General features: G+C 42.8%; 3 protein-coding genes and 1 non-coding gene across 11 annotated transcripts; 1 reads left to right on the top strand and 3 right to left on the bottom strand.

The window, feature by feature from the left end:
• Positions 1–54,860: 54,860 nt before the first annotated feature.
• On the top strand, positions 54,861–89,449 carry LOC112249297 (leucine-rich repeat-containing G-protein coupled receptor 4). 2 transcript variants are annotated; one of them, XM_024419111.2, is made up of 18 exons: positions 54,861–55,683; positions 66,955–67,026; positions 73,733–73,804; positions 76,695–76,766; positions 78,405–78,620; positions 79,717–79,788; positions 80,785–80,853; positions 81,893–81,964; positions 83,011–83,082; positions 83,340–83,408; positions 83,589–83,660; positions 83,769–83,834; positions 83,952–84,023; positions 84,286–84,357; positions 84,506–84,631; positions 84,799–84,893; positions 85,011–85,064; positions 85,162–89,449. In XM_024419111.2, the coding sequence occupies exons 1-18, from the start codon at positions 55,496–55,498 to the stop codon at positions 86,508–86,510; spliced, it is 2,880 nt and encodes a 959-aa protein (XP_024274879.1). In that variant the 5' UTR covers positions 54,861–55,495; the 3' UTR covers positions 86,511–89,449. The 2 variants fall into 2 exon arrangements, with proteins under 2 accessions (XP_024274879.1, XP_024274880.1); XM_024419112.2 differs by lacking the exon at positions 79,717–79,788.
• A 122-nt stretch (positions 89,450–89,571) lies between these two features.
• On the bottom strand, positions 89,572–129,970 carry LOC112249597 (myosin-binding protein C, cardiac-type-like). Of its 6 annotated transcripts, none has more exons than XM_042321119.1 (33): positions 129,822–129,970; positions 124,847–125,179; positions 122,878–123,051; positions 122,498–122,575; positions 122,170–122,318; positions 121,839–121,956; positions 121,606–121,654; positions 118,051–118,110; positions 117,880–117,882; positions 116,754–116,783; positions 116,304–116,473; positions 115,739–115,871; positions 115,514–115,516; positions 115,038–115,162; positions 114,780–114,885; positions 113,312–113,478; positions 109,706–109,871; positions 109,506–109,612; positions 109,383–109,412; positions 109,118–109,257; positions 107,496–107,655; positions 106,982–107,086; positions 106,464–106,652; positions 100,246–100,380; positions 99,537–99,704; positions 97,198–97,286; positions 96,181–96,376; positions 95,714–95,853; positions 94,558–94,717; positions 94,212–94,348; positions 93,740–93,926; positions 92,397–92,417; positions 89,572–90,223 (listed from the first exon to the last, which is right to left on the bottom strand). In XM_042321119.1, the coding sequence occupies exons 1-33, from the start codon at positions 129,844–129,846 to the stop codon at positions 90,174–90,176; spliced, it is 3,903 nt and encodes a 1,300-aa protein (XP_042177053.1). In that variant the 5' UTR covers positions 129,847–129,970; the 3' UTR covers positions 89,572–90,173. The 6 variants fall into 6 exon arrangements, with proteins under 6 accessions (XP_042177053.1, XP_042177056.1, XP_042177055.1 ...); XM_042321122.1 differs by having other exon boundaries at positions 122,917–123,051; XM_042321121.1 differs by lacking the exon at positions 116,754–116,783.
• Positions 96,939–96,993, bottom strand: LOC112249766. Its single transcript, XR_002953426.1, has one exon. It is a non-coding gene; the product is annotated as a U7 small nuclear RNA (small nuclear RNA).
• A 4,134-nt stretch (positions 129,971–134,104) lies between the features above and the next one.
• On the bottom strand, positions 134,105–143,208 carry LOC112249298 (transcription factor PU.1). Of its 2 annotated transcripts, none has more exons than XM_024419113.2 (5): positions 141,637–143,208; positions 140,952–141,042; positions 139,890–140,077; positions 135,708–135,882; positions 134,105–135,556 (listed from the first exon to the last, which is right to left on the bottom strand). In XM_024419113.2, the coding sequence occupies exons 1-5, from the start codon at positions 141,682–141,684 to the stop codon at positions 135,234–135,236; spliced, it is 825 nt and encodes a 274-aa protein (XP_024274881.1). In that variant the 5' UTR covers positions 141,685–143,208; the 3' UTR covers positions 134,105–135,233. The 2 variants fall into 2 exon arrangements, with proteins under 2 accessions (XP_024274881.1, XP_024274882.1); XM_024419114.2 differs by having other exon boundaries at positions 135,708–135,867; positions 141,637–142,298.
• Between the last annotated feature and the right edge of the window lie 971 nt (positions 143,209–144,179).

Raw genomic sequence — 144,179 nt, 5'->3', positions numbered from 1 at the left:
CCTGCCGTACATACCAACAGTCCCTAGAATTTCTAAGCAACCAGCCGGAGGCAGGGCTTTCTCCTATAGAGCTCCATTTTTATGGAATGGTCTGCCTACCCATGTGAGAGACGCAGACTCGGTCTCAACATTTAAGTCTTTAGTAAAGACTTATCTCTTCAGTAGGTCCTATGATTGAGTGTAGTCTGGACCAGGAGTGTGAAGGTGAACGGAAAGGCACTGGGGTAACGAACCACCCTTGCTGTCTCTGCCTTGCCGGTTCCCCTCTTTCCACTAGGATTCTCTGCATCTAACCCTATTACAGGGGCTGAGTCACTGGCTTACTGGTGCTCTTCCATGCCGTCCCTAGGAGGGGTGCGTCGCATGAGTGGGTTGAGTCACTGAAGTGATCTTCCTGTCTGGGTTGGCGCCCCCCCTTGGTTTGTGCCGTGGCGGAGATCTTTGTGGGCTATACGTTGGTGGTTGAAGATATCCCTCTAGTGGTGTGGGGGCTGTGCTTTTGCAAAGTGGGTGGGGTTATATCCTGCCTGTTTGGCCCTGTCCGGGGGTATCGTCGGATGGGGCCACAGTGTCTCCCGAGCCCTCCTGTCTCAGCCTCCATTATTTATGATGCAGTAGTTTATGTGTCGGGGGGCTAGGGTCAGTCTGTTATATCTGGAGTATTTCTCCTGTCTTATCTGGTATCCTGTTTGAATTTAAGTATGCTCTATCTATTTCTCTCTCTCTTTTTCTCTCTTTCTTTCTCTCTTTCTCGGCGGACCTGAGCCCTAAGACCATGCCTCAGGACTACCTGGTCTGATGACTCATTGCTGTCCCCAGTCCACCTGGCCATGCTGCTGCTCCAGTTTCAACTGTTCTGCCTGCGGCTATGGAACCCTGACCTGTTCACCGGATGTGCTACCTGTCCCAGACCTGCTGTTTTCAGCTCTCTAGAGACAGCAGGAATGGTAGAGATACTCTGAATGATCGGCTATGAAAATCCAACTGACATTTTACTCCTGAGGTGCTGATCTGTTGCACCCTCGACAACCACTATGATTATTATTATTTGACCCTCCTGGTCATCTATGAACATTTGAACATCTTGGCCATGTTCTGTTATAATCTCCACCCGGCACAGCCAGAAGAGGACTGGCCACCCCTCATGGCCTGGTTCCTCTCTAGGTTTCTTCCTAGTTTCTGGCCTTTCTAGGGAGTTTTTCCTAGCCACCGTGCTTCTACACCTGCATTGCTTGCTGTTTGGGGTTTTAGGCTGGGTTTCTGTACAGCACTTTGTGACATCAGCTAATGTAAGAAGGGCATTATAAATACATTTGATTTGATTTGTTACTGTACAAAAGCTTTGACCAGGTAAATAATATTAGCAGCACAACATTGCTGATAATCAACGGCAATGGTGACATAATTTAGGACCTTTAAGGTTGCAGGGACATGTCCATAACCTGAGCGGAACCAGATTGTATACCAGAGAGAATATTATATTATATTAATATTATATTTCCAACACTTTTGATAAACAGGGCAAAATAGAAATTGGCCTATAACAGTTAGGATCAGCTTTTTAAAAATATATATATTTCACCTTTATTTAACCAGGTAGGCTAGTTGAGAACAAGTTCTCATCTGCAACTGCGACCTGGCCAAGATAAAGCAAAGCAGTTCGACACATACAACAACACAGAGTTACACATGGAATAAACAAACATACAATCAATAATACAGTAGGAAAATCTATATACAGCATGTGCAAATGAGGTAGGATAAGTGTCACGTCCTGACCTTAGTTCCTTTTTTATGTCTCTATTTTAGTTTGGTCAGGGCGTGAGTTGGGGTGGGCATTCTATGTTTTGTTCTGTGTGTTAGATTTCTATGTGTTTGGCCTGGTATGGTTCCCAATCAGAGGCAGCTGTCAATCGTTGTCTCTGATTGAGAACCATACTTAGGCAGCCTGTTTTCCCACTATGGGTTGTGGGTAGTTGTTTTCTGTTTTGTGTGTATTGCACCTTGCAGAACTGTTCGTTTGTCGTGTTTTGTTCAAGTATTCGTATTTATTAAAAGTATTATGAATACTTACCACGCTGCACCTTGGTCCTCTTCTCCTTCTCCCGACGACAATCGTTACAATAAGAGAGGCAAGGCATTAAATAGGCCATGGTGGCAAAGTAATTACAATATAACAATTAAACACTAGAATGGAATGATGTGCAGAGGATGAATGTGCAAGTTGAGATACTGGGGTGCAAAGGAGCAAGATAAATAAATAAATACATACCGTATGGGGATGAGGTAGATTGGATGGGCTATTTACAGATGAGCTATGTACAGGTGTAGTGATCTGTGAGCTGCTCTGACAACTGGTACTTAAAGCTAATGAGGGAGGTAAGAGTCTCCAGCTTCAGAGATTTTTGCAGTTTGTTCCAGTCGTTGGCAGCAGAGAACTGGAAGGAGAGGTGGCCAAAGGAAGAATTTGCTTTGGGGGTGACCAGTGAGATATACCTGCTGTAGCGCATGCTACGGGTGGGTGCTGCTATGGTGACCAGTGAGCTGAGATAAGGTGGGGCTTTACCTAGCAGAGACTTGTAGATGACCTGGAGCCAGTGGGATTGGCGACGAGTATGAAGCTAGGGCCAGCCAACGAGAGCATACAGGTCGCAGTGGTGGGTAGTGTATATGGGGCTTTGGTGACAAAACGGATGGCACTGTGATAGACTGCATCCAATTTCTTGAGTAGAGTGTTGGAGGCTATTTTGTAAATGACATCGCTGAAGTCGAGGATCAGTAGGATGGTCGGTTTTACGAGGGTATGTTTGGTAGCATGAGTGAAGGATGCTTTGTTGCAAAATAGGAAGCAAATTCTAGATTTAATTTTGGATTGGAGATGTTTAATGTGAGTCTGGAAGGAGAGTTTAGTCTAACCGGACACCTAGGTATTTGTAGTTGTCCACATATTCTAAGTCAGAACCGTCCAGAGAAGTGAGGCTGGGTGGGCGGGCAGGTGCGGGCAGCGATCGGTTGAAGAGCATGCATTTAGTTTTACTTGCATTTAAGAGCAGTTGGAGGCCATGGAAGGAGAGTTGTATGGCATCGAAGCTCATCTGGAGGTTAGTTAACACAGAGTCCAAAGAAAGGCCAGAGGTATACAGAATGGTGTCGTCTGCTTAGAGGTGGATCAAAGAATCACCTGCAGCGAGAGCTACGTCATTGATGTATACAGAGAAGATAGTTGGCCCAAGAATTGAACCCTGTGGCACCCCCATAGAGACTGCCAGAGGTCCGGACAACAGGCCCTCCGATTTGACATACTGAACTCTATCGGAGAAGTAGTTGGTGAACCAAGCGAGAAAATCATTTGAGAAACTCAGGCTATTGAGTCTGCCAATAAGGATGTTGTGATTGACAGAGTCGAAAGCCTTGGCCAGGTCGATGAATATGGCTGCACAGTAATGTCTCTTATTGATGGCAGTTATGATATCATTTAGGATCTTGAGCGTGGCTGAGGTGCACCCATGACCAGCTTTGAAACCAGATTGCATAGTGGAGAAGGTACGGTGAGATTCGAAATGGTCGGTAATCTGTTTGTTCACTTGGCTTTCAACGACCTTAGAAAGGCAGGGTAGAATAGATATTGGTCTGTAGCAGTTTGGGTCTAGAGTGTCTCCCCCTTTGAAGAGGGGGATGACCGCGGCAGCTTTCCAATCTATGGGAATCTCAGACAATATGAAAGAGAGGTTGAACAGGCCAGTAATAGGGGTTGCAACAATTTTGGCTGATAATTTTAGAAAGAGAGGGTCCAGATTGTCTAGCCCGGCTGATTTGTAGGGGTCCAGATTTTGCAGCTCTTTCAGAACATCAGATATCTGGATTTGGGTGAAGGAAATGTGGGGGAGGTTTGGGCGAGTTGCTGTGGGGAGCGCAGGGCTGTTGACTGGGGTAGGGGTAGCCAGGTGGAAAGCATGGCCAGCTGTAGAAAAATGCTTATTGAAATTCTCAATTATTGTGGATTTATCGATAGTGACAGTGTTTCCTAGCCTCAGTGCAGTGGGCAGCTGGGAGGAGGTGCTCTTATTCTCCATGGACTTTACAGTGTCCCAGAACTTTTTTGAGTTTGTACTACAGGATGCAAATTTCTGTTTGAAAAAGCTAACCTTAGCTTTCCTAACTGCCAGTGTATGTTGATTCCTAACTTCCCTGAAAAGTTGCAATTAAATGCATGCTCTTCAACTGATCGCTGCCCGCTTGATCTCCCCCTTTAAAGAAAGGACCCACCGAGGCTGCATTCCAAGCAGTGGGACCTCCCCAGAGAGGAGAGAGGTTAAAAAGTTCAGAGATAGGCTTTGCGATGATATGGGGCAGCAACCTTAACCACTGAAAATATCAAAGAACAAGGTCCAAGCGTCTTCGACAGAGGGGATCAAGCTAATTCTATACCATTTTTACAGAGGCCAGTTCATGAAGGAAGGCTTGCTCATTAAAGTTTTTAGCAAGCGTCTATGACAAATCAGGACAGGTCATTTCACTGAGCAGCCATTACAAACTCAGGCTGTAAAACAGTGATCAGTAAACAAAAGACTGATACCTAATCAGGATTATTGTGAAGATATCATCAAGGAGAGTAGCCTTTTCTGGGTGTTTGGAGTCATACCTTGTGGGATTGGTAATAATCTGAGAAAGATTTAGGGAGTCCCACTGCTTTAGGACTTGGTCAGGTGGTTTAAACGTCCCAGTTTAGGTCACCTAGCAGGACAAATTCAGACTTAGTGTAAGGGGCCAGGAGAGAGCTTATGGCATTTAGGGTACAGGCTGATGGTGCACGATAACACACAGCAACGGTCAACAAAGAGCTATTTGAAAGTTTAATGCCTAAAACCAGGAAATCTAATTGTTTGGGGACAGACTTGAGCACTGACGCTGTTCCTTGGTAAAGATTGCCAATCCACCACCTTTGGAAGATTTGTCTTGCTGATCATTTTTTTTATACCTTCATTTCACTAGGCAGAGGCGTCTGTAGTGACGCCTCCTGCGGTGAGATGCAGGGCCTTAGACTGCTGCGCCACTCGGGTTAACATCTGTGTTCAAAACACTTTCTTAACCCACGTCTCAGTAATGACCAACATATCTGGATTGGAGCTGTGAACCCAGACTTTCAATTAATACATTTTAGGTAATAAGCTTGTAGTTTTAACATTCAGAAAACCCAGGCTTTTACAAGAGCAGATATCAGAGCAGAATTGGAGCTACCAACAGTAGATGGGCCAGGGTGCACATGCACATTTCCAGATGTCATCAGCAGTAATACAGTCAGGGCATGACAGAAGAGCTCTGCAGTGTTGCTTTATGGCAACAAGATCATATTGTACAGCAATTTCATCAGGTAACATGAATACAAAGCCGGCGAGAGGTGGTTAGAATAGGATCGTAGGCCAAGAGTCCGTGTAACAAATAGAGAGTTAGAGTCCAGAGTGTGAGAACAAACAGTATGTCCAACGGTTGGGTAAAAAAGCAAGATCATAGTCAACAAAGCATGCAGGAGTCATGAGGCAAATAGCATAAAGCACAATAAAAAAATATAACAAATTTGGGCTAGCCATTGTAAATTCAGAGTCACTCGCCCCAACAGTGCGTGTGCTGGAGGCGAGGTAATGCTTGGGAGAGAGGGGGGAGTATGGTGGGGTTACATGTACCAGACAGGGGGAGACAGGTCAGGACAGACTGTGAACAGATCGCAAGGCGGAATCCAAGCAGCAGTGCAGCAGGCAACGGAATTAGGTGTCACACCCACTTGGGAGAAGCATTTTTCGGGAGGCAGATTCCTTGTAGAAAATCCCAGTTAGCTACCTAATGTAGCTAGCAAGTCTCTGAGCACCGTTTTTTTACACATGGAAAGGGAGGTCATTATCTAGTTATATTTCTTCAGTTTCGGCAAATGGTCTTTTACGTTATCCAAACAAAGTTGTCCTGTGGCTGTTGTATTTTGGAGATTGCGAGGAGGATATCTTCTGATATGATCAAAGCAACAATGTTTTTTCTTATTAAGGTAATTTACATTTGTTGTGTCCTGGCTGCATATCATTTCAAAATAGAGATGAATCCAGGGGGTACTGTATTGTAATGACCTCTGCACAGATGGAGGGGGCTTCAATGGCCTCTGCAATTGGGTGGGAGAGGTTGTGAAACTCTCCTGCCATTGTTGGGCTCAAGGGCTTTGACACCTCTCACTTCACACCTCAGTGCTAATTGATCTGATCTGTTGTGTCCTAGCAAGCTAGATAGCCTTAATTTAGCATTCAGTCTTTATGAAGTAAAATATATCATTGTAATTTATCACAACCAATATAAATCAATGAAGAGTGTGTATCGACACATCGTTACAGCGATCACTTTGGCTGTCTTTTTTCTGCAGGATCGTGTCTAATGCTCAGAAGTCTCATGTTTTCATCTCAGCGAGAGGCCACATCGTCTCCAGATTCCTTATTTTCATGCCTCGCTCTGGTAGATGACTCATCCCCCTACACCCCCTGCCTTATTTCACACATAGAGGAGGACTTTGTCTCCATTGCCGGACTACAGGATACTGATTTATTTTATTGCACATTTCTTATAATGAAATAGGAAAAACAAAGAGAGAAAGAGGGGGAACAAAATCAATGACAAATTGCTTTTGAAATGCTTCAAACATAGTTATGAGTTTCAGATATGAAGAGCTAAATTAAACTCTTTATATTGCGCTACACAGAAAAACGTGCTTGGTGTGTCTCTGAGATAGGTAGGCGATGAGGTGGTTGACTCAATGTGCTATAAATTCCTCTGAAACTACATAGAGAGAAGTTATTTTAGTGCATTTGATTTCCTCCAGTGGAGTGCAGTGTTCTTCATTCAAATCAAGCAGCAGATAAAAGCAATATAAAAAAAATCGGAAGAGTTGCTCTGTGGAGTCTGTTGCAGTCCTTAGGTTTTACCTACACACTACATAAAGGAGGATGTTTTGAGAATATTGTATTGATATGTGCCCCCAAAGTGTCAATATGGGCCACCTGAAGCCACAAGTCATGCAGGGAGATAGACCACTGATATGAATTAAATCAGTGAGCTGAGAGACACAGCCATCAATGCACTCCAGCATGCAGTACAAGGCATCACATGCAACAAACCAACAATCCATAAGCACACAATTATATTTCATAACCAAACATGTCTGTTACGGAGTCTAGTTGATAGGTATTCGACTAGCCGGACTGTTCCCCGGACTCCATGTGTAGGGATTTGTACAATGCACAAACAAGGCTATTGAACTTGACATTGGTGTCTGTCTTTATTCCTTTATCCAACATATCATACTGAAACATGGTATCAGAAGTGGCTCGGAAAACAAACGTTTGTTATTTTTGTATCTAAGTACAGTATAGGCGCAGTTACGTTCCATATGCGAACACGCCGTTTCCTACTCCTAGTCACAACACTGATCAACTCGTTGTTAGCTGGCTAGCTAGCATCACCACCTACCTCGATGACTGAAGGCAAAGAAATCTCCTATTCCATTGTTATGGCAGTGAACATTCCGCCACCAAATCCCATGGTTCTCACAGGGGACTGGAATACTAATTGTGACAACTTCAGGGATGAATTCGAGGACTATGCGCTGGCGACCGGTCTACATGAGAAACCCAACGAGGTACAAGCTGCAACTCTGAGGAGTTTAATGGGCAGCGAATGCAGGCATATCTACCGGCACAATCTCACCCTCACAGCACGACAACAGTGTGATGCCAAGGCTATATTGGATGCATTGGAGAATTACTTAAAACCTGCCAGAAACGTAATTTACGAGCGGTTCGTTTTCGGAAGCTGCAAACAGGAAGAGGGTGAGTCCGTACACAACTTTGTAACCCATTTGAGAGAGAAATCCTCCACTTGTTAATACGGGGGATTGAAAGATGAATTGATTCGTGACAAAATAGTACTGGGAATTGCAAATGAGGTTACGCGCCGGCATTTACTGAGAGAGGCTTAACATTAGTAACTGCCATCGAAATGTGCCGCACTGCTGAAGTCACTGACATGAGAGTGAGAGCAATGGAAATCGAAACCCCACGCTCTGACGTTGATACTGTTCACGCTGTTGCTAGGCAGACATTCAGACAAAACCAATCGAGGCAGAGTAATTCACCACGAACGGTGAACACAGAGAGCCCCGTAGCATATAAATACTGTGGGAATACACACACACGTGGCAAACTGCCCTGCCTACGGAAAACCATGCAGATCTTGTGGAACTTATCACTTTGCAAAAGTGTGTCTCAAAAGCAAAAGAAGGGTGAGTGAGGGCAAGATTCACTGTGTTGATGATGTCACTCAATGTTCAGAGCTGAACAGTGAAAGTGACATTTACATGCATGAATCCATTGGGCTGTACACTCAAGAGGGAAGAAATGGTTTGTGACACTACGATTACACAACAAGCAACAACAATGTCAACTGGATTCCGGTGCTACATGCAACGTAATGAGCTACAAAATCAATCTGGCACCTGACACACATCTATTGCCCAGCGATACTAGACTAAAGCTGTACTCAGGAGAGCTAATGAGCTCTATGGGCACATTTGAGACCGAATGTGTTATTCGGGGACGCAAACACAAGCTGGAGTTTGAGATTGTGAACCAGTCAACATCCTCTCCTCTCAGGCTCTACATGCGAACGCCTGGGACTGATGCAGTTCACTGTACCAAATGACCTGCACATTGTGGATCATGTCCAGCATGGACCCCTGTCCAAAGAACAACTACTCAGCAGATATGACGATGTATTCAACATGCCCATTGAATCTGTGCCTGGGGAGGTACACTTTGAAGTGGATGAGAGCATCACTCCAGTCCAGTGTGCTCCTCGCAATGTGCCAATTGTAATGAAAGTGGCTGTGAAGGCCCAGCTGGACAAGTATGAGGACGATGGCCACATGACATCTGTGACTGAACCAACTGATTGGATAAGCAATATGGTCATAGTGAAAAAAAACAGAGAAGCTGAGGGTCTGCATCGACCCAAAGCATCTGAACCAAGCACTGAAACGATCCCACTACATCATGCCGACACTAGAGGATGTCCTCTATAAGCTTCCCAAGGCCAGGATTTTCACCTTGGTGGATGCCCGAGATGCATTCCTTCAATGCAAGCTGGACAAAGAAAGTAGCTTCGTGACTACCTTCTGGACCCCCTGGGCTTGGAAACGCTGGCTCAAGCTCACATTTGGTGTCTCAGTGGCGCCTGAGATATACCAACGCAAGCAGCACGACTTACTGGCTGGGCTCAAGGGCATTGAACCCATCACTGATGATGTCCTGATCGTAGGCTGTGGTGACACAGACGAAGAAGCAGAACGCGACCACGATGTGAAGCTCCTGGCACTAATGGAGCGCTGCCGATCAGTTAAGCTTTGTCTTGGCCTGAAGAAGCTGCAGTTCAAGGTGAAAGACGTCCACTTCCATGGCCACATTCTCTCGGCAAAAGGCCTGAAGCCGGACCCAGACAAGGTCAGAGCGATCCTCGACATGTCAAACCCGTCTGATGCAAAAGGAGTACAGCATCTCATCGGCTTTGTAAACTATCTTGCAAAGTTCATGCCACACCTACCAGCAGTCTGTGAGCCTCTGCGCCGGTTGCTAGACAAAGACACACCATGGCACTGGCTACCCAAGCACGAGGCCGCAGTGCAGGAGTTGAAATCTCTGGCGCTACTACGATGTCATGAAGCCTGTCACAATCCAGAGCGACTCCAGCCAAAGGGGACTTGGATGCTGCCTTATGCAGGAAGGCCAGCCTGTTCCGTTTGCCTCGAGCGCTCACCCCCACCGAACAAAACTATGCACAAATTGAGAAAGAGTGCCTCAGCTTCGTCTTCTCCTGCCAGTGATTCCATCACTACTTATATGGGCGAGAGCTGGTCACCGCTGAAACTGACCACAAACCACTCATTGCCATATTCAGTAAACCTCTCCTCAACGAGCCCAAGAGGCATCAAAGCATGCTCCTGACTCTACAAAACTACAGCCTGAAGGTCATTTACAAGCCAGGACCAGAGATGTACATCAGCGACACACTGAGCAGGGCAACAGCACAATGTACAGGCAGAGGCACTGTCTATCAGCGGCAGGCCATCTGTTCGCTACAGCAGGAACAACAAGATGTTCAACAGATCAGTCAGGCAGACTACGTAAAAGTCACAGATCACCGCCTAGCCCAGATCAGGCAACACACTGACAAGGATGAACACGTACAGTCACTGAAGTCCATGGCTCTTGCAGGTTGGCCATACCTGAAAGAGGAGACCTTTCACAGTGAGAGAATACTGGACCTTTCGAGATGAGATCAGCGTGCAAAATGGTGTCTTGTTCAGAGGTCAGAAGGTCATTATTCCCAAATCACTATGTCCAGAGATGCTTACCTGCATACACTCCAGTCACATAGGAGGTGACGCATGCTACCGCCAGGCTCGTGAAACACTATACTGGCCAAACATGCAAGCAGAAATTAAAGGATTTTTCAGCAACTGTACCACATGCAACGAGTACGCTCATGAACAGCAAGAGGAAACCATGATGTCACACGAACTGCCCACAAGGACCTGGACTTATTCAGCCACAGACAAGAGGACTATCTTCTCATCGTTGATCACTACTCTGACTTTTGGGAAATTGAACTGCTCCCTGACTTGTCTGCAGAGACGGTCATAAAGCGCTGCAAGGCGCAGTTTGCAAGGCAAGGTCATCACGGACAATGGCCCACAATTCACTGCACAGTACAAGCGCTTTGCCTCAGAATGGGAGTTTGACCATGTGACCTCCTCTCCAAGACACCCAAAAGCAAATGGCAAGGCAGAATCAGCTGTCAAGATTGCAAAAAACCTGTTAAGCAGGGCCTTGCGCGACAGCAATGACCCATGGAAAGCGATCTTACAGTGGAGGAACACACCCACCGAAAACATGGACAGCAGCCCAGCACAACGCCTTCTGTCCAGACGTCTGAAGACTACCATCCCCGTAGCTAACAAGCTACTTGAGCCCTGCGTCATGGTTGGCGTCACGGACAAACTGCGTCACAGAAAGCAGCTCGCTAAGTGCTTCTACGACCGGACTGCTCGAGACCTACCAGAGCTGGAGGTGGGTGAAACGATAAGGATGAAACCGCTGCCGGGAGACCACACAGGACTTTGGAGGCTGGGCACATGCCTGCAGAGAGTTGCACCACGTTCCTACCTGGTGGATGTTGGTGGCTCCCTCTATCGTCGCAATCGGGTGGATCTGCGTGTAGCAGAGCAGACAAACCAGAACACGCCATACACTCACCTAGATGAGCTGGATCATAGTCCAGGCCTGAGGGTAAGGGGTGAAGAATTGAGACATGAGCCAACTGAAGGTGAGGCTTCTACCCCACCAAGCTCTCCAGCTCGTGCCCCTAATCCTACCCCTGTCAGAGCCAATACTTACTCACGGTTGGGTCGGCTGTGCAAGCCACTGGACAGGCTTACTCTGTAAGCAAGAGACTGTTAACTTGCCCTCGGTTAATTAAAATGTATATATTTTTCTTAAATAATTAAATAAAATTTAAAAAGGAAGATGACAACTGAGGTAAAAAGAAAATGTCATGCTTTTTCTATTGTTATGACCTGACTGTTAAGAACTTAATGTTGTGCCTTTATGTTTGCACTTTCTATTGAAAAGGATGATGTTACGGAGTCTAGTTGATAGGTATTCGACTAGCCGGACTGTTCCCCGGACTCCATGTGTAGGGATTTGTACAATGCACATACAAGGCTATTGAACTTGACATTGGTGTCTGTCTTTATTCCTTTATCCAACATATCATACTGAAACAATGTCTGTCATCTTTTCTGAATTGGAATACATTCAGGAGATGTAAGTGTTTCATATAAGGTGCAGTGATTCGTTAGCTACATGTAAATAACAAGCCAGTGATGAGCATTTGCATGTGATACCTTAATATCGATGGATAGAAGATAATTCACTGTGGAAGTCATCATCTCCATGGTTACTGATTCTGATGCAGGTGTTAGCTTCACAGCCTGGCTAACTCCCCCTCTAAAAGTTTTACTCCTTATGACATGGAGGAAACGTCATGTATTTGTAGGTGGCGAAAAGGAGGGGGCTGTGGCATGAGAACTAATGCAACTTAGCTTTGATGTAAGCTGTTGTGCCGTAACACACTCACTGACGACCACACCAACTCCCTAGCTACCCATGCACCAATCTACCTCTTACCTCCTAGCTTTAAATAGACCCAGCCTTGAAAAATGTGAGCAAAGCTCACACCTTTATGTTTTATGGCTGTGTGGCCTCCAGCGGCTAATTTTTGCCTCCTGTTTGTCCCAAAACATGCGGGAGGCCAGGGGTGCTCGACAGAGCTCATTATTCTCATCCTTTACCATTTAATCAGGAAGATTTGGCAAGAGCTTAATGATGGGGCTGATGAGGTGAGAATTACACTAAGAGGAGGGGGAAACGGGGAGAAACCAATGGAGAGAAAAACAAATAGACAGAGTGGGTTGGAAGCAATGCAAAGAACCAAAATATCTGCATTGAGTTAACAGATACTTTTCTGTTGCTGGCACAACTCCAATTTGTTGGTATTAATATATGACATAGCCCCTATCTCATGAATCCGTTCATTGACATTGTTTCCTTGCTATGTAAATGTTATCATTGGAAAGCCAACAGCCTTTGGAATGGGTGACTGTACTCATTACTAAGAACCCTAGAATGTCACAACTAAAACTACTATGAGGTAAAGCCTTATTAGGAATGTTGGTGAATAAGCCAACACTTTACGGCCATGCAACTGGGAAAAAAGGTAATTCAATGAAGATCATCAACATACTGATGTTGTAGGGATTACTGTAAATGATGATTAATGTAAACAATGTTCATTATCTGACCATATAAGACATGCATGCATCCCATAACTCGTCCACCTGATTGATGAGGGAGTAGACTTAGGCATTCCAACTATGCCATCACAATTATAGCCAATGACACAACTTTCCATGCCTGTGTGGTTAATAGCTTCAATTGTTTTTACAAACACTAAAAGTGATGTGATTTATGTGTCTTTTGGGATTTTACTTGCTGTTTTAACACTAGTGGTGCTACAGCAACACTGTATGCATGTTGGTTCCAAAATGAAGGCCATGATCTGTACTCGACAAATAAATTACTGTGCATAACTTTTTTTTTGACCTTACCCATTCAATTACCATGTTTTGTAATCCTAAACTTGACTGGTGCATTGTAGTGATGAACCACAGAAGGTAAGAATGTAGTGAGAGAAAGATGGTTGCAGGGTGCTGCTTAATGCAGTAACCCACTGAGCTGTTGGATTGAGCCAGGCCTCAGCAGGACAGAGAAGAGCGACACTGAGCATGAACCTCTCAGTCATGGAGGGAGGAACTGCGTTTCACTTCCAGACAATACCGTAAGAAAGGCATGGATGAGGCAGACAATGTCAGAGGGTCCTACAGTATGACACTAGAGACAGACAGAGATGTGAGTCCGTGGTAAGACATACACTTACCAGTACAGTGTATGATTCCCTCCATATAGTGTTACACACCCGTGAAAATCTAAAACCTTGATAGAGCCCATTCAATAGGACAATATAAAAACAAAATGAAGGGATGTCATATCATGTAAACAAACCTCACATTGATAAAAGAATCACACATCATAGGAGGACAGCGGAGACACAGTGTTGGAGAGTGGTAAGGTAATTATGTGCGTGGAGCAGGCTGATGTCTTAAGGGTCGCGGAGGAGCACTCAGAACAAGCAGCAGCTGCTAGCTGATTTTATTGTCATCTGGAAAACCTCCCTCCCTTACTCTATTGCCTCTCCCCTCACTCTCCTCTCTCTCCGCCGGCTGTCAAATCAAAGATGCTGAGCCTTTGAAGGAATGACGTCAAAACAGTGCATCAATCATGATCCCTCAGATTTCTGAGGTATAAAAATGATGCATTGGCAGGTCTCTGGCTCCCTCTGAATGGTAACCCTCTGTGGGGATAGGGAAACAATCCTTTGAATACAGAGGAGCCGAGGATAAGGTTACGAATGAAATTTAGTTTTAGTTGAAAATACCGTACATCTATTATTTGTATCTTGACAAAACGAAGTCAATTTGTATGAAAATGATAGGAGAAGCTGAGGATGATTGTAGACCTCCATCTTATCTCTGTGAGGAAGAACTACATTCATAAAGCACAGGATGATTGCAATAACCAAGACCTTTCCAAATGTAATTAAATAAACACCTCTCTGTAAACATGACTGTGTTGTCATTACAAGTAACATATGCCACTTCAGGATAGGTATCTGAGGAATCACACTGTGACTCACTATTATGATAATATCTCCTAGACTTCATGGTCTGTGTTCAGTGGCTGCTATGCCATAGGCGGACATGCTCTCCTGACTTCACAGTGACCCTCTGTGAATAGGACAGTGGCACCTGCTCCGCGCTCCACTAGTGGGCTTCCTGTTTGGTGTGAGGCGTGGAACAGAGATGTTTAATTGTACCTTATTTCTATTGACAACCTGAGCCAGTGGCTTAATGAGTTTCAGGTTCAGGGCCCTGGGCAAAGCTATTCAATGGAGTGATTAATCATGCAACTGGAATTGATCCAAGACGTACCCCCTACCATGGCAGGGAAAGGCTGATGTAAGCCCTGGGAGAATGAATAACGGTTCAGGCAGGCCAACTTTTAAACAAAACAGAGCTGGACATTTGAAAGGGAACAGAGCTGGTTAAATGGTGCGTGAACACAAACACCACTCCTAAAATGTGTGTTGAAAGCGTTTGTGACTGTAGTTGCTTCAAGCCATTAATGAGATAGTGACAAACATTTTCCTAATGAGATGATAGTGATCATTTAGCAATCCAAAGCGCTGGATATTACTGGATCAATATTGGAAGCTATTGTTCAGTCAAAATTCATTGATCCAGTGTCAGGTGCAATTAGGCATTGCCCCTTTCTTGGATTCATGGCATAAGCTCATCTTTTGCTCTGAGGTCAGCCAGTCCAGGTGGAATTCAGTTTGGTTCAATTATAAGAAGCCAATTTTGTTAAAATTCCCTCAAGTTACATTACTTCGTCGCACCTGGGAAGCTCAAAAGTTTTTTTAGTTAGATGTTGATTTGACTAAATGAGCTGCAGGTAGATTTTGAACAGTTTTTGCAGTGCAACAGTTGGGTCCAAATGACCAAATGATTTTTCATTCAGAACTGGAGCTGTCAGGAGAATAAAATGACTTCTGTAGATACACGTTCTTTACTTCCAGGTGCTGCTCCGGCAGTGAACTGTCTGAATTTTATTATTATTATTTTTTTCTTCAGAAATGCCTTCTTGAACATGTGAAGTTTCATGTGCCTTAATTACAAACTCCTATTGGATCTGTATATATTCATTAAAAAAAATATTATGAGCCTAGTTTAGCCAAGGAGAAAGTACTAAGCAATATAGGGAGAAAGATAGGATCCTTCCTGGCTATCCATGATTGGCTGAGATAATGGAGGGGTTGGTGATGCCAAGAGATGATGATTGGTCTGTCATGTCACAATCTTCTGTATGTAAGAGAATGGGGGGCTTAGATTTTTATTTATTTAACCTTTATTTAACTAGGCAAGTCAGTTTAAGAACAAATTCTTAATTACAATGACGGCCTACCAAAAGGCAAAAGACCTCCTGTGGCGATGGGGGCCTGGGATTAAAAAAACAAAAAAACACATCACAACAGGAGAGACACAACACTGCATAAAGAGAGACCTAAGACAACAACATAAGGCAGCAATGCATGACAACACAGCATTGTAGCAACACAACATGACAACAACATGGTAGCAACACAAAAACATGGTACAAACATTATTGGGCAAAGTCAACAGCACAAAGGTCAAGAAGGTAGAGACAACAATACATCATACAAAGCAGCCACACCTGTCAGTTAGAGCGTCCATGATTGAGTCTTTGAATGAAGAGATTGAGATAAAATTGTCCAGTTTAAGTATTTGCTGCAGCTCGTTCCAGTCGTTAGCTGCAGCGATCTGAAAAGAGGAGCGATCCAGGGATGTGTGTGCTTTGGGGACCTTTAACAGAATGTGACTGGCAGAACAGGTGTTGTATGTGGAGAATGAGGGCTGCAGTAGATATCTCAGATAGGGGAGAGTGAGGCCTAAGAGTAAAAAAAATAAATAAGCATCAACCAGTGGGTCTTGCGATGGGTATACAGAGATGACCAGTTTACAGAGGAGTATAGAGTGCAGTGATGTGTCCTATAAGGAGCATTGGTGGCAAATCTGATGGCCGAATGGTAAAGAACATATAGCCACTCGAGAGCACCCTTACCTGCAAATCTATCAATTATGTCTCTATAATCTAGCATGGATAGGTTGGTAATCTGAATCAGGGTTAGTTTGGCAGCTGGGGTGAAAGAGGAGCAATTACAATAGAGGAAACCAAGTCTAGATTTAACTTTAGCCTGCAGCTTTGATATGTGCTGAGAGAAGGACAGTGCACCTTCTAGCCAAACTCCCAAGTACTTGTATGAGGTGACTACCTCTAGCACTAAACCCTCAGAGGTAGTAGTACCTGTGGGAAGAGGGGCATTCTTCTTACCAAACCACATGACCTTTGTTTTGGAGGTGTTCAGAACAGGGTTAAGGGTAGAGAAAGCGTGTTGGACACTAAGAAAGCTTTGTTGTAGAACATTTAACACAAAATCTGGGGAGGGCCCAGCTGAGTATAAGACTGTATCTGCATATAAATGGATGAACAAGCTTCCTACTGCCTGAGCTATGTTGTTGATGTAAATTAAGAAGAGCATGGGCCTAGGATTGAGCCTTTGGGTACTCCCTTGGTGACAGGCAGTGGCTAAGACATGAGATTTTCTGACTTTATACACTGTACTCTTTGAGAGAGGTAGTGAGCAAACCAGGCCAAAGACCCCTCAGAGACACCAATACTCCTTAGCCAGCCCACGAGAATGGAATGGTCTACCGTATCAAAAGCTTTGGCCGTCAATAAAAATGGCAGCACAATATCGCTTAGAATCAAGGGCAACATCCATAACCTGAGCGGCAACCAGATTGCATACCTGAGAGAATACTATAGACATCAAGAAATCCAGTCAGTTGATTATTGACAAGGTTTTCCAACACTTTTGATAAACAGGGCAAAATAGAAAGAGGACTATAACAGTTAGGATCAGCTTGATCTCCCCCTTTAAATAAAGGACAAAATGTGGCTGCCTTCCAAGCAATGGGAACCTCCCCAGAAAGGAGAGACAGGCTTTGCAATGATAGGGGCAGCAACCTTGAAGAAGAAAGGGTCTAAACCAAACCACACAGATGTTTTTTGGGGGTCAAGTTTAAGGAGCTCCTTTAGCAACTCGGACTCAGTGACTGCCTGCAGGGAGAAACTTTGTAGCGGGGCAGGGGAAAAAGAGGGAGAAGCATCGGGATAGTCGCATTAGAAGGGGTGGGAGATGAGGAAATGTTGGACGGGCAAGGAGGCATGGCCTTCCGGATAGCCTGAGTGCACTTATTTCTCATTTGCCTGAACAATAGCCAGTCAGCCTGAGTATGCGTGTGCCAAGCCTTTGCCAAATGCAGTTCTTGAGGTGGAGTAACTCTGCAAGATCACAGTCGAACCAGGGGCTGAACCTGTTTTTAATTCTCATTTTCTTTATGGGGGCGTGTTTGTTAACAATACCACTGAAAATATCAAAAAAGAAGGTCCAAGCGTCTATGACAGAGGGGATCAAGCTGATTCTATAGCATTTTACAGAGGCCAGTTCATGAAGGAAGGCTTGCTCATTAAAGTCTTTTAGCAAGCATCTATGACTTATCAAAATCAAATCAAATGTATTTATGTAGCCCTTCGTACATCAGCTGATATCTCAAAGTGCTGTACAGAAACCCAGCCTAAAACCCCAAACAGCAAGCAATGCAGGTGTAGAAGCACGGTGGCAAGGAAAATCTCCCTAGAAAGGCCAAAACCTAGGAAGAAACCTAGAAAGGAACCAGGCTATGAGGGGTGGCTAGTCCTCTTCTGGCTGTGCCGGGTGGAGATTATAACAGAACATGGCCAAGATGTTCAAATGTTCATAAATGACCAGTATGGTCAAATAATAATTATCACAGTAGTTGTCAAGGGTGCAGCAAGTCAGCACCTCAGGAGTATATGTCAGTTGGCTTTTCATAGCCGACCATTAAGAGTATCTCTACCATTCCTCCTGTCTCTAGAGAGTTGAAAACAGCAGGTCTGGGACAGGTAGCACGTCCGGTGAACAGGTCAGGATTCCATAGCCGCAGGCAGAACAGTTGAAACTGGAGCAGCAGCATGGCCAGGTGGACTGGGGACAGCAAGAAGTCATCATGCCAAACTGACCCTAGACACCCGACACATAAACTACTGCAGCATAAATAATGGAGGCTGAGACAGGAGAGGTCAGGAGACACTGTGGCCCCATCCGATGATACCCCTGGACAGGGCCAAACAGGAAGGCTATAACCCCACCAACTTTGCCAAAGCACAGCCCCCACACCAATAGAGGGATATCTTCAACCACCAACTTACCATCCTGAGACAAGGCCGAGTACAGCCCACAAAGATCTCCGCCATGGCACAACCCAAGGGGGGGCGCCAACCCAGACAGGAAGATCACATCATTGACTCAACCCACTTAAGTGACGCACCCCTCCTAGGGACGGCATGAAAGAGCACCAGTAAGCCAGGGACTCAGCCCCTGTAATAGGGTTAGAGGCAGAGAATCCCATCAGCACTTATCAGGACAGGTTGTTTCACTGAGCAGCCATTATGTACACAGGCTATAAAACAGTGATCACTAAGGTCATTACAGAAAACACCAGACTGATAACTATCAGGATAACATCGAGGAGAGTAGCCTTTTCTGGGTGTTTGTAGTCATACCTTGTGGGATTGGTGATCATCTGAGAAATATTTAGGGAGTCGGATTGCTTTAGCACTTGGTCACCTAGCAGGACAAATTCAGACTTAGTGTAAGGGGCCAGGAGAGAGCTTAGGGCATTTAGGGTGCTGATGGAGGATGATAGCATCCAGCAACAGCCAACAAAGAGCTATTTGAAAATTGAATGCTTAAAACCAGCAAATCAAATTGTTTGGGGACAGACTTGGTAGAGACAACCGAGTACTGAAGGTGATCCATGGTAAAGATTGCCAGTACCCCACCTTTGGAAGATGCTGAAAAAGGTTATAACCAGAAAGGTTAACATCAGTATTCAAAACACTCTTCCTTAACCACGTCTCAATAATGACCAACACATCTGGATTGGAGTTGTGAACCCACACTTTCAATTGATCAGTTTTAGGTAATAAGCTTCTTGTGTTAACATGCAGAAAACCCAGGCTTTTACGAGAGCAGAAATCAGTGAAGCAGATATCAGAGCACAAGTCAGAATTGGGGCTAACAACAGTAAGTGGGCCAGGGTGTACGTGCACATTTCTAGATATCATCAGCAGTAATACAATCAAGACACGGCATAGTACAGGGAGAGCTCTGCAGTGTTGATTTATGGCATCTAAATGTGCATCCGATGGCAACAAGATCATATTGTACAGCAATTTCATCAGGTAACATGAATACAAAGTCCGCAAAAGGTGGTTAGAATAGGATTGGAGGCCAAAAGTCTGTGTAACCAATAGAGTCAGAGTCCCGAGTGTGGGAACAAACAGTTTGTCCAACGGTTGGGTAAAGAAAGTTTGTAGTCAACAAAGTATGCAGGAGTCATGAGGCAAATAGCAAAATGCACAATAAAAAAATATAGTGTACAATGACTTGGGGATAGCCATAGATAATATTTGCTACTGCAGATGTTGGGAAAGATACAGCTATCGATAACTGCAAAAGTGTTGCTACAGCTCTGAAAAAATGTTGCTGCACTGAATTTAGCTGGGGCTATGACAAAGCTTAGTAGGAGAAAGTTTAAGTAGAAAGACTTCTTTCTGGAGGACAATGCCATGCTGGCTCACATGAGTTTACATGTGAATTCTTAAAGAGATGGGTGGGGCTAAGGCTTAAGAGAGTGTGAACGATGTTGAATGGACGTAAACAAAGAAGAGCTCTCTAGCAAGTGTGAAAATCTCAGCAAGGGCATTTCCTCTACTTGTCTCCTAAGTGCACTGGTGGAAAAAGTACTCAAATGTCATACTTGAGTAAAACTAAAGATACCTTAATAGAAAACGACTCAAGTAAAAGTGATAGTCACGCAGTAAAATACTACTTGAGTAAAAGTCTAAAAGTATTTGGTTTTAAATATACTTATACTTATCAAAAGTAAATGGAATTGCTCAAATATACTTAAGTATCAAAAGTAAAATTTCAAATGACTTATATGATGCAAACCAGGGGCACACTCCGACAGTCAGATATTAATTTACAAACAAAGCATTTGTGTTTAGTGTGTCCTCTAGATCAGAGGCAGTAGGGACGACCAGGGATGTTCTCTTGATAAGTGTGTGAATTGGACCATTTTTCTGTCAAAATGTAAGGAGTACTTTTGGGTGTCAGGGAAAATGTATGAAGTAAAAGTTGTCAAAAATGTAAATAGTAGAGTACAGATACCCCCAAAAATGACTTAAGTAGTACTTTAAAGTATTTTTTACTTAAGTACTTTACACCATTGCATGGGATAAGAGGTCTATCATAACTTTTCTTTGTTTCCTTCAACTACAGTGTATGATATACCATTTTGAAGCTCAGAGTCTATACTTTTATTAAATGCAAAAAGATGTATATACTGTATAAAATAAAAACATTTGATTTAAGCTCACATAGAGAAATCGGATTTAAAAAATTCTGAACAGCCCAGTATTTACTTAAGCTAAGGATGTGAGATGTCATCACAACATAGATTCACTGAACCAATGAAAGCTTAAGCGAGCTGCCCTTGAGAGGAGGAGGATGACGCAGATAGTAAGTCTTGGTGAATGAGAGACGGAGATAGGCACACAGAGAGATATGGTAAGGGGTGAGAAGAGAGATTCAAACATAAGAAAAAAACAGTGACGATCAGAGAACAATAGTGAAGAGGGAGATCATCTGATGTATGATCATTCTAAGTATCATTCTATGAATATACCCTTTACATATGATATTGGGATATTGTGTAAGCTTTGAAGACACTAGGCCAAAAACAATTTTTCTGTTATTCACAACAACAAAAAAGTATTCCTGGTGTGTCATACCATGAGAAAGACACGTCTCGTTCCTTCTTGGCTCTGCACTAAATATCGCCACCTGCTAGTTTATAACCAGAGCTGGTTTTTTAATTAGATACAAAGAGAAATGATCATCAAATTGTCTGTGTTGATCTTTGCAATAACGCACCTGCATCTCTGGGAGTCCAATGCAATCATTATTTTACTGATGATAGGATAAGGCAGGATTGCAGGATTTCTTACACCTAATTGTCTTGTCATGGCATCCCAGTGTGATACTGTAAAGGTCTAAGAGTCATCTAAATAGTCTAAAAGACACCATCAAGGGCTTAGATGTCATATAATTAAAATATGGACAGGGCTAATATTCTGACGCATTTCGTTTTGGAGGGTTAAGCAGTAATAGGATGCATATACTGTACATTGCAGCAGATTATTGTATCCCCAATACATATCTGTATGTTTTTCAACTATAGTATGTAGGAGCTACAGTATATTGAATATTTCAAATTAGAAGCAGTGTGCAGTGCACTTCTGTGATCCCCTTTCTTCATGAAGTTCATGTCAGTCATTTCTAGTGCTGAGAATTCAAAATCCTCAATGTGAAAACCTGATTAGTGATATTGTGTGTGTGTGTGTGTGTGTGTGTAATAATCAGCTTTAAAGTCATGGATCTTACATCTCCCTGAGAGAATGGTACGGTACAGCATGTTTTCAAATCATTGTGTAGAGATGGCTGTGCAGACAATTCATTAAAGGTGCTATTCACCTGGAACCCAGTCTCTATAGAAATAGCATTGTTTCTGGGTCCTTCCACAAAAAGTTCCTTTTGCATCCCTTTGATATTTTAAGTAGAAATTGTGCATCAATATTGAATTTTAAAAGCCTGTTATATTAAATAAATTGCTCTTTAATATAGAGCACATGGAAATCTCAATAAATCAAATTTCTTATTTTAATAAAAGACTTGCTAAAGTGCCACAAATGTGCATTTTGACTTCTATGAACATTTTAACCCACTTAACCCAAATATTTCCCCAAGTTTTCTCTATCATTATAAAGGCCTAGTTATTCTTTGTTGCTTTGAAGAAGTCATTTCTGAAGATTATTAATTATTTCATGTGATTAGTGATTAATTTATGTTTATCTCTCATTTTAAGGTCAACCCTGTTACTCGAACTGAACTCTCATTTTAATATGGTGAAACTATTCCTTTTTTAATAAAATATTTTTCAAAAGAAACATTGAACATCCAATCGTAAAATCATAGTGTAAAATTAGGTGAGCTGGTTCTGCTCATCTTGGCTATTTTCTGTTTTGTGGCTGAAAACTGAGCCGGTCGAGCATAACACCTCAACCCATAGATAGACAGGCTAGAAATGTTTGAACCATTTCAATATTTTTGTGTGACGCTTGCATTGAATTGCCCCTCGCTGTTGCACACAACAAGCTTCCATTTCCCCTCTCACAAGGAGATTTATGACTGATGAAAACTTCAACCATGTTACGTCAACCCTGTTACCTTAATTGGCACTTACTATAGTCATTTTTCTTAATATAAACTCATAAGGTTGAACATGTGCTCTTTATGACAGAATGTTAAAATTATGTGAAATATATATATTTTTTAAATCAAATTACACTATCCAAAAGGCACTCTATTGGTGGAATGACCCTCCTGCCATCTGAGTGACTCATAACATTATGGGCCAATGACTAAATTGTGTGTGTGTTTGTGTGTGTGTGCATTCAAACGCGCTAAAAAAGAAGGTTTAAATCTCATTTCATTCACATATAAAACAATTATTTTGTTTGTGGGTGATGCTTGTGTGTGAAGGTTTATCAGTAAGTTCAGATATATTCTGACATCATCAGGCATATATTGTATGCTTATATTGTATGCATATATTGTATACTGATAAAGTGGCTCCCAAGTGGTGCAGTGGTCTAAGGCACTGCATCTCAGTGCAAAAGGTGTGACTACAGTCCCTGGTTCAAATCCACGCTATATCACAACCGGCTGTGATTGGGAGTCCCAACGGGCGGCGCACAAATGGCCGAGTGTCGTCTGGGTTTGGCTGGGGTAGGCCATCATTGTAAATAAGAATTTGTTCTTAACTGGCTAAATAAAAATCACATGACTGGCAAGGAGACAAAAAGTGGAGAGACCACTCATTGCACTACTGTTTGTTGTTGGCAGTCTGATGCTTTGGCTTGATATTGACCTATACATATTTAAAATTAAGTATGATGCTAGGTAAACAATTTGTATGCTTGGTTCTAGTTAGATAACTGTATGATACATTGAAACTTTCTGTGAGTATGTCCAACACTCGAGTTTAACACACAGACATCCAGTTTACTGCAGGTTGGTGCCTACTAAATTAATTTGAATCAAAATGAAAATTCTCATGTATATTTCACTTCTACAATATTCTGCAAGATTTTAACTCACTCAAATGAAAGTAATGCTAAGGATACTGCACAAAACATGAGTGCACCAATTGCAAAGTGAAAGTGATATCTACAATGTATGATGTCAATCATGTTAAAGGCTGTGTGTGTGGGATTGTCTGTGTGTGAGAAAGAGAAAAGGGCAGAGTGTGGGAGATGGCAGGACAGAGGTAGAGATTGCACTAAAAGGAAAATTACAAATATTAAAATGACATGGAATAATACAGAATTTCTGCACACATTGGCACACAGCCTCCCCAGTTCCCAGGTGAAGGTGGGTGATGGAAAGGGATTGTGTGTGTGTTTGTGTGTACGTGTGCATGTGCTTGCGTACTTGTGTGTGTGCACACGTGCAGTGTGTGCGTGTAGTGTGTGTGTGCGCGTGTTGTGTGTGTATGAGTGATTTAGGAAGGCACAGTTCCTCAGCTGGGAGAGATTCTTAATTACTCCATGCGGGGGTTCACAGCCACAGAAAGGACAGAGCAGAGAAGCTCCTCCTACGCCAACAGCTGCTGATGCTGCCTTCCTTATAACAGGGTACATTTAGTGAGTTGGGAGGGAGATAGCTCTGTGTTTGGTAAAGATCTCTATCTTTGTGTGTGTAAGAATATGTGTGTAAGGCTTTGAATAATAGAGGTCTCCGATAGATTCAGATTTGATTTAATCAAAAGCCACAATATGTTTTCTTACTGCAGATCATTTCCCAGAACAGATATATTTATCTCTTTTAGTCCCTCGGAATTTCTGCGCTTCACGGCGAACTAATAACACCAGCCATTACACCGAAACAAAAACAACAACTCCCAGAGGTCTATGGGAAAAGCCTTGCTTAGATGCATTGGCAGGGATGTGCGTAAGAGAGGTCCAGTGGCGTGATCTGGCCCTCTGATGTGTTCTGGCGGAGCACATTGACTGAGAAATGATTCATTAGTTGGAGACAAGAAGGGTAGGTTGGATATATAGGCTGTGCTTGAGGCTACGATGAGCAAGGACTTCTCCTCTTACTGACAAAACTGGCAGAGAGGGGAAGATATGTTAATTACAAAACATCTGATGCTTATACAGTATGTGAATCTGTGTGTATGCCTAGCCTATGTGTGTGTACATGTGCGTGTATTCATATCTTCAATCATATTAATGCAAAACAATATTAATACAAAAGTAATTGGACAAGTATGAACATATGTGAAGATGATAGGAATGTACTGGTCTGCCTGATGAACAGTCATTAAGCAGCAGTCATCCGGTTGGTCTCACAATGGCCAGCCTTGTTGCTTACACCCAGCGGCTGATCAGGGAGGCTGCTCTGTTTACGCAGAGAGCTGTGGGGCAGCTAAAGGCTTCCGCTGCCTTGGGAGACACTTCTGCAGGTTGCAAACCATGGTAGCTGGACATAAACAAAGAATTATGGATAACACCCTGTAGCTTCAAACCAAAACTGTCAGCACTCCTAAGAGAAATCTTATCTCTTCTCTTTTCTTTGCATTGGTAATGTTCTGGTCATGATGGTGAATGCAAACTGGGGACCAAATCCCTCTACCATTATATTTTCTTCTCGGCTGTCGACTTATGAGGTTAACCTATTCTCTCACGCTCTTCCCCCTGAGCTGTCTGCCATTACATGACTCACTAACATGACTGTGCTGCACACAACAACAAACGCTAAGGCAGTGGGATGAAACACCCCTTTGGACAAAAGTAGCCTATGAATATAGCATTGTTTTGGTTCATACCCAAAATCCCTTTCGGTGTCAAAGTAAATCAACACGAGGATCTATCTTTTTCCAAGAAGTGCAGAAATTGTTGAAGAAATATGGATGAGCTGAGGTGTTGCCTATGAAAATAGGCTTCTAGGTGTGTTGAAACTTAGGGGAGAAGCCCGCCCAAAATGACTCTATAAAACAGCCAGCATACTCCTTCACATTAACATACACTATCAAGTGTACATCCTGATAATATTCTTGGTAACAACAATACTGATTTAAAATAATTATGACAAGTGTTCTACAGTATGCATAGGGAGGTGTTGTGCATATTGGGTTTGCAAGATAATGAGCCAGGAAATAAACCGATTTCACTTGGGTGCTGTATAGTGACACATTTCAGGGAGTGTCAATGAAATAGGTGTTTTTTTTTTGCGTGGTGACTCACATCTTGTTGACATGGAGACCAAAATAGCAGCTGAATGGAAGAGGACATTCAGTCTACCCTTGAGACTCGGCACCATTGAGGAAGAGAGAGAGCGAGGCAGAACGAAAGAGAGCTGAGAAAGCTTGAAGAACCATGAGCCTTGTGTTGCATAAGGCAATGAGTCACACTCATCGTTTGGATCTTGGGAACCGATAGGAAATCGTTCCGTTGTCTCTCAGTGGGGAGTGGGGTTTTTTCTCTGAAAGAAAAAGGAATACTGGTGGTGATTTGAGAGGGATGCAAGAGATGTCGTATTGGGTAAATGTGTGTGTGTGTGCGCGTGTGCGTGTGCGCATATGTGTGTGTGTGTGTGTGTGTGTGTGTGTGTGTGTGTGTGTGTGTGTGTGTGTGTGTGTGTGTGTGTGTGTGTGTGTGTGAAAGAGACAGAGACAGATGTGTTGAGAGATACAAAATAAAGGTACACCATATACAGGTAGTTCTCAGGAACATACAGTACTGGAATCTACATTTGGAGAGAGTTGGGCAAACAATGCATGAATGTTCTGTAAGCTGTCAGGAGAGCAGTGAGGGTCTAATGATGTACTTGATCCAACAGCATTCATAAGCTGTGATCATCATTAATAACAGAGGGAAAGCTATTGAGTAGTGAGTATAACTGGCACTCACAGTATGTCTCTGTATGAGTATGTAAGTGTTGGACAGCCCACCGGTTTCCATCAAGCCTAGCAATGGTAATAATCTTATAGCCAACTCAATTAGATTACAATGGTACTCTGATTCCACTCCCCACTCAAGGGTCTGGCTTCTTTTCTCTAGAGGCATTTGGTCAGGAGAAGTATTTCTATACATCAGTCCTCAGATATATCTTTCTGAAATCTCACATAATGTACATATGTTAGAGAGAACATGTTTGTTTGATTGTATTAGAACCACCACTTTCTCCAAATGGCGTCACAATACAGTCTGATAGGCCATTGTGAGTCATTCTAAAACTCAATAGTCCCATAGAATGCTTCATGCAGCTCCAGGAGATGACGTCAATCTGCAGGCACTGTTATTTCATCTCTGCAGGGTCTGTGACCATGAAAATAACATTACAAAGCATCTGACTCACCTGATCTGTGGCCCTAAGAAGATTCACACCTCTTAGTGATGAATTGCAGTGTGAAGATGAAACCATTTCTTTCTCTTCGTTGGGCCTAAAAATAGCCGCTTATTCCACCTCCAAAGCTTCTCATAGAAATACACCTTTTTACCGCTGACAAAATGTACGTTTGGACATGTACGTTTGACAACACAGAAAAATGGAAAAAGATTCTGTCCACACATTTTTGCACCAGGGCTTTTCTTTATAGGCCAAGCATTTTCCATCTTCCATCAAGAGGGTAGGCATTTAAGTGAATTAGCATCCACTGCACTGATTCCACCCCCCTGCTCATTGCCATGTTAAAATTACACCAATGTTTCAGTTCATTGTCTATGACCAGTGCACTTTGTGGGTACACAAAGGGGGAGTAGCATGGTTTTCTGGTGCTTCATCATTTCCAATGCTGTTTCACAATGAGCCGACAGGATTAGCCAAACCTACCCATCAGCATTTCTACCAGATTGAGAGGTTGGAAATTAATCTGACAGCGTGCTTTCAAAAAAGACCCTGGAGCTAAAGGACACATGGTCTTTGATATGCGTTTTTGCATCTCCTTGGTTTGCCTGTTTCAATTATTATTCAATGAATTGTGGTTCAGACTATTGGGGGTAAGTTTGAACACATGAACTCAGACACATTCTCTGTGGTTGCTGGGACTCACATTTGCATTTAGCATGAATCTGGTATGTTTTTCACACACCCTATGACATTTCAACTGAGTATATCTGTGACAAAATTTGTGAATCTCTTTTTGTGAATCTCTGCAGTTAAACAAGTTTATGGTCAATTGCATCTCAGTTGTCAATTCAGGAAGTGTTTGGAATTTACATTTTCAAACATATCATAACATAAAATGTTCATTATTTTCAGAGGATAAATGATTTGCAATGTAGACCAATGTCTTACCAAAAAGGCTCAGACTTGCTCAGTGGACCTGCTCTGACTTGGGGCCAAGTCCAGGCCACTGGCACTTTTCAGCTTTCATTTACATAACAATGGCTAACTGGGAACATGGATTAACACCTTCCACGGTTAGCACCTTCTCACAAAGCAACTGTCTTGATGCAGAAGTTGTTGATTCTGCTCTTCACAAGTCCTCCGTGTCAGGCCTAACTATGGAAACACATTTCCCCCAAAATAACACTCGAACTAACATTAACATAATCACTGGTGACACACTGGTAATGGAAACCCCCTACAATTTTGATGGAATATGAATATAGACTATGTCGTGACATTGTATTAGTTAATGTGACGACTGTTGCTCATCGAATGATTACAAGTTTCTAATTGCGTGATTAACTGAATCAAGCAATGATTAACTCATTAACCTGGGGCACCATGGGAAAACTAGTTTTTATTGAGTTTCTATTTCTCAAATTAACTCAAAGAATATCAGAATATCGATTTTACAACAGCCGCTAATTAACCAGTTACCTCTACCAATCTCGTAATGAACGTCGTATAACCTGAATCTGAACGGAACCCGGGTCTCACCAATGAGTTCGTACCACACCAACGGGCCAACACACTATGGCGCGTGTTACCCAAAATGGGGATTTCAAAGAGAGAAAAAGAGAAAGTACACGAGATAAATATACATTTGGGTGAATTTGTCAGCTATGCTTATTCTAACCCTAGCCTTTCCCCAAACTGGCGCTGGGTAGACCTCCGAGGATTCTCTGCGTGGACCGTTCAGCTGCTCGATGATGCACTTCTCCTGCGCACCTCTCTGGTCGTCCTTCCGATGTCAGTGTCCTTCTGGCTTAGGAGTCTGTTCCCTCACCCTTGCTATGGAAGGGGTCTTCTGAGGACAGACAGCTCTGTAGCTTAGAGCTCACAGCATAGGAATGAAATCCTTTAGATGCCACGATTCGCTGGGATTGGATGCTAAGGGGGTCCAGCTTGAATTCACCCGCTTAGACACAGCTACTCATCCGTAGCTTGGGTAGAAAAGGATTTCTTTGTCTTCAAACTTGTGTTGCGTTCTGGGTTCGTTGACTTATTAGACCTTGGCTGCAGCTTGGGTCACGTAGTCTTCTCAAAAGTGGGCGTAACCGCCTGTAGGGCAATTCTCTAGGCATACCAAGTTAACTTCTTGACGTTACCCATCCCTTAACCGGGATAATTGTCATCAGCAACCGCTAAATAGCATAGCGCCCCAGTCAAATAATATTACTAAAAATATTCATATTCATGAAATCACAAGTGCAATATTGCAAAACACAGCTTAGCGTTTTGTTAATCCACCTGTCGTCTCAGATTTTGAAATTATGCTTTACAGCGAAAGCAATCCAAGCGTTTGTGTAAATTTAGCGATCGCATGACAAAACATTAAGTACACTTAGCATCAGGTAGCTTGGTCACGAAAATCAGAAAAGCAATCAAATTAATCGTTTACCTTTGATGATCTTCGGATATTTTCACTCACGAGACTCCCAGTTACACAAAAAATGTTCCTTTTGTTCCATAAAGATTATTTTTATATCCAAAATACCTCAGTTTGTTTGTCGCGTTATGTTCAGAAATCCACAGGAAAGAGCGGTCACGACAACGCAGACAAATTCCAAATAATATCCGTAATATCCACAGAAACATGTCAAACGTTTTTTATAATCAATCCTCAGGTTGTTTTTAAAATATATAATCAATAATATATCAACCGTAATGGTCTTGTTCAGTAGGAGAGGGAAAGGAAATGGCTGTCCGAACTCTGTTGCGCGAGCAAAACTCATGTGACCACCTGACGCGATGTTATCTTTCTGGGTCATTTTTTCAAAATAAAAGCATGAAGCTATGTCTGAAGACTGTTGACACCTTGAGGAAGCAATAGGAAAAGGAATCTGGTTGATATCCCTTTAAATGGAGCAATGGGAGGCTATGAAACATGGAGTTTTCAAAATAGAAGCCACTTCCTGGTTAGATTTTTCTCAGGGTTTCGCCTGCAATATCAGTTCTGTTACACTCACAGACAATATTTTGACAGTTTTGGAAACTTTAGAGTTTTCTATCCTAATCTGTCAATTATATGCATATTCTAGCATCTGGTCCTGAGAAATAGGCCGTTTACATTGGGAACGTTATTTTTCCAAACATAAAAATAGTGCCCCCTAGCTTCAGGATTAATGAGGCAAGGTCTAGATTTTATTCAAATCCAATTTTAGACAACTAACTTAACATTTAATCTTTACCAAAACATTCCCTTTGATTTGGACATTTTCCACACAACGTACAATGTATAAACATCAAACATATACTATACTCTTCACGTTACAATGTTTTCGTAATAACGTCATCTATTAACCTTTAATAACAAAACAAAAATGACATACATTTTCATATTCCATCTACCATCATGACCACCATTGTGGCTGACGGAAACCATTGTTCCAAATTCCCTTTATTTCATGTTTAATTTTCTGAGGCTGGTTCTCCATAGTAACAGGACAAAGGGATTTGTCTGTGGCCTGAGATTCACCAGGGGCGTGAGGGGTCATAAAACCCCCACATCTTCAGACCCCTAGATCTCTCCTCCTCTGTTGGGGTTGAGAGATAATCTGTAGGGTTGTGGTCTCCTGTAACCTGACCTGATCAGGACAGTCATGACAACTAGTATGAGTCAGTATGAGTCAGACATATTTTCAATACTGCCCTCTGCTATCACAAGCTGAAAATGTTCTGTCAAATAAACTTTGCATAATCAAACAAAATATATAATTATCTGTTGTTCCATTGTATTGTTTACTGAACTGCCTGTTTCCCTCAAAGGTTAGACAAATAGACAACTAATTTGACATTTCTATCTTGGTGCAAGCCCTCTATCCAGGAGTCCACATTAATAGAGTACTGTATGTCATGAATTTATGATTTGGGCCAGATTTCTGTGTATTTTGCAATTCCAGAAATGTTTTATAGAGAATAATTCTCACAACATTATGTTATAACTGCAAACCAGTTAGTAACTCCACCTCACATTCTTATTGCGGATGACAATCTGCACCATACATCCCAATACAACACAGACAGTTGAAGAGACAGACCAGGCTTATAGCTGAGGTCATCAACTCATGTTAAACAACAGCGTTTATTGTGTTGATGGTGTAAATGTCTGATGATATAAATCACTTGAGGCGAGCAACACACCAGCCAGTCATACCCAGTCACAACCAGTCATACCAGGCTCAGAGAATGAATGACAAGACCACACTAGTTGACCATCATATGCATGTGAAATGGACCGTCAAGTCTCTTTGAGCTCAATGGTGACAATGACAGATACTTGCTTTGTAAAATTTGCGGTTTCACAACCATCGCTATCCTAACCACAAGCCCCATTCCATTTCTATCTCGGGCCAATCAAATTCATTCTCTGTTTTGTTCCCTGACAACAGGTTCTCAGTCAATACAGCTCTCTGAGGGGCCAGTGGATGATGTAATTGGTCCAGCAGACACACATCGTGATGTAATTGGTCCAGCAGACACACATCATGTGAGCAACAACGCATTGGCAACGACCATACCCTCAATGCCTCCATTGACTGGTTACAAAAACAGACAATGCCCCAAAGTTATTTACGTAACGTTGCCTGAGCAATATGACAAATATCTGTGCTCTCTGAAAGAAATTCATTTCCTCATAAGTGAATAATTGTGAATTTATTAGCAAATTTCTGTCTGTTTTGTTCTCTCATCCTGTGTGTCTGTGATGTCCTTCTTCTGCCAGCTGTATTCTACAGACAACCACAGCTTTATGATGGCCTGACAGTGATCATTGACCATCCACAGGCCTTTCATCAGGTGATAATCATGGACATTTCTTTGAGGACAGACTGACAGCGTCATCTGGTGCTAATGCCTTCCTTTGCTCCCTGCTGCCAATATCTTAGGTCTTACACTCCATAGGCCCCTAAGGGGACTGTCTTCCTATTGAAAACTATGGCTGAAAGGAGAAAAGAGAAAATGGTTGTCGGTGACACATTTTCTGCCACACAAAGAATCCTTTTGGAGTTGACTGTGAGGACTGGATGTCTGTAGAGCAGAGTGGAGATAACATGACTGGGGCACGGCTCATTAGTGTAAACTGGATCATCACAGTGAGGATAAATGGGCATTTTGGCCTGTCCACCTCCAATATGGAGAGCAAGTGGAGCATTTGGAATGAGACCAATTTAGCAGCTTAAGATGTTAACCAGATTACACAGATGCAATAATCTACCTTCCTCAAAATAACATATTTATTTCACTCAGTTAAATTAATCATTTGACATGAAATACATTTGAGTGTTGTGCAATAACAATGTATTTCTGCAGTGCAGAAACGATTCCCAGCCTGTCTTTCTTCTCCTGTTGGCCGACATGGGAGACTAAGAAAAAATCTTAGGAGCACTTTTAAATACTCACCACTAAGTGGTACTATTTCTCTACAGAAATGTTGAGCCCTCTGTTTCCCTCACATCGGGACAAGATGTGATGATATGAGAAAACAAGATACTAAATGTGCGAAAGATGTCATGACATCTTGTGTCACTGAATAGCATGTATCAAGGCAGTGTCATTTTGATATAGAAATAGTTATGATTGGTGTTTGACATACAGTACCAGTCAGAAGTTTGGACACACCTACTCATTAAAGGATTTGTCTTTATTTTTATACACTGTAGAATTGTATTTTTTTTATTTCACCTTTATTTAACCAGGTAGGCCAGTTGAGAACAAGTTCTCATTTACAACTGCGACCTGGCCTAGATAAAGCAAAGCAGTGCGACAAAAACAACAACACAGAGTTGTTGTTTTTAAACAAACGTACAGTCAATAACACAATAGAAAAATGTATGTACAGTGTGTGCAAATGTAGAAGAGTAGGGAGGTAAGGCAATAAATAGGGCATAGAGGCGAAATAAGTACAATTTAGCATTAACACTGGAGTGATAGATGTGCAGATGATGATGTGCAAGTAGAGATACTGGGGTGCAAAAGAGCAAGAAGATAAATAACAATATGAGGATGAGGTAGTTGTTTAAAGTTAGAGAGGGAGATATAAGTCTCCAGTTTCAATGATTTTTGCAATTCGTTCCAGTCATTGGCAGCAGAGAACTGGAAGGAAAGGCGGCCAAAGTAAGTGTTGGCTTTGGGGATGACCAGTGAAATATACCTGCTGAAGCGTGTGCTACGGGGTGGGTGTTGCTATGGTGACCAGTGAGCTGAGATAAGGGAGGGCTTTACCTAGCAAAGACTTATAGATGACCTGGAGCCAGTGGGTTTCGCAACGAATATGTAGCAAGGGCCAACCAACGAGAGCATACAGGTCGCAGTGGTGGGTGGTATATGGGACTTTGGTGACAAAACGGATGGCACTGTGATAGACTACATCCAGTTTGCTGAGTAGAGTGATGGAGGGTATTTTGTAAATGACATCGCCGTAGTCAAGGATCGATAGGATAGGCAGTTTTACGAGGGTATGTTTGGCAGCATGAATGAAGGAGGCTTTGTTACGAAATAGGAATCCGATTCTATATTTAATTTTGGATTGGAGATGCTTAATGTGAGTCTGGAAGGAGAGTTTATAGTCTAACCCGACACCAAGGTATTTGTAGTTGTCCACATATTCTAAGTCAGAACTGTCCAGAGTAGTGAAGCTAGTCGGGAGGACGGATGCGGGCAGCAATCGGTTGAAGAGCATGCATTTAGTTTTACTAGCATTTAAAAGCAGTTGGAGGCCACGGAAGGAGTGTTGTATGGCATTGAAGCTCGTCTGGAGGGTTGTTAACAGTGTCCAAAAAGGGCCAGATGTATACAGAATGGTGTCGTCTGCGCAGAGGGAGATCAAATAATCACCAGCAGCAAGAGCGACATCATTGATGTATACAGAGAAAAGAGTTGGCCCAAGAATTGAACCCTGTGGTACCCCCATAGAGACTGCCAAAGGTCCCGACAACAGGCCCTCCGATTTGACACACTGAACTCTATCTGAGAAGTAGTTGGTGAACCAGGCAAAGCAGTCATTTGAGAAACCAAGGCTACTGAGTCTGCCGATAAGAATGCGGTGATTGACAGAGTCGAAAGCCTTGGCCAGGTCGATGAAGACGGCTGCACAGTACCGTCTTTTATCGATGGCGGTTATGATATCGTTTAGGACCTTGACCGAGGCTGAGGTGCACCCATGACCAGCTCGGAAACCAGATTGCATAGTGGAGAAGGTACGGTGGGATTCGAAATGGTCGGTGATGTGTTTGTTAACTTGGCTTTCGAAGATTTTAGAGGCAGGGCAGGATGGATATAGGTCTATAACAGTTTGGGTCTAGAGTGTCTCCCCCTTAGAAGAGGGGGATGACAGCGGGAGCTTTCCAATCTTTGGGGATCTCAGACTATATGAAAGAGAGGTTGAACAGGCTAGTAATAGGAGTTGCAACAATTTCGGTGGATAATTTTAGCCCAGCTGATTTGTAGGGATCCAGATATTGCAGCTCCTTCAGAACATCAGCTGTCTGGATTTGGGTGAAGGAGAAGTGGGGGGGGGGCTTGGGCATGTTGCTGCAGGGGGTGCAGAGCTGTTGGCTGGGGTAGCCAGGTGGAAAGCAAGGCCAGTCGTAGAAAAATGCTTATTAAAATTCTTGACTATCATAGATTTATCAGTGGTGACAGTGTTACCTAGCCCCAGTGCAGTGGGCAGCTGGGAGAAGGTGCTCTTATTCTCCATGGACTTTACAGTGTCCCAAAAAATGTTGGGAATTAGTGCTACAGGATGCACATTTCTGTTTGAAAAAGCTAGCCTTAGCTTTCGTAACTGTGTATATTGGTTCCTGACTTCCCTGAAAAGTTGCATATAGCGGGGGCTATTCAATGCTAATGCAGAACGCCACAGGATGTTTTTGTGCTGGTCAAGGGCAGTCAAGTCTGAAGTGAACCAAGGGCTATATCTGTTCTTAGTTCTACATTTTTTAACGGGGCATGCTTATTTAAGATGGTGAGGAAAGCACGTTTAAAGAGCAATGCATCCTCTACTGACGGGATGAGGTCAATATCCTTCCAAGATACCCGGGCCAGGTCGATTATAAAGGCTTGCTTGCTGAAGTGTTTTAGGGAGAGTTTGACAGTGATGAGGAGTGGTCGTTTGACCGCAGACCCATTACGAACGCAGGCAATGAGGCAATGATCACTGAGATCCTAGTTGAAGACAGCAGAGGTGTATTTAGAGGGAAAGTTGGTCAGGATGATATCTAAGAGGGTGCCCATGGTTACGGATTTAGGGCTGTACCTGGTAGGTTTCTTTATAATTTGTGTGAGATTGAGGGCATCTATCTTAGATTGTAGGATGGCTGGGTGTTAAGCATCTCCCAGTTTAGGTCACCTAACAGTACGAACTCTGAAGATAGATGGGGGGCAATCAATTCACATATGGTGTCCAGGGCACAGCTGGGGGCTGAGGGGGGTCTATAACAAGCTGCAATGGTGACAGACCTGTTTCTGGAAAGGTGGGTATTTAAAAGTAGAAGTTTGAATTGTTTGGGAACAAACCTGGATAGTATGACAGAACTTTGCAGGCTATCTCTGCAGTAGATTGCAACTCCGCCCCCTTTGGTCGTTCTATCTGGTCAGAAAATGTTGTAGTTGGGGATGGAAATTTCTGGATTTTTGGTGGCCTTCCTAAGCCAGGATTCAGACACAGCTAGGACATCAGGGTTGGCGGAGTGTGCTAAAGCAGTGAATTAAACAAACTTAGGGAGTTGGCTTCTAATGTAAACATGCATGAAACCAAGGCATTTACGGTTACAGAAGTCAAAAAATGAAAGCGCCTGGGGAACGGGAGTGGAGCTGGGGGCTGCAGGGTCCAATGAGTAGCAATAGATGAGTCAGGGGGCCGATTCAGAAGTCGCTACTACGCTAGGCGAGCTGGAGACACGGCGATTCAGACAGCTAGCGGGCCAGGGCTAGCAGATGGGCCTCCGTCGATGTTGCAATGGAAGAACCTGTTGAAAGCACCTCGGACGATTACATCGGCAGACCAGTCGTGATGGATCGGCGGGGCTCCGTGTTGGCAGTAAAGGGTCCAGGCTAATTGACAAAAGAGGTATTGTAGCCCAAGATTTGGCTGGTGGACCTCCGGGAGATGGGCCTAGCTCGAGGCTAGCTCAAGGCTAACTCGTGCTTGCTTCGGGACAGAGACGTTAGCCAGGAGTAGCCCTTGGATTGTGGCTAGCTAGCTGCGATGATCCGATGTAAAGGTTCAGGGCTTGCGGTAGGAATCTGGAGATGTAGTAGAGAAAAAGCAGTCCGATGGGTTTATATCGCACTGTGCAGACATTGAGCTGAGGCTGGCTGATGTCCGAGTTAACGGTGAAGACCGCTAGCAGTGGCTAACTGACTACCAGCTAGTAGCTAGTTAGCTGGCTAGCTTCTGATGGGGTTTTCGCTTCTGAAGTATAAAAATAGCAGATTCATACCACATTGGGTGAGGCGGGTTGCAGGAGAGTATATTCAGTCCGTAGATGGAAAGTGAGCTTAAATATATTCAAAATATATGCAAAAAAATCCACAATATTTACAAAGAACAAGACACAACACACGTCTGACTGCTACGCCATCTTGGAATTCTAGAATAATAGTGAAGACATCAAAACTATGAAATTGTTTTTGCCTGATCTGTTTCACCTGTCTTTGTGCTTGTCTCCACCCCCCTCCAGGTGTCGCCGATCTTCCCCATTATCCCCTGTGAATTTATAGCTGTGTTCTCTGTTTGTCTTATATTTATAGCTATGTTCTCTGTTTGTCTGTTGTCAGTTCATTTTGTTTGTCAAGCCTACCAGCGTTTTCCCCCTTGCTCCTGTCTGTTCCTGTTTTCTAGTTTTCCCGGTTTTGACCATTCTGCCTGCACTGATCCTGACTGCCATTCTGTACCTTGTTACATCACACTGGATTATTCACTTCTGCCTGCCCTGAGACTGCCTGCCGTTCTGTATCTTTTGGACTCTGATCTGGATTACCGACCTCTGCCTGCCTTTGACCTGTCGTTTTGCCTGCCCCCTGTTCTGGTAATAAACGTTTGTTACATTGACACTCTCTGCATCTGGGTCTTCCCTAAAATGTGATAGTACGAACTGGCCATGACTGACCCAGCAGACTTGGACCAGCTCCGCAACGCAATAAGCAACCATTGGATGGCACGAGGAGTTGCTTCGTGATCTTATGGAAGGGTTCCAGACCTTAGCCGAATGCCATGACCAAGCGTTGAACACAATGCTGCAGCAATTCTGCGGGTTGTCTTTTAGGCAGCCTACCACGGCGGTAACCTCCCAGCCCCTCAGTAACCCGAATGTTAGCAGTGCCACCTCCCCGGCCACTCCGGGAACCCTGCTTACCTCCCTCGGAATGCTTCAATGGAGAGTCAGGCACGTGTCGGGTGTTTCTCGCTCAATGTTCCCTCATCATCGAGCTGCAGCCCTCCTCCTTCCCCTCGGACCACTCTAAGATAGCGTACCTTATCACAATAATGTCCGGGAGGGCTCTCGGCTGGGCTACGGCAGTATGGGAACAACAGTCGGCCGTAACCTTCAGTCTGGAGGAGTTTGTGGTGGAGGTAAAGAAAGTTTGATGCTCCATTGTCTGGGAGAGAGGCTGTCCAGAGGTTACTCCAGCTTCGGCAAGACTCCCACAGTGTGGCAGACTATGCATTGGATTTCCGCACGTTGGCAGCTGAGAGTGTCTGGAACCCGGAACCGCTTTTCTACATGTTCCTGCACGGAGTTTTGGAGGAAGTAAAGGACGAGCTTGCAGCCCGGGAACAACCAACGGATCTCGATTCACTCATCGCCTTGACCATTCTGATTGATGAGTGACTACGGGAACGAAGGAAGGAGGGGAGATTCGCTTTCACTCGCCCCCCCAAGGGGTACACCTCGCCTCTGAGGCATCCTGGAAGTCCCTGATGGCTCTGTTGCCGGGAGAACTCGAGGCTACCCAAGCTCCCCCGAGAGTCTCCGAAGTCTACTAATTCACCTCTTCCCGAGCTAATGCAACTAGGCAGAGCTAGGTTGTGTCCAGCGCGAACGGCTATACAGGCTTCACACTAAGATTTGCCTGTATTGCGGGACTACTGGTCATTTCGGGACACCTGTCCACTAAAAGACCAGGCTCAACGGTAGAAGCGAGTACTCTGGTGGGCCATACGGAGAAATTTTCCACTCCCCTTACTCGCACCCCTTTTCATTCAATTTTGCTGTGGGGGAAGCAATCAAAATCTCTCCGGGTACTCATCAACTCTGGGGCCGATGAGAGCTTTATGGACGCTACCCACTCAGCCCCTCTCCATTCCCATGGACATTAGAGCACTGGACGGGTACTCTATAGGCCGGGTCACCCACAATACCACCCCAATCATCATCCGTCCTTCTGCCTCCCCCACTGGCGCAGGGTTCTTCTTTGTGGAGAAGAAGGACAAAAACCTGCACCCCTGCATCGACTACCGGGGCCTCAATGACATCACGGAAAAGACCTGCAACCCGCTACAACTCATCTCCTCGTCCTTTGAGCCGCTCCAAGGGGCCACCGTGTTCTCCAAGCTGGACTTATGGAAAGCCTACCACCTGGTGCAGTGCAGATACGTGAAGGGGACGAGTGGAAGACTGCCTTCAACATGGCCAGCGGTCACAAACAGTATCTGGTCATGCCATTTGACCTTATCAACGCCCAAGCTGTGTTCCAGGCTCTGGTTAATGATGTTCTCATTGGGTCATTGGCCAGCCTGTCCTCTGGGTTCCACCCCAGTCCAACGGCCAGTCGGAGCAACCCAAACAAGACATGGAGACAACTCTTTCTGCCTGGTCTCTGCCAACCCCACCATCTGGAGCCAGCAATTTAGTGTGGGTCGAATACGTCCGCAACACCCTTCCTTGCTCTGCCATGGGTCTCTCACCCTTTGAATGTTCCCTGGGTTATTAATCCCCGCTCTTCCCTGAGCAAGAGGAAAAGGTTGGCATACCTTCGGCCCAGATGTTTGTCCACCACTGTCGTTGTACCTGGAAGAGTGCCCGGTCAGCCCTTCTCAAGACTACCTCAGCTCCCTGGTATCATATTGGGCAGAAGGTATGACTGTCCACTCGGGATTACTGGATTACTGACTTCTTTTTTCAATTCAATTTTGTTATTTCAACTTTATTTAACCAGGTAGGCCAGTTGAGAACAAGTTCTCATTTACAACTGCAACCTGGCCAAGATAAAGCAAAGCAGTGCAACACAAACAACAACACAGAGTTACAGATGGAATAAACAAATGTACAGTCAATAACACACTAGCAAAAAAGTCTATATACAGTGTGTGCAAATGGCGTGATGAGGTAAAGCAATAAATAGGCCATAGTAGCGAAGTAATTACCATTTAGCAAATTAACACTGGAGTGATAGATGTGCTCTTTCAGAACATCTACTATCTGAATTTGGGTGACGGAGAAGCTGGGGAGGCTTGGGCAAGTAGCTGCGGGGGGTGCGGAGCTGTTGGCCAGGGTTGGGGTAGCCAGGAGGAAAGCATGGCCAGCTGTAGAGAAATGCTTGTTGAAATTCTCGATTATCGTAGATTTATCGGTAGTGACTGTGTTTCCTAGCCTCAGTGCAGTGGGCAGCTGGAAGGAGGTGCTCTTATTCTCCATGGACTTTACAGTGTCCCAAAACTTTTTGGAGTTAGAGCTACAGGATGCAAATTTCTGTTTGAAAAAGCTAGCCTTTGCTTTCCTGACTGACTGAGTATATTGGTTTCTGACTTCCCTGAAAAGTTGCATATCGCGGGGACAATTTGATGCTAGTGCAGTCCGCCACAGGATGTTTTTGTGCTGGTCGAGGGCAGTCAGGTCTGGAGTGAACCAAGGCCTCTATCTGTTCTTAGTTCTACATTTTTTAAAAGGGGCATGCCTGCCCTTGCCCTGTCATTTTGCCTGCCCCCTGTTCTAGTAATACACTTTTGTTACATCGACACTGCCTGCATCTGGGACTTCTCCTAGAACGTGATAGCATGTGTGGTTCCTACCGTGAAGCATGGTAGGCCATGCTTTGCTGGTGACACTGTCAGTGATTTATTTAGGCACATTTAAACAGCTTGGCTACCACAGCATTCTGCAGCGATATGCCATCCCATCTGGTTTGCGATTAGTGGGACTATCATTTGTTTTTCAACAGGACAATGACCCAACACACCTCCAGGCTGTGTAAGGGCTATTTGACCAAGAAGGAGAGTGATGGAGTGCTGCATCAGTTGACCTAGTCTCCAGAGTCACCCGACCTCAACTCAACTGAGATGGTTTGGGATGAGTTGGACCACAGAGTGAAAGAAAGCAACCAACAAGTGCTCAGAATGTGGGAACTCCTTCAAGACCGTTGGAAAAGCATTCCTCATGAAGCTGGTTGAGAGAATGCCAAGAGTGTGCAAAGCTGTCATCAAGGCAAAAGGTGGCTACTTTGAAGAATCTCAAATATAAAATATATTTGATTTGTTAAACACTTTTTTTGGTTACTACATGATTCCATATGTGTTATTTAATAGTATTGATGTCTTCACTATTATTCTACAATGTAGAAAATAGTTTTAAAACATTAAGTAAACCCTGGAATGAGGAGGTGTGTCCAAACGTTTGACTGGTACTGTATGTTGACAAAACAGTCAATGTCGCCTCATCACTTCAATGTCAATGTCGCCTCATAAAATTAGGCTACAGTAAAAAGTGTTAGGAGGACATCTGTCACGACTACATAACTACGTCATAACCATAAGAAGAGACTTTATGACAGTTTTTACAGTAAACACATCACTTGAAGGGAATATAATGCATTCATAACACCTTTATGAAACCAGTCATGACACCTTAATGAATGTTGTAGTATTATACATATCAACCTTCGTTAATAACACATCTCAGTTTAACCTATAGCCTCAACCACAAGTCCAACCCTAGCATCATGTCCAAATCCTGTTTCAACCCTAACCCTCAACCCCAACCCCAACCCTAAGCCTTGCGTCATGTCCACATCCCAGTTCAACTCTCACCCCCAACCACAACCCTATGTGTAACATGTAACATGGTGGCGCTGGGTAGGGGGCGTGTCTTGCTATTCTTTTTATAATTATTACTTTGTTTGCTCAGAATGTTTGTGCAATAATTTCCTACAACCGACAAACACCCTCTGGACATTAGATCGGAGGCTACAAATGTACGGTATCTTTCATCATGCAACGCGGGCAACGAAGAGGAAGGAAAGGGAGACTCCAAGCAAGGCTGAATAGACATGCAACACAGCCTTCTCTTCCTAGTATTATGATGGCTAATATCCAATCACTGGATAATAAAACAAAATAATAATATTACATTTTTTTTATTGAATTTTAAAACATACAATCTACCCGCAGTGAAGCTGCTCAACATTTACATAAATGGATAATAAACTTTGAACTCAGAGCAAGAGATTAATCGCAGAGGGACATCGGGGAATGCTGTCTTTGTCTTCACAGAAACATGGTTGATGAACAATACACTGAACTCTGCTATTCAACCAGACAGGTTCTTCATTTTCCGTATGCATTGAATGGTGTCTTCTGGTAAAAGAGTAGGGGGAGGTATATGCTTTCTCATTAACAATTCCTGGTGTTCCGAAGTTGAAAACATCTCGAGCTCCTGTTCACCCCATCTGGAGTTTTTGATGCTAAAATGCCGACCCCACTATCTGCCACAGCTGTTTACATACTGCCAAAAGCCAACATCACGGCAGCACTCAAGACCATTAGCCATCGAGAATCCTCTGACTTGTAAGCAGTCTTTGTCGTCGCAGGAGATTATAACCAAACAATTTTAAAACAAATTCTCCCAAAATATCACCAACATGTCTCCTGCCCCACGAGTGGGAATAACATGCTAGACCACATATGCACAAACATTGGTGACACGTAGAAAGCCACCCCCTGTCCCCACTTCAGCCAATACGATCACGTCTCTCTGTTCGTCCAGGACAGAGAATAATGAGGCGCTGGACGGAGGAGGCGGACTCAATGCTGCAGGACTGTTTTGAGAATACTGATTGGACATGTTCAAAGACTCATCTACAAAGAAGTCTGTGCCATGCTGAGAGCCCGTACTGCAGCATTCAATGTCAGCAAAATGAACCCTGATGACTCGGTTGCACACAATGTGTACAAGGTGGGCAGGTACTAGCTCTGCAAAACCATTAGGGATGCTAAAAGACAATACAGACTCAAACGTGAATCATTGTTCGACAACTCAGACTCTTGGCGCATGTGGCAAGGACTATAGGCTATCACAAACTACAAAAGCAAATCCAGGTGAGTGGTGCCCACTGAATACTTCCTCCTAGACGAGTTTAATACATTTCTGCTCGCTTCGAGGTAGACAATACCGAGCCATCCAGGAGGGCTGTACTTCCTGACGGGCAGATCACAGGCTGTGAGAATTGGCAACAACACCTCCTCCACACTGACTCAACACAGTGACCCCCCAGGGATGTGTCCTCAGCCCTCTGCTGTACTCCCTGTTCACCAGGACTGTGTGGCTAAGCACAACACCAACTCCATCATCAAGTTTGTTAATGACACCACAGTTGTAGGCTTGATCACTAACAATGACGAGTCAGCCTATAGGGAGGAGGTAAGTGAACTGGCATTGTGATGTCAGGACAACAACCTCTCCCTCAATGTCAGCAAAATAAAGGAGTTGATTGTGCCACACCTGTCAGGTGGAAGGATTATCTTGGAGAAATGCTCACGAACAGGGTTGTAAACAAATTTGTGCACACAATTGGAGAGAAATAAGCTTTTTGTTTGTATGGAACATTTCTGGGATCTTTAAATTTTAGCTCATGAAACATGGAACCAACACTTTAGATGTTGCATATATATTGTTGTTCAATGTATATACCCAGTGAAGGCAAAGAACCTTGAGGGTTCTATCCCTACCTCAGAGTGTAATGGCGATTTTAGAAAACAACAGCTAACAAAAGCTAAACCAGTCACATCAAACTTTGAAATGACAGCTATTGTTCCCTTTTAATTTGTTTAGGCTGTTTTCCATTGATATCTATATCAACATTAATGATTTTGCTGCATGATTTCGCCTGGTCAGAAAAATGGCAAGCTGATGTCCAACACGTTAGCTCTCTATGGCATGGGGAAGATCCAATTCATATTTTGTTGCCGAGGTTTGAGTGGCAAACAGCAAGGTTCATACAAACCTCTGCTGATGCAAACTAAATGCTAGCTAGAAGCAAGAGGAAATGTGTTTGATAAAATACCCTCTTAGCAACAAACAAAAAAATGGGTTCTATATATAACCTTTTGGTCAATTAAAAATGTAACTGTCATTGCAGTATCAAAAACCAACTGCCATTCCAGCATGATGATGTAAGAGGACGGTGGATGAACCAACTTGCAAATAGTTTAACGATAAGCCCATTATTTTTCAATGTATTAAGGTAAGCAAAGTTGATTATTTAATTCAAATATATGAAGCCAAAGTCATATGATAAACTCTAGGCTAGATAAATAAAGTTTAAACATTCTTAGAATTTGATTACGTTTGTACAGTGGCTTGCGAAAGTATTCACCCGGTGGTGGAAATCAGCGATGAGGGCCGGGTCCAAGATGTCTTTAGCAGGAATCCAGCACCTCTCCTCCGGACCATAACCCTCCCAGTCAACCAGGTACTGGAAACCCCTGCCCTGTGGTCAAACCTTCAGGAGGCATCTCACCGTATACACTGGCTGGCCACCGATGACCCGGGGGGAGGGATGGGCCTGGAAGACAGAAGACAAAGGACAGTGAGACACGGGCTTAATCCTAGACACATGAAAGGTAGGGTAAATAAGGAGGGTATGGGGTAACACAAGATGGACAGCAGTGGAACTCAGGACTCTGGAGATGGGAAAAGGACCAATGAACCGGGGAGACAGCTTGTGGGACAGATCCAAGTGGAAAGCCATACCCTCTGCCCAATGCGGTAGCAGGGAGCTAGGGTCCGGCGATGGTCCGCTTGTCGACAATACCTGGAGTTGGTCTTGAGAATAGCCGCCCTGGCTCTTCTCCAGGTACGTCGACAGTGGCGGACAAACATCTGGGCCGAGGGTACGCTGACCTCTTTCTCTTATTCAGGGAAGAGTGGAGGCTGATACCCCATGGAGCACTTGAAAAGGGAGAGTCTCGTGGCAGAACTGGGAAGAGTGTTCCGGGCATACTCCACCCAAACCAGTTGACGGCTCCAGGTAGTGGGGTTGGTTGAGACCAGGCACCTTAAAGAGGCCTTGGTTGGCTCACTCCGACTGACCGTTAGTTTGGGGATGGAATCCGGATGACAGGCTGGCCGACGACCCAATAAGGGTGCAGAATGCCTTCCAGAACTGAGACGAGAACTGAGGACCCCGATCCGAGACCATGTCTACCGGGAGTTCATGGATCCAGAAGACATGCTGCACCATAAGCTGGGCCGTCTCCTTGGCAGAAGGTATTTGGGGAGAGGGATGAAATGGGCGGCCTTGGAGAATTAATCGACTACCGTCAGAATGATAGTGTTACCATCAGATGGGGGGAGCCCAGTGACAAAGTCCAGAGATATATGAGACCAGGGACGATGAGGAACCGGTAGTGGCTGCAGGAGGCCAGAAGGAACTTGCCGTGGAGTCTTTTTGTGAGCACACACAGTGCATGCGGTGACGAAGGCAGAGACATCAGAGATCATTGTGGGCCACCAGAAACATTGTCGAAGTAAGGGTAGTGTACAACGGGACCCTGGATAACAGGTCAGCCTGGAGGAATGAGCCCATTCCAGGACACGGGACCGGACTGGGTTAGGGACAAACAGCTGGTTAGCCGGGCCTCCTACAGGTCCAATTTGGGAGTGTTGCACCTCGCGAACCAGGTTCTCAATACCCCAATCAACAGTGGCAGCAAGGCATGAGGTAGGGAGAATGGTTTCGGAAGTCGAGGGTGTGGCAAAGGAACTGTACAGGTGGGAGAGAGCATCAAGCTTCACATTTTTAGACTCAGGACGGTAGGAAATGGTCAAGTTGAATCTGGTAAACAGGAGGGCCCAACCGGGCCTGCCTTGAGTTGAGGCGCTTGGCTGAATGGAGATATTCCAAGTTTTTATGGTCGGTCCAGACCAGGAATGGCTGTTCTGCTCCTTCCAGCCAGTGCCTCCACTCCTCCAACGCCATCTTCACCGCCAGGAGTTCTCGGTTGCCAACATCGTAGTTCCTCTCAACAGGATTGAGACGATGGGACAGGAAAGTACAGAGATGAAGCTTCTGGTTCTGGGCAGATCGATGGGACAGGATGGCCCCCATTCCAACACCCGAAGCATCCACTTCCACCACAAATTGACGGATTTGGATGGATGAGGATTCGTGCTGTTGTGATCCGGTCCACAAAGGCTTTGTCGACAGCTGGAGACCATTTGAACGGTACGTTAGAGGAGGTGAGTGCCGAGAGGTGGGCCGCGAGACTCTTCTATGTACTCCTCCACAGCAATGGTCTCTGGTCCGGACAGAGAGTACAACCGACCCGAGGTGGTGTATTGCCTGGGAGAAGATCAATGGCACAATCATAAGGACGGTACCATTGCTAAACACTAAGGATGGTGCCATTGCGAAACAAGTGTTTAGCACATGCCTTGCTAAACACTTCCAGGAGGTCATGGTATTCCGTGGTGATAACAGAGACATCCACCATCTTACTAACCTCCTGAGGAAGTCGATTAGGGGAAGGCTGTGCAGCTTGAAGGCAGTGAGAATGGCAAAATGGGCTCCAACCTAGGATGGAGCTTGTGGTCCAGTCAATCACGTGATTGTGCTTTTGGACCCAGGAAAATCCCAAAACAACTGGAACATGGGGAGATGCAATGAGGAGGAACTGTATTGTCTCACTGTGGTTACCAGAAACCCATAATTGAACGGGCACAGTACTATGGGTGACTTCCCCTATAGAGCAGCCGTCCAGTGCCCTAGCATCCATGGACACAGAGAGAGGCTGAGTGGGAATACCATGCTCCGAGGCTGACATTCATCAGCCCCAGAGTCAATGAGCACTCGGAGAGACTTAGATTGATCTTCCCACAGCACAAGAGCAAAAAGGGGTGTGCGGGTGATGGGAATTAGGGAACTCCCAGTCTGACTCACCATAGTACTGGTACCCATTAGAGACAAGGGTTTCCTAATAGGGCAGGTAGCTATAAAATGTCCTGCCCCTCCACAATACAGACAACAGTTATTATTCATCCTCCGTGAGCGCTCCCAAACTGATAGCCTATTTCTTCCCAACTGCATAGGCTCAGGAGTATCCAACTCAACCGTCGTAGATTCATGAGAGAGCTCAGGTGACTTCGACTCCTCATGGAAGAGCTGCCTTAGGAAACTTCCGGATTCCATATATCGGCAATGCACCATATCGGGTGCACGAGTGTGCCCGAGACCAGACCTCCTCTCACTTTTGCGTTCCCTTAGGCGTCCATCAATTTTAATGGTTAAGGCGATAAGAGAGTCGAGTTTCACCTGCAGTTCCCGAGCAGCTAGCTCATCCTTTACCTCCTCAGATAATCCATGCAGAAAAGTATCGAAAAGAGACTCCGGATTCCAGGCACTCTCAGTGGCCAATGTGCGAATGTCCACCGCATAGTCTGCCACACTACGGGTGTTTTGACGTAAGTCAAGCAGTTTGCTGGCCGCCTTTCTCCGAAATACTGGATACTTTTCTCACCTCTGCCATGAATTCCTCCAAATGACCACAAAAAGAGAATAGCAAAAGGAGTATGCGAAAAACACGCTGGTTGACTTGACTAACAAACAAGACGAACTGGCACAGAGAGACAGGAAACACAGGGATAAATACACTGGGGAAAATAAGCGACACCTGGAGGGGGTGGAGACAATAACAGGAACAGGTGAAACAGATCAGGGCGTGACACCTCCATCCCAGTCTCAAATCTCTGGAAGACTGAAACAGGTTTCCCTCAAGAATTTCCCTGTATTTAGCGCCATCCATCATTCTTTCAATTCTGACCAGTTTCCCAGTCCCTGCAGATGAAAAACATCCCCACAGCATGATGCTGCCACTAGCATGCTTCACTGTGGGGATGCTGTTCTCGGGGTGATGAGAGGTGTTGGGTTTGCGCCAGACATAGCGTTTCCCTTGATGGCCAAAACACTCAATTTTAGCCTTATCTGACCAGAGTACCTTCTTCCATATGTTTGGGGAGTCTCCCACATGCCTTTTGGCAAACACCAAATGTGTTTTCTTATTTTTTTTCTCTAAGCAATGGCTTATTTCTGGCCACTCTTCCGTAATGCCCAGCTCTGTGGAGTGTACGGCTTAAAAGTGGTCCTATGGACAGATTCTCCAATCTCCGCTGTAGAGCTTTGCAGCTCCTTCAGGGTTCTCTTTGGTCTCTTTGTTGCCTCTCTGATTAATGCCTGGTCCGTTGCCTGGACCATGAGTTTTGGTGGGCGGCACTCTCTTGGCAGGTTTGTTGTGGTGCCATATTCTTTCCATTTTTAAAATAATTGATTTAATGGTGCTCCGTGGGATGTTCAGAGTTTCGAATATTTTTTTATAATCCAACCCTGATCTGTACTTCTCCACAACTTTGTCCCTGACCCGTTTGGAGAGCTCCTTGGTCTTCATGGTGCCGCTTGCTTAGTGGTGTTGCAGACTCTGGGGCCTTTCAGAACAGGTGTACAATATATAAAATAAAATCCTGTGACAGATCATTTGACACTTAGACTGCACACAGGTGGATTTTATTTAACTAATTATGTGACTTCTGGAGGTAATTGGTTGCACCAGATCTTATTTAGGGGCTTCATAGCAAAGGGGTGAATACATATGTACGCACCACTTATACGTTTTTTTTACATTTTTTGAAACAAGTCATTTTTTTCATTTCACTTCACCAATTTGGACTATTTTGTGTATGTCCATTACATGAAATCCAAATAAAATCCATATAAATGACAGGTTATAATGCAACAAAATAGGAAATAGCCAAGGGGCATGAATACTTTTGCAAGGCACTGTAAGCTAGCTAGCTAACATTGCTAGCTAAACAGAAAAAAATAGGCTTCTTTAATTTGCCACTTTACAAGCTAGCTAGCTGAATCTTTCAAATAAAAATAATTTTTTATTATGGTATATGCAAGTTAGAGATAGAGACCCAGCCTGACAGCTAGCTTATTTCAGTATTTCAGTGTGTAGTCAATATAGGTTTAGAAAACTGTTGCTGACTGAGAGGACGTTTCTAAGAAATTATGTATAATACGTCTTGGTAATTAAACAGACTAGTTAATCATTACATGACTTTTAACACACTATCTATGTTTTGCTCAGTCTGGCAGTAACCCGGAACTATCAGAGGCAGAGGATCTATTTTGGTTGCAGCTGACAACAACTGCATGTAAATTGTTCTTCTACATCATAATAATGATATGTCTGCATAGCATTTTGTCTTCATTTTGGCAGATTAACTCATGCTTATTTCTGATGATTAACTCATGTTTTAGCTCCTTTTTTTCTTATTCTCTGGAACCAATCAGGCAACAACCCATACTGTACTGGCAGTAGGTACAGTGCCTTCAGAAAGTATTAATACCCCTTGACTTATTCCATATTTTGTTGTGTTAAGGCCTGACTTCAAAATGGATTAAATGTATTTATTTTTCTCACCCTTCTACACACAATACCCCATAAGACAATGTGAAAACATGTTTTTAGACATTTTTGCACATTTATTGAAAATGAAATACAAGATCTCATTTACATAATTATTCACACCCCTGAGTCAATGCATGTTAGAATCAGCTTTGGCAGCGATTACAGCTGTGAGTCTTTCTGGGTAAGTCTCTAAGAGCTTTGCACACCTGGATTGTACAACATTTGCCCATTATTCTTTTCAAAATTCTTCAAGCTCTGTCAAATTGGTTGTTGATCATTGCTAGACAACCATTTTCAAGTCTTGCCATAGATTCTCAAAACTGTAACTTGACGATATTCAATGTTGTCTTGGTAAGCTACTCCAGTGTATATTTGGCCTTGTGTTTTAGGTTATTGTCATGCTGAAAGATACATTTTTATTTTTATTTAACTAGGCAAGTCACTTAAGAACAAATTATTATTTACAATGACAGCCTACCCCAGCCAAACCCAAACAACGCTGGGCTAATTGTGCGCCGCACTATGTGACTCCCAATCACGGCCGGTTGTGATACAGCCTGGAATCGAACAAGGGTCTGTAGTGACACCTCTGGCATTGAGATGCCGTACATTAGACCGCTGTGCCACTCGGGAGTCTCTCAGTGTCTGTTGGAAGACAGACTGAATCAGGTTTTCCTCTAGGATTTAGCCTGTGCTTAGCTCCATTTTATTTATTTTTTATCCTGAAAAACTCCCCAGCCCTTAACGACTACAAGCCATGTCATGACATGATGCAGCCACCACTATGCTTGAAAATATGGATGGTTGTAATGTGTTGTATTGGATTTGCCCCAAACATAACACTTTCTATTCAGGACAAAAAGTTAATTGCTTTGACAATTTTTTTTGCAATATTACTTTAGTGCTTTGTTGCAAACAGGATGCATGTTTTGGGATATTTTTATTCTGTACAGTCCTCCTTCTTTTCACTCTGTCAATTAGGTTAGTATTGTGGAGTAACTACAGTGTCGTTGATCCATTCTCAGTTTTCTCATATCACAGCCATTAAACTCTGTAAATTGTTTTAAAGTCACCATTGGCCTCATGGTGAAATCCCTGAGCGGTTTCCTTCCTCTCCAGAAACTGAGTTAGGAAGGACACCTGCATCTTTGTAGTGTTCAATGAAAAACTTCACCATGATCAAAGGGATATTCAATTTCTGCTTTTTACCCATGTACCAATAAGTGCCCTTCTTTGCAAGTGATTGGAAAACCTCCCTGGTCTTTGTGGATGAATCTGTGTTTGAAATTCACTGCTCGACTGAAGGACTTTATAGATAATGGTATGTGTGGGTTACAGAAATGAGGTAGTTATTCAAAAATCATGATAACCACTATTATTGCACACAGAGTGAGTCAATGCAACTTATTATGTGACTTGTTATTAAAATGTTTTATTCTTGAACTTATTTAGGCTTACCATAACAAAGGGGTTGAATACTTATTGACTCAAGACATTTCAGCTTTTAATTTGTATTTATTTGTATAAATGTCTAAATCCATAATTCCACTTTGACATTATGGGGTATTGTTTGTAAGCCAGTGACACAAAATCCATTTTAAATTCAGGTTGTAACACAACAAAATGTGGAAAAAGTTAAGGGGTGTGAATACTTTCTGACAGCACTGTTGTGACTGTAAGAGCATAAGTGTGGAGGGCTAAATGTTTTTATTATCAAGGCACATACAGAATCTCTCAATCCAAACTGGTTTTCCAGCAGGCTACTAAGAAAGGCACATCATATATTTAATAGGGGGCTCTTTGTCTTTTTTCAGATTAAAACTGCACATTTCTGGTGGATTGACAGTGTTATCCTATTTAAAGTGTCTTCCTTTTAAAATAAAAGCCATACATAGTTGGCTGCAATTTAAATGTCATCCTCCAGAAAAGGTAGATCAAATATTACAGCAAAACTGCAATGTACCTATACAAAAAAAAAACTATTGTAAACAAGGATGGTAAAATTGTCACACAAGCAACTAACAACAGTGTAAGGAGGTGTATGCTCAATACAAAATGATAACCAACTCATCGCAGCTCTGCCACAAAATTGGATGAGGCAATTACTTAAAGAAGAAATGTAAGAATTAGTCTGTCTGCCACTCGTAAGATATTACAGTAAAATGGAGGGATGTATTGCAAAAGGAAATAGCAAAATGGTGTTATACTGGGAAAGATACGTTAATCTGTGGACATCAGAGGAATGGAATTAAGATAAGAATGAATGGTGGATTGTCCACTGTTGGTGAAAATCCAGCAGTTGCAGAAAGAGGAAATTAGAAATATATGTACAGTTGAAGTTGGAAGTTTACATACACTTAGGTTGGAGTCATTAAAACTAATTTTTCAACCACTCCAAAAATGTATTGTTAACAAACTATAGTTTTAGGAAGTCGGTTAGGACATCTACTACGAGTAATTTTTCCAACAATTGTTTACAGACAGAGATTATTTCACTTATAATTCACTGTATCACAATTCCAGTGGGTCAGAAGTTTACGTACAAAAAGTTGACTGTGCCTTTAAACAGCTTGGAAAATTCCAGAAAATTATGTCATGGCTTTAGAAACGTCTGATAGGCTAATTGACATCATTTGAATCAATTGGAGGTATACCTGTGGATGTATTTCAAGGCCTACCTTCAAACTCAGTGCCTCTTTGCTTGACATCATGGGAAAATCAAAAGAAATCAGCCAAGACCTCCACAAGTCTGGTTCATCCTTGGGAGCAATTTCCAAATGCCTGAAGGTACCACGTTCATCTGTACAAACAATAGTACGCAAGTATAAACACCATGGGACCACGCAGCCGTCATACCGCTCAGGAAGGAGACGCGTTCTGTCTAATAGAGATGATGCGAAAAGTGCCAATCAATCCCAGAACAACAGCAAAGGACCTTGTGAAGATGCTGGAGGAAACAAGTCCAAAGTATTTATATCCACAGTAAAACAAGTCCTATATCGACATAATCTGAAAGGTCGCTCAGCAAGGAAGAAGCCACTGCTCCAAAACCTCCATAAAAAAAGCCAGACTACGATTTGCAACTGCACATGGGGACAAAGATCGTTCTTTTTGGAGAAATGTCCTCTGGTCTGATGAAACAAAAATAGAACTGTTTGGCCATAATGACCATTGTTATGTTTGGAGGGAAAAGGGTGAGACTTGCAAGCCGAAGAACACCATCCCAACCGTGAAGCACGGGGGTGGCAGCATCATGTTGTGGGGGTGCTTTGCTGTAGGAGGGACTGGTGCACTTCACAAAATATATGGCATCATGAAAGAGGAAAATTATGTGGATACATTGAAGCAACATCTCAAGACTTAAAGCTTAGTCGCAAATGGGTCTTCCAAATGGACAATGACCCAAGGCATACTTCCAAAGATGTGGCAAAATGGCTTAAGGATAACAAAGTCAAGGCATTGGAGTGGCCATCACAATGCCCTGACCTCAATCCTATAGAACATTTGGGGGAGGAATGGGGAATGGGCCAGAATTCATTCAACTTATTGTGAGAAGCTTGTGGAAGGCTACCCGAAACATTTGACCCAAGTTAAACAATTTAAAGGCAATGCTACCAAATACTAATTGAGTGTAAGTACACTTCTGACCCACTGGAAATGTGATGAAAGAAATAAAAGCTGAAATAATTCATTCCCTCCACTATTATTCTGACATTTCACATTCTTAAAAGAAAGTGGTGATCCTAACTGACCTAAAACAGGGAATTCTTACTAGGATTAAATGTCAGTTATTGTGAAAAACTGAGTTTAAATGTATTTAGCTAAGGTGTATGTAAACTTCCGACTTCAACTGTATAATTAGTTAACTACAGTTATAATCACGGTAGGTTGCAATAGAGGACGTATTGTTAGCTTACCCCAATCAGGGGAGGGATGGTAGGGATGGGAGGGGTGAATAAACAAATAAGGGGGATTATAAATGCCAAATCTATCTGGAATATTAAAGCTGATCTACAACCCCCTCCCCATATAAAGGCTTTATATAGCGTGCAAAAGGTTTTTACTCATCTTAAAACTTATATCATACTCTATAAAGGTTGTATAAAAGGTGACATAACATATCCAGAGGTAGGGTGCATTGGTAAATGTGACAATCTAATAATGTATTACATACTCCATTTAACATCAAGGGATCCAAAACTTGTAAAAATGTGTCACTTAAAAACACATTTGTAACCTCTGCCCATTATGTACGTCCACCAATGCTTTGATAAACCTGCTATGTTACATAGATATTTGCTTTGTTAATGTGCTTCTGTTTGGACAATTTCCTTCTCAAACAATCTATCATAACAAGTGCCTTTGCACCTTTCACTTGCAAAATTATGCAAATATAATTTACATGAAAACTGACAACCTTGCAGGATCTTCCTCGCCATCTGAACAAACTTGGCTGCTGTTGCGTTCACACACAGTGGCGGAATGTATGTTGCATGTTATAAGTATGTCACCATCATGTGCACTAATAACATTTAGAACTAATTGGATGACATTGTTGTGAGTATAATTTCGGTGCTTGAAAAAATGTATGGCTTTCTGAAAACGCTACATTAACTGACTCCACAATGCCATGACTCTTTGATGTAAGAGAAACTTCAATTGAAAAGACATAATTCTTAATATTTTATTGAGCAACATATTGATCAAACACGTATTCTAAAAATGTCCCCGTTGTGTTTTAAAATGACTGATTATCATATGGGTATGACAAAAACTGTGTTATGAGTAATGTACAAGAAAAGATGAATACTCTCTGTTCAAAGTTCTTGACAATGAATGCTCTGAGCTCTGTGATGTTATTCATGTTGATGTCACTGTGGACCCAAACAACAAGTGTAATGAGCTGATCAGTATTTCTCTCAGGTATGAAACAGAACACAGCCCTGATTCCATGATGCTCAGAGCATGATGTGTAGAGCATGATGTGTCTCTTTCAAAGCTGATATTGCCGATGGTGGCATCCTTAAGAAGTTTCCTTCTTCTCTGGCTACTCAGTTTGGAGAGATGGCTGGTTCTACAATGTTTCTTAATGATGTCATACACTATCCACTTCGATATCATACACTATCCATATATTTGTATGTTGAACAGGCTGAATGGCACCTTGGACAGCACCCACTGTTGGTCTGCATGCCTCTGGGGAACTCACACTGGTCACCTCTGTGGCAGAGGCTTTGACACAAGCCACAGAGGATTGCCTGTCCAACCACAGAAAAGAGCAACGCTTGGAGGAGGGAGCAATGAACAAGTAACAAAGTACCTTGCCCGCCACCCGGTTGGTGAAGATAGAGTCCTATTTAGCACAGCGACTCTTAAACCATTGAGAGAGAAGTATCTCCTCTACTGGCTGGATTGTTGTCACACTTTCACATTCCCCCTTGTTGGAGGCAGGAGTCAAGCAGAAATCCTGAGTGGTGCAGCAGTCTAAGGCACTGAATCGCAGTGATAGAGGTGTCACTTCAGACCCAGGTTCGATCCCGGGCTGTATCACAACTGGCCATGATCGGGAGTCCCATAGGGTGGTGCACAATTGGCCCGGGTTAGAGGAGGGTTTGGCCGCGGCCTTTGTAAATAAGAATTTGTTCTTAACTGACTTGCCTAGTTAAATAAATATTCAATTAAAGAAAAGGGTGCATGGCCCAAGTTCCAACTCAACAAATCACAGGACCCACACAAAGAATTATGTAATCAAACAAATATCATTTGACCCGAGAAGGCTAAGTAACAAGTTTCATCTGGCATGGAGCATGTAGTTGTTGAAGAAACTGTCTGGTTACACTTTATTTTAAGCCTACAGTATTATTGGTAGAAAGCATATGGTAAAATGATAATAACCTGACAATTAGGCCTATCTAATAATAACTACATTTCAGTCATTTGGAATTCACTAAAACAAGAATGATAAGCCTACCATTATATCCGATATTGACCAATTACTACAAAAGGACTAACCTGAGATGGTAACACACTCAAAGAAAGGACTGAGGTGGAAATTAATTGATCATTTAAATTAATTGTTACACAATTACAAACGTATTAATTGCAGTATGTTGCCTACAAAAAGCTAAAGTGTGACGTTGTGAAATCATTAATATGTAGGTCAGTATTAACATACTGTATTCAGCAGATCGTGTGGCAGGTTGTCCGGCAGGGTGCTTACCGAGTGAGCAAGAAAAAGCGGGCTGCTGGTGGCAGGGAGCAAAGGAAGGAAACGTGAGGAATGGCTGAAAGCTGACTGTGTTTTTCTACAGGAAACAAATCAGGAGGGAAACGATAGCAAAAATAAGTCACCAAGTGTTTCCCATTTCGGTTGGATAATTGTACTGGGGCTTCTTATTTTGTCAACGCACGGATCCGCCTGGTTTTCTGATTTAATGGGACAACGAAAACGGAAAAAGCAAAAGGTGCCAATTTTGTCGTCTGTGTGGACGGGTGCTACTTATTTTTATGGAACCAATACTCCACACGGGATGAATAGGAGGACACTTAGTGCAAGGTAAACCGCATTGTTTGAGTAAAGAAAATGTCCCAGATTTGACAGGGGTAGTTAAGGATATATGTTTGGTGGGACTGATGCATTAACATGTTATATCCTTGAAGTGGTCGACTACCTATCAACAATAATACGTATTCAAGCTTCTTGGACAAGCCATCACAACAGAGCAGTCACATGAAAATTGGCCTACATGTCCTTATAAGAGAAACACGTAAAGCCATTTTGCTCCGTCTGAACAGAAGAAGAACATGCGCGTGTTTGTCATCTGGATATTTTTGCGGTTGTTTTCACTACGGAATGGTGCGACTGGTCAAGGACAATCCACTCCGGCTATTTGTTCGTCCTCATGCAGCTGCGACGAGGACGGAGGCGCCGATTGCTCTGGGAAAGGACTGACCACTGTCCCAACTGGTCTAAGCGCCTTCACCTACTATCTGTAAGTATCAACACATATTGAAACTGTGTAATAAAACACGATTAAACCTAGAATCAATCTCTCTCCCTGGTTAGGACGTGTTTGTAATGGTAAGATTGGCCACTAGTTACTCGAGAGGGGCACCTCTCCACGTTAATACTGGAGCAAACTTTTGCACAATGGCTGTCAATGAAGCCAAGTAATCGAGTGCGTTTTTACAACTTTGGGCTGTGGATCAGTTATTCAACTGATAACAAACACATTATTGTGGTTGGTATGAGAGAGCAAACACAAAAAATGAAGAACAGCCAGAGGAAAAGTAGCCCATAAAATTGAAGGTTGGTACAGTATATACAGTATTGGCTAGGCTATTATTTTAATGCAATGGTTGCCAAAATGTTTCATGTGGGTCCAAACTCATTCACTTGCTGACCTTTCCTTGATATGACCCCTCTTATACCGTAGTATTTTACTATACTGAAAAGCATACAAGCTATAGCATATTCCTTGGCCTGGCACATGGACTTTCACTTTCTTAGACTACAGTCACTTATATTTAGGGACATGTGGAATAGTAGCCCATCCTGTGTAAAGCAAGAAGGTGGATGTGTCTTCATTTGCTGATTCTTTGGCCTGTCTTAGCTCTGTGGTCTCGATTGATTGTGATTATACCTGCCAGAGAGTGTTTGTCCTGAATGCTGCTCCACTCACCAACTCTTTAGGTGTATGCCTATCCCTAAAAGAAAACACTGTGGACACACATACCCATCATCTCAGAGACGGTTGTTATTCTGATATTTGCATTACATATCCTTTACATATGCAATACATGTCCTTTACAAAGTGATTCAAATTCATCTTACAGGGATACACCAGAATTCACCCCAGAATGTGTCAGTTCAGTAACACTTTACTGTAATAATTAAGTCTCATTGACTTTCCTTCCAAAGTTTCCTAAGTTGCAAAATTGTGGCTCAAGCAACTTATCAACATGGGGAAAATGTGCAATGTTAAATTATTTGTAGACTATATTTTTAACAGAATAAAATATATTCTGAATCTTGTTCAGCAACCGCCAAAAGGAAAAAGCTGTTGTGATCAACACAAAATAACAACTAAACCAAAAGCCCTTTGACATGGGTCTTTTAGTTAGCCTATAGTTTATTTTAAGGAATGGTGATTGTTTCTTTTCTGTATTCCCTGTAATTCCGCCATCGTATCTGTCTTTGTCTCTGTACCAAAAAAAAGCAAGTTGCTCTGCACTACCTTACTAGAGAGAAAGAGCATTACTAACTGAGGAGAAACTGAGACTGGGTCTACATAGTTAATACATTTCTAGTTAACTAGCCGTAAAGGTTTCACAATGTCTTAGTTAATGATAAACAGAGCAGCCGCCCAAGGGCGTCAAAGGGTCTATGTGTTATTTATTGAAGGTGGATGAAGGAAATGTGCTTCCTAATGTGGAAAAGAAGGAAGGATCTGACCTTGAGAAGACTACCCTCTGGGCACACACTGGTTGATTCAAAGTTGTTTCCATGACGTTTCAATGAAATTACGTTGAACCAACGTGAAATAGATGTTGAATTGACGTCTGGACCCAGTGGGTATTGATACAGAACAGTTTCATATCCAAGACTGAATGAGAAATTTAAATATATACAATATCACTATCACCTTTATTTACTTAACTTAACATAAAAGCTGAGGGGTTGGTTTTTATATTTATTTCCACCTAGGTACCTGAACCTTACACCACATGGACTGTAAGTACATTTTATTGACTTCTTGAGTTCATTAGTATCCAGCAGAATTGTAGAAATACACACGCTCTAGAGTTGACCCAATAAACTGCCAATGTAGAGATGTTTTGTGTCAGGTAAAATGAAGAGAAACTGTGGTATTTACCAATGTGTAAACTAAGACACAGTGTAGTGTATGCTGTTATCAAACATCATGATCTTGCGTGTAAGTTACCAACACATCCCCAAATATTGTATTACAATTGCAAAGTCAACGTATTACGGCTGGAAGTGTGGGCGTGAAGGCTTCTTGTGCACCTACACTGAGCAAGGGTTATCCAAATGCTTTGTGACAGCTTTTTAGCTCATAACTACGTGATATATTCAGTTCAAGCCCTCAGAGTATTTGACGGGTGGCCTTGGAGCAATTCCACGCCAACAGAGTGATTTTTCACTTTAAAATGTATGTCAAACAAAAACCAATGATTGCAAACAAATGATACAACTTTATGCACAGGGACTACTTAGCAATTTCCACTGACAATTCTTCAAGTAAATGTTCACTTGACGTTGTCAAAAGTGGTCAATCATTGGTTTTTGTTTGAAATACATTTTAAAGTAAAAAATGTTTCTGTTAATGTGGAATTGACCCTTAGTGCAGCTGTCTCTCTCTTTCTATTTCTCTCCCTCCCTCTCCATTCAATGTCTCTTCTCCGTCTCTTAAATTCCCCTTCTTTCCATTCCTTCTGTGTTTTGGTGAGTAGAGAGGTCAGGGGTCATGATGGATTAGTGCGACACATCGCAGCTGTAGAAATACTCTTTTTGTCAGAGTTAATGCACAGGGAAGCTGTGCTGAGCTGGTAATGCTCCTTACCGGAAGTGAGCTAATGTTTGTTTAAAGAACTAAACAAAATATTTACCTCCATAATGTTAATTTAATCCCATTTACCACTCATCAAAAGTGGAATTACATCCTTAGTATAGAAATATATTTTGGTAACACTTTACATTAAGTTGTTTGTTTGCTGACACACTAATCTATTAATTGGGGTACACATCATCTGCTGTGATGTTTAGTGGCAATTATAAGCTTTTTTACTGAAACAGCAGAGACAGACGGGGATCAACAAGACGGGCAAATAGTGAAGAGCTTGATAAATTGAGATATGGAAAATGACTGAAGGGAGAGATTAATGGACAGAAAGAGACAGGGAAATTGACACACACATAAACACACACACAGAGATAATGATAGAAGCAGACAGGTCCAGCAGTCTTACAAGAGACACATTGCAGGCCCTGCTGTCCCTAGAGGTGGGAGAATGGTTTCCCAGAAGGTTGGCTTTGTTTGTGATTTTCCTCCTGCTGTGATTCCATCCAGTACAACCTGCCACCCCATGAATGTACTGAATCTGTTGTACAGAGAAGCAGAGAGGAGAATGGAGGGTAGCAGTTATGTTATGAAGAGAAGTAAAAGAAATGGGGCCACAGACATTAACTCCATCTTTTGAAAGTCAGGTTTTTTGTTGAATTTCTGGCCTTGGAATTCTGGAATGTCCTCTTAAATTGGAATAGTTCAAGACAGAGGTATGACTAGACCTGCTCTTGTTCTGCATTTGTAGTTATTTAGAGAGCATTACTTCAAGTTTTTATTTCATGTGTCGTCATTCTTCAAAATCAGTAACCTATATATATACAGTGCCTTGCGAAAGTATTTGGCCCCCTTGAACTTTGCGACCTTTTGCCACATTTCAGGCTTCAAACATAAAGATATAAAACTGTATTTTTTTGTGAAGAATCAACAACAAGTGGGACACAATCATGAAGTGGAACGACATTTATTGGATATTTCAAACTTTTTTAACAAATCAAAAACTGAAAAATTGGGCGTGCAAAATTATTCAGCCCCTTTACTTTCAGTGCAGCAAACTCTCTCCAGAAGTTCAGTGAGGATCTCTGAATGATCCAATGTTGACCTAAATGACTAATGATGATAAATACAATCCACCTGTGTGTAATCAAGTCTCCGTATAAATGCACCTGCACTGTGATAGTCTCAGAGGTCCGTTAAAAGCGCAGAGAGCATCATGATGAACAAGGAACACACCAGGCAGGTCCGAGATACTGTTGTGAAGAAGTTTAAAGCCGGATTTGGATACAAAAAGATTTCCCAAGCTTTAAACATCCCAAGGAGCACTGTGCAAGCGATAATATTGAAATGGAAGGAGTATCAGACCACTGCAAATCTACCAAGACCTGGCCGTCCCTCTAAACTTTCAGCTCATACAAGGAGAAGACTGATCAGAGATGCAGCCAAGAGGCCCATGATCACTCTGGATGAACTGCAGAGATCTACAGCTGAGGTGGGAGACTCTGTCCATAGGACAACAATCAGTCGTATATTGCACAAATCTGGCCTTTATGGAAGAGTGGCAAGAAGAAAGCCATTTCTTAAAGATATCCATAAAAAGTGTCGTTTAAAGTTTGCCACAAGCCACCTGGGAGACACACCAAACATGTGGAAGAAGGTGCTCTGGTCAGATGAAACCAAAATTGAACTTTTTGGCAACAATGCAAAACATTATGTTTGGCGTAAAAGCAACACAGCTCATCACCCTGACCACACCATCCCCACTGTCAAACATGGTGGTGGCAGCATCATGGTTTGGGCCTGCTTTTCTTCAGCAGGGACAGGGAAGATGGTTAAAATTGATGGGAAGATGGATGGAGCCAAATACAGGACCATTCTGGAAGAAAACCTGATGGAGTCTGCAAAAGACCTGAGACTGGGACGGAGATTTGTCTTCCAACAAGACAATGATCCAAAACATAAAGCAAAATCTACAATGGAATGGTTCAAAAATAAACATATCAGGTGTTAGAATGGCCAAGTCAAAGTCCAGACCTGAATCCAATCGAGAATCTGTGGAAAGAACTGAAAACTGCTGTTCACAAATGCTCTCCATCCAACCTCACTGAGCTCAAGCTGTTTTGCAAGGAGGAATGGGAAAAATTTCAGTCTCTCGATGTGCAAAACTGATAGAGACATACCCCAAGCGACTTACAGCTGTAATCGCAGCAAAAGGTGGCGCTACAAAGTATTAACTTAAGGGGGCTGAATAATTTTGCACGCCCAATTTTTCAGTTTTTGATTTGTTAAAAAAGTTTGAAATATCCAATAAATGTCGTTCCACTTCATGATTGTGTCCCACTTGTTGTTGATTCTTCACAAAAAAATACAGTTTTATATCTTTATGTTTGAAGCCTGAAATGTGGCAAAAGGTCGCAAAGTTCAAGGGGGCCAAATACTTTCGCAAGGCACTGTACATAGTCACAAAATAATATACAGTACTGTACATTGCCACTTTCGTTGGCAATATCCTACAATACTTTAACATTTATGCATCTGTTGATTTGCATAATCTTACGGAATTTGACACAGATGGGAATTGGCCTTGTGCCCTTTGTTTTATCAGTCCATAAATCAGAGTGTTGGGTTGGCACCAGCCAGCAGCCCAGGGGAAGGTTGGAGAGGTGGGCTGGGGGGTGGAGCTGCCTGCAGCATGTTGGTGTGTACATTACGTTTTTTATTGGCAGCTGAAAATGAGACTCCTGCCTGAGGATAACAGGTGGGGAGAAAGAGAAATACGTTCTGGAACCCCCCTCACCCTGTACACCAATTTCCCCTCTGACAGTGCATCTCTGCTAGATACGAGTGACGAAAGGACATCTCAGTCTCTTGAGGGCTTGGTGACTGTGTGTGCACTCTCGCTCTCATGTGTGCATGCGGGGGGGCATGAGGGTTTGGGGTAGGAGGGGGTCACTTCTCACATCTCATCTCAATTGAAGTCCTTTCATAGTGTGAACAAGCACAAGTTTAGGGGAGGGAGGGGATAGGGGGACTAATGCCCTTTCACTCACTGGTCCAGCTAGCTCACTCGCCATTGGTGCCCTCGATCCATCTTAAGCTGAATGATACTTTTGTTCATGGTCAGCAGAGGTGAAAGGAGCTAGCCACTGGTTTCCGCTCCCAAACAGGATGACTGCTAGATGGTAGAATGTTTACCTCTCTCTCTCCCCCCCTCTTGCTCTATCTCTTTCTCTCTCTCCCTCACACAACTCACACTCTCTTTTACTTATGATCACTTATCTTCCTAATTTTCATCCTATTTTTCCGTAGTCCTCTCCAGCTCTCTCATCATCACATTCTCTGTCAATCTCTTTTTCTCTTGGTTCAATTCAATGTTGTAAATTGGTATAAAAAACATACATTTGAATAGCAAAATAACAATACGTTTACAATGACAACAACTCCCATACCAATATCAATCACTTCTCTCCCTCTCTGTCTCTCACTGTTTTAGGACTGACATGTTTGCATTGCAGGCTGGTTGTTTGCACTCTAGCTACAGCGAATCAGTCTCCCCTAGGACCCATGTGGTAAATGCTTGACCTTCTCTGCACTCCCATGGTGGAACACTCTGCCCGTCTGTGTATACAAAGTGCCCTTGTTCCTTTCCAGCATGGCAGTCAGGGAACCTCAGCCATCTTCCTCAATTCTCACCACCTTCACCTCCTCTCTAATCAATAAGAAACAGCCGGCTGAGAAAATAGTTACCCGTTACCTGCATTTTTTTCCCACAACTGTGCTGTCAAGGGACTAGGGGGCTAAAAAGCCAAAGCATTACTGAGTTTGCTTTACTTCTGAGGTAGTCAATGGTAGCAGGTGGTTGGGTTGGTGCCCGGTTTGGCTTCTCTACCTCAACAAATGATCTACCGGCAGGATATCGATTTTCATTTAGATGACATTAGCCTGCTAAATAAACACTGCCAAAAGTTATTGAAGAAGTGAAGCTGTCCTCCTTTTGAAGATCACCTTGAGATTCATGGTACATCTGAACTAAGGCTATGCCTCCTTGAAGCAAAGCCCTTGCAGAGACTACATCAGATACTTTTTACACTTGCCACCTTCTGCGCCCAAAGATCTTCAAAGGAAGGACATAGTAACCTTTTTCCCCAAATCTCTATCTTAGTTATCTGCCGTTGTCCTGTCTGTCAATCCTTGCTGTTCTTGGCACGGTAGCTTCCCCTCCCTCTCATGGCTCCATGCCAGCCAGTGTCTGATCCGCCCACACACATACCACATATACACGCCTTGGTTTTGGAGTCGCTTTAATTTGAATCTCTTTTTGGTCTGCCTTTGCACTGCTTGGCAATCTTTCCATGTATATTTATCTGTCTGTAATGTGGAGCTCTGTGGTTGTTGTGTGGCTTTGCTGAGTTCCTTGTCTGGTCTGTGGACAAACACCAGTGGCCTGTGTAATTGTGAGGGGGAAGCTAATGCTGAGCTCAGGTTAAAATCATTCTGACCAAGATCCGTTTTGGATCCAAACGTTGTCAGTGAATTGGGGGCATAAACACTGTGTAGGCCTTCTTTATTAGCCCAGCACCAAAGTCTTTAAGGATGTGCTTATGACCACAAACCTTTCTAAAACCATGATCCAACCATCAGAGACCACACAATAAGCCACTAAGTAACAAGTATAATTTCTCACTTGCCAGAGACTTGAACAGGGTGGACCTCTTTTTGACCCTCAGACCATGGAGAGGTTGTGGTTGGCTTTGAGATAATGCTGAGATAGTATATTTATTCTCATCTTGCATCATAGCAGAGATTATGAATTATTGCTTATTTTTTTAATTGTTTAAAAGGTGTAGATTTTGTCATTGACCCCAAAAGTGATTTAGGAAAGGTATCATGTGTCTTTTAGCTGACATTTGTTTCTGAGTAAAGATGATCTGAATGTATCTATTTACTTGGATTGGCAGTGAATTCCCAGGGAGGTGCTCTGTTGAGACTTGACAACAGCCTCTGCTGCCTGCTCCCCATACTTTCCTCTGTTGGATGTGATTAGTGTTTTGAAGGATGTCTTTGTCGCTGATCTCTTTTTTTAAATGTAGGGAAATCTCGCTTGAGAAGTGAAACCTTTGGGCAACTCTTGCTGGAAATGTGATTCTTTCGGTTTCCCACCAAGGCTGCTATGAGCCCAAAGTGACAACTTTGCATTATTTGATGTCATGTTGACATTTCATACCCTCAGAACAGTGGGAGTGCTGTTTTTTCTATATGTATCACAGCTGTATTTCTATATAGGATAGGCAGGTCCCCTGATGACTAAAGCAGCTGGGAGGGAGGGTGACAGCATTCACAGACCACCCTTTCATCCTGTCCCTGTGACTGCCTGCACTCTTGACCATGGCAGCCAACAGCCTGTGGAAGATGGTTACAGGGTGCAGGTGTAGGGGTGCTGTCAGCAAGACAGAATGTATCCAAAGGAGGGACCACCGGGAAAGCCTTCCAAATAGTGGCCACACAACGCCCCAAGGAGAGTCCGTAGGGGGGGGAGATTAAGAGGGGGGTGGATCAAGGTGGAAGCTCCATTGTACAGAGCCTAGAAGGAAATTGGATAAGCTAGGTAACCTGGAGATGGGAAAGATAGATGGCAGGGACGATGAGGGCTTCTGTTGGGGGCCTTTGTAGTTAGAAACATGGGGGGTGGGAGTGTGGTGGGCGATATTATCCTTTAAGGATCCAAAGTCCTACATGCACACACATGCAAGACTTTGGGGACGGCTGGTAGTGAAATTCAAGATGGACCCTTTTTGGGGGGGTTCGCTTCATTATCAAAAGCAGGATGTTTTTTCAGTCCTGTTGTGCTTCAACTCTAACAGCTGGTGTCTATGGGCTCCTCTTTGAAACCGATGAAAGGATTCCTAATCAAGATGAGTGGCCCAAAGTTAAAAGGTACTCTCTGTTGAGTTGTTGAACACAAGGGAATGGCTATGGTGTCATATCATTTTTATAGTGTCATACCATACCAGTCCTTTTATACTATAGCCTGTGTCATTTTTATTGGAATTTGGATGTGCCTTAATCTGTTGGCTGCTTTAGGATCCTTCTACAATCAGTTTACAATCTTTACTAAACCTGCCTATATAACAATCTCTCAATTCCTAGAACTTCAGTTGGATTCGATCACAATTTTGCCCATGGTTACTCTCTATGTATTACATACAGTATAAGTCGGAAGTTTACATAAACCTTAGCCAAATACATTTAAACTCAGTTTTTCATAATAACTGACATTTAATCTGAGTAAAAATTCCCTGTCTTAGGTCAGTTAGGATCATCACTTTATTTTAAGAATGTGAAATGTCAGAATAATAGTAGAGTGATTTTATTTCAGCTTTTATTTCTTTCATCACATTCCCAATGGGTCAGAAGTTTACATACACTTAATTAGTATTTGGTAGCATTGCCTTTAAATTGTTTATGTCACGTTCGCTAGAATAAAGGTCGGACCAAGGCGCAGCGGATGTTGAGTTCCACATTACTTAGTTTCACTTTATAACAAATAAAGACAAATAAACAATAAACTAACGACGAACCGTGACTACAGAGATGCTACGTGCACTAACTCAAAATAATATCCCATAAACACAGGTGGGAAAAACAGCTACTTAAATATGATCCCCAATTAGAGACAACGATTACCAGCTGCCTCTAATTGGGAATCATACACAATCACCAACATAGAAAAACAAACCTAGAACCCCACATAGAAATAATAAACTAGACTAACCCCCCAGTCACGCCCTCTACCATAGAAAATAAGGACTCTCTATGGTCAGGATGTGACAGTTTAACTTGGGTCAAATGTTTCGGGTAGCCTTCCACAAGCTTCTCACAATAAGTTTTGGCCCAGTGAATTTTGGCCCATTCCTCCTGACAGTGCTGGTGTAACTGAGTCAGGTTTGTAGGCCTCCTTGCTCGCACTCACTTTTTCAGTTCTGCCCACACATTTTCTATAGGATTGGGGTCAGGGCTTTGTGATGGCCACTCCAATACCTTGACATTGTTGTCCTTAAGCCCTTTTGCCACAACTTTGGAAGTATGCTTGGGGTCATTGTCCATTTGGAAGACCCATTTGTGACCAAGTGTTTAAGTTCCTGTCTGATGTCTTGAGATGTTGCTTCAATATATCCACATAATTGTCCTGCCTCATGATGCCATCTATTTTGTGAAGTGCACCAGTCCCTCCTGCAGCAAAGCACCCCCACAACATGATGCTGCCACCGCCGTGCTTCACGGTTGGGATGGTGTTCTTCGGCTCGCAAGCCCCCCCCCTTTTTCCTCCAAACATAACGATGGTCATTATGGCCAAACAGTTCTATTTTTGTTTCATCAGACCAGAGGACATTCCTCCAAAAAGTACGATCTTTGTCCCCATGTGCAGTTGCAAACCATAGTCTAGCTTTTTTTATGGAGGTTTTGGAGCAGTGGCTTCTTCCTTGCTGAGCGGCCTTTCAGGTTATGTCGATATAGGACTCGTTTTACTGTGGATATAGATACTTTTGTACCTGTTTTCTCCAGCATCTTCACAAGGTCCTTTGCTGTTGTTCTGGGATTGATGTGCATTAATCTCTAGGAGACAGAACGCATCTCCTTCCTGAGCGGTAGGATGGCTGCGTGGTCCCATGGTGTTTATACTTGCATACTATTGTTTGTACAGATGAACGTGGTACCTTCAGGCATTTGGAAATTGCTCCCAATGATGAACCAGACTTGTGGAGGTCTACAATGGATTTTCTGAGGTCATGGCTGAATTCTTTTGATTTTCCCATGAGGTCAAGCAAAGAGGCACTGAGTTTGAAGTTAGGGCTTGAAATACATCCACAGGTACACCTCCAATTGCCTCAAATGATGTCAATTAACCTATCCAAAGCTTCTGTAGCCATGACATAATTTTCTGGAATTTTCCAAGCTGTTTAAAGGCACAGTAAACTTAGTGTATGTAAACTTCTGACCCACTGGAATTGTGATACAGTGAAATAATCTGTTTGCAAACAATTGTTGGAAAAATTACTTGTCATGCACAAAGTAGATGTCTTAACCAACTTGCCAAACTGTAGTTTGCTAACAAGACATTTGTGGAGTGGTTGAAAAACAAGTTTTAATGACGCCAACCTAAGTGTAAGTAAACTTCCGACTTCAACTATATGTAAGTCACATACTGAATTAGTCAGGTGGGGAAGAAACGTGAGTGCTGTCTGCATAGCTGTCGTGCTGCTACATGCCTGTCTTTCTCTGCAGTGAGTTGGAAAAGTGAACATCCCCTGGGCAATACGAGGAGGGTTTTTTCAAGGGTTTACAGTACTGCTGGGGACCTGTTTTGGCCCAAATGAATCATTATACTGCTGGGGAAGATGACCATACTTTCCCTCTACCAATCTACATGACATGAAAACCAATGTAACCGTATTGAAAGCATGCTCCTGAGCAGTTACTTAATGCCCCCAAAAGATACATTTGTTACACACTACCATGGCAACAAACATTATGTACTATTTCTGCAATTCTCTGTTGTTGCATCTTTAGGAGTATAAATCCACCTTGATTGTTTGAGATTTTAATTGGAATCCTGACTGTGTTCTTTTTCTAACCTGAGAGAAATACTGATCCACTCATGACACTTGTTGTTTGGTTCCACAGTGACATCAGCATGAATAACATCACAGAGCTCCCGGCTTTTGTCTTCAAGACCTTCCCCTATCTAGAAGAACTGTGAGTATTAATCTTTTCTTGTACATTACCCACTACAGTTGTTGTCACATGCATATGATAATCAGTGGTTTTCAACCACAACAGCCCAGTTGTATTATGTGTTTGATCATCAAGTTGCTCAACAAGATATAAAGAACCCTGTAGTTTCTCTAACACCAAAAAGTCATGCCACTGTAGTCGGCTAAGTTGCAGTGTTTTCAGAAAGGGCAAGTTACACCATAATGACTATCAAAAAGTACCATGACTATAGGCTACGTATGATTCCAGAGAACATGTATGTGAGATGCATCACATTCTTTCTTTCATTGTGTTTTCTTTGACAATTTACAGGGTGGCAACCGCATGTCTCAGTTCTGGGACCCATTCAATGAGCATATCTAATCTTTGTCATTTTTTTAACTCTTGAAATACCCCTCTGTCTGGTTCAGAGCTGGAAGTAAGGATAAGATCTGTCTACCTGATATCAGGTAACATGTAACCCTGAGAATGCAAAATGACCAGCTAACATTATTCTGCTTCTGTGCCCATGTTATTTTAGCCTGTCTGTGTCTATCATCTCGGACCAGTCTTCACTCCTTCCTTTTTCTAACACTAGGCCTACTTCATCTGCTTTGTCAAAGGGCAATTTACTTTTCATCGCATTGTAAGTGGAGGAATGCCAGGCAGGAAGGAAGAAGGCAAAACAATGGTTGCCATGACAACCTGGCTAAAAAACGCACCCTCGCTGCACTCTACCACTCAACATTACCTTTCAGGCAGGGACAGGGGTCTCTGCCCAGTGTCAAATTTTCTTAGTGAAACCAGTTCTCTAGGTTCCATCCTGCTCTGTAGCTGAGCAGTAGTCTTGGGAGATACCGTATACCGGGGTATTTTTCGAAATACTTACAGTATCATTTTCAATACTGGGGTGCATGCATTTTAAAAAATGGGGTGCGTGCTACGCCACTGCTTTTAGGTATAACTAAGAAATCTAAGATGTGCCAAAATCAATTATATCAGGCTGAGGGCCCCAGCTACGCATTTGTTTTGCTAACTTGCTTGCTAAATGTCAAGATCAAGCTTTTTGGTCACAGCAGAGACATTCATTTCCCTCCTGGATCAGGATCCCTGTTGCCTAAATTGTTCTGTGCCCCAAAAAAACTAAACAAAAAACTAGTTTTCTTTTGTTTGAATTAGCTCCCATTGTGTGCACTGCCGGTATGGTACAGAAACGGTATCTCGGTATGAAAATCCGGATACCGCCCAACCCTACTGAGCAGCACTGTAGGGCCTAGCAGTTATATTCATGCTTCGGAATGCTTTTTTGTTGACAGCTGTCTTTAGTTTTTAATTTGTGTTTGTTTAGCCTTATCCTCGAAACAAATCATAATGTTTCATTGAGGGAACTGAGCGGATGGCTCTGTAGCCCGGGGTGGTGTTGTGTCACTGAACCACAGCTCCAGCCCTGAGGGCTGACAGAGAGAGGGGGACATGCCCAGAGAGAAACATTCCCTCTCTGATAGTCACGCAACCCTCCTTCATACTCACCTCCCATCCTGAACAAAGCACAACACAGCCTAGCTACCATGCTGACAGATAAAGAGATGTAGGGGAGTCATCCCCTTCAATTTGTGTTTGAGTGCTTGTGTATTTGTCTGTGTCTCTGCACACATTTGTCTCCCTGAGTGTGTGTTCCAAATCTCTTCACCTTCTGATGTTAAAGTGTATGTTGTCTACCAGCGAGTTTCTTAGTGAAATAGAATGGTTGTGGGAGTGGTGCTACAGAAGGGAAGGACTTAGTCTTTCCTCAACAAGGCTTAGCACATTCTTCTGCCTTCTTCAAAGCCTAGGGGGACGTGTTCTGAATTTGTTGAGAGAAAGGGAATGGGTGGGGAGGTTCTTCACCCTGAAATGTGAAGGATGTCCTAGCAATTTGTTAGCAGGCCTGCGTGTGGTGGCTGGGCCGTAGACATGTGGGCGTTGACCAGCTCCAAGGCTGTGGACGTAAAGTTTACAGTACCTTATAAATCTGGCAGACACACTAACCAATTTGCACATAAATCCTACTCGGCTTTCAAACCTGAAGATGTGTTACTTGAGTCCCAGATTAATAATAAATAATTGTCAGTAGTTGCAGTTGCCGCAAACTTAGTGCAATTGAGTCAAGGAGTAGGCTTGATTTATGTGCATGAAACTGTCCCATTTGACTACAGTTAATTTACTGCTGAGAAACAATGAAAATGCTGTGAAATGAATAGTTGACAAAGACACATGAGAAGCCAAATTGATTTGGGTGTTTGATGGTGAAGCGTGTCCTTTGGAATCCACCACTGGAAGGCAATCATTTGGTTTGAGCCAAAGCCAAGTCAAGTTGTAGAGCATGTACCAGTATATAGCCTTCCAAATCCTAACCATGTTTGTCAACCACAACAAAAATGTGATTTTTAACATGGTCTGCCATTGGATCACAGTGGAAGTCTGCCACTAGCGTTTGTGTGTTTAGACTAGAGACCCTGTCATATGATGCTGTCTGGTTGTTATATGATGGACCAACTGTGTTCGACATCCCTGGAAGTGTGTCCCCGAGTAGGCCCCAGTAAGGGGGTGCGTTGTGGGGTTGTATTAGGGCATAGTGGGAGTTGTTACTCAGATTCCCCAGGCTCTCAGGCTCACACCCAGCAGCTATTGGCTGCAGGGGAATCTAATGCCACCCAGCTCAAGTTGCAAAGGGTGATAAATCTGGTGCTAATCTCCCAGGCCAGATTTGGTGGAACTATGAGTCCCTCACTTCCGGCGCCGACAGATATGGCCGCCTCGCTTCGCGTTCCTAGGAAACTATGCAGTTTTTTGTTTTTTTTACGTGTTATTTCTTACACTAGTACCCCAGGTCATATTAGGTTTCATTACATACAGTCGAGAAGAACTACTGAATATAAGATCAGCGTCAACTCACCATCAGTACGACCAAGAATATGTTTTTCGCGACGCGGATCCTGTGTTCTGCCTTACAAACAGGACAACGGAGTGGATTCCATGCAGCGACGCAAAAACGACTCCGAAAGAGAGGGAAACGAAGCAGTCTTCTGGTCTGACTCCGGAGACGGGCACACCGTGCACCACTCCCTAGCATTCTTCTTGCCAATGTCCAGTCTCTTGACAACAAGGTTGATGAAATCCGAGCAAGGGTAGCATTCCAGAGGGACATCAGAGACTGTAACGTTCTCTGCTTCACGGAAACATGGCTCACTGGAGAGACGCTATCCGAAGCGGTGCAGCCAGCGGGTTTCTCCACGCATCGCGCCGACAGAAACAAACATCTTTCTGGTAAGAAGAGGGGCGGGGGCGTATGCCTTATGGCCAACGTGACATGGTGTGACGAAAGAAACATACAGGAACTCAAGTCCTTCTGTTCACCTGATTTAGAATTCCTCACAATCAAATGTAGACCGCATTATCTACCAAGAGAATTCTCTTCGATTATAATCACAGCCGTATATATCCCCCCCCCAAGCAGACACATCGATGGCTCTGAACAAACTTTATTTAACTCTCTGCAAACTGGAAACGATTTATCCGGAGGCTGCATTCATTGTAGCTGGGGATTTTAACAAGGCTAATCTGAAAACAAGACTCCCTAAATTTTATCAGCATATCGATTGCGCAACCAGGGGTGGAAAGACCCTGGATCATTGTTACTCTAACTTCCGTGACGCATATAAGGCCCTGCCCCGCCCCACTTTCGGAAAAGCTGACCACGACTCCATTTTGTTGATCCCTGCCTACAGACAGAAACTAAAACAAGAGGCTCCCACGCTGAGGTCTGTCCAACGCTGGTCCGACCAAGCTGACTCCACACTCCAAGACTGCTTCCATCACGTGGACTGGGAGATGTTTCGTATTGCGTCAGATAACAATATTGAAGAATACGCTGATTCGGTGTGCGAGTTCATTAGAATGTGCGTTGAAGATGTCGTTCCCATAGCAACGATTAAAACATTCCCTAACCAGAAACCGTGGATTGATGGCAGCATTTGTGTGAAACTGAAAGCGCGAACCACTGCTTTTAATCAGGGCAAGGTGTCTGGTGACATGACTGAATACAAACAGTGCAGCTATTCCCTCTGCAAGGCTATCAAACAAGCTAAGCACCAGTACAGAGACAAAGTAGAATCTCAATTCAACGGCTCAGACACAAGAGGCATGTGGCAGGGTCTACAGTCAATCACGGACTACAGGAAGAAATCCAGCCCAGTCACGGACCAGGATGTCTTGCTCCCAGGCAGACTAAATAACTTTTTTGCCCGCTTTGAGGACAATACAGTGCCACTGACACGGCCTGCAACGAAAACATGCGGTCTCTCCTTCACTGCAGCCGAGGTGAGTAAGACATTTAAACGTGTTAACCCTCGCAAGGCTGCTGGCCCAGACGGCATCCCCAGCCGCGCCCTCAGAGCATGCGCAGACCAGCTGGCCGGTGTGTTTACGGACATATTCAATCAATCCCTATACCAGTCTGCTGTTCCCACATGCTTCAAGAGGGCCGCCATTGTTCCTGTTCCCAAGAAAGCTAAGGTAACGGAGCTAAACGACTACCGCCCCGTAGCACTCACATCCGTCATCATGAAGTGCTTTGAGAGACAAGTCAAGGACCATATCACCTCCACCCTACCTGACACCCTAGACCCACTCCAATTTGCTTACCGCCCAAATAGGTCCACAGACGATGCAATCTCAACCACACTGCACACTGCCCTAACCCATCTGGACAAGAGGAATACCTATGTGAGAATGCTGTTCATCGACTACAGCTCGGCATTCAACACCATAGTACCCTCCAAGCTCGTCGTCAAGCTCGAGACCCTGGGTCTCGACCCCGCCCTGTGCAACTGGGTACTGGACTTCCTGACGGGCCACCCCCAGGTGGTGAGGGTAGGCAACAACATCTCCTCCCCGCTGATCCTCAACACTGGGGCCCCACAAGGGTGCGTTCTGAGCCCTCTCCTGTACTCCCTGTTCACCCACGACTGCGTGGCCACGCACGCCTCCAACTCAATCATCAAGTTTGCGGACGACACAACAGTGGTAGGCTTGATTACCAACAACGACGAGACGGCCTACAGGGAGGAGGTGAGGGCCCTCAGAGTGTGGTGTCAGGAAAATAACCTCACACTCAACGTCAACAAAACTAAGGAGATGATTGTGGACTTCAGGAAACAGCAGAGGGAACACCCCCCCCATCCACATCGATGGAACAGTAGTGGAGAGGGTAGCAAGTTTTAAGTTCCTCAGCATACACATCACAGACAAACTGAATTGGAGTGCTACAGTATCGTGAAGAAGGCGCAGCAGCGCCTCTTCAACCTCAGGAGGCTGAAGAAATTCGGCTTGTCACCAAAAGCACTCACAAACTTCTACAGATGCACAATCGAGAGCATCCTGGCGGGCTGTATCACCGCCTGGTACGGCAACTGCTCCGCCCTCAACCGTAAGGCTCTCCAGAGGGTAGTGAGGTCTGCACAACGCATCACCGGGGGCAAACTACCTGCCCTCCAGGACACCTACACCACCCGATGCTACAGGAAGGCCATAAAGATCATCAAGGACATCAACCACCCGAGCCACTGCCTGTTCATCCCGCTGTCATCCAGAAGGCGAGGTCAGTACAGGTGCATCAAAGCTGGGACCGAGAGACTGAAAAACAGCTTCTATCTCAAGGCCATCAGACTGTTAAACAGCCACCACTAACATTGAGTGGCTGCTGCCAACACACTGTCAATGACACTGACTCAACTCCAGCCACTTTAATAATGGGAATTGATGGGAAATGATGTAAATATATCACTAGCCACTTTAAACAATGCTACCTTATATAATGTTACTTACCCTACATTATTCATCTCATATGCATACGTATATACTGTACTCTATATCATCGACTGCATCCTTATGTAATACATGTATCACTAGCCACTTTAACTATGCCACTTTGTTTACATACTCATCTCATATGTATATACTGTACTCGATACCATCTACTGTATCTTGCCTATGCTGCTCTGTACCATCACTCATTCATATATCCTTATGTACATATTCTTTATCCCCTTACACTGTGTATAAGACAGTAGTTTTTTGGAATTGTTAGTTAGATTACTTGTTCGTTATTACTGCATTGTCGGAACTAGCGGCACAAGCATTTCGCTACACTCGCATTAACATCTGCTAACCATGTGTATGTGACAAATAAAATTTGATTTGATTTGACATCCCGCCCCCACATGATTATTCACACTGCCAGTTCTTCCTGATATCCTGGCGGGAAGGGGAGGTAGACCAGGCCCAGGAGGGGAAACCTAGGCCCAGTCCTAATGTGTCCACTCTCCCCAGAGTGTCTGGTGAATTGACAACATGCCGTCGCACTGACACGTCTCTCTGGCACCCCAGGCATTATGTTATGCTATGCTATGCCTGATAACACAAACTGGAACCTGTGAGGTGTTTTCATTTGTTTTTTGGTCGATGACTTTCCATCTTGTATGTATTAACATTTCAAAGTGAAGCTGTTAAATTGAGAGCTTTGAAAGTTGTACCAACAACAAATAGATTACTGTACAAATCCTTGTTTACTGTACAAATCCTTGTTTAGCTTCCGATGCAATTCTGAATCTTTTTCTCTCCCTCTTCCTCTCTCTCTCTTTCTCTCTATTCGTCTCTCTCTCTACCTCAGACGACTGGCAGGAAATGACCTCTCATTCATCCACCCTGACGCTCTGTCTGGACTGCATCAGCTCAAAGTCCTGTAAGTGTGCTGCTCATTGGTCCTACACACACACTTACAACACGTACACACAGACAAACACTCATATAATACCTGTATGTTCTGTGACTGTACATTGAGCCAAGGGTTCAAAGACCAGTACTGGTGAGTGCTCGGGCACAACCCACACAAAATCAAACACACAGACATTCACACGCGCACACACACACACCTGTAAATAAAATTGGTGAATGAAATAAAACAGAGGTGTTCACTTCCTTCCCAACAAGCGGTTGCCATGTGACGTGTGTGAAGAAGCAGGAAACCAAAGGGCCTGTTCCCCTGGGACCTAGCCTGCTTTGACGACAGAGACTACTGATAGTAGAGAGGAAGGGAGATAGTCACCATAACCACATTTGTGTCCATTAGATACTAGGATCCACAGGCAGATACAAACGCTCATCACTACATGGTCAAGTACTCACATCCCACATAAAAAATACTGTTTTACTATGGAATACTACAGTACTTACTATATAATTCTGTAGTATACTGTAGAATTCTATACTACACATTGTAGTATCCCTATTGTGTGTTGTACTAGTAGTATATAATTTTGTAGAATACTATAGTGAATACTCATGTAATGTTAGTCCGCCCAAACTTTTTTTACTATAGTAAATATTACAGTATTTAATTTGCATATACCCTGCCCATTCCCCTCCCCATATCCCAATTTGTGCCACCTGTAAGTGAGAAACATACATGTCAAGGATAGACCATTTACACTGTGGACAAAACATTTCCATGACATAGACTGACCAGGTAAATCCAGTTAAGTTAGGATCCCTTATAGATGTCACTTGTTAAATCTACTTCAATCAGTGTAGATGAAGTGGAGGGGAGACAGGTTAAAAGCCCTGAGACAATTGAGACATGGATCGTGTATGTGAGCTATTCAGAGGGTGAATGGGCAAGACGAAAGATTTGAAGTGTATTTTGAACTGGTTATGGTAGTAGGTGCCAGGCGCACTGGTTTGAGTGTGTCAAGATTTGCAATGCTGCTGGGTTTTTCACACTCAATAGTTTCCGTATGTATCAAGAATGGTCCACCACTCGAAGGACATCCAGCCAACTTGACACAACTGTGAGAAGCATTGGAGTCAGCATCCCTGTGGAATGCTTTCGACACCTTGTAGCGTCCATGCCTCAACAAATTGTGTCTGTTCTGAGGGCAAAAGGGGGTGCAAGTCAATATTAGGAAGGTGTTCATAATGCTCTGTACACTAAGTGTATTATATTCCCTATGGTTATAGAAAAGAGCAGAAGCTCTGAACCTTCCGTTCAGACCCCAGTCCTACCTACCTACAGGTTATTGCAAATTTGCTCTTTTAGTATTTGTCTATTACGTTTTGTCAAAGAGAAAGCCCCCCACTTCTATGTCATAGACAATAGAGGTCGACCGATTAATCTGAATGGCCGATTAATTAGGGCCGATATCAAATTTTCATAACAAATGGTAATCTGCATTTTTGGAGTGTAGTGTTTTTGCGGACTTCAGTCTGCAAAAACAATACAGTGAGGGCCTCCCGGGTGGCGCAGTGGTCTAAGGCACTGCATCGCAGTGCTTGCTGTGCCACCAGAGACTCTGGGTTCGAGCCCAGGCTCTGTCGCAGCCGGCCGGTCCATGGGGCTATGCACAATTGGCCTAGCGTCGTCTGGGTTATGGAGGGTTTGGCCGGTAGGGATATCCTTGTCTCATTGCGCGCTAGCGACTCCTGTGGTGGGCTGGGCGCAGTGCACCAGGTCGCTAGGGGCACTGTGTTTCCTCAGACACATTGGTGCAGCTGGCTTCCGGGTTGGATGTGCGCTGTGTTAAGAAGCAGTGCAGCTTGGTTGGGTTGTGTTTCGGAGGACGCATGACTCTTGACCTTCCTCTGTCCCAAGCCTGTACGGGAGTTGTAGCGATGAGACAAGATAGTAACTGCTAAAAACAATTGGATACCATGAAATTGGGGTGAAAAAAGGGGGTAAAATTTAAAAAATATATTTTTTAAACAATACAGTGAGTAAAGTTCGCAAAAACACTACAGTGAATACTATTCCTATATTTTTTTATATGGGCTATGCATGCAGACACAAGTGTGTGTGCTCAGAGACACACACATCCTCCCCTCCCCATACTGTAATGCATGCTGTACACTCTACTTCACCCTGAACCCATACCCTGAACCCACAAGCTTATGAAACAAAGCCTGAGGTGCTAGTTAGAGTCAATGACTTTGACTCTTCACAGAGATAGGAGGCTGAGGCTGCAACACTTTGTAGTCCTTTTGTGTTCATTTACATTTGTCATTTTGCAGACGCTCTTATCCAGAGCGACTTACTAGTAGTTAGTGCATACATTTTCATACTGTGTTCACACTTTAACTTGATACAGAGCTGATCTTCTCATTCTCGTACGCACCACGTGACTGCTGGTTGCATCACTAGCCGGCTACCACCTGGCCGGCTTCTCAACCCTGCACCTTAGAGGCTGTTGCATAGACATGGAATCACTGGTCACTTTAATAATGGAACACTAGTCACTTTAATCATGTTTAGATACTGCTTATTCATTTCATATGTAAATACTGTATTCTATTCTACTGTATTTTAGTCAATGCCACTCCAACATTGCTCGTCCTAATATTTATATATTTCCTAATTGTGTACTTTTACTTTTAGATTTGTGTATTGTTATGAATTGTTAGATATTACTGCACTGTTGGAGCTAGGAACACAAGCATGTCACTACACCCGCAATAACATCTGCTAAATATGTGTATGTGACCAATAAAATTTGATTTGATTTGGTTGTGCAGAAATTGTAACGAGGAGGCATGTTGGTGTGACCACAGTTCAGGTTATAAAACTGTGTTCTCTCCCTCAGGATGTTGCAGAATAACCAGCTGAAGACTGTTCCAAGTACAGCTATAAAGAACCTCTACTCTCTACAGTCTCTGTGAGTCCCCCTATCTCTTTACCCATCTGGGATTACACGACTATGCACAGACATACACACACACCTTTTAGAGACTTGAAATGTCAAAACTCCTCAAATGGACATCGTAAGCTTAATCATGACATTTACAATGGGAAGCATTCACTCTACAATCCAATTGACCTATTCGCTTCCTCTAGACTGGCCTGCATCATTGCACTAACCTTTACACAGCTCACACAGCACCATCTGGTTACCATGCTGTCTTTACCCCCCACCACGTTGCATTTACCATCAGTGAGACATCATCTATTTATTTATGTGATTGGTTTTTGCCTGTATGGGTTTGAAAGGGATGTGTGTGGGTTGTTATGTTTCCCAGATACTGCAGGGCTCTACAGTGCGGCCATTTTAATTATTGCTGTGCGACCTGGAATTTGAATTTAGTCACCAATGTGCCTAGAAAAATGAAGGATTCTAGCTTTAATACCTCAAATATTTTTCATTGTGCTCCTAAATGTCTTTGTGTCCGCCTACATTTTTCAACTTAGGCGCGCACGAGTGCTCTTTGTAAAAATGGTCTGCGTAGAACCCTGCACTGGTTTCCAAATCCCCAGCTCCTCAGCGTCTCTTTCATTTGACTTTAACTTAGTGACTCTCTATGACTACTGCATGTCACTCTCCGAGGGACTATGACTGAGCATTACTCCATCTTTGTTTCCCTGTGCCTCTTTTGACTCTGACTGTGAATAGTGTAGGATGAGTTCCAGCTGGAAGCCTGGTCCGGGGCGTGCTGAAAATCCCGCTTTCTGCCATTTATCACCTCTCCAGATCCTTTCCCTCAGTCCCACGTTTTCCCTCTCTTTTTTTCCTTCTCTTTTTTTGCACAAATCTTTTCTCTCTTAGGAGTTAAGGTCTGTAGCTGAAGTAATATGTTTTGGCAGAGCCTAGCTGGGTTTGTATAATGCTTTTGAGAGTTAGATGTCAATCATCGTGCCTTTCTTCTTCCAACACAGACTCGTAGGGAATGTAGAGGGAGAGAGAGATATGGAGTCATGGAGGTGGAAAGAGAGCGAGGGAAGAGGAGAGGGACACTTAGAGAGTTAATGTTGTGATATCAGCATTAAGGAGCAGGTTTCATGAATGAGGAACAGAATGTGCAGCACCAGCCAAATACAAAACTAGTAGGAACCTTGATTGTAGAACAAAGCTATTTAAAACCTTTTGTTTGTAGTTCTCACCAGAACAGTCTAAATAGTTAGAAATAAATGCAGAATATTTAGAATAATAAAATTCACATTTTTATAATAACACCATACTTACTATACATACGTTATAATGTAGTAAGCTATTCAATGGCTCATTCAAATATTTGCAGTTGATAAGAGTAAGGGCAATGGAAAGCTGTTAAAAATGGAAGACCATAGTGTAATGTTTTTCTACTGAGGCAATAGAAATACCTCATAAATACCATTCCTTACATGGCCCTTGATTCTCTCTCTGTCTCTCTCTCTGTCTCGTTATGTGCTGTATCAATATGAGATGTCCTCAGCATGAGAATGTTCATGGTGGTGAATGTATGACAGGATTCACACATTGGTGTGACATAACTAGTAAGATAAAGGTTTCTAAAATCTCTTTCCCCCCCTCCCTCTGCAGACGTCTGGATGCCAACCACATCACGACGGTGCCTGAGGATAGCTTTGAGGGCCTGCAGCAGCTCCGCCACCTCTGGCTGGATGACAACAGCCTGACTGAGGTCCCAGTGGGCCCCATGAGACACCAGGCTAACCTGCAGGCTCTCACCCTGGCACTCAACCGCATCACCCACATCCCCAACAATGCCTTTGCCAACCTCTCCAGTCTGGTGGTGCTGTGAGTGCTGCAGATCTATCTATTCCAGACCTGGGTTCAAATACTATTTGAATCTTTCAAATACATTTAGCGTTTGCTCTAGCCTCTCTGGAGTGCAAGAGGGGCAGGGTTTGGACTCCTTGTGATTATTCTATTGGTTCCATTGTGTCAGGCAAGCTCAGTAAACTCAAGATCGTATTTAAACCCTGTTCTGGATCTGTTCTGTGCTCCTTCCCATATGGGAGAGTTTGGGGGGTTCAACTCATTGATAGTATAATGTAGATTCAGATATAGCACAGATATGAGATATTTTTGGTGGAGATTTACATCTGTTGGAAGAAGAAAATGTAGAATCATGGAATCATGGGTAATAGAACAATCTCCACTTTTATTATGAAAGACAGTTATTTTTAAACGTGTCAAAGGAACAAACCATCAGATTACATTTCTCTACCATTCAAACATTGCAGATGTTCAAATCCATTCCTCTCCAAGTCAAATGAAATTCTTAGTTAAATATATCAACATACTGTATGAAGCCATCACTTCAAACATAAATGCACCCATGCACACAAACGCATGCACGCACACACACACAATAAAAATGCTATTGCTGCAGGGCCCAGTTTGAGGGAAATAGGACAGCGTTGTGTCTCTTGTGGCTGGCAAGAATAAACAGGAAGAAAATACCTTGAATCCATCAGCCTTCGACACACCAGCACTCACAATGATACCTGACTTACCAATCACTGTGGTCTCTGGTGATAGCTACAGAGGATATTTACCTTATGAATAGATTGAATTGGGTCTTACTATCAGGCAGGGAGTGTGGGAGATGTGAAAAGTGCTGTGTTGTTCATCCACAAAGGATGGGATGCCATGTGGCAGATTGAGCATTTTGTTTTATGTGTGTTGTATGTCACTAAGAATAGCTATATTATATCCTGCTTAAAAACCCAGACGGACTCCTATTAAAACCTCCCTGCATGTTCAATCACATAGACTAGATATCCTATACATGTTCCTTCTGTTGTTCAATGTCCGTTTTGGCTCGTCTGCAACAGTGAAGTCTATTTGGAGCCGGGAATGGAATATAAATATATCCTTTATCTTCCAGGCATCTGCATAATAACAGAATTAAGGAGATTGGGGAGAGCTGCTTCACAGGGCTAGAGAACCTAGAGACGCTGTAAGTACATTTGAATACAAACTCATTAACAGTGTGTATGAGCCACTCACCCCCCACACACCCAGAGCAGCCGGGACGTCAGTGTGTATGAGCCCCCCACACTCACACACACCCACCCACACACCCAGAGCAGCCGGGACGTCAGTGTGTATGAGCCCCCCCCACACACACACACCCACCCACACACCCAGAGCAGCCGGGACGTCAGTGTGTATGAGCCCCCCACACCCCACACACCCACCCACCCACACACCCAGAGCAGCCCAGTGTGTACCCCCCACCCCACACACCCAGAGCAGCCGGGACATCAGTGTGTATGAGCCCCACCCCCCACCCACACACCCAGAGCAGCCGGGACATCAGTGTGTATGAGCCCCCACACACCCAGAGCAGCCGGGACATCAGTGTGTATGAGCCACTCACCCCCCCACACACACACACACACCCAGAGCAGCCGGGACGTCAGTGTGTCCACTTCCTCCTGTAATTGCTCCAGGATAAATGGAGCGGAGTCCGTGATGGCTATCTGCACTACCCTCCCATTGTTCGCTTCCTCCTGCGTCGCCAGCCTGAACAGTGACACAACATCTTTAGTCCGGAGAGGACAGAGACATTCTGACCTATGGTTTAACAGCAGCCATATTAGACGTACCATGGCTGTTACAATTATTTTTGCAGTGTCACACTCACTCACAACGTTGACACTGATAAAGCATAAAGAGAATTGTCTTACTTACTATAGGAGCCTACCTTATACGTGAGCACTCCAGTCTGTCATGGGAACTACAGTACACTTGGCTATTCGTGAACACTGGATATCCCTTCAAGATAATGTTTTATAGTGTAGTAACTGAAACTGGAAGATCAATATTTTACTGTCGTTAAGGTGACCGTATGTTTGCACAGCACTGCTAGTGAATGGTTACAGTATGATTGAGTGTGCTGTGGTGTGTGGTGTAATGATTATGAAACTCCCTGCTCCTTTTGGCCCCTCAGGGATCTTAACTTCAACAACCTGATGACCTTCCCAGAAGCAATCCAGGCACTGCCCAAACTGAAGGAGCTGTGAGTACTGTCCCATGACAAACACATGCACACACACAGTCACAAATGGAAGCACACACACACCGATACCGACACACACACACACACACACACACACACACACACACAGGGATGCACATGCGTACACAGATTCCCTTAGTGAGATTTTTTAATTCTGAAACGTCAACTTTGAGTGATTAGGTTGTTTAGTCAGTAAGCGGCATGTGGCCTAGAGGTGATATCATTTTCTGGTTGCGTGCAGGCTGCAGTGTTTTTGTAGAAATGTGAGCTGTTGATGTGTCTCAGTGGAACTGTGAACCTTGGCAGGGGGAGCTGAAAGATTAATGATTGGGTCTGACTAGTGCCCCCAAGAATACACTCCTTTATCTGTTTTCCTTACCTTTGTTGCTCTCCTCTCCTGTCTGTCAGCGCTGTAGTAGAGAGAGAGGCTTTCTTAATGTTCCTGTACAATGGTTTCTTGATCCCTTGAACCTGTGATGGATATAAGGGACATAATAGATAAAAGATGCAGGCACATTAGGTACATTACCTGCCCTTTGTTTTCACAGTGTCACTGGGACATATTGAACAATAGATCATGACTTCACAACGTTTCATGTGGGCAGTCAAAACTGTTCTCCAGATGGTGTCCTTTCATATTTCTGATGGAAAAACAATATTAAACATATGTGGAATTTACCATGTTTTATGACAGCAGTATAGATTAATTAGCAATTAGTAATTATTTGACCTTCAGTCAAATAATTGACACACATTTGATTGAAAGATGCCATCTAATGGTGAAAACTAGAATTAGCCACATTAAGTGCAGAAATCAGGAAGCTGTAGCACACGTGTACAGAATTAGTCGTCATTTACATATTGGCAACTATAACAGTTTACTTAATTTGGGACCCATCTGTTTTCCTAATCACAATTTGTATCTTGTTCTTCTCGTTCAGCTCTTGCAAATATATCGTTGCATATTTAATATTCCACTTTCATCCCAAAGATTGTGGTTAGAATAATTTTCACTGTGTATATTTTCACTTTCCTCCAGTGGATTTCACAGCAACGACATAGCAGCCGTACCTGAGGGAGCCTTCCACAAGAACCCTTTGCTCCGCACCATGTAAGACCACCATACTTCAAAGCCAGTCCGACAGTCAACAAATACTATAGAATAGAATCTTAAGCCTTCATACATTCATGTACTAGCACAGTGTTCCCCAACTCCAGTCCTCCAGTACCCCCAACAGCACACATTTTGGTTGTAGCTCCAGACAAACTCACCTGATTCAACTCATTGAGTGTTTGATCATTAGTTAACCAGTTGAATCAGGTCTGCTTGTCCAGGGATACAAAATATGTGTACTGTTGGGGGTAGTCCAGGACAGGAGTTGGGAAACACACCAGCAGCAAGCTGGTAATATAGTGACTGACTGACTGCACCAAGCTGGTAATATAGTGACTGACTGACAGCAGCAAGCTGGTAATATAGTGACTGACTGACAGCAGCAAGCTGGTAATATAGTGACTGACTGACAGCACCACGCTGGTAATATAGTGACTGACTGACAGCACCACGCTGGTAATATAGTGACTGACTGATAGCACCAAGCTGGTAATATAGTGACTGACTGACAGCACCATGCTGGTAATATAGTGACTGACTGACTGACAGCACCACGCTGGTAATATAGTGACTGACTGACAGCACCACGCTGGTAATATAGTGACTGACTGACTGACAGCACCACGCTGGTAATTTAGTGACTGACTGACAGCACCACGCAAGCTGACTGACAGCAGCAAGCTGGTAATATAGTGACTGACTGACAGCACCAAGCTTGTAATATAGTGAATGACTGACAGCACCACACTGGTAATATAGTGACTGACTGACTGACAGCACCACGCTGGTAATATAGTGACTGACTGACTGACAGCACCACGCTGGTAATATAGTGACTGACTGACTGACAGCACCACGCTGGTAATATAGTGACTGACTGACTGACAGCACCACGCTGGTAATTTAGTGACTGACTGACAGCAGCAAGCTGGTAATATAGTGACTAACCATGGGCCTAGAAGATACTTGTCCAGAAGATGGTGCCATTCTCTCATAGTAAATATGTTTATTGTCAGAGTGTCCTCTTCTCTTATCCTCCCCAGCCACCTGTATGACAACCCCCTGTCATTTGTGGGAACTTCAGCCTTCCAGAACCTGTCTGACCTGCACTCCCTGTAAGTCCCTATCCATATCTGTTGGAAAACCAAGTCTGGTACTCTGAACATTGTATTCATAGTGTGGTAAGAATCTCTGAATTAACTGATTTACAATAAAAGTGTATTTAATCACCATGTGATACAGTACACTGAATAATGCTGGTGCTTATTTCATACCATAATCTAATGTTACAAGTGGACAGTTATTCAGCATAAAGTTAGTCTCTGGTGTGTCATACCTATTGTATTCTAACCCTGTGAGGTATGTGTTTCAGGATGCTACGTGGAGCCAGTATGATGCAGGAGTTTCCCTGTCTCACTGGGACTAACAACCTGGAGAGTCTGTGAGTACACAATACAGCAGATGCTTTACATCAACATACACAACTGACACTGACCAACAATGTTAGAATGAATGTGTTTGTGTTAGACAGATTGTGAGTGATTAGCTTTTTTTCTGCCTCGTTTGAGGTTATGTCAGACAGTTTGTCAGTGGTAATTAAATCAGTGCGTTTCTTTCTCAGTACTTTGACAGGCACAAAGATTGCTGCCATACCGGTTGAGCTCTGTGAGGATCTCAAGGTGCTGCGGACTCTGTAAGTATCCCCAACCTCACCTCTCACCCTTATCCTACCTTATTAATCTATTTCACAAAAATGTTGGTGACATTCCAGATTATATTATTTCATCCTTTTGCCCATCAGAGACCTGTCCTACAATGAGATTGAGGAGCTGCCTTCCTTCCAGGGCTGTCTAAAGTTGCAGGAAATGTGAGTATTGTATATATTGTTGGGAAGCACAAACACATTTTTAAACATTACACTCAAGATGACCCCCACCTTCTACCTTTTCCTGAGTGTATATTCTGTGTTCTGCCCTAATTATAGAAGCCTGCAGCACAACCACATCCAACAAATCGACAGGGACACATTCCAGGGCCTGTCTGCCCTGCGCTTGCTGTGAGTACACACACACACACACACACACACACACACACACACACACACACACACACACACACACACACACACACACACACACACACACACACTTGCAGCCTGTTGTACCTTGAGGCTTAAAGGTGAAGGGCCTAAGTAGATCTCATTGGAAATTAACTCAGTTCTGCTTTCACTAGCTCATGCCAGAGGCTAATTTAAAAAAGCATGCTTAATTTGCTGCCCTGATTCTGAACACATCATTAAGTAATTTTCTTTACTACAGGGACCTGAGTAGAAATGAAATGAAAACCATCCACAGAGATGCTTTCCTCTATTTGACGGTGCTAACAAACCTGTGAGTAGGACACTGTACTGTGGTAAAAACTAAATCCGTTCTCATACAAGTCATGATAACAAATACATTACTGTTTAAACAAATGTGTACATATGCTAGTAGTGTGTTCCAGGAATGTATGTATGCTAATATGTCCTGTTTGTTTTAGAGACCTGAGCTTAAACTCGCTTACCAGCATTCCAACAACTGGACTGAGTTCACTGAACCAACTGAAACTCACAGGAAACCTGCAGATGAAAAATGTATTTACTGCAAAGAGCCTCCCCAAACTAAGGTTAGAATCCTAGTAATTCATCCAAATAACCTCACACTGTCCTGAACTAGATGTGAACTCACTGTAGTGCCAAACCCAATTCACTTACAGTAACTAAACTTAAGTCCAACTGTGAGGTTGGGGTCATGCAACACTTTGAATGATAATGGTCCTATTGTGGTCTACAGGTCAGTATCAGTTCCCTATGCTTACCAGTGCTGTGCATTTGTGGGATGTGATTCTTCAACATCTTCCACTGATGAGAACATCAAGAAGGTTACAGGTAAATTATGTCAGTCATGATTGGTCATTAGACCACTCTTGACATAAACAAGTATTATTCAGAGGAGAGATAAAAAGTTTATTGAAAGTGATTAGCTAAATCATCTTTGTGTTCTAGGTGGAGAAGATGTGGAGAGGATATCGATGGTAATGCACTGCTCTCCCTCTCCAGGTAAACCACAGTCACTTTATTGTCATCTACAGCATTGAATTGTATACATCGTCACATCTCCTACTAACTGAAGTCTGACTCTGTCTCTCTCCTCCAGGAGCCTTCAAGCCCTGTGAGCACCTCCTGGGCAGCTGGATGATCCGTCTGACTGTGTGGTTCATCTGCCTGGTGGCCCTGATCTTCAACACTCTGGTGCTGGCAGCCACCTTCTCCCGCCGGGCCTTGGCCCTCTCCCCTGCCAGGCTGCTGGTTGGCCTCCTGGCCCTCACCAACCTGCTCACTGGGGTCTATGTGGGGGTGCTCACTGTCCTGGATGCTGCCACCTGGGGCTCCTTCGCTGAGTTTGGGGTCTGGTGGGAGACGGGGGTGGGCTGCCGGGCGACAGGGGCCCTTGCGGTGTTCTCCTCCGAGTGGGCGGTGCTGCTGTTGCCCCTGGCGGCTGTGGAGCGCAGCGTGGCGGTGAGGGGGCTCCTGGGGAAGGTCATCTCACCCAGGAGGAGCAGCGAGAGGGGGGTCGGGGACCGACGCTTCACCCTGGCGGCTGTTCTCCTGGGACTCCTGGCGGCTGCAGCAGCCTGCCTGCCCCTCTTCAGTACCAGCGACCCTTCAGCCTCCCCTCTCTGTTTACCCTTCTCTGGCGGTGAGGGCCCTGCACTGGGGGTCACTGTGGCCCTGGTGCTGCTCAACGCTCTGGCCTACCTGTTCACAGCAGCAGTGTACACCCAGCTGTACTGTGGCTTGGGCAGGGTGGAGCTGGCAGACCAGGAGCAGGCAGGGGCCGTACGCCATGTGGCATGGCTCATATTCACCAACTGCATCTTCTTCTGTCCTGTGGCAGCCTTCTCCTTCGCCCCTCTACTGGCCAGGTCTGGCACCGCAGGGGGCCCTGAGATCGCCAAGTCCGTCACGCTCATTTTCTTCCCCCTACCGGCATGCCTTAACCCTGTGCTCTACGTTTTCTTCAGCCCCGCCTTCCGGGAGGACTGGCTGCGGCTGCGGGGCCATGGAGCTGTGGCCCGGGGGATGAAGGCTGGGCAGTGTGCAGGGGGCTCTGGGGTTGTGGATGGGGATGGAGACTCCTCCACACGGCTGGGCTATGACTGTGGGGTGTACTCCCAGCTCTGTGGGGAAACAGGCATGTGTGAGCGCTGCCAGGTGGCTCTACACGCCAGGACCTCTTCCTCCTCAACATCAGTCTGCAGACACTTGGTGAAGTCCCACAGCTGCCCTACCCTCTCAGCCGGTGCGGCAGCGGGCCAGCGTACGGAGGGATACTGGGCAGACAGCGGCACCCTCTCTGCCCAGTCAGAGTACGCTGACGAGGGGGACTCGTTTGTGTCCGACAGTTCAGACCAGGTGCAGGCCTGTGGACGAGCCTGCTTCTGCCAGAGCCGAGGGCTCCCTCTGGTCCACTACGCATACAACATACCTCGCATCAAAGACTGAGAAACTCTTAAACTGTGTGTGTGTCTGTGTGTGTGTCTGTGTCTGTGACACTATAACAAAAAGTAAAGGTTTTTGATACACAACAAAACATGTGCAGGGTCCCTGCACACAAATCATTCAGGGAGCACTTCTTTAATCACTGTGTGAAACAGACTCAACTGTCACAAAAAGGGAATCTGGCATTAAATTAGACTTCTCTGAGACCTGAGACTTTTGGCCAACACTTGTTTTGCCCTTCAGGATTTACAACTGATTCCTGTGTGTGATAACACCAAACTGTCTGTCAAATGTGTAACAAAAGAGGAAACCTTGCCACCAGTGCCTGCTTCTTGTTTTAGAGCAAACTCATTATCAAGATGTTACAAGCCTGAATTCATCTGTCACGTCTCTTGCTAAGGCAAGCATCTATGTGCCATCTTTTTGTAGGTTCTGCCTGTAGCTAGCTATATGTTTTATTTTGTTATTCCCTGGTCTGTCGATTTTAAAGCCTTGCCATAATCGCTATTCATTTGTATATGTAGCAAATGTAATCATAATCCTCATTCTAGGGTTGTTTTTCATATGAGAATGTAAAGTAACTGAAAGGAGAATTGTATGGAAGCGGCTTTAAATTAAGGGGTACTGACAATGTGTTAAATATAATCTGACAGCTGCATTTTCAGCCCTCCCAATGTGAGCCAACTGAATCTCCAGTCTGAATCTGTTCATGTATCTTCACATGCCCTGTATTCATTCCTCAAGAGTACAAGACAATGACTTAAATGTTTATTATCTTTGACAATAAGTGTCAACAATTCTTCCTCGCTATGAGTGATAAAGTCTTGGATGTCCCATGGGAATGGAAGAGAGCACTGTTTTATCAACAGTCTTCCCAGGATGTTGTGGAGACTTTTATAACTTTATTTGTTTTGTCTCTTGGACTGAAAATAATGTAGTTGAACTGTGCTTTACCCCCTGGATCGTTCTAATTTATTGCTTAAAGAGGAGCAGAATGTCTGGGCCATGGACAAGGTTATTTCAGGTGCCAGGAAGTTGGCTTTGAAAGGTGAGTGCAGCATGTACCAAGTGCAAGCTAAGCCTCTGGCGCTGAATGTTGGTGCCACACAAAGGCCTTCATTTCTGGATTGTTCTGAGACAGTTCGCATTGTAGTAAAATATATATATAAATATTTTTTAAACAGTTTATGGACATCATTGGTGCTCACAACCCATTCATTTTGATCAATATGCATACAATCCCACAGCTCAGCAGTGTAATGGATATAATGGTATATATTATGATATAATAACAACATATGTAGATAATGTTTCACTATGAAACATTTTATTGGATCACGTGTGACTGTAGGGGAATATCTGTTTGATGTGCACGAGCATGACTTTGCGTATGGGGCCTGCACCATACCACACCCTAGGAGCCTGTATCCACATGTGTAATTCATGTGAGCGCTCAGGAAATTAGGCAATGTAGGGAAGCCTAGACTCCCCTCAACACTGTTAATGTGTCCATATTATGAAGTTCATTGGCTTTAGAAATTATATCACAAAGTTTCTTATTTTTGTATGGATTTGTCAATGTTTTGACTGAGTGTAATTTTAACCCCAACCAACTGTCCAGATTGTATAGGAGATGTTTGAAGCCCTTACGTGCAAATTCCAAATTGGTCTGTATTGCTGTCTGTTTATCCATATGTAAATTATTTTTGATAGAAAAAACAATAATCAAGAATGGGATGCATTGTCTAACCACGGAAGCTACCTCTTCTACTTTAGTGGCTACCAGCGGTGCTTTGTAAGGTGTGTGTTCTTATGCTATTGATATTTTGTTATTTTGGTTTGAACTGTAGGCTTTGTTTGTAAATACATCTGGTTGTACAGCACCACTGAATTTAAGTCACGCCTTTAGTTGATGCCAATTGTGGGAGGAATGTACAGTATGTACTGTATACTGTGATTTTTGTAAACCAAAATATATAAAACCAGTTGCTTAAAAAAACAATGTTTTATGTACAAGATTTCTGACAGACATTCTCACTCATTCGTATCATTTATTTGCCCCACACTGACACACAGTTAAGTTGGCCTGATTTTTGACCTCATCAGGACTTATCGGGAGTGTTTTTCTTTGCCTACAGTGTTAGGTTCTGTCTGACTGACTGACCATAGTGCTACTCAAGGGTGCTGTTGAAATCATCATCACTATAATTGGTCCACAGTGCATCAGGGCACTGACACCTCTCCCAATTGGCTCCTCTGACTGGTGTGTGGAAAGGTTTGAATGCATTATGGGTTAAGAAATAACCCTGTTGATGGTGTCCATGTCACCTGCCCCTGTTCCTTTAACACATACAAACCTTGCGAGGGGTGTAACAACATCATGATGGGGCTTACTGGAAGTGGACAAGTGCACATTAACTATTGATTTGAATATGACATGTCAAATCTACACCAAGTTTGACAATTATGTGTTTGTTTAAATGTGTCATGTGGATGAAGGTAGGTGGTTGGCAGTGGACCTCAGAAACCAACAGGAGCAGCCTTACCTCTCACACCATGTTTGGCAATGGACATGGCTTGACCAAACATTTCACCTCCCAGCGATGCACCCCCAGGGGGAATGGGACATTCCAACCCTCCCCACACCTCCCACTGGGCCAAACACATTAAGCATATTGCTGTATCCTCTTTTGGCCTTAATTAGGCTTTGTTACATTAATACCCAGCAGCTTTTGTTCATTCCCACTTTTGTTCATTCAAGTGTCACAGCATCAACTGTTTGTTGACCTCATAGTGATCATGTTCTGTGGGTAGGGCAGCATGAGGCACACGAGTGCTGCTCCACCTGTGTATTCATCTCTGTGTTAACCCCTGTCCACTCTCTGTTTCCCATGTTAAACAATGGTGGGGTTTTATAAGGCCCCCACTAGTGAACAGGCCACTTCAGGGGTAGTGGTTTACTTAACTTGCATTAACCAGTTTACAGCTGGGAATATGAGTATGATTGGGCACCCTACAGACCTGGGATAGACTTTGAATAAGTGAGAATAAAAGGGGCGCCTACTGCCCGTTGACAAAGCTTTGCATTTATTTTTTCAGACATAAAACAAATGATCTTTGCCTCTGATACTCAATAACTTTTTTCTACTAAGGATGCAAGAGTGAATCAAACAATGCAGTCCTTTGCTACTCCTCAAATTATTCCATGAAATATATATATTTTTTTACCTTTATTTAACCAGGCAAGTCAGTTAAGAACAAATTCTTATTTTCAATGACGGCCTAGGAACAGTGGGTTAACTGCCTGTTCAGGGGCAGAACGACAGATTTGCACCTTGTCAGCTCAGGGGTTTGAACTTGCAACTTTCTGGTTACTAGTCCAACACCCTAACCACTAGGCTACCCTGCCGCCCCAAATAAAGGTACAATAACACAATGTGGATGAATGTAGTGTCTTGGATGACCTATGTAAGATGATTTCACAACAGGGAACGGGGAGGATTGACATGTGCACATAACGGGGTGGTAGTGGGACACAGGGAAATGAAAGCTAATGGATTATCTCTGGTCTCTTCACATTGAGCTGTAGTCTGGCCAGGGTCCCAGTGGAGGTCCGTGTAGGATGAGACAGGACATCCACCCTATCTTCAACCAGCTTCTTTACACCTAATCGGCCTTGTTCATCTGCTTATCCCTCTCCTCTTTGGTGATTTGAGCTGCAAGGCAATTAGTCTAAGTCGTGAATCATATTTCAAATTCATAAATCAAACATACTAGAACTTATTGTTGGTGATCAATGTAGGAGTGATAATACTTCACTATTTTAGACTATTCAATCTAATTATTGTCTTTTTACATTTTATTTCTAGACTATGTAAAATACACTGCTCAAAAAAATAAAGGGAACACTAAAACAACACAATGTAACTCCAAGTCAATCACACTTCTGTGAAATCAAACTGTCCACTGAGGAAGCAACACTGATTGACAATACATTTCTCATGCTGTTGTGCAAATGGAATAGACAACAGGTGGAAATTATGGGCAATTAGCAAGACACCCCCAATAAAGGAGTGGTTCTGCAGGTGGTGACCACAGGCCACTTCTCAGTTCCTATGCTTCCTGGCTGATGTTTTGGTCACTTTTGAATGCTGGCGGTGCTTTCACTCTAGTGGTAGCATGAGACGGAGTCTACAACCCACACAAGTGGCTCAGGTTGTGCAGCTCATCCAGGATGGCACATCAATGCGAGCTGTGGCAAGAAGGTTTGCTGTGTCTGTCAGCGTAGTGTCCAGAGCATGGAGGCGCTACCAGGAGACAGGCCAGTACATCAGGAGACGTGGAGGAGGCCGTAGGAGGGCAACAACCCAGCAGCAGGACCACTACCTCCGCCTTTGTGCAAGGAGGAGCAGGAGGAGCACTGCCAGAGCCCTGCAAAATGACCTCCAGCAGGCCACAAATGTGCATGTGTCTGCTCAAACGGTCAGAAACAGACTCCATGAGGGTGGTATGAGGGCCCGACGTCCACAGGTGGGGGTTGTGCTTACAGCCCAACATCGTGCAGGACGTTTGGCATTTGCCAGAGAACACCAAGATTGGCAAATTCGCCACTGGCGCCCTGTGCTCTTCACAGATGAAAGCAGGTTCACACTGAGCACATGTAACAGACGTGACAGAGTCTGGAGACGCCATGGAGAACGTTCTGCTGCCTGCAACATCCTCCAGCATGGCCGGTTTGGCGGTGGGTCAGTCATGGTGTGGGGTGGCATTTCTTTGGGGGGCCGCACAGCCCTCCATGTGCTCGCCAGAGGTAGCCTGACTGCCATTAGGTACCGAGATGAGATCCTCAGACCCTTTGTGAGACCATATGGCAGTGCGGTTGGCCCTGGGTTCCTCCTAATGCAAGACAATGCTAGACCTCATGTGGCTGGAGTGTGTCAGCAGTTCCTGCGAGAGGAAGGCATTGATGCTATGGACTGGCCCGCCCGTTCCCCAGACCTGAATCCAATGGAGCACATCTGGGACATCATGTCTCGCTCCATCCACCAACGCCACGTTACACCACAGACTGTCCAGGGGTTGGCGGATGCTTTAGTCCAGGTCTGGGAGGAGATCCCTCAGGAGACCATCCGCCACCTCATCAGGAGCATGCCCAGGCATTGTAGGGAGGTCATACAGGCACTTGGAGGCCACACACCCTACTGAGCCGCATTTTGACTTGTTTTAAGGACATTACATCAAAGTTGGATCAGCCTGTAGTGTGGTTTTCCACTTTAATTTTGAGTGTGACTCCAAATCCAGACCTCCATAGGTTGATAAATTTGATTTCCATTGATAATTTTTGTGTGATTTTGTTGTCAGGACATTCAACTATGTAAAGAAAAAATTATTTAATAAGAATATTTAATTTATTCAGATCTAGGGTGTGTTATTTTAGTGTTCCCTTTATTTTTTTGAGCAGTGTATATTATTTATAATATCCATGCCATTTGATAAAAAAATACAGCTGAGGAAATGTTTTGTTACTTCAATAACATTGGGATTAGAATAACATCTCCAGTTCAATTTGTTAATATCAAGATAGATTTTTCAAAAAATCTATAGTGTACAGATGAGGTAAAACGTGTCTTATCCTTTAACATTATCCAATATTTTGTAACATATTTTACCTTAAATTAAGTGAGATGGATAATGCACATTGTTACATACTGTAACGTATAGTACATTTACATTTGAGTCATTTAGCAGACGCTCTTATCCAGAGCGATTTCCAGAAGCAATTAGGGTTAAGTATTTTGGCACACCTTTTATTCTTCTCAAATGAACACAAATGAAACAGTTCTATAATAATGGGATTGACCTCAGTTATTACTGAGTGTGGGGGCTTACCTTGGGGGAAAGTGCCAGGTGCTGGGAATAAAACGGGTAGAAGCATGACAGGACACAGCATGGTGGGGTTACAGACAGAAGGAGAGACACACGTCAGAGGAGATGGATCATGTAATGGTGGCAGGATCCATTTAGAACCTTTACATGTATTCCAGTGTACATTCCAAAGGTCCGTCAGGGAGTTAATATACCCTTATGAAGACATAACGATATGTCTGTATATGTTAACATGAGATCTCAAATAGGAAGAATAGATTTACTGTATTTGCCCTCTAGAACATACTATGATTACCATGATACATGTTCTATATTTGAACATGCCATTTAACATGTACAAGTAGAATTCTTCCATTTCAGATTTGATGTCCAAATGTATTATTTCATAAGGGAACCCCAAAACATATTTCAAATATGAGTTGGGGAGCATTCATATATGATGACATTTTCAGACATTCATATATGACTTCATATTTGATGGACACATATGTACTAAGGGTACCTGTTCCAGACAGTAAACAGAGTGAAGTACATAGGAAGTTGGAAACCTTGACAATCACCATGTACACTCAGTGGCCAGTTTATTAGGTACATCAATCTAGTACCGGGTTGGTCCCCCCTTTGCCTGAATTCTTCAGGATATGGAAACATTGGGATTCTTCGGACCAGGCAATGTTTTTCCACGCCTCAATTGTCCAGTGTTGGTGATCGCGTGCCCACTGGAGCCACTTCTTGTGTTTAGCTGATAGGAGTGGAACCCGGTCATCTGCTGCAATGGCCCATCCGTGACAAGGACCAATGAGTTGTTCATTCCTATATGCCATTCTGCACACCACTGCGTCGTTATTTGCCAGTTTGTGGCCCACCTGTTAGGTTGCACCATTCTTGCCATTCTCCTTTGACCTCTCATCAATGAGCTGTTTTCACCCACAGGACCGCCGTTGCCTGGATGTTTTTTGTTTGTCACACTATTCTTGGTGACCCCTAGACACTGTTGTGCGTGAAAAGCCCAGGAGGCCAGCCATTTCTGAGATACTGGAACGCACCTGGCACCGACGATCATACCACGCTCAAAGTCACTTAGGTCACTCATTTTGCCCATTCTTACGTTCAATCCAACAGTAACTGGATGCCTTGATGCCTGTCTGCCTGCTTTATATAACAAGCCACAGCCACATGATTAATTGTCTGTAGGAGCGAACCATTTTTGTAAACAGGGTGGTGTATCTAATAAACTAGCCACTGAGCATACAAGATTGACAATGGATTTTGCAGTTGGTTGGCAGGCCAGGTGTGTTAAGGAGCTCACCAGCAGAGAAAAAGTGAGTAGTGTTAGGGATACTTACGGCGAATCTCTAGCTTGCACTCCACTACATCTTCTCCACTGGCGTTGACTGCTTTGCACATGTACACTCCCCCGTCAAATGAGCAGGGCTTGCGGATCTCCAGGGTGAGTACGCCCTGCTTACTGAACATACGGTACTTGGCCTCGTTGGAGATGTCCATCTTGTTTTTGTACCATGTCACTTTGGGCTGAGAGAGAGAGGTTACAATGTGAACTAGATGTGCCTAAAGTAATGCATGTGGCAAAAAAAATGAAAAAATGTCTATCTGCTATAACTAAGGCTCATAGTTTTGACTGTTTTACTGGTCAGGACATACTTGACATCCCCCTACAGTATTAGTAGCAGACATGATGATAATGTAATAGTCGTGCTGATTTGATGGTCATTCTGATGGTGATAAATCACTATATCATTCATGGTTAGCAGCATAGCCTTTGTCTCTGTCATTCTCGCCTGTATAGGGACACCTCACCTTGGGGATGCCTCTGACAGAGCAGCTGAGGGTGGCGTTGTAGCCTGCTATGACTGAACGGCTCACTAGAGGGTGTGTGAACTTAGGCGCCTCGGAAAAGTCATGCTCCTTGTAGGTTGGAGGCTTGTATTCGAAACCTGATGAACAGATGAACAGATGCAGTGCTCACCTTTATTCAGAAAGTTTATGGGTTTTTACACAGGTGGCAGTAGGGGATGTTTTTTAAAAATTAATTTCATATGAATGCTGCTCCTACATACATAAATGTATAGCTATTGTTTGTTTATAGTTATGATGTCAGGGTGGTATTACTGTCGTGAACGGTGCATCAGGTATGGGAGCCCACCTGTTTTCTGGATGTAGGCACTGTCTGCTGAGAAGCAGGGCTCTAGGCTGAGGCCTACCATGTTCACAGCGTAGATACGGAAGATGTATTCATTCCCCATGATGAGATCAGCCACCACACAGTTAGTTCGCCTATATAGCTCATAGACAGTGTACCATTCCTGAAAACCAACCATATTTTAGTCAAACTCTTCATTTTTAAGTGAGACAATATTTTAGGGCTACCAAAATACTACAGAACAACTCAACCACAATGTCAGTGTAATGTGTCTTGAGAGAATGAGAATGCATGCCAACTCCATTGAATGTTTGCCAAACAAAGGGGCCCAACTGTGTTATATTTAGTAATGGGGCATCTCCGATATCCAAATGAGATATTGTTCTTTGTAACATGATAATCTCTTATCTCACAGCCTGCCATAGTGAGATGTAGGAAATTAATTGGGTCTAATAATGACTTGTGTGAAACCTGAACAGGGAGCTTTTTATTTAGCCACTAACCTTGCAGCTCAGAGGTACATTGGGTTTCCATCACTACACAGACAAGCCATGTCCAGTATAAGGCCAAAGCTAGGGGCTAAAAACAGGGCGTGCTTGGCTTGCTGTGCTCTGGGTGGCTGCTTGGGGTGGTGGAAGGAGGCAGTTGGAGCTCAAACAAACAGGCCCAGCATGCAGTTTTCCTTGCCCACAAAGGCTCTCTGCCTAGCTGTGGCTGACTGTGTGTCACAAGGGAGGGTAAAATACCCCTCGGTGACCATGTAGCATTCTTCCCCTCACATAGTGTACATACATGAGTCAATTATGGCCGTGTGTCAGAGAGCTTAGCTACCTTGCCTTGGCACTCAGAGCTTGGCATAGTTCACTCTGAGCCCAGCCAGAGAACTAACAGCTAATTATCAGGCAGCTCGCCCTCTCTCACACACACACTGGGATGACCTCTGTGTGTCAGTTAGAAAATAAATATTAGCCTAATCATAATTTATAATATAGATAATGCTTTCCTGAACCTGCCATGGGAGGGGCAGTGTATAACTTTACTCATTCAATATTGTCTGACCAATATTAATTGCTAGTTTTCTGTCGTATATGAACCTCTTGCTCAAATTGATGAAGAGAACATTTTCATGTTAGACACTGCCCAGCACATTGACTCTCACCATGGTCTTCTTGTCAGCCTTCTGAACCATGTAGCCGGTTATTTCACAATTTCCATTGTCCTTGGGTGGCTTCCACTCCAGAGCCACATTGAAGCCCCAAACATCCATGATCTTCAGTTTCTCTGGAGACCCAGGCAAATCTAAAGATAAGAAATCACATTTATCGAGTCAACATACTGTACCATAACTTTACCTTAAACTCCAATCCAATCATTCACAGAGAAAGGTAAACCACACGGTGGGTACACGTAGAATATTGTTTACGTGTTATCTTAGGGACAGGTGTGGTTTTGTTTCAATATCCAACGATAATGGGACCAGCTTGCGGGATGTGTCACTTGCGGAACGTGTCAGTTTCATAGTTAACTCAGATACAGCATAAACCCATTCTGAGTGAACTGATAGTGCCACTGATCAATCATAAACCATTTATATTCAAAACCATTAGAGTTGTGAGGAGTCCTCACCGACTATTTGAATTGAGATGCTGGCTGTGTCCTCAACATTCTCAATCTGCAGCTTGACTTCATACTTCCCAGAGTCCTTCCTCTCTGACTTGCGGATGAACAGGATTGTGTCGGTGTCGCTGTTTCGGACGCTGACCTGCTTCGGGTTCAGATACTCCCCATCTTTACTCCAGGTGATCACAGGCCTAGGCTTGCCCTAAAATAAAAAATAATAATATAAACATTCTAATATTTTTTAGAAAGACCAAACCAGATTCTGGAGGACTACAGTACAAGTAAGTTAATATGTGTGAAATATTGGTTTTCCTCAGTAACCTACGTTTACTAAATAATCATTACAGTTCCAGGGGTGATGATGATTTCAGTACATCTCCAGACCAAGACATTTGAAATATGATATTGTTCAGATATTTGTATGGCAGATTTGAACCTAGATAAATGTTCCTAATGAATACAGTAGATGGTGGTACATTTGGCGGTGGCCCAGACTCCTTGGCTTGTGATTTTCAGCAGTTACTCACTATGAGCTGCTTAAGATAATCATGTCTGTATCAGTTATCAGTCTGTCAATTGCATGTGTTACTAGGATACAGTTTCAAAACTGAAGCTGTATGTATTTATTGTCTTGAGGGAAAAGCAGAAAGGAATAAAGAGACATAGCGTGATTTACTGTAGTATTTTTGCAGACTGTAGTATACTGTATTATTTACTGTTGTGTTTTTGCAGTAATTTTGCTGTATTATTTTTGACATACAAATGGGAGCTTTCTCCTTGAGGAAACCTACTGGACAAATACTAAAAGAGCAAATTTTCCAAAACCTATAGATAGGTAGGAATAGTATTCCATAGTAAACTGTAATATTTTTTCATGTCGGTAGCACCATTCCATAACTCAACGTGCACCAAAGAAAATGAAATAGCAATTTCATTCATCATATTTCTCTTATGGGCAAGGGCACCAGAATATATACAGTACATTCATCCTATAGAGTGTGAAGGGTGTACTCTACCCCATACCTGGAAAGGGATCACAAGGTTGATTGTCTCCTCCACTTTCTTGATGAGGGTCTGGCGGAGATTTCTAGGAATCCAGATTTTGGGTTTCTCTGTTAACAAAAATGTCATAAGATGTCAATGAATAAAAGTTTTTTGGGTACAGTTTTGTGGTGTGCGTGTGCGGGGAAAGTGGTAGGCTTGGGCGGTATACCGTATTCTCAATACTGTCAATCAGGGGTGTCAATTTGGGCTGGCTTTAGGACCATGCAGACACCTCGGAGTGGGCGGGAGGACTGTTTGCCTGACTGCTGTGAACAGCCCAACTTTCCTCTCAAAACAGTGCAGAGGTGGAAGATGGCTGTAATTGACTAGGTTACAGCTGTTTGACTTGAAACTAAACTCGAGTTTTAAATTCCGGTGCTGAGCTAATGCGTAGCAGCTAATTGATGTAAGATATGTTGATGAAGAATGTTATTTATGTCCCTTATCAACTGAGGTGAATGAAGGTATAGCAGCCAAGGTGATAATGACTGGAGTCAATTGTTGTCAATTGCTTGTTTTTGCTGTTCTCTGTACAGCATTTTAGACATTTTTAAATTGTGTAGGAATGCAGAAAATAGAATTAAATAAAGTCACTTTGCTATAGCCTACCCTCAGTTTACCTGAAATGATGCCAATGCCATCAGTACCCTAAAGCTCGGGGCCTACCCGCCTCTCGGGGGTGTGTGCTATGCCACTGCTTATAACTATACGTTTTCACTATCTAAGATGTGCCAAATAAATTATCTCCAGCTCAGGGCTCCAGCTATGCATTTGGTTTGCTAACTTCCTAACTTAGTGGCTAGCTCGCAAGATCAAGCTTCTTGGTTATGGCAGAAACAATCAAATCCCCCCCTGGATAAAAATCCTGGCTGCCAAACATTTCTTTGTGCTGCAGCAAACTGATTAGCCTTTTCAGATACTGTAGTTTTCTAACTTTATGAGCTCGGTTGTCTGTTCTTGCAATTAGTTTATGTTCGCTTGTTAGCATTTAGCTAGTGTCCGCTGTGAGATTTTTTTTGGGGGAAAAAATACCGGCCATTGTGTGCACTGCCAGTAAGACCGTATACCCCTCTATGGTACAGGAATGGTATGAAAATATACATACCGCCCAACCCTAGAAATTGGTTCATGGCTCAGACTTTTCCCTGAGACTGGGAGTACCACAATACTGTAACGACCCTGGGTTTATAAGCGCGGAAATCGACTCTACCGCATGAGCATGCTTTTGCAGCACAGTCGATAGCGCGCCGGACCTCGGGCTCGAAGGTCGAGGGTTCGAGACCTGCTCCCTTCTGTTTCATTACAATACCTTTCAACTATCACGTTTAGCTTGATGGCACCATTACTGATCCAATGAGTTACTGCTCATGTACATTGACCAACCGCCTGTGCGGTAGTAATAAGCTGAGTTGACAACATCAAGTGCTTTTCAGTGCAATTCCACGGTAACGGTGACACAGACTTTCACTTTAACATGTATGTCAATCAAAAACCAATAATTGGAGAATTAAAACAACCATACAACTCTATGCACAGGAACTACTTTTAACAATTTCCACAGAAAATGTTACAAAAACACATTTACTTGAATAACAGTGCAGATGCAAAGTTTGGTAACAGAATGAAAGTTTGTGCCACCATTCTTTTGCCAAACTTTGCATCTGCACTGTTCTACAAGTAAATGTGTTTTTTGTAACACTTTCAATGGAAAATGTTAAACGTAGTCATTATGCATAGAGTTGTATGGTTTGTTTAACTTTGCAATCATTGGTTTTTGTTTGACATACATTTTAAAGTGAAAAATCTGAGTCTCAGTGTCACTGTTACCGTGAAATTTCCTCACTGCCAATCAGCACTTAGTGATAATATCATCCTGTCAGCAAGTGCAAAGGCCGGGGGCTTCAGTGTACATCTGAGAACTCAAAATACACCTCACAACTAATCTGTTAGGTGCTGAGAGCGAAATAGCTGATGACCTTGGCAATGTATGTATGTTCCCAAACATGATCTGTGAGCCCTGAGATCCATGTAGGGTAGTGGAGGCTAACTTCAAGCCTCATCAGCTAAAAATCTCAAACTGTAGAGAAATAGGAGAGAGGAGACAACAGCAGGACACCTCACATACTTTCCATTACAACCTTTGGGTTTTGAACAATCTGATGATGTCTTACTCTTACAGTGCAAGTGTTTTAGGAACTTCCCTGGTAATTTTTTTTATTTATGTCTTGTACATGTTATGACTTCATGCTCATTGTATGGGAGAGAGGGTATAATTTAAAATTTGTATTCGTTTTAGGCAATCATGGGGGAATGCTTACGCATGATCTCGCGGATAGTGACAGCCTGTGCTAGGGAGGTAGGTGCACTGGGCCCTGCCATGTTGTAGGCTCTGACACGGAACTGCATCTTCTCCCCGGTTGGCAGGTCCCGGATGATCACAGATGTCCTCTCTGTCAGACCCTCGAAAGCTGGCACCCATTCATCAGCTGTGGGCAAGAGACGGCCAGACAGACGTGTCAAAATGCAACATCCGAAGAAGGCTCAGTGCCCCATCCCTATATGTCATCACAACTAGGGCTGCCTGCATGGATTGAGTTAGAACATTGACGTGCAGCTGGCCAGCATAGCCAGCCCTGGAGGGATTGATTTAATTACCTACGCGTTGTGCTAATGGTCCCTGGCTCAAACCACTCTTGACAACTTAGGCCTTTGATGTTGTCAGACTAAAACCAAAGCTTTTTAGATAATGGCTCATCATGGAAAGTGTGATACAGCTAGCATTATAGAGGATGTCGTTTTATGTAAGAGGGTCAAGATTTAAAAAAATTAAACAGGCAATGCTCTCTGAAATGTTGCTGCATTTGGATTTATTTGACAGTTTTTCTATATTGTTAGGTTGTTTTTCAAATAGTGTGTTTCTAACTGAAATACTCTCTTCAACAGCTTTCATGCCATCCTCCTCCTTATCTACCCAGAAATTGTGTGAGTGTGTGTGTCAGGATTCAAAATATTGAATGCAGTACTCACAGCCCTCCTTGCAGTACTCGACCCCATAGCCATCCAGCTCAGACGAACCCAGATGCTCCGGGGTTCTCCACTTCAGTGAGATGGTAGTGTCACTGATGTCATCCACGCACAGGCCGATGGGCTCACTGGTTGGGGCTTAGAGAGAGAGAGAGAGAGGGATTTCAGCAACATTATTCTAGTCTAAATAAGAAATCAATGTCAAGAAAAAATACATCAATATTTCCATATGTTATGTCACCGATGTCACAGTATGTGACTGTAAAAAAGACATATTGAAAAATAGAGAAGGAAACATTTCAGTGTTAGCAGTTGTCAATGCAGGATATTTTTATTGTGGATTTACTGCTACCTGTCACTGAAGACAGTTTAACTTAGCTGCAGATAAAGTGTGTTGCTACTGGTAACAGCCTTGTAAACTAGGGTCCTCCAATAGAAGCATCACTTCCTGAAATACATTATCTCCAACCTTACCACAACCCATGTGTTAAGCTCCCCTGCAGGCTAGCTGACATGGAGCTAGCACATTGGAGATTAAGTATGGACCTTGCAGGCTCCCGAGTGGTGCAGCGGTCTAAGGCACTGCATCTCAGTGCTTGAGGTGTCACTACAGACACCCTGGTTCGAATCCAGGCTGTATCACAACCGGCTGTGATTGGGAGTCCCATAGAGAGGCACACAATTGGCCCAGCGTCGTCCGGGTTTGGCTGATGTAGGCTGTCATTGTAAATAAGAATATTTTCTTAACTGACTTGCCTGGTTAAATAAAAAATGCATGACAGAGCTTTCATCAATACTCAACCTGGTCTTAGAGCATTTTATATTATTCTGTATGCAATTACGAGCCACTCCATTTAGGATGGTACGTATTCATTTGTGATGTCCATAACCCTTTTTGTATAACATGTTTACGAATTACAATTCGTATTATATGTTACGAATATCTAAAACGAACAATGTGTTACGAATTTGCAACACATACAATATATTACGAATTTGCAAAAGGTATGATATGTTAGAAATTCTAGCTAGGTGGCTGGGGGGTTAACGTTAGCTACCTGGCTAACCTTAGCTAGGCTAGAGTTTATGAGTTAGGGTAAAGGGTTAGATCAGGGGAAGGGTTAGCTAAAGGGGTTAAGGTTGTGGTTGTTCGTTAAAGTCCATATTTATATCCAAATATCTCATTTTACATTGGTGTGTTATGTTCAGTAGTTCCAAAACATGCAGTGATTTTGCAGAGAGCCACATCAATTCACAGAAATACTCATAATAAACATTGATAAAAGATACAACTATTATACATGGAACTTTAGATAAACTCCTCCTTAATGCAACCGCTGTGTCAGATTTTTTAAAAACTTTACAGAAAGAAAGCACACCATGCAATAATCTGAGTAAGGCGCTCAAAAACCAAACCAGAGATATCCGCCATGTTGTGTAGTCAACATTAGTCAGAAATAGCATTATAAATATTCACTTACCTTTGATGATCTTCATCAGAATGCACTCCCAGGAATCCCAGTTCCACAATAAATGTTTGATTTGTTCGATAAAGTTCATAATTTATGTTCAAATATCTTCCTTTGTTAGGGCGTTTTGTAAACAAATCCAAACGCGTGTGCAAGTCCAGCCAAAAGGTCGGACGAAAAGTCCAAAAAGTTCCATTACAGTCCGTAGAAACATGTCAAACTAAGTATAGAATCAATCTTTAGGATGTTTTTAACATAAATCTTCAATAATGTTCCAACCGGAGAATTCCTTTGTCTGTAGAAAAGCAATGCAACGCGAGCTACCTCTTACATGACCGCGCGTCACGAGCTCAAAGCATTCTGCCAGACCTCTGACTCATTCCCCTCTCATTCGCCCCCTACTTCACAGTAAAAGCCTCAAACAAAGTTCTAAAAACTGTTGACATCTAGTGGAAGCCTTAGGAAGTGCAACATGACCAATATCCCATTGTATCTTCAATAGGGAATGAGTTGAAAATCGACCAACCTCAGATTTCCCACTTCCTGGTTGGATTTTTTATCAGGATTTCGCCTGCCATATGAGTTCTGTTATACTCACAAACATCATTCAAAGAGTTTTAGATACTTCAGAGTGTTTTTTATCCAATACTACTAATAATATGCATTCATTAGCAACTGGGACACCTTATTCATCCAAGCTACTCAATACTGCCCCTCTGTCACCAAGAAGTTAAGTAACCGTCTGTCTTATGTAACCATCAGTGGAGGTTGCTGAGGGGAGGCCGGCTCATAATATGGCCAGAACAGAGTAAATGGAATGGCATCAAACACATGGAAACCAAGTGTTTGATGTGTTTGATACCATTCCAATTATTCCGCTCCAGCCATGAGCCCGTCCTCCCCAATTAAGGTGCCACCAACCTCCTGTGGTAACCATACCAAACGTGACATATCATACTAATATTAGTTTTCTGGATTTACCTTTACTATGTTACGTCTAGTCTATGAGACAAGGCTGCAATACTAGACTAGCTGCATCAATGCTACTATGGAAACCATTCAGTCCCTATAAATCTTAATGTCATGTTTATCTCACCATTTTTCTTAGAAAATTGGTAAATAACAATGGAGAAACAAATAGAGAGTATCTTACTCATTTTTTGTTTACATCCATAAGTCTAAAGATGTATTTCATGAATAATCCTCCTAATATCACCAGAGAGAACTGAGGTTATTTGTAATTTATCCTGTCATAGCTGATTTGTACCACATAAACAGTTTGCATGTAACAACACATTAGCACATAGAGACATCCTGCAAAAACAGCCTAAAATAAGCTCAAGCTGACAGCCATCAGAGTTACAGAGTTGAGTTACAGAGTTGCCTTTCCCCCGGGCCCTGAGCCCATGGTCCCATGTCACAGGTTAACCAGACAGGGGAGCCATGTAGGCATGTAGTAGAGGTCAGAGGTCAGTCTGTGTTTAAAGGGCCAGACTGAATGGGAAAGACCAACCGGCGTCTACAGGCAGTACAGGAACACAGCAAACAATACTTTGATAAACATCCTTTTCATTTTATTAGCCAACACACAAACAACAACACAGGAAAGTCTGTTAGTAGAAAACTTTTCTTCTCTTTTGCGCCTGTGAGACAAAACATACAACAAACATCTCTGATTTACCAATGAAGGTGGCACTGTCCATTCCTACTTACATTGCCCCTTACAATAACAGTAAAAAGGAGAACAGAACCACAGAAACCACATCCAGGGTTTACCTTCTATCTTATTATCATCATTATCATTAAAGAAATCCCAGTATTTATTACAGCACAAACCATGCCCCTAAAAGTTGACCCTAGCTTAGAGGAAAATAAATCAATGCCTACTCCTAGGAGGTTCCAACTCTGGTACGGGCTCTGGTGCCGGGGCAGGCTCTGCTGGGTCACCCTCTGCAGGGGGGGCTCTATCGGCTGGTGGGTCTCCTTCTGCCGTAGAGGCCCCATCCTCAGCTGGGGGTGCCGGAGATGGGGCTCCTTCTGCTGGGACTGGCTCTGTTGCGGATGCTGCTGGCTCAACAGGGGTCTCTGGTGCTAGATCTGGGGCTTGTTCCTCTGGAGGAGGTACTGCTGCTGCGTCTGGCTTGGCCTCCCCCTCTGTCGGTGCCTTTGCTGCACCATCCACTGGAACTTCCTCCGCTGGCGGCTTCTTCTCGGCCGTCTTTGGCAGCATTGGCTTGGTCATCCTTGAATAAGATTAAGATAGTGCCCTTCGAAGTGAGCTTGTCGTACTCCTCCTGTTCCTTGTCTCCCACACGCCTCAATCTACTCTGCTGCTGCTCCTCTCTCTCGATCTGTTCTATCTCAGTGATAGCACTCGACAGCAGCAGTTCAGCTGGGTCAATGTCCTCCCAGAGCAGCCTCAACAGTAGCAGCTAGCCCCTGTGTTCTAAGCAGCTGGTCCCAGCTCCGCCGCACGCTTACATGCCATTATTTATAGAGGGGGATGCCACAGATAGTTTCCTAATCAGCTGTCTTACAAGAGATGGGTCCGTCCAGATACCTCGATGTTCACACTCACATCCCCGAGAAGGAGGAGAAAGTAGAGGGGGGCCCAAGGTAAAAGAATAAGAGACACAGCAAAGAGAGCCCCATAATTCCACTAGACACTGATTTCTGTCTTGAAGACACCTCCTCCAGTCTTATTTTAGACAGTGTCTTCCCAAACATGTTTTCCCTACAAGCACAAGTCAGCATGCCATGGGAACCAAATGTCAAGATGACCATGTGTTGTTGTTGAGTGGTTACAGGTGCCCGTTGTGATTGCATAGCAGACCTTACATGGCTTAGGGGATATGTAAACTTAACTCTCAGTAGCCAAACCCCCAAGACAATTCACTGTAGTGATAGACAGCACTGACATCAATCAAACACACTGCCACTGAAAATATGTATATGGGTAATCCAAATACTTTAGGATGGAAATAGTTTTGTACATTTCCAATTAAAATCATGTAAAAAAATACATACAATTTGATACATCAAATTGGGAATTTTGTGACATATTAGCGCAACTGTATTATTAAGGAAGTAATATCAACATTATATTCAGAGAATACAGGTATGTAGCTGCAGTCAGAACAATGGGGTTGTTTCTTCTGTTTTTATGCTCTGTTTATGTTCCGTGGTCAGCTCACATCACTAATCTCTGCCAGGACAAAAGTTGTGTTGATGTGACAGTGTGACAATACATGGACAATAATACGATTATTGTGATTTTTTAAATATTTTTTTTATTTTACCTTTATTTCACTAGGCAAGTCAGTTAAGAACAAATTCTTATTTTCAATGACGGCCTAGGAACAGTGGGTTAACTTCCTGTTCAGGGGCAGAACGACAGATTTGTACCTTGTCAGCTTGGGGATTGATCAGATGAATATAATAGTTTGATAAAAACATTTACATGCAATGCAAAAATAACGATTTTCCTAATAATCCTGTTTACATGGACACATCTGAAATCAGGCTACCTGATGGGACTTTGATTAATGCAGAAAATCACCAATCAAAGTAAACTTTCTACCACAGCAACCATGTTATTTTTGGGAAGCCTACTTGATTCTGAGTTCAGACATATACAGTTTGTATGTGAAAACTATTTCTTAGATGCATACTTTCAGTTTTTCCACAGACACAGCTCATTACTTCTCTGCATTATTCATCTAGTGTCACGCCCTGACCTTAGAGAGCCTTTTTATTTCTCTATTTGGTTAGGTCAGGGTGTGATTTGGGTGGGCATTCTATGTTTTCTATTTCTTTGTTTTTGGCCTGGTATGGATCACAATCAGAGGCAGCTGTCTATCTTTGTCTCTGATTGGGAAACATACTTAGGTAGCCTTTTTCCCACCTGTGTTTGTGGGTAATTTATTTTCTGTGAGTGTTTGTGTGCGCCACGGTTGCGTCACATTCGGTATCTGTTTACCTGTTTTTTTGTGAAGGTTTCACTTTATTAAAGATGTGGAATTACATGCACGCTGCTCCTTGGCTCATTTATGACAGGGAGATGGAAGACAGCGATGGTGACATCTAGATGTGCTAGCTCACACTGTTACAGTAGGTTACAGTATGTGAGGTGAATTGCTTCTCATAAGTAATGGATTAATTTAATTGATTTGGCATAATACATGATTGCATTGTAAAAATACATACTTTCAGACCACTGTGCCCTCTTGTGGTAACTTCCCTCGCACATAAGAGGAAAGCTTGTGCTGCTGGTGCTGTCACAAGTGCAGATCAAATGCACTGCTGGAACTCCGATTAAGCCGTTTACACATGTCCTAATAATGCAAAAGATTGCTTAGAAAACCTGGTGTTTTAATTGCTGCTCGTTTACTTCGATTTTGACCTTACGCCGATTAAGATAATCAGAGTAAGGTGTTTACGTGACTATTGCATAATCTGCCTATTGTCATAATCAGTTTAATATTGAATTATTGATGTGCATGTAAACATAATCATATGACTGGCGAGTGACTGACTGTCCAGTGTGACCACCCAAGGGAGAGCACATGCCTCTACGATGACCATCCACCGCCCAAAGTTTACACCAACAAGCAGACACATATCTGTTCGCATTTTGAATGACCTGATTGTACGAGGCGCTACATGGAACAAAATGTATTTCCCCATCCCTCAAACAGGGAAGTTCAATTTCATAGATGTATATAAAGGAAAATCACAAGGAGGGGAACTCACCCACTGGGATGAAAGGTTGTGAGGCAGCGCTGTGACATGACATGCCAATGGCGTTCACTGCATAGACACGCATCTCATATTCCACACCCTCTATCATCCTCTTGGCCTCATAGGTAGTATCCGTGTAGGGGTCAAAGTTCAGCCTCATCCACCTGTAGCTCTTCTTCTTCTTCCTCTCCAGCACATAGCCTGGGAAGAAAAAGTCAAACATTGTTACTGTATACATCACAGGAGGTTGGTGGCACCTTAATGGCTGCAGTGGAATGGTGTCAAATACATCAAACATATGGTTTCCATGTGTCTGATGCCATTCCATTCGTTCAGTTCCGTTCCAGCCATTATTAATGAGCCGTCATCCCAGGAGCCTCCACTGATAGACATGTGACTGTACCTATCAGTATACTACAATCAAACTACTCATATTTTCTCTGTACATGTTCGCTGTAAACAAGTGAGCATTGTGTATGCCTGAACATAAGATCTGATAAGACATTATGCACGCTACTGTATATCCTCACCAATGATCGGGTTGCCACCATCTGACTTAGGGGGGTCCCACTGGACAACGCAGGAGTCCTCTCCAACACTGAGGATCCTTGGGGCCGAGGGAGGGTCTGGCGCATCTGAGGAAAAGAAAAGGCCATAAAAAAACATGAATAAGATGACTTGGGACTATAAGGTTCTATCTGCAAAAGGATGATTCTGAGATAATTGGCTTTAAAGTTTCAAACCATCATTGGTTTGAATAGTGTCTGCAATTTTTATCTAGTATTCTTTTGAACTTAACAAAATGAATTGGGGTATTTAGAGTACTACATAGGCAGAGAACATTGAACAGAACAAGGCTATGACAATAACTACATTTGGACAAAAATGCAGATAGAACCTTTGTCCCAAGTTCCCAAAATATAGTGTAAAATACAGGATAAGCAAGGCACAACCTGATTAAACTAATTTCTCTCATCTCTTTGACTAATGACAGAATGAAAAATGTATCAACAAAAATCCTTGTGGGCAGTTGTTGTATCTTACCAACAACTTTGACGTTAATGTCAGCTTTGTCCTCCCCAGCAGGGTTCCGCACAATCACAGAGTAGAGGCCCTCGTCCTGTTTATCCGCTCCCTCAATAGTGAAGATACAGTGTCCCTTGGTGCTCTCCACGTGGAGCCTTCCATCTCCCTCTGTCATCACCTGACTCATCAGGACAGCAGATCATTAGTGGAGTCATTCTCATTCAGCTGAACTTAAGGGATCAATTCCAATTCGTAATGCAACCGTTTATATCATCTGATCTGGGGTGTATTCATTAGTGCACACCGTTGCAAACGAGAGTTTCTTAATGGACAAATTCAGGTAGGTCCTTCCTTGTTTCGGCTTGCTTGCTTCCGGTCTGTTGTAGTGAACACACCCTTGATGATACTGTTTATTGTCAAAGCCAAAAAAGGATGAAATACACTTTCCAAGACACATTGGCTGGAAAGGATTTACCTGGTCATGCTTTTTGGCATGAAAACCAACCACACTGGGAGGTTTACTCATAGACTCAGCTGAAATGTTCATGCAGAAGCAGCTATAATACTTACTGTTCTGCCATGGTGTCACCCCTTCAATGTCTTTCATTTCAGCAGAAGATTTTGAACATGCTCTTACCTGATCGTCATGAAGTATGAAACTGCATGCATTGTTTAATTAGCATTGAATGCTGTGGTAAGTTATCAGGCAACATGTTGCCACCCAGGCTTCTATTGGCACAGACAAAATAAAATCCTTGATGTTTTGAAATGAACAGTGTGTGAGAGCATGAGGAATAAAAAGTAACAGGGATGCCAGAAGAGAAAGGACAGCATGAGACTGACACAAATGCACAAACACATATACAGGGGAAAGAGATGCATTTTTTGGAACCCAGGTGCTATGGAGAGAAAGTAGTAATAGAGATTGAAAAGAGACATGCACAGGTCTCAGCGTTGGTGTTTAGGGCCACACTCACATCCCCATCCTTGATGCTCCATGTTTCTGCCGCCACCTCAGAGCCAGCCTACATGAGCAGAGCAAAGCAGTAAGGGTGCTGAAGAGGAGGCCAGAGGGTATTCCCCTCTTGTCTCCCCCTTCTCACCAACTAACCTCCCGTTCCCAGCAATCAACCAGTCACCTGAGGGCATTTAGGTCATGTGATCACCTGCAGACCTCCTACCTGTTGGGATGGGTGAGGAAGGGACCCTCTCACCATGAAAGTGGGACAATTAGCTAAGACATAAATTAAAACGTTTGACAATTGAGAACATGGGAAACCACATAGTTGAAAGTGGAAAACAAGCTAAACACCATAGTTGATATTGAAAAAAACAAGGAAAGAAACATGAATAATTAAGCTAGTCTACAGTACATGGTAGTGGAAGAGTTAATTGTATGAGTGAACATACAAAGTATCAGACAGCTTATGACTTACTAACGGGGCAGACAAAACAACATGGTTCAGTCTTCTCACAGCAAGCCTTACCTGAACATCTGTACAGTCATTGGAACTGAGGTAGTCTCCCCTAAACATCCACTGGCCAGAGGCCAGCGTTCACACAAGATTTGGTTCTGGCCTACCAAGATTGGAATAGAGGCTATGTGCTAGCCTGCGTGGCAGGAAAACCAGCAACTTTACCTTTTCTCCCTTTGTCCAGACCACAGTAGGCGCTGGGTCTCCAGTGATGGGCACGTCCAGTCGCAGCTTGTTCCCAGCCACCACCATTATGGTGGAGTCGGCCGTGTGACCCATGCAGTCCAGGTGGATCTTTGGAGGATCTTCAGGAATAAAGAATGATGGATATGCAACATATGTAAATGTATTCTTAATCCAGCAATCCAAGATGTATAATATTTTCAATTAAATAAGAGGCTACGAGGATGAAGAATAAACCATGGTATACCTTGTCGAGGGACATAATCGATCTTGACCTCTGAAAAGCAGACAAATACGCAATGAATTCATAAAATGAAAAGGATCATTATGAAATGCAGGGGCACATGACATGGTGTAATTGTAAAAGTACCCAGGAAGTTGAGTTTGGCTGAGAGGTTGAATGCGTATCCCTCTGGAACAAAGGTGTAGTCACCCTGGTCCTCAGGTTTGACATCATCGATAGTGAGTTTGTGGATCCTTCAGTGAGACATAATTTTCACAAATATTTGTCCAACTACTCAACAAACATTTTGACGCTACCCAGTACAACAGTATGGATACCATTCTCACCTGCCAATGTGTGTAATATTGGTCCTGGCATCGGCCTTCACTTCCACTCCGTTCTTGTACCAGATACCCTTCACAGTCTCATCTGAGACCTCACACTTAAACACAGCCTCATCCTTTGCCTTCACCGTGAGGTCAGCAATGTTTTGGTACACCTCCAGTTCCTTCTCTAAAGGGTCAGAAGTCAGAGGTCAGAGATGATTCACAATGTATGTAGTATATGAAGTATTTCAGAATATGGGGTGTGTTCATTATGATCCTAGGTTTTTCTGGGGGACTTTTACTAGGGGATCCTAAGTGACATGGATATACAGTATATATACAGTATATGACAACACCAGATGCATAGAGGATAGGGCATCTGATCCACACAGGAAACTAATACTTTTAGACATCAATGAAGGCTGCAAGCTCAAAGTCTATCAACATAAGAGAGAGTATGAGACAGTTAAGGGTAGTGGACAGGTAGTGTCCGCAATGATCAATGTAAACTACTCCACTCCTAGTGAAGGTTACGGCAGAATGAAGTTAGCTGACAGGAGCAATGAAAAGCTGCTACCTAGAGCATAATGGGATTGGCAGCTGGTAATTCTTGGCAATGGCTAAATTTTGATGGGGCCCAGATAAACTATAGTTGCGAGCTGGGCCAGATATCATCTTTAAATTCAACTACGAGCAACAACCGCTGAGCAACACACAATAAAATAATACACACAAGATACTTGTGTATTCAGGGGTTTGTGCTTAGTCCCCTCCTGTACTCCCTGTTCACCCACGACTGCGTGGCCATACACGACTCCAACACCATCATTAAGTTTGCCGATGACACAACAGTAGTAGGCCTGATCACCAACGACGAACCAGAGAGGAGGTCAGAGACCTGGCAGTGTGGTGGCAGGACAACAACCTCTCCCTCAACCAGAGCAAAACAAAGGAGCTGATTGTGAACTATAGGAAAGAAGGGCCAAGCACTCCCCCACTCACATCGACAGGGTTGTAGTGGAGCAGATCGAGAGCTTCAAGTTCCTTGGTGTCCACATCACTAAGAAACTATCATGGTCCAGATACACCAAGACAGTCTTGAAGAGAGCACGATAATGCCTAGGGGGCACGATAATGCCAGGAGACTGCAAAGATTTTGCATGGGTCCTCAGATCCTCAGAAAATTCTACAGCTGCACCATCGAGAGCATGGTTGCATCACCGTTTGGTATGGCAACTGCTCGGCATCTGACCGTAAGGCAATACAGAGGGTAGTGTGTACGGCCCAGCTTCCTGCCATCCAGGACCTCTATACCAGGCGGTGTCAGAGGAAGGCCCTAAAAATGGCAAAAAACTACAGCCACTCAAGTCACAGTTCATTCTGCTATCGCACGGCAACCGATACCCAAGCACTAAGTCTAGGACCAAAAGGCTCCTTAACAGCTTCTACCCTCAAGCCATAAGACTGCTCGACAGTTAATCAAATAGCCACCTGGACTATATACACTGACCCCCTTATTTTATTCTTTTTTTTTTTTTTGCACTGACTCTTGCACAGGTTCGATATATACTTAATAGACTCTAACCACACACCCGCACATACTACACTGACACTGCAATACACACACAGACACACACAGAAAACACACATTCATATTGACGCCACACACATATATACATTAATATTCCATCACACTCCTCACATACGCTGCTGCTACTCTCTGTTTATTATCTATGCGTAGTCACTTTACCCCAACCTACATGTACTGTATATATTACCTCAATTACACGACTAACCCGTACTCCTGCATATTTACTCAGTACCTGTACCCCTTGTATATAGCCTCATTATTGTTATGTTATTGTGTTACTATTTTTCCTTTAGTCCATTTAGCAGAAAATGTCTTACTTACTAAATATAAATAAAAAAACTCTGCATTGTTGGTTAAGGGCTCGTAAGTAAGCATTTCATGATAAGGTTGTATTTGTATTTGGCCTATGTGAAAAATAAAATGTCATTTGATTTTTATTTGGTTTGATAACTGTATATATACAAACATACATGTCTGTTTATATACAGTACCAGTCAAAAGTTTGGACACACCTACACATTCAAGGGTTTTTCTTTATTTTTACCATTTTCTACATTGTAGAATAATAGTGAAGAAATCAAAACTATGAAATAACACATATGGAATTATGTAGTAGCCAAAAAATACTATTTGACCAAGAAGGAGAGTGATGGAGTGCTGCATCAGAGGACCTGGCCTCCACAATCACCTGACCTCAACCCAATTGAGATGTTTTGGGATGAGTTGGACCACAAAGTGAAGGAAAAGCAGCCAACCAGAGCTCAGCATATGTGGGAACTCCTTCAAGACTGTTGGAAAATCATTCCAGGTGAAGCTGGTTGAGAGAATGCCAAGAGTGTGGTAAGGCAAAGGGTGGCTACTTTGAAGAATCTCAAATATAAAATATATTTCCATATGATTCCATATGTGTTATTTCATAGTTTTGATGTCTTCACTATTATTCTACAATTGTAAAAAATAAAGAAAAATCCATGAATAAGTAGGTGTGTCCAAACTTTTGACTGGTACTGTACATCTACATCCAAAATGTTCAAAAAAAATTCCAGGTCTAACTGAAAGACAGCAAAACCAATGTCTTCATACTGCAGCTCTTGACATCAATGACTGGGCACTTACGGTCATGTTAGGATTGTAAAACGGTGATAAACTGATGTTTAGTTATGAGATGGTGGAGAATGGGTGTTTTTAGACGTCATAATGACATGGCTAAGATTCTGTCACAGTTGAAAATGCTGAAGTGACATTGTTAATTGATGGTTGTTGTTCAATCAAAATTAATGTTATTTAATTTTTGTCCTACGTTCGTTTAGATTTTCTCCTACGTTCTTTTCCATTGAATGGTCATCATCCAACGTCTCTACCACATCGCCTGTGGTTTGATTCTCTATACTCGCTGGAATAGGACAACATTTTTAGTTTGCCATGTTCCCTGAATACCTTTTTGGAATACCCTATAAATATACACCTATTGGCACAAATTAGATATACAGAACAAATTAAACATGCAGTACAACGGGACAGGACAGAATAGAGAGAGAGAGAGAGAGAGAGAGAGAGAGAGAGAACAAACAAAGAGAGAAAGATAGAACACATACAGAGAGAGACAGACAAAGACACAGATAGACAATTGAGGGTCACCTGCGCCAGCCTGTACCCTTCAGATAAAATATATGGGCCATGTCTTCTAACTTTAGCTGGCATTTGGACAGACTTGTGTCTGTGCGGTAACCTTGACATAGTAACATGGTTGATGGCGTGGGCAGCCATGTTTCAAGGTTAGGCAGAACAGGGGCTTGCTTGGAGTGACAGGAACACAAGAGTAGGCTGTGTCTCGTTGAAGGGTGAGGAAGAAGATTCACAATGTTTTTTGTATCTTCAGCCCAGTACTCTAGTTCAAAGATTACTTTGTCTGTCTATAAACTGGACATGCTTTATGGACTGCAGGTGGTTGGACCCCAGGATACTAGCTATCATATTCAACATTGTTGAGCAGAGATGTATTTCATTCTGTTCTGTTGTCTGACGTGAGCACTTACCCGACACCATGAGTTCAGACATAGATTCACCGCCATTGGTTTTAACTGTGTAGTGGCCACAGTCCTCCTTAGTTGCCTCATTAATGATGAGGACGTGCTTGCGGCCATCTTTCTTGAAGCGGTACTTGAAGGACTCATCCCTTGTCAGCTCCACACCATCTTTTTCCCTGCATAGACGGAGCAGCACATGAGCACCAGCAGTATCAAATTCTCCATTATTGTCTGATTAATTTAATCTACATTTCTACAAAACAGTCAGAGGTGTCACTATAACAGCTTTGATTTGAGGTTATGTTAGACAGTATCTAGTGAATGTGATACAGAGTTGTCGATGTAACAAAGTCAGCCATTTTGCATTACAAATGTTCTCAACATGTCGCTTTTCTGAATGGTCATCACTTTACCACAACTATTTCATTTTCACCAATGAAGGCACTGTTACACAGGTATTAACAGTGGTATCATGGCAATCTGATACTGTATGTTTTCCCAAAGAAACGAACTGGCAGATAGATATTTATTTCTGTGCCCATGATTAGACCAAATTCCAGGAACATCACCCTGTTGTATTTTAGATGGGTGACCATAATTCACAATTACTTTCTTGTTCAGTTAAAGGACAGGGGAGGTGCTAACAGCTCTGTGTGACCTTTCATGTGGCTGATAATTTACTGCATGTTATGATATCCAGCCTAGCCCTGTGGCAGATATACTGTGACTGAGACACTGTGGCAGAGACACTGTGGCAGAGACACAGTGACTGAGACACCGTGGCTGAGACACCATGGCAGAGTCACTGTGGCAGAGACACCGTGGCTGAGACACCGTGGCAGAGTCACCGTGGCAGAGACACCGTGGCTGAGACACCGTGGCAGAGACACCGTGGCAGAGACACAGTGACTGAGACACCGTGGCTGAGACACCGTGGCAGAGTCACCGTGGCAGAGACACCGTGGCTGAGACACCGTGGCAGAGTCACTGTGGCAGGCAGGTCAGCATCTATCTTTCAATCAGGGAAGTCAGAGCCTCGGGGTGACTAACACGTTAATGCCATGAGAGACACAAATGCCATCAGCTGGACATGTGAGGAAATTGTACCATGCAGCGCAGACTCAGAAACTACATCTGTTTCAATCCTTACAACCAGAGTAATGTATCAAACCAAGATCTGATATGTGGATTACTTCTAACAAGGGAAACACAAAACATAGCTATTTCCTACTGTACCACTATGTCACCATATTAGTTATTACAGCCATCTATTGTCTGTCTCTCTGAGTTGTTGTGAAGTGACATAATGTGAACAGTATGCCAGACCATGCTTTTGATGTCCTGGGTCAGGGACTTGGCACTTTGTAAATCTTAAGACCCTGTCTGGTATGGCACCCATTGTTAACCTCCTCACACCTTCTATGGTATGGAAGTTATGGTGTTTGAGTTTGATTTGTGGGTTGAGGGAACGTCTTACCATTTGACAGTAGCCCCTTCTTCTGACACCTCACACTCTAACTCCACCCGCTCACCCTTCATGACCATCTGGTCCTCCAGATGACTTGTAATAGTGACAGGAGGCTCTGCAGACACACAGAGAAAGAAACAGTAAGAACCACCATTATACCACCAGGCACAAATATAATGTCAGTGTGAAATGCATTCAAACTGGTGTACAAATGAAACATTGATGTTGGACCGTTGATTGTCCACTTTCAGCTTGTCTCACAGGCACCTTTGACAAAGAGCTCTGTGGTGCACTTCTCATCTCCGACCACACAAGTGTATGTGGCATCATCTGACAGTGAGCAGTGGTTGATGGTGAGGTATCGCTTGTTGCCAACACTCTCAAATATGTACCTGATAGATGGACAAGAACCTTCATTATCCACTCAATTATTCACTCAATTGTCCCTTCTTTTTGACAGACATAGACAACATTCAAACCGCAATAGCCTTCTGTGTAACACTGTATTCTTGTTGATGATACATTGTATAGATAGCTGGTAAATTAGTTGATAGCATAACAGTTTTACATCAGTCATCATCATGTTTTCAGATTAGACAGCAGTGTGGAGACCCCAAAAAGCTTCCATATTTACAATGGTTGACAAAGTCGTATTCCTGTGTAACTTATTTCAGCTCTTTGGTACTGTTGGTACCTAGCAAAACAATTTCAGATGTGCTGCTTGAAATGATGAAAGCACTTACTTGCTGTTCATGAAAGGGCAGCAAGATCAGCACAGTCCATCCATGTGTTGTGGGGGGAAGGAAGAGAAACGTTAGCATGACATATACAGCAATCTGAGAGATAGCTAATTGTATTGTTGAGTTGCTGAATAAGCATGTGTTGTACACTCATTTGTAAGAGATGATACATCAGTAATTCATTCAATTTGATTGCAAGCTCAGAAAACCCTCTCCGCTGATGGCTACCTTCCAGTTGATTGAATCTCTTGCCCATTCTTCAGCCATTTTACATCTACGTCTTCATTGGCCACATCAATGCATAGTTTCATTTTATGCCCTTTTTCTACCTGGTAGGCAGGGTCCAGCTTCTTTAGGAAAACTGGAGTTTGGAGACACAGACACATGGAGAGAAATTACTTTTCCTATAGTTAACAATACTTATCTGCAGAGCACAGGAGGTTGGTGGCGATTTAATTGGGGAGGACGGGCTTGTGGTAATGGCTGGAGCGGAGTAAGTGGAATGGTATCAACTACATCAAACACATAGCTTCCATGCTTGATGCCATTCAATTCACTCCGTTCTGGCCATTATTATAAGCCGTCCTCCCCTCAGCAACCTCCTGTGCTGCAGAGGTAACATTTAGCTGTAAATACAGATACAGTAGCTAGCTTCTACAATGGAGGCTTCCATGGAGGGATGAGTACCTAAATGGGTATTTGCGGTGTCCATTTTAGGTCGGGTTCAGTCTGAGGATGCATAATGTATTAGCTGAAGGATATGTGTTGGTTTCACAAAGATAGAGATACCAACCTTCACTCTTCTTTTCCTCCTTCTTCATCTTCTTCAGCCTCTTCAACATCCCACGCAGGTCTGTTATGCCATACTGGAAGGCAATCTTCTCATACTCACTGGCTGGAGCCTTCTGGAGGATTTCCCATACATCCTCATCAGGCTCATTTTTCACCTGGGACTTAGAGGCACTGGCACAGAAAGACGGCACAAGGGGACAAGGTAAGCCACTGTCTGAAGCCATCACTTAGCATTATCATTAGGCTACATTACTGACCATGCACAGTAACAGTTAGGTCTACTCATGCTCAATAGGCCTACTTATACATTATCTTCATTATACATTTTCTTCAATTTTCCATTACAATTTTATAAGTCAAATTTGCATTCAGGTTTCACTCAAAAACTCCTTGCAGTCTTCACATAACAATCAGATAGCATGTTATTACATCGACAACAATTGTTTCTTACCGATGACCTGGTGAACCTTTAAAACAACTGCTGCGCTCATTCCGAAGCAGAACCCAAGCGACATGCATGACAAGACAAACCAAACAGATTAATACACACATTAAATATACATTGCAGTACCCAAAATCGAATTATAGCACCCTAGAACCCACCCATGAAGACCGCAAACAAGCGCAATAACTACAACAAATATAATTTCTGCTGCAATGGTCTGCAGACATGCAGAAAAGTGACATAGCTATTGTAAAATTTTGAAAATAAATTAAGATTCATCTGAATTATATAGAACTTCAAATCAAAATAATTTTTACTGCATTATGAATTTTGAAAACAACATTCACATTTTCAACAAACAAGAGATCCTAAAACAATGTGTTTGCCAGTATAGGTCAATTCATGACATCAAGGTAAATGCCAGGGCATGAAATCCACTAGACTAGGAGATGTGTTTGACATTAAGAGATTGAGTGAGACGGAACAATGTCTGTGTGTGATGGGGGCGGAAATAAACCATTGCTTTTAAAACAGGTGGAGTCGTGACTGGATATGGAAGGAGAGTCAGTGATGACTCATTGTGATGATGCAGTGACACTCATAGGGAAGAAACAGGTGCAGACCACAAAGTGTTGTAAAAGCTTCTAGTGCATTCAGATGTGTGCTAAATCTCCTGCACTCGCAGAAAAAAATGTGCTATCAAGAACCTAAAAGGGTCCTTTGGCTGTCCCCGTAAGAGAACCCTTGTAAGAACCCTTTTGGGTTCCATGTATAACCCTTTCCACAGAGGGTTCTACATGGAATCCAAAAGGGTTTTACCTGGACCCAAAAAGGGTTCTCCTATGGGGACAGCCAAAGAACCGTTTTGGAACCTTTTTTTTCTAACAGTGTACTGCTCTATGTGTTCTAGCTTGTTTGGTAGAAGTGACAGTCTTCTGCAGGGCATGAGGGGTGTGAGTGTGCTAGGCAGAAGTAGTCTGGGACCAAGGAGGACTCAAGATTAGCAGAATGACTCAAGATGCATTGTGAGTAGGCAGCAAGACTGACCTGAATTCAGGTTAGTGATAAAGTAGCTGGGAAATCATGTCCATTAATTCAATCTGTTGGGTAAACTCTAGTAGTAGTCACTTACTCTCTGTATAGTGAAATCCAGTGAAGAAACGGAGAGGGGGAGGGTGGGTGTGACAAAGAGAGATGGACACAATAAGATAACATGCCCAAGAGAAACAAGCTTACTGATTTGGAAAATAATGATGTTACTCAACTTTTTGTTCTGAAATAATCAGAGATAATTCACACTCACCTTTTCTTCAACAAGGCACTGAAGTCCAACTCTCCTGCTTCCTCGCTTCCATCCATACTCCTGTAGAAATATCAGCACCAATATCACAATGTCAGTACCCTATCAAAGCAATGTATTCTTACAGTGTAGTTATCATCATCACCATAAGAGATGAGCAGCACCCTTGAAAACAACAATAAACATGTCGTCCCTCACGAATGATGTTCACTTCATTACTATAGCTCCTGCCTTGGACGAATCAGTGTAATTTTGTAAGTGCCGGATCTCTGTGGCAAGATGTATCATTCACCCACGTTTTTTAAATTTTTTAAATCAGTTCAGTACTGTCTGAGATATCGCGTGTGACTAACGTATGAAGGAACGGACAGAGACAAATCCACAGTCCTCTCTCCGATTTCATAAAGGGGGACAATTATAGACAGTAGCAGAAAGGGTCTTGACATATTTTAAGGGGTAAGAAACAAAGAGAACTTTGGGACGCACTGTAAATATAGTATAATATAGATGGATAGAGACAGACAGGCTGTCTTTTCTGGCATCCTTACCCTGTCCTAGCGTAACCATGAGAAGCAACAATCTTCCAAACAAAAAACAAACCACTCAAAGTGAATGCCAGCACCTGGTCAAAATCCCCATGGAATCTGTATTCCACACTGATCAATGTGATGAGGGATCTCAGGGAGAGGACAGCCGTTTTAAATGCGGCTGGAAGTGTTCATCTCCTCCCTCTGATCTCTGAAGCGATCAGGATTAAACGAGGGCCTGGTGGTTTATGTGGTAGAATTACAACACACGGCGGTGACTTCCTCCAGTGATATCTCTCATCCGACAGCCCTGGAGAACCAGTGCCACAGAAAAGCCTGTGTGTCTTAACACATCCTGGCACTTTCAATGCCATCAAACCAGGGGCAAGACCAAAACTCACTACGTCGGCTCACTGTTTGTGCAGCTGGCTCCGCTGTTTTGATAAAGACCCCGTGGTAGATCAGCGAGAGAGTTTGAGTGACATATAAAGTTGGTGTGCTGTTAAGCTGCTTGTTAACCCAGCCTATTGTACTCTCTCACCTCCAGACCAGAAGCTGGTTCTGTCAAAGTTGACACAATGACAGTGTTCAATCTGTCAAGCTAAAGGATGACCCAGTGGATTTAACATCTAAGGTGGTCTCTGAGTTAGGTCAAACCCTGTCTCTTTCACACCAAGGCTGTCTTCTCAAATTCCAGCGAGGAAGTTACATATTCCCAGAAACTGGCTCTGTTTGGCCAAAAAGGAAAGCAGAGAAAAAGATGGACTGAAAACCTTTCCCTGAAGTCTTTTTTGGTAATCAGAGGCCCCAGTGTTTGGATATGAACCACCAATGTTGCAGCAAACACCCCTCCGCCACTACCTTCCTGATGGTACACTTCTCTTCCTAGCAGCTCCACTCCTGACAGGTTGGCATTGCCAGATAGTTATTTCTCTCACATATCCAAAGGACTGTATAGATACTATTACACCCTATTTACTTATTGTGTATTGGCACATAATGTATACAAAAAAAGAGAAGCATTTAAATAACTGTCCAACAATATGCACAGACTGCTAGTTTGGGGCTGTCGAAAAATGCTTTTGTTAATACCATTGTACAAAGTTAATTTGTGTTGTTTTGTTGATACAGCTTGCTAAATAACAACTTGATATACAGTGCCTTGCGAAAGTATTCGGCCCCCTTGAACTTTGCGACCTTTTGCCACATTTCAGGCTTCAAACATAAAGATATAAAACTGTATTTTTTTGTGAAGAATTAACAACAAGTGGGACACAATCATGAAGTGGAACGACATTTATTGGATATTTCAAACTTTTTTAACAAATCAAAAACTGAAAAATTGGGCGTGCAAAATTATTCAGCCCCTTTACTTTCAGTGCAGCAAACTCTCTCCAGAAGTTCAGTGAGGATCTCTGAATGATCCAATGTTGACCTAAATGACTAATGATGATAAATACAATCCACCTGTGTGTAATCAAGTCTCCGTATAAATGCACCTGCACTGTGATAGTCTCTGAGGTCCGTTAAAAGTGCAGAGAGCATCATGAAGAACAAGCAACACACCAGGCAGGTCCGAGATACTGTTGTGAAGAAGTTTAAAGCCGGATTTGGATACAAAAAGATTTCCCAAGCTTTAACCATCCCAAGGAGCACTGTGCAAGCGATAATATTGAAATGGAAGGAGTATCAGACCACTGCAAATCTACCAAGACCTGGCCGTCCCTCTAAACTTTCAGCTCATACAAGGAGAAGACTGATCAGAGATGCAGCCAAGAGGCCCATGATCACTCTGGATGAACTGCAGAGATCTACAGCTGAGGTGGGAGACTCTGTCCATAGGACAACAATCAGTCGTATATTGCACAAATCTGGCCTTTATGGAAGAGTGGCAAGAAGAAAGCCATTTCTTAAAGATATCCATAAAAAGTGTTGTTTAAAGTTTGCCACAAGCCACCTGGGAGACACACCAAACATGTGGAAGAAGGTGCTCTGGTCAGATGAAACCAAAATTGAACTTTTTGGCAACAATGCAAAATGTTATGTTTGGCGTAAAAGCAACACAGCTCATCACCCTGAACACCCCATCCCCACTGTCAAACATGGTGGTGGCAGCATCATGGTTTGGGCCTGCTTTTCTTCAGCAGGGACAGGGAAGATGGTTAGAATTGATGGGAAGATGGATGGAGCCAAATACAGGACCATTCTGGAAGAAAACCTGATGGAGTCTGCAAAAGACCTGAGACTGGGACGGAGATTTGTCTTCCAACAAGACAATGATCCAAAACAGAAAGCATAATCTACAATGGAATGGTTCAAAAATAAACATATCCAGGTGTTAGAATGGCCAAGTCAAAGTCCAGACCTGAATCCAATCGAGAATCTGTGGAAAGAACTGAAAACGGCTGTTCACAAATGCTCTCCATCCAACCTCACTGAGCTCGAGCTGTTTTGCAAGGAAGAATGGGAAAAAATGTCAGTCTCTCGATGTGCAAAACTGATAGAGACATACCCCAAGCGACTTACAGCTGTAATCGCAGCAAAAGGTGGCGCTACAAAGTATTAACTTAAGGGGGCTGAATAATTTTGCACGCCCAATTTTTCTGTTTTTGATTTGTTAAAAAAGTTTGAAATATCCAATAAATGTCGTTCCACTTCATGATTGTGTCCCACTTGTTGTTGATTCTTCACAAAAAAATACAGTTTTATATCTTTATGTTTGAAGCCTGAAATGTGGCAAAAGGTCGCAAAGTTCAAGGGGGCCGAATACTTTCGCAAGGCACTGTACCTTTAACTTTTGCACACGCACACACACACACACACACACACCAGTAGAGGCTGCTGAGGGGAGGATGGCTCATAATAATGGCTGGATCAGAGAGAATGGAATGGCATCAAACCATGTATTTGATACCATTCCATTTATTCCACTCCAGCCATTACCTTGAGCCCATTCTCCCCAATTAAGGTGCCACCAACCTCCTGTGACACACACACACATACACAGAAAGAAAGAAATGTTTGAGCTTACGTGCGCCTGAAAGCTGCCCTGATGTCAAACCCTTCCACAGCCCGGGCCTCTGAAACATGATAGAATAATCAGTTATCTCTTCTCTATCATTGATTTTATACCACAGGTACTATAAAAAATAACTGATATTTACTGTATGATTTAGCAAGGAAAGGCACTAAGGAGAAAATAAGAACAATTGTCATTTCTGTTAATCTGCCCCTAGTGATTGTACTGTGTGTGAGGGCACCCACCATGCACAGTTAGGTCAAAGTTGCAGCTGTCAAACTTGTCCCGGGATGACACCTCACACCTGTAAGCTCCAGCGAAACTGGGCTTGGCTGCAATGATCTGCATCTCAAAGGTGTAGACCTGAAATCAAAGGCCAAATAATTCCTGGTAATAATAATGTCAACCAAAACCATAAAACCTCTGAAGTCTTTTGCAAGGTGATCTCTAGGACTTTCCTGAACAACTTTTAACAGCTCATTGCAGTGTCCAACCTGTTCTTGTATCATGATGTTCGGAACTGTACATTGGTGACAACAGTATGTAACATGCTCATGTATGGGACAAAAGTCTAACCTTAGAGTTACGATCATAAAGCTCCTTGAGCTGCAGGTTCTTTCCAGACTTGCTAGCCAGGTCCATCCACTTCCCCTTAAACCACTTGATGGTGGGCTTCTTCAGCAGTGAAGCAGCATTCACTTTAGCCACAAAGTTGATGTTCTCACCTGGACACAACAGTAGGGAAACATGCCTTGACATGCCCATAACATCTTTATGAATGGCTTGCATGAATGGCTATGATCTCTGGGGTACTGTTCCCTAATGTTACCATGTCTGGTGTCTAACTAAGTCGCTCTGGAGGAGAGTGTCTGCTAAATTACTAAAATGTAATGGTGTCACTCACCCACAGTGACCTCCCCACTCTGGGGTTTCTCTGTAAACAGGCCAGTGAGGTCTGTCTTCATGTCAGGGGCTTGACTTTCTGGGAAAGGAACAGGAAATGTTAAGCAGGACAGAGCTAGGGAGAAACTGGGAGCGAGTAAACTACCGAGGATTGTTAAACCATCTGTTTTTTGTGTTTTTTTTCTTTACAGAAGCTCTGTGGAAGGTTGTGAGGCTGATACAAAGCTAAATTGTGATACTGGCAAGCTCAGTGCACAAGTTTTTCAGTGAGGCATATTACGATGTATCCATTTCCATGCATTGTGACCCTACAACATCACCACAAGCGTGTATCCAGTAGCTCAAAGGATCGGTGGAACAATCTGTAAACATTGGTCTAACCATCAAATCCTGGAGTGTCATGTGCCTGTATATTGGCACCTGGCTGAGGTGCTGCTGGTGTAGTGTCCGCTGCTGCAGGTGTCTCTGCTGGGCTTGGGGCCTCCGCTGGAGCTACAGTGCATGTAGCAGCTGGATCTGAAGCTGCTGGGTCCCCTGCTCCACCCTGGGCTTCCTCTGTTAACAAAGAGTTAACAATGGGAGACTCATAGAACTGAATGTTTCTCTAGTTAGTAGACTAAGTGTACCTTCGGCTGTAGGCCATATACACTGAGTCTACGAAACGTTAGGAACACTTTCCTAATATTGAGTTGCACACCCCCCAAGGCCCATGTTGACTCCAATGCTTCCCACAGTTGTGACAAGTTGGCTGAATGTTGGTGGTGGACCAAAGAAAAACTCAGATAATACTTTAATTCCCTTTTGACCCACATTTTAATTGCATAGTCAATCCGGGGAAATCCACAATATCAAAAGTGTCACACAAGCAGGAAGATGGCATGCTTTGGGGGAGCGGAGGGGGGCTTTCTTGCAGGAGCTAATGAGATGATCGAGGAGGGGCATCATGCAGAAACCAATGGGATGCTCAAGGGGTTACATTTTGTGGTGAAACTTAGACTATGCGCATGCTCTCTCTTAACTCATAAAATGTCTTAGCATTTGAGAGTGCTTTGTTTCCATAGGCCTATCTTCCCTCTCATTAGCTGGAATGGTCCCACCTGATCTCACCTCTTCCTACCTGCCTGCCTGCCTTCCATCTTTAAAGGACGTGTATTTCCATTGTTGGAGCGGTCAATAGACTATCTTGTCAATATAATAGACAATCTTTTGCTAGATGGCTCTGAGTGGGCCTATCTGTAATGTATTCGTGCGCGGGCACTTTCTAATAGTTGTAGGTGGCCTTCCCGTGAGGACGCCAGTATTATGAATGACTCGACTGTGAATTGTGAATTAAATAAGTTCTGATGATTATTATGTCTGCTTTAGACTACAATTCCACATTGAAGGGTAATGAAGGATTTTGGAATGAATATGCATTTTACATGACCAGTTATTGTTAACTGCCATTTTGACAGAGGTACGTCCCAGGGGGGAGCTATAAAAATATAATCGCCTGTTTGGGTTATTGTTAGGAGGCTGATGTGAGCCTGTTATACCCCAACCTGAGTCTGGAGTAGACAGATTTGCCTGCCTCAAGGCTTTTTCCTTTTCATTAGAAGTGTTATGAGAAGTTTGGAAATGTCTATTTTTGATTACTTTGTCAATATTGTCAATTGAATGTCTGGATGACCATTGACATGAATAAAAACACAACTTCTGCACCTGAACCTGCCCCTTGCAACATTTCTGCCCTTACCACTGCTACAAGGTCCCTATTTTACACATTTGTCTACGCTTATCTTGCAAATATTTCCATTTATCAACTTGGAACGGATCAGGTTTCCATGTGCACTGTGTTATCTCCTGTCAGATGCCTCTTGTGACTGTCTATCCTGAGCACTTGCTGCTGTGGTTACTCATGAGGAAACAATCTGTTTGTGCCAGGCCAGGGTGAAGGTCATCAGGGAGGGTTTGATGTGAATCACAGCAGCCCTGGACAGGCTGGAGCTGCTCCAAATCTGAGCTCTCCACAGCCACTGTCTCTCTCTGACCCCAGACATGTTTCCATCTTATCAAACCACACACAGTTCCTACTGCCAGGCTGAAAGGGTACATGTTGCTGTGTGATCAACTATGTAGGTAATGTTACAGTACACACTGTGCTCTGTGCTTGATGAAATGAAACATACTGAATGATTGTCTAAAACAGACTGTGATTGAGGTGATAACAACCAGCAGTGCAACAAACAGTGCTCAGTGATCAACAAACATGTTTATGGTGTCTGGTGGCCTCTGTGCTCGGTGCTCCTCACACTGGGCTCATAGGTGAGTATGGCTCTGGACACAGGTCTACAGCCTCATAGACTCCCACCTTTCTTTTCCTTCACTTCCTCCTTCACTTTCTCCTTCAATTCCAATTTGACTTCCTCCATGACTTCTTTCTCCTTCACCTTTAGGTCAAACTTGACTTTTGACCCTCCGGCAATCACTGCATAGGCAGTGCCGTCCTCCTTGGTGACTGCTTGGATGGTAAGTGAGTGCTTGTTTCCATCTGCCTTGATCACATACTTGTCGTCAGAGACAAGGTCCTTTGTGTTGCACTGCCATCTCACCTTCGCATCAGGCTTCTCTGTCTCTGTCTCAAAAACTACTGTTGCCCCTTCCTCTGCCACCTGAGTCTTTGGTTTCTTGGCAAATGCTGAGACTGGAGAGGGAAGGATGGGTTAGAATGAAATTATTCCCTTTAAGATGCCCAGTTTGTCATGGATTTTTGCAGTAAATTGTGATGTAAAACCTTTGAGGTGCACTATGATGATACACTATAGTAGTTCTATTATCAAAATGTTAGCACTTCAGAAAAATTACAAATAAGGTTATACAGTGAATTCCGAAGGTATTCAGACCCCTTTCCTTTTCCCACATTTTGTTACGTTACAGCCGTATTCTAAAATGGATTCAAGAAATTGTTTCCCTCATTAATCTACACACAATACCCAATAATGACAAAGCAAAAACAGGTTTTTCGAAATGTTTGCAAATTTATAAAAAATAAATAACTGGAATACCTTATTTACGTAAGGATTCAGACCCTTTGCTATGAGACATGAAATTGAGCTCAGGTGCATCTTGTTTCCATTGATCATCCTTGAGATGTTTCTACAATGTGATTGGAGTCCACCTGTGGCAAATTTAACTGATTGGACATTGTTTGGAAAGGCACACACCTGTCTATATAAGGTCCCACAGTTGACCGCACATGTCAGAGCAAAAACCAAGCCATGAGGTCGAAGGAATTGTCTGTAGAGCTCCGAGACAGGATTGTGTCAAGGCACAGATCTGGGGTAGGGTACCAAAGCATTTCTGCAGCATTAAAGGTCCCCAAGAACACAGTGGCCTCTATCATTCTTAAATGGAAGAAGTTTGGAACCCCCAAGACTCTTCTTAGAGCTGGCCGCCTGTCCAAACTGAGCAATTGGGGGAGAAGGGCCTTGGTCAGGGAGGTGGCCAAGAACCTGATGTTCACTCTGACAGAGCTCCAGAGTTCCTCTGTGGAGATGGAAGAACATTCCAGAAGGACAACCATCTCTGCAGCAATCCACTAATCAGGCCTTTATATTCGAGTGGCCAGATGGAAGGTAATTCCTCAGTAAAAGGCACATGACAACCCGTTTGGAGTTTGCCAAAAGGCACCTAAAGGACTCTTAGACCATGAGAAACAAGATTATCTGGTCTGATGAAACCAATATTGAACTCTTTGGCCTGAATGCCAATGATCACTTCTGAAAGAAACCTGGCACCATCCCTACGGTGAAGCATGGGGGTGGCAGCATCATGCTGTGGGGATGTTTTTCAGCAGCAGCGACTAGGAGACTACTCAGGGTCGAGTGACAGATGAATGGAGTAAAGTACAGAGAGATCTTTGATGAAAACCTGGTCCAGAGCACTCAGGACCTCCGACTGGGGCAAAGATTAACCCTCTAACAGGAAAACAACCCTAAGCACACAGCCAAGAAAATGTAGGAGTGGCCCAGCCAGAGCTCAGACTTGAACCCGATCGAACATGTCTGGAGAGACCTGAAAATAGCTGTGCAGTGACGTTCCCCATCCAATCTGACAGAGCTTGAGAGGATCTGCAGAGAAGAATGGAAGTAACTCCCCAAATACAAGCTTGTAGCATCATACCCAAGAAGACTCAAGGCTGTAATCACTGCCACGGTGCTTCAACAAAATACTGAGTAAAGGATCTGAACACTTATGAAAATGTGATATTTCCGGTTTAAAATGTATATAAATTTGCAAAAAATTCTAAATACCTGTTTTTGCATTGCATTGTGTGTAGATTGCTGAGGGGCAAAAAAAAATGTTTTAATCAATTTTACAATAAGGCTGTAATGTAACAACGTGGGAAAAGTCAAGGGGTCTGAATACTTTCCGGAGGCACTGTATATACAGTAACCTTAATTGTACCCCTATTTTAAATTCAGTTGAATTAATCAATTGAAATTGATAAATGCTGAAAAGGCTTATCTTATCATTGCAATCATCTGCATTGCAGTGAGTTGATATCAGAGCTCTCCAATGTGTTGTTAATGAGAGGTTTTTATTGTCTAATACATTTCTCCTCTCTGTGAGTCGTATCAGGTGTTTTATTACCCTCTAACCAGGGAATGGTTTCCAATCAGCTCATTACATCACAAATTAAATGACCTCCACATGGAGCAAGACGACCCTATGGGTTTAAATATAGAATGCATTTGTGCCCCACTAATAAATGCACTCAGCAGGCAACCCCAGTGACAGGGGCACAGGTAGCACAGTAGAGGGATTAGTGAGACACTATTTTAGTTGCGCAGGGAGCATAGAAAGAATGTTACGCCTGTTCTGGGCTTCCAAGTGTGCTCCCTTTTCAGGCTATGATGAATGGTATCTCCTCCTTAACCTCAACTGTGTATTTATTGGGCCTATTTATATTACATTTCACTCAAATTCCTCCATATAAAGTAAAGTAAATGAGAAAAAATATATAATATGAGGGTTGAAACATATTTTGAACTAACAATCGTTATTGTAAAAAGAAAAGTAAAAAATAACAAGCAAGCAAAGCAGTTAGCTAGCATTAGGACCAGGAAGTGTTTACCCAATTAACTTATATAGTTCACCTGTATCTTCTAGTTCTTGTTTTATTTCAGTCCAAATAGTTCACCACAAACAATTTCTTCATCAGTTGGGGAATTCAAAACCCCTTTTCAGATGCAGTGCAAAGCGTCTTTGTATCAGTAGAGAGACTCATTCTACATTTAAAAGACACTTCAACAAAAAACAGATTTACAGAATAATTATCTGTTGATAACAGGGTCTTGATGTTAATGCTGAATTACTCAAACAGCCCATGACTGTTGTACTTTGGGAGATCTTGAACGCTAGATGTCTTAGCAGACATATTGTATCTGAGTAACTGATACTGGGAGGAGGCTGCATTGTCATCTGATCTGTTGAGTTGCTCTTTCCACAGTGAATGGCAATGTTTTCCATCTGACCCAAAAAACTGGAAAGTAATTTGTCTGGTTAGAATCCTGTGAGGCATTTCTGGATCATCTGCACATGATGAGTGATGTTTACACATGAACTCAGTGATGCATGAAATGATGCACTCTGAATTTAGAACTTAGGCTTACATACACTCCCCTACGTATTTATTTGGACAGTGAAGCTAAAACTTTGAGATCAAATGTTTTATATGAGGCGATAGTACAGAATGTCACCTTTTATTTGTGGGTATTTTCATACATATCTGTTTTACCGTTTAGAAATCAATGCACTTTATGTATCTAGTTCCCCCATTTGAAGGTGTCATAAGTATTTGAACAAATTCACTTACAATGTATAACATTTTGTCAAAAGTTTCATATTTGTTCCCATATTCATAGCACGCAATGACTACATCAAGCTTGTGACTGTATGAACTTATTGGATGCATTTGCAGTTGGTTTTGGTTATGTTGTGCCCAATAGCAATGAATGATAAATAATATATTGTTTCATTTTGGAGTCACTTTTATTGTAAATAAGAATCAAATATGTTTCTACATTAATGTGGATGCTACCATGTTTATAGAGAATCATGAATGAATCGTGAATAATGATGAGTGAGAAAGTTACAGATTCACAAAGGTCATGACCCAAAAACATGCTAACGTATCACCATTTTTTTTTTTTTTGGGGGGGGTATGATATTTATTCCTCTGTAACTTTCTCACTCATCAATAGTCATGATTAATTCATTATTATTTGTAATCAAGTGAATTGGTCAAAATATGACACCTTCAAATGGGTGGACTAGATACATAAAGTGCTATCATTTCTAAACGGTGAAACAGATCATACCTGGGAGACTAGTCAGGATCGAGGTAAAGATGAATGGAGCAAAGTACAGCGAGATCCTTGATGAAAATCTGCTCCAGAGCACTCACAACCTCCGACTGGGGCAAAGGTTAACCTTCTAACAGGAAAACAACCCTAAGTACACAGCCAAGAAAACGCAGGAATGGCTTCAAGAAAAGTGTCTGAATGTCCTTGAGTGGCCCAGCCAGTGCCCGGTCTTGAATCCAATCTAACATCTCTGGAGAGACCTGAAAATTTCTGTGCAGTGACTCTCCCCATTCAACCTGACAGGGCTTGAGAGGATCTGCAGAGAAGAATGGGAGAAACTCCCGAAATACAGGTGTGCGAAGCTTGTAACGTCATACCCAAGAAGACTGGAGGCTGTAATCGCTGACAAATGTGCTTCAACAAAGTACTGAGTAAAGGGTCTGAACACTTACGTAAATGTGATATTTTTTGATACATCTAAAATTCTTTCTAAAAACCTGTTTTTGCTTTGTAATTATGGGGTATTGTGTGAAGATTGATGGGGGGGGGACAATTTAATCCATTTTAGAATACGACTGTAACATAACAAAATGGGAAAAAGTCAAGGGGTCTGAATACTTTCCGAATGCACTGTACACTCCCTTTACAGTTTCAATGGATCAAATAGACAGAAAAACTGCACAGAAGAAATGCATAGCTAATATGAAGCTGAAGAGGCAGGCATTGGCAAAGTTCCCCCTTGTAACAGCAATAACTTTCAAACATAACCTCTCTGAAATGCAACTGTGAAGACAAGAAACTATGACATGAGATGATCAGTGATCAAAAGTCCCACCAGTCCCACAGGTTGGGAGGGATTTGTTATTACAGAGGGAAAAGAGAGAGGAGGTAAAAAAATCCTGCGACATCTTTAGATAGCAGCTGGAGATACAGTGATGCTGAAGTAAAATGAGATGGAATCTGATCGGGTACGCTTACCTGTTTTTTTGACCGGCTCTGGCATCCTGATTGAAAGTGTCTTCCAGAAAGTAACCAACAATAAATAACAGGCTCCTTCCTAGCTCACCACTTGCGTTTAATAGTGGGGCTCCTGAGCAACCCCCCTTCACAACAGCACTAACCCAACCTCTTTTGTCATGATGTCTAGACCCAATCCCCTTTCTGTCCGGCAATGAGATAATAGACATGCACCTCATCCCTCCCTATCCCCCCACCCCACATTAACACAACGCCCAGACCCCTCTGACCTCCTGCAGACCATATTTCAACCATCTCTTCTCCCAACACCTGAGCTGCATGACAGGCAAAGCGAGGGAGGGAGGGAATGGGAGGTGGGGGGTTAAATTTAGAACCTGAGTCCAGCGAGGTCTCCTGCTCTTTCTAGATTTGTGCCGCTGCCTGGCCTTGTAAAAAGTAGTAGCCGCTTCAGAAAACAGCAGACAGGAGACTAGAGCAATCCTTTTATCTGTTGGCAGGAATGTGAGTGTTTTTCCCCTGGTGAACGAGGACTTCCAGGACTTTCAGGAATCCTTCTATGGCCGTAGGCACAGCTTTCCATCATCCATCTGGTAAATTTAACATTCATTTTCTGAACAGGCAGCACTATAAACAGCAAAATATTTTTCCTTATGTTCGTAATGTAACAATACTTTTTCATGTAAAACAAGTATTCCAAATGGCAGTCAATTTGACATCAGAACCTAATTTCCCTAGGAAGTAATACACATATATGTGGGACCTTTACCCTCTCTAAATAAATCCTCTTCTGGTTGAATCATACACTGTTGCCTGACACACTGGAGCTGAGCATCTTATTAGTAGGGGCCTACCATCTGAAGCCTCGGCTTGGTGGCATAGCGAGGACATGACAGACTGACAGACTGACTGGAGTAAAATATTATGGAGTTTGGAGGCGGGCGAACTATTTTGGTATAATAAGGCATGTCTGACCCTGATCTTGAACACGACGTCCTGATCATTTTAGGACTTTTCTTTTTGTGTTTTACCTTGGCCTTGTGTCTGCCCAGTTTTCTCAAGTGTCCCAGCAATTACCGTAAACTACAGTACCAGTCAAAATTTTGGACGCACATACTTTTCCCAGGATTTTTCTTTATTTTTACTATTTTCTACATTGTAGAATAATAGTGAAGACATCAAAACTATGAAATAACAGTAGTAACCAAAAAGTGTTAAACAAATAGAAATATGTTTTACATTTGAGAGTCTTCAAAGTAGCCACCCTTTGCCTTGACGGCAGCTTTGCACACTCTTGGCATTATCTCAACCAGCTTCATGAGGTAGTCACCTGGAATGCATTTAAATTAACAGGTGTGCCGTGTTAAAAGTTAAATAGTGTAATTTCTTTCCTTCTTAATGTGTTTGAGCCAATTAGTTGTGTTGTGACAAGGTAGGGGTGTTATACAGATGATAGACCTATTTGGTAAAAGACCGAGTCCATATTATGGCAAGAACAGCTCAAATAAGCAAAGAGAAATGACAGTCCATCATTACTTTAAGACATGAAGGTCAGTCAATTCGGAAAAGATCAAGAACTTTGAAAGTTTCTTCAAGTGCAGTCACAAAAACCATCAAGCGCTATGATGAAACTCATGAGGACTGACGCAGGAAAGGAAGATCCAGAGTTACCTCTGCTGCAGAGGATAAGTTCATTAGAGTTAACTGCACCTCACATTACAGACCAAATAAATGCTTCACAGAGTTCATTTTGAGATTGAGATGGTTTGGGATGAGTTGGACTGCAGAGTGATGGAAAAGCAGTCAACAAGTGCTCAGCATATGTGTGAACTCGTTCAAGACTTTTGGAAAATAATTCTAGGTGAAGATGTTTGAGAGAATGCCAAGAGTGTGCAAAGCCGTCATCAAGGGAAAGGGTGGCGACTTTGAAAAATCTAAAATATATTTTGATTTATTCAACTTTTTTGGGGTTACTAAATGATTCCATATGTGTTAATTCATAGTTTCTACAATGTAGGAAATAGTAACAAATAAAGAAAAACCCTTGAATGAGTAGGGGTTTCCAAACATTTGACTGGTACTGTATACAGTTGAAGTCGGAAGTTTACATACACCTTAGCCAAATACACTTAAACTCATGTCACGCCCTGGTCTAAGTATTTTGTGTTTTTCTTCATGTATTGGGTCAGGCCAGGGTGTGGCATGGGGTTTTTGTATTGTGGTGTGTTTTTGTCTTGGGGTTTTGGTGTGTATGTATTGGGATTGTAGCTAGTGGGGTTATCTAGCAAAGTCTATGGCTGTCTGGAGTGGTTCTCAATCAGAGGCAGGTGTTTATCGTTGTCTCTGATTGGGAACCATATGTCTCTGATTGGCAGCCATATTCTTTGAGTTTGTCGTGGGTGATTGTCTTTAGTGTCTTTGTTCCTGTCGCTGTGTTAGTTGACACAAGTATAGGCTGTTTTGGTTTTCGTTACGTTCATTGTTTTGTAGTGTTTTGTGTGTATTCGTGTTACGTTTGTTTGATTAAACATGGATCGCAATCTACACGCTGCATTTTGGTCCGACTCTCCTTCACCACAAGAGAACCGTTACAACTCAGTTTTTCCCTATTCCTGACATTTGATCAGAGTAAATATTCCCTGTCTTAGGTCAGTTAGGCTCACCACTTTATTTTAAGAATGTGAAATGTCAGAATAATAGTAGAGAGAATTATTTATTTCAGCTTTTATTTATTTCATTTCAGATTTTATTTCCCACATTCCCAGTGGGTCAGAAGTTAACATGCACTCAATTAGTATTTGGTAGCATTGCCTTTAAATTGTTTAACTGGGGTCAAACATTTCAAGTAGCCTTCCACCAGCTTTCCACAATAAGTTAGGGGAATTTTGGCCCATTCCTCCTGACAGAGCTGTTGTAAAATCAAATGTATTTATATAGCCCTTCTTACATCAGCTGATACCTCAAAGTTCTGTACAGAAACCCAGCCTAAAACCCCAAACAGCAAGCAATGCAGGTGTAGAAGCACGGTTGCCAGGAAAAACTCCCTAGAAAGGTCAAAACCTAGGAAAAACCTGGAGAGGAACCAGGCCATGAGGGGTGGCCAGTCCTCTTATGGCTGTGCCGGGTGTAACTGAGTTAGGTTTGTAGGCCTCCTTGCTTGCACACACTTTTTCACAAATTTTCTATAGGATTGAGGTCAGGGCTTTGTGATGGCCAATTCAAATCAAATCAAATCAAATGTATTTATATAGCCCTTCGTACATCAGCTGATATCTCAAAGTGCTGTACAGAAACCCAGCCTAAAACCCCAAACAGCAAGCAATGCAGGTGTAGAAGCACGGTGGCAATTGACTTTGTTATCCTTAAGCCATTTTGCAACAACTTTGGAAGTATGCTTGGGGTCATTGTCCATTTTGAAGACCCATTTGCGACCAAGCTTTAACTTCCTGACTGATGTCTTGAGATGTTGCTGCAATATATCCACATAATTTTCCTCCCTCATGATACCATCTATTTGGTGAAGTGCACCAGTCCCTCCTGCAGCAAAGCACCACCACAACATGATGCTGCCACCCCCATGCTTCATGGTTGGGATGGTGTTCTTCAGCTTGCAAGCATCCCCCCTTTTCCTCACAACATAACGATGGTCATTATGCCCATACAGTTCTATTTTTGTATCATCAGACCGGAGGACATTTCTCAAAAAAAGTGTGATCTTTCTCCCCATGTGTGGTTGCAAACTGTAGTCTGGCTTATGGCGGTTTTGGAGCAGTGGCTTCTTCCTTGCATTTCAGGTTATGTCGATATAGGACTCGTTTCACTGTGGATATTGATACCTTTGTACCTGTTTCCTCCAGCATATTCACAAGGTCCTTTGCTGTTGTTCTGGGATTGATTTGCACCCATAATTATTTACACCTACAGGCTTCGGCTGCCACATAACTGGGCTGGGGCTGGGGGTGGATGGTGGGGGATGGGGTGGCCTTGTATGCTGCCAGTGGGCCCAGTAAAGTTTCCACGTCTGCCCACATGTCTATATATTATCTGGCTCGGCCACTGGGGTTCTGCGTAGATGGGTGGCCTTGTATGCTGCCAGTGGGCCCAGTAAAGTTTCCACGTTTGCCCACATGTCTATATATTATCTGGCTCGGCCACTGGGGTTCTGCGTAGATGGCTGTGATTCCCAGAGGATTTGCTAAAGCCAGTCTGTGATGTGCTGGAACAATGTGAGGATGAGTCAACTAAAACCACATGACGTGTGAGAAATAGAAATGCTTTTGAGTTCATCACGTGCAGATATGTAATTGAGTCATGCCAACATACAAACATGCCAACATGTGTTATACAGAGAGCACACAGAGTACAGAAGAACAACTGGTCATATACACTTTCATACAGTTCAAACTGGGGTCTATGATTGAGAGCATGGGAGAAATATCCCTGTGTTGGTATTCCTAGGCTAGGAATAGATTGCACCCTAGCTCGGAGGAGGCAAGGGTCTGTGCTATATCTCAGAGCACAAGCAGATGATAAGGGCTGGGTGACAAGCCTCTTCACCCTCTCCCATTTCAGGAACAAGTCAATGGGTTGTTACAGGGAAGTAATGGTCAAGGGGACAGTCCAAAAAGTTTGCAGGTTAAACCACCCAATGTTCAGAAGGGTTTACTTCCCAAAGTCTTGAGCTAACATGAGTTAGTATGTAATACACATGTAATACCATCAATCAAATATACAAGCTTTATAACATGGCTTGGCTGAATTCTCAATTCTGATTAGCAAAAGCTAATAATATGTATAATATGTATAATATGTATAATATGTTGTGTTTGTGTGCTGCTACACCAAAGGTTAAGCAATAGGAATTGCGTATCCAACGTCAGTGCATCTCAGAGTGTCAAATCAATTTCATTAATGCTAAAGAGTTCTTTATCATAGTCTTTTTGTTTGTTTACATTGCATCCAAGTCTAATCGATGTCAAATGTGCACAATGGTCAGTGAGTCCAACAGTGCGTAGAAGTCAGTGAAAACAGCCAGCTTTAAGAAAGGAGATCTCTGAGGACTTCTAGTGGTCATCTGTATTACCACACCTGTAAGCCTTCTGGTGATAATGATTGACAGTATCATTTGAAACGGTCCTGTTTCTACGTGCTATAGAATGTAAAAGGTCCAGATGTGATTGTGCAATTATTGAGTTGTAGGAGCAAAACTTGCTAATTGTCAGATTCCATTAAGTCACTGGCTTTGACGTTCACATAAATGCTTTTTACAAGAGCAGCAAAAACAGTTATTGTTGATTTGAACACAATCAATAGTTATTACATTGATAACCATCTTGCATACTATATACAGTTAACTATCTCTCTCTCTCTCTCTCTCTCACTACCCTTTTCAGGACTTCCACTATGTTTCTCCCTCTACAAATGGGAATATGGCCTCCTCTCCAAGTGAGACCTCCCCCCTAGCACTTCACCACTGAACTGATAAGTCAGCTTCTTCTTGACCTTTTTGACCTCGCCTGTCTTGCCGTAGTTGCGAAGAGCCCGTGCCATCTTCTGGTAGGTCATTTTCTTGCGGTTGCCCTTCTGTACGCCCCACCGATGTGCCAGTGCCTCCTTGTGTTTCGAGGAGAACTGGAAGGTGCCCTTGTCCCTGTCCACCCACCAGATACTGTCCTTCATGTCCCCATTCCTCAGCAGATCCAGCAGGAACTGGTACAGACGGATCTTCTTCTTGTTGCCTATATTAATGTTGACAAAATGGTTAAACATGCAATGAATTAGTTGAGGAGGTTCCCTACCTATGACCTACATGGTGTAGGATTATTGTGACCTCAAAAGCTAAATCATCATGTGAGATATTAGGTACGCATTTATGAAAGAATTCCCTACCCAATTCTCCCCTTGTTACTTGGGCAATGTGGTCTCTCAGACACTCTTCATCAGACACTTCTAGTGGAGGGCTGCGGCCTCCTGGCTCCTCGTCGTCTGAGCTCCTCATCGTCTGAGGAGAGGGGTGCAAGTAGCCCATGGCACGAGGGTAATATGGCACCTTGGACACAACAAACAACAATAACCATGTACAATACAAAACCATTACAATTACAACCAATTACAATACATTATTTTTGGAGCAGTATTCACTGAGAAATTACAACTAAACAAATTAGATACCATGCTGATCATGTTATATACACAGTGAGGCGCAAGTGTTATTAATAACGCAACCGTTTTTACTCCCCCAATCATTTATCCCCACCACAGGTGGCTGGTAGCACCTTAATTAGGGAGGACTGGCACATAGTAATGGCTGGAACGGAATAAATGGAATGGTATCAAACACTCCATTCAAGCCATTATTATGAGCCGTCCTCCCCTCAACACCCTCCTGTGAATACCCACTCCCTCGAATTTATCAAGTGACAGTGGAGTTGAATGAATACTTATGTGGGAGAAAAAGAGCTTCAATGCAGATTTACTTAAAGTGTAGTCAACTTTGTTCTAAGGGCAGAAAGAATCTGATTCGTTTAGGGCAGAACCAATCCGATTGGTTTCTAACTCTGAATCTTGTAAATAACTTTGAGTTACAAGTTGTAATGTTTTAAAATCCTTTTTGTGCTACAGTAGTCAAACAAATGTGACAGTATCTCCAAGATACAACTTGTCTCCTGACTTGAAGCAAAGAGTAAAATGTAGCAAACTAGCAGCCTTATGCTAAGCTAATCAGAGCAAGAAAGCTAGCTAAGCATTTAGTAACCTCTTAGCTACTCATGTTGAATTAATAAATAGTATATTGAGTCATAGAATAGAACTAGCTGGGTCTCTAATATACCTGTAAATCGGCTCCCATTTACTTCGTCAAACATATTTAGTTAAATAAGCTATATAAACTTCTGGGGAAAGAAAAGTTAAATGCTAAGCTAAATGTAGCTTAGCTGAGCAGAAGCCTACCTCCTACTAATGTTGAATTATAAAATTAAAATAACTAGCAAGTTAGGTCTCAAATCTGCCAATAGGTCAGTTAATATTTATTTTATTAAAAGTTTAGATGAATAAGCGATATCAACAAAAAACATGGAGTAGACTGTTTATGCTACCCTGGGGGCAGAAATTTTAGTTTGGGTCAAGATCACTTGGTGCCCTGAGGGCAGACTTTAAGCAAACTGGAATGCATTGTTTAAATGCTTCCCAGGGTGCAGTAATGTTAATTTTGGTTTGGATCACTTTGGTGCCCTAAGGGCAGAATTCAAGCACAAAAGGTAATACAAAAAGTATTTACTGCCCTAGGGGCAGCCATGGACATATGGTCATTTCCATGTAAAAAGACCCATGAGCACCAACATGTGAAGTTCTTAGGAGAAATTAAGGCAAATATACATTTTTCAACCATTTGCCGTCCTAAAAATTACTTTAATGTTAAGAAAAGACCCCTGCCAACTAATATCAACACGTTCAAATGTACTTTTGGGTACATGTTTCTGCCTTCTGTAAGTTTAAGAAACATTGCCTTGTGCTTTGAAATACCGTTACCAAAACCCCACATATCTTTAAGATATTTTCTCATTTCTCTCCCTCATGAGGGAGGATAAAGAAAGGTCACAGATGTAACAAGTACACCTATCAATTATTATAGTATTTTACTGATATCAATTTTGTTAATAAATGATTAAATGATTAAAAATGATTAAAACCAAATTGGTAACGGAATTTCCCAAAAATCGGTAAAGGAGTCTCTGCAATTTAATTGGCTACAACGGGAAATCATAGAAGTCACAAACCACAGTTGGGTTCACAAGTTTGGACAGCACAGTACTATACAGTACAGTAAATAAAAGTTGAGTAGAGTTCAGCACAGTACAGTACAGTACTGTATTGTAAAGTACTGAACTAAGCTCTACTTTACTGTACTCTACTGTACTCGATTGTACTCTACTGTTCTGTGCTCTGCTGTACTGTACTCTACTGAACTCTACTGTGCTGTACTTTGATATCCAAACTTATGAAACATAGACGTACGTCTATGACTGGTTCAGATGTGGTTCGTTTCGGACCAAGCAAATTTGGTCTTGTTTGGGGGCAGAGCTCATTAAAGTAATAGCCATTGTGTAGAATAATATCCAAAATATGCAAAGGAGGATATTGCATTTGTGTATACCTTTGTGTACCTATTTAGGATAGATCCCCATGAAGAGAATGACATTCATATCCATAATTATCCATTTCTGTGTAGTACAGGACTTAGATCAGGGACCCATGATGAAATTCTGTTACATTTTTTATTTTACTAGGCAAGTCAGTTAAGAACAAATTCTTATTTTCAATGATGGCCTAGGAACAGTGGGTTAACTGCCTTGCTCAGGGGCAGAATGACAGATTTGTACCTTGTCAGCTTGGGGATTTGAACTTGCAACCTTTCGGTTACTAGTCCAATGCTCTAACCACCTATAAATCCACTTCACCTATTGTAGTTCCATAACAAAAATAGATTTTTTTTAAAGTCAAGGTGTCATGACACAGCTGACACCCCCTTCTTTCTGTAGACATGGTTGAGTCCTAATTCTGAAATTTTACAGAAATTCTGTTACCAAACTTTGAATCTGCACTGTTCTTCTAGTAAATGTGTTTTTGTTAAATTTTCTGTGTAAATTGTTAAACTTAGCCCTTGTGCACTGTATGGTTTGTTAAACTTTTAAATATTTTTTGTTTGTTTGATATACATTTTAAGTGAAAAATCTGAGTCGTGGAAATGCCCTTTTCTAAATTCTATTGTTATCGTTACCCAAACGAACATTTACTGGCATATTTGAGACCTAGCTAGCTAGCTCTGTTCTTTGACTCAACATTAGTAAAATATAGCTATCTGCTAGCCAACTAGTTCTGTTTTGCTTAGCATTTTATATTGATGCCCCTGGAGCAGCATAACTATCCATCCCTGTTGTTTTTGTCATAAAGCTTATTCAACTTAACATTTCAATAAAGCAAATGTTACCTGACTTATTTGTATATTTGACACCTAGTTAGCTATAGTAGTTATATTTATTAATTCAACATGAGTAGCTAAGAGGTTACTAAATGCTTAGCTAGCTTTCTTGCTCTGATTAGCTTAGCATATCGCTGCTAGCTTGCTACATTTGACTCTTTGCTTCAAGTCAGGAGACCAGTTGTATTTTAGAGGTATTGTCACATTTGTCTTCCTACTCATAATAACAACATGTTTTATTGACATGATTCTCAGTTCAAACCTTCGCCATGTTTTTAAGAGTAGTATATCTGTTCAACTCTGCCCACTGACTTGTTCTTGACAATACAATCATCTCAAGTTAGCCCAGCGGTCGCAAAGATTTTAGGACACCGCCCCGCTGCATGAGGTGTGATGTGTGGTTGCTGTTATTGCAGTTTGACTGTTTGGCTGTGCAAAATCCTGGCAAAACATTCGGCACACAGTTCTAAAAACCCACTGTTTCTGCTCTGAGGCAGTATGTCAGTTCCATTTAAAAATAGAAAAGACAACGTTCTCTGTGTGTGTGTGTGTGTGTGTGTGTGTGTGTGTGTGTGTGTGTGTGTGTGTGTGTGTGTGTGTGTGTGTGTGTGTGTGTGTGTGTGTGTGTGTGTGTGTGTGACATAATGTTGAGGAGGCCACTTCTGGTTAAAAAAGAATTATTTGTTCATCAGCCGTTAGTGAGTTGGCAGATTATAATTCTGTAGCAACACCAGCAGGCCCCAGTTAGGAAAAGGCCACAATGTCAAACCATCTGTGTGTAGGCGCACCCTACATCCTCCACGCAACATAGCTCACCAGTAACAAACAGTAGCCCAGATATGCTTTCATACTAATTTCTTTATCTGAAGCTAGATGGTTGATTTGATGTTTATCTGTTATTAAGCATTTCTGAAGCATTGCTATTGCCACTAGAGGGGACATGTAAATGAATTCTGCTACTTGCTTTAGTCCTGAACATTCAGAACATTCTCTATTAGTCATGTACACTACATCTGCTTGAAAATAATGACCAACTCAAACACTTGGTCTGTGTTAGAGGAAAAGAGAGGTCAGGGGTCATGGGGTGGGCTCACCGGTGGGGGTAGGGCATGGTTGTGTCCCCCAAGGCCAGGGTCCAGAGAGAGAGTGTCAACATCGCTGTAACGAGCCATACTGGGTAGATGTAGTTGCTGGACACTCTGGAGCTCAGTGAAGTGGCCCTCTTGGAGGTTGTCAAAGTCCAGAGGATGAACATGATGAGTGGTGTGATAGTCCCAGTGTTCTGAACAGAGAGACACATTTTAATTGTTCAGTGAGTAAGAGGTAGGTCTGAAGGAAGTGTACACTAAATGGCAATGTTCAGATGGCATAGAATAGAGAAAACCTATTTGACTACAGATTCCAAATACACAATGTCTGCTATTCATTTAAAGTGTTCAGCAAAATGTTTTAGGCAATTTCCTGTTCACACATCTTTGCTTTGGCAGTTGTCTTTTTCTTTCTTTTTTAGCCTGAATGTCACAAATGTGTTAAAACGTGTAGAAACTCTAAAAACGTTCTGCATGTACACATGTTTTAGTGATCTGTTGTGTTCTGCCCTGAGACTGCACCAGAGACTTGCCATTCTTAGGATTTTATATTTATCAAGCATACTGTAATAATTTAGTTTGTTAAATGGAGCAGAGCCTATATAATTCTACAGCTCCTACTAGTAATTACCAGTTTATTCGTGCAGTAGGATCAGTTGATTACAGGAGAAAATACAACCGAACCTCTCCATTTCAATAAACCCCAGGGGGGAAAGTTGTGCCTGACCGAAATGGCATCTGTTTCCTGTACTCCATGGGGGCAACATGCTTGGCTCCAGCTGCAGTGTCTTTAGACTTTTTATGTAGAGTATTGTCTTGAGTATAGCTACTGTGTGTGATTTCCTCAGGCCTGGTCAAACACATATCTAGTTGGGCCGGCACTATTCACTTCCGTATAAGTGATTTTCAAATTGTTTATTTAGTCTACAATTATGTGATGGTAAGTTCATCAGAGAAAGCAAAATCAATTTTAAATGTATATCATTGTATCATAGTTACCAAGATTATCAATAGATAATACATGAGGTATTAATACTAGGAAAAATGTTGTAGTGTTTTAAAGCTCACCTCCTTGACTCTCTGCATCGATGACATACGGATATGAATATTCTGACATCTGTTGTCTATAGATGTCGGGTTCGTACATGTCTTCTGATGCCTGTTAAAACAACAATAATATCCTCAACTGAAATCATAACAAAACTTCACATAATGTTTTACTATTGTTTCCAAGGAACTGACACTCAACATCTATATACAAATTGCTTTCTTCCCTTGATAATGTTTGTTGATAATGACATTGCGGAACAACATTTTGAGCTTTTTAGACTTCATTGACATTTACTATAATACTTTTGCTGGGGTTTTTTCATGGTTGGTCATAACCTTACAAAATTGATTGTTGTGAAACAAATCATATTGTTAGTTGTATAAACTATTATGTTAGAAATATTGTTATTTTGACAGTATGTAGACCACAAAAGTACCAACATTGTGTACCAGTTTAAGAGTTTGAAATTGAATGATGTTACAGTAATCTATTAATATATTTGAATTAATTATCATAATTTGAAAAATTCAATGTTAATATGAAATTCAAACTTGAATTCAGTGAGCTTGAGATGCATTTTCTGTATAAGTACATCCTGTGGTATATAAACAACTACATAAACTCAACAAATAACCACATACATGTATATACTTGGGCCTATAACTGAATTAACACAAATTGTTTGACACATTGTGTACTTACAGGACCAGGTGAGATGAGGTACCCCTCCATTCTGTACGGATGCAACATGAAGGCTTCTTCTTGAACCGACCTACTTCAGGCACTTAGCTTCAATTGTTTCTCACACTCTTTCAAAACTTTTCCCGCACCATTGCACAACGTTTACCAAATTTCCTCTCACCAAACGAAACCCAAAATGTCTCCCTCTGCCTACACAACTTTATCCACTTGTAAGCCAAGCTATTCTCTCAAATTTTGTCTATGAAAATAAAATAAATTAGCCCTACTCAGTGATGGAAAATTAAAAGGGAACCTGATATTTTGACTTCTGTATATCTTTGTGGGTGTACACATCTCAGTGTGTCTGGTGGTGGTTCCTGGTCATTGGTGGTTTGTCAGGGGGAGATTCTAACATCTCACATTTATTAAGGCTCAATTGCATCGCCTCCCAAACCAGCCAATCATTTCAAGGCCTGTCTTAACTGTCAGTCTTCTAGCATAGCATCATCTGTCAGTGGATAGTATCTTTGCATCTCATTGTGACCCTTTTTCCAACCAAATTAAATGTTTGTTTTTTTGTGTGGCTAAAGTGCAGGTATCCATATGCATATACCTTGCATACACTATACAAATCTATATGAATATTACAAATCTAATATTAAACATTTTTAGCATGTTTCAATGCCAGATTGATAGTCGCCTGGTCCACGTTATAACAATTGTATTTTGCATTTAACATTGTCATCTCACAGACCAGTATCAGTGTGTACATTGGATTTGGTGTTCAGCAAGGTTCGCCACTTGAACCCCTGTTATTCCCTATACTATGCTATCCCTTCAAATAAACTGGTGTAAATATGTCAATTAAAAAACAAACCAGTAGCTTGAGTTCTAGCCGTATCAAATAAATAATGACTCACATACATCGATGAATTCTGCTATATTTCTATCCAAACAATTGTTTCATCTGTGTGTAGATTAGCTGGACAGATAAAATCATGACACTGCCTTTTTGCAATCCTGCAACAGCTGTGGAGATTAAGGGAGAGGAGATAAAATACCTCCCAAGACAATAGTAGTGTTGGTGGGGGGATTCTTGAGAAATCGCAAATGTTTTATTCTATTTTCTGACCAAATGTGTTTTTCTCACCATTCACCATTCTTCCTCACAATGGGTACAGTGTACAGTAGCTCTGCTACTAGACTCAGATGACCCTCTCTCCTGACCCTATGGGCTGGTTTACAGGACACAGTATGAGTATGCTTTTTAATCCAGGACTAGGCCATGTCTGGGAAACCAGCCCTATCTGTCTCAGGTATCTCTCCCTGACACAACATCTCTGTTTTAACTTGAAGAGAAGTGAGGTCACAAGCCTAGCCTCCAACTGACAGGCTTGTATAGATTTGGACAGAGGAAGAGTGCATCAGTCTGATAATGACCAGATACTTGAAATACTGTAGACAGTAAGATCCAAATCGCACTGAAGATAATTTCGGAATGATTATTATATTCCCTTGGTTGTTCAAAGCTTAATATAACACACAACCAAAAACCATGTAGTCAAATTTGCTCTATTATGGATGTCCATCAATTCTATTGTTTTTTCTCTCCTTCATCTCTATCAAAGACTTTGTTGACTATATTTTCTGTGAATTGTTATAACCTTATCTGATAATATTTGTATGTGCTAAGGAGCACCAAATACAGTGTATTCTTTGTTTAATAATCAACATTAACAAAGGCAAACAATCAGTTGGACTTACTGGTTGCAGTATAACAATCTTAATTTGGTAGGCCTGTGCATTTGATGTTGGTATACTTTGTTGGATTTTGGTGGCTTTTCAGTTTGCCTTGCTTGCATGGTCTGGGGTTATAATTTGAGTCCCTTGCATCCTTCTACCACTTGTAGGTCTGCTAAAACCACACAGCCTGTCCATGGCCCCCATGTTAATCACAGCTGTCTGAGCAAAACTGATGACATGTAGTATTAATACACTATGTACGTTACAGCAAGCCCAGCACGCTATTTTCACCACGGCTATTTTCAGAGCACACAAACGACTCTGTTTTTGAATATATAGTTTTTTCTCAAACACAAAAATATGCTGTTTTGTCATAAATCATTCAGGTTTCCCAGATCTGTTTAAAATGAACTATTAGGTGGAGATTGGTGGACATCTCAGTAAGAGGTCAGTATCTCAGCCTCATGGACAGCACTATAGTTCGTTTGATGAGTATGATATAGTGTAATTTCTGTTCCCCTGTACCTTGCTTTACAGAGTACATCCACATACAGGTCTACTACATACTACATAAGATTACTAGGCCTTCGACAGCTAAAAACGAGATGAAAGTAAAACAGGCGTCATTGTGCTCATCCCTTTTTGGGAAAGACAAGAACACACTTTCAGTTCTGTGTTTGAATGAATGGCTCAATACATTAAAGGTGTGTTTTTTACAATGTAAAAAGCTACAGGAAATAGGCAGATAACATTCCAAAAGGATCAGGCCTATACCAAATGGTTACCTGGACTATTTGCATTGTGTGCCCCCCCCCAACCCC

The sequence above is a fragment of the Oncorhynchus tshawytscha genome, linkage group LG04 (assembly GCF_018296145.1).
Source record: "Oncorhynchus tshawytscha isolate Ot180627B linkage group LG04, Otsh_v2.0, whole genome shotgun sequence".
Lineage (NCBI taxonomy): Eukaryota > Metazoa > Chordata > Actinopteri > Salmoniformes > Salmonidae > Oncorhynchus > Oncorhynchus tshawytscha.
This window is presented reverse-complemented; position numbering and strand designations above follow the sequence as displayed.

Coding starts and splice junctions, on each gene's coding strand:
- LOC112249297 (XM_024419111.2), top strand. CDS start 55,496: ATGCGCGTGTTTGTCATCTGGATATTTTTGCGGTTGTTTTCACTACGG. Junction 67,027..73,732: donor TTCCCCTATCTAGAAGAACT/GTGAGTATTAAT, acceptor TCTCTACCTCAG/ACGACTGGCAGGAAATGACC. Junction 83,661..83,768: donor CTCAAGGTGCTGCGGACTCT/GTAAGTATCCCC, acceptor TTTGCCCATCAG/AGACCTGTCCTACAATGAGA.
- LOC112249597 (XM_042321119.1), bottom strand. CDS start 129,846: ATGCCAGAGCCGGTCAAAAAAACAG. Junction 125,180..129,821: donor AGAGCCGGTCAAAAAAACAG/GTAAGCGTACCC, acceptor TTCCCTCTCCAG/TCTCAGCATTTGCCAAGAAA. Junction 109,258..109,382: donor CGATTATGTCCCTCGACAAG/GTATACCATGGT, acceptor TTATTCCTGAAG/ATCCTCCAAAGATCCACCTG.
- LOC112249298 (XM_024419113.2), bottom strand. CDS start 141,684: ATGTTGCATCCGTACAGAATGGAGGGGTACCTCATCTCACCTGGTCCT. Junction 140,078..140,951: donor CGATGCAGAGAGTCAAGGAG/GTGAGCTTTAAA, acceptor CTCTCTGTTCAG/AACACTGGGACTATCACACC. Junction 135,883..139,889: donor ACCATGCCCTACCCCCACCG/GTGAGCCCACCC, acceptor TGGTTATTGTTG/TTTGTTGTGTCCAAGGTGCC.